The sequence below is a fragment of the Chelonia mydas genome, chromosome 9 (assembly GCF_015237465.2).
Source record: "Chelonia mydas isolate rCheMyd1 chromosome 9, rCheMyd1.pri.v2, whole genome shotgun sequence".
NCBI lineage: Eukaryota > Metazoa > Chordata > Testudines > Cheloniidae > Chelonia > Chelonia mydas.
The window spans coordinates 24829733-24973911 of NC_057855.1; the positions used below are offsets into that span (position 1 = coordinate 24829733).

At 42.2% G+C, this 144179-nt stretch overlaps 1 protein-coding gene across 3 annotated transcripts; it reads right to left on the reverse strand.

The window, feature by feature from the left end:
* Positions 1-13113: 13113 nt before the first annotated feature.
* MME (membrane metalloendopeptidase) lies at positions 13114-79596 on the reverse strand. Of its 3 annotated transcripts, none has more exons than XM_007057363.4 (23): positions 78950-79596; positions 74825-74994; positions 73717-73752; positions 68344-68505; positions 67077-67157; positions 65991-66086; positions 65764-65882; positions 64530-64595; positions 59804-59938; positions 57051-57152; positions 52955-53091; positions 52760-52853; positions 49655-49783; positions 46633-46731; positions 42254-42334; positions 41036-41139; positions 37603-37661; positions 29418-29537; positions 28529-28662; positions 23432-23497; positions 20061-20156; positions 19597-19673; positions 13114-15062 (listed from the first exon to the last, which is right to left on the reverse strand). In XM_007057363.4, the coding sequence occupies exons 2-23, from the start codon at positions 74982-74984 to the stop codon at positions 14963-14965; spliced, it is 2253 nt and encodes a 750-aa protein (XP_007057425.2). In that variant the 5' UTR covers positions 74985-74994; positions 78950-79596; the 3' UTR covers positions 13114-14962. The 3 variants fall into 3 exon arrangements, with proteins under 3 accessions (XP_007057425.2, XP_043378726.1, XP_043378727.1); XM_043522791.1 differs by lacking the exon at positions 78950-79596 and adding an exon at positions 75276-75308; XM_043522792.1 differs by lacking the exon at positions 78950-79596 and adding an exon at positions 75200-75239.
* Positions 79597-144179: the final 64583 nt, after the last annotated feature.

Sequence of the window (144179 nt, forward strand, 5' to 3'; positions counted from 1 at the left end):
AGCCTCATCTGAGCCTCCCTCCATTTCCCCAGCCAGCTCCAAACTGCCACTCTCTCACCCCTCCTCTGGCCTTTGTTTCTTTCCCGGGCCAGGAGGCCACTTGATCTCTTTGTTCTCCAACACTTTCAGTTGGCACCTTTGCAGAGAAGGGGCCCAGGCCATCAGTTGCCAGGAGACAGGGTGTTGGCCATTCTCTGTGCAGACACCATCACACTGGCCTCTAGGACTCTGTGACAATCACACACCCTTACCCCACCACCTAGATACTTAAGAACTGCATAGGGGAAACTGAGGCACCCACACAGTATTCAGAGAAAACATTAAGAACATTCCCACTTCGTCACACAGTGACATTTGGATACCAACAATTTGTTTCAAGCCAACCTCTCATAGTCTGACATGGAAAAGCTTAATAGGCGAGAGTGATACGTTAAGTCTCTACCAGGCCCCCGTTTGTGCATTTTCAGAGTCTCTTTCTCTTCCAAAGGCCTTTCCCCCCTTTTTGAACCCTACTCCAGTCTTTCCAGATTCACAGGTATAAGGATCTGCCATTTAAGAGGATGTTTAAGCTCTGGGTTTTCCTTCAGGAGAATCTATAGAGGCCTGGCTTGTTTATGGTAGTTAGGTACAGCTAAACCCCGGGTCAGAGTTAGTTTAACTTCAAACCTCCCTTTTGACAATCATCTTGTCCCTGGTCTGGTTAGGCCTTGTGAGCGGCAGAGGTTTACAAGCTGTCTTCCTCCGAACAACTTTGTTACAAGTGCCCACTGTCTCTCAGTTTTCCTACTGGTTACTGCCCTTTCCTGTGGTGAGTTCTCTCTTTTAAGCTTGCTTCTTCCAAGTAGAGCAGGCCCTGCAGGTGGGCCTATTTAGTAGCCATTGAGCCAAAGGAGATGGTTAACCTTCCGCTGATTGGGATGGGGAATGCCAGTTAGTCTCTCTTCAGTGGATAGTACAGCAAGAAAAAATGCTGAAAATAAGTATGCATTCATGGGTGTATCAGCTTGCAGAAATAAGTGTTCAATATTTCATGCTATACACATATTTACATTTAACTATGGGATTCAAATACAATTTTTAGGCATGGTCAGTTAGATATTATGGCCTCACATGTTGGATTTAGAGGAAACTATCCCAAACCCATCTGTGATCATGAATAGTTGCACCATTAACATTCACTACTCAGTTGTTAAAATTACCTCCAATAGCATCCAGTTTTACCCCAGTTTTTTGTTGCCTTTTCTCTGTTTGCCGTCCCTTTTGGAATATTGTGCAACACACCTTATGTTCTAAAAAAGGTGGTCACAGCATCCCCCTATCAGTGGCCTGGAAATCTAATGAGAGCTTCTTCCCTTCCTCCACAAGGAGTTGAAATGGACAGATCAGAAGTTCAAGTTTGGAGTTTTGGCCACAAATTTCAGTGAACTTGAAACCCTACTCAAAGCTAATGTGCTTCTATTTGCATTGTGATATATTCCATTGCAGTGCCAGCTTTAGGAGATAGCTAGTTCAGGAAGTAGTCCTACGGAGCTCAGGGAAAATGAGTGAGCTAAATGTCTCCCCTTGAAATGCTGCAATGCCAAGGTTGCATGACCAAACTTGGATGTGTACAGATTCACACAGGCTAATTTCACAAGGCTCTGAATGTTTTCCCATGAACCATTCATCCTACTCTAATAAATAGCCTCAAGCTGTATGCTGGAAACGTTCAGGTTGATTGAGGTAATGCATTTTTAGATTCACATGGAAAATTACTCCCTTGAAACCAAAAACTAAAGAAGAAATAACACCAAAAACCCACTAGCACATAAATCGGTCAATTACTTGCTGAGAAGATAATAATCTGTGATAACCCTTTTTTTCAAAAAAGTTTATTTTTTTTCTTACTGCTCTGAAGAAAGGCAAAGGGTCATTACTCTTCTTCTCCTCCCAGGAAAGTATTAAACAGCAATAGGGAAAGGGTTCCTGAAAGAGCAGAAGTTAAGTGGTGTAACTGACTAACAGACTAATGATTCCGTATAGGCCCAAGTTCACATTTTGCTTTAGTCATAAGTGAAATAAGGTTAGGGATCTCAGTCTAGTGTCTAGACAGAAATTCATCCTTCGCATAAAACCCTCAATTAACTTGCACCAACTGAGAGTCTGTGCTTTAGAGACACCATTTGCTATAATAATAGGAGTAGACGGAAGCACTGGGGATCATGATTAAATGCAACGGCAAAACTAAGCTGAGTAGGATGAACAAAGCTGTCAAATTTTGCCACCTATTTATGGCCTATAAAGATCTATTTCTAGAGTTGCACCGCAAAATGCTCACATAACTCTCTGACCCCACACGAAGTCACACTGTGACTCCAACTGCAAATTATGTAATCTCCAGTTGCTTTGAAAGACTAAAACACAACATGCAAATGAAAAGGGGCTATTTTATTTAATTCATTTATATATTTTATTACATTTTCATTTACAGTATTTGGAAAATGAAGTTGACAGATGTAACCAAATATTTTGATTACATTAATTGCTTGCACAATAAACGCTTGCAGCATGGTAAATCATCTGTTAATTAAACATAGTACTCAATCAGATACGTGATTTTTTGAACGCCAGGACAGTCTGCAAATAATAGATAAAAGAGGTATTGACAGATGTTCACATTATAGAATCATGGAATATCAGGGTTGGAAGGGATCTCAGGAGGTCATCTAGTCCAACCCCCTGCTCAAAGCAGGACCAATCCCCAATTTTTGGCCCAGATCCCTAAATGGCCCCCTCAAGGATTAAACTACACAACCCTGGGTTTAGCAGGCCAATGCTCAAACCACTGAGCTATCCCTCCCCCCATTAGTCATAAAGCATTTCCAAACTGAGTTCAGCTAATACATTAACTTTTTATGAATGCTGTCATAAAACTGCTAAAGAGAAGGAAATAAAGAACTTCTACATCTTTCTCTGGGTGATTAGATTTATAATGTAATTTTTTGCTAAATACTAAAGTGCTGAATGAATAAATAGCCACTGGAAATAGGAAAACTTGGCCAATTTAATTGCACAAAAATATTCACTGGAATAGAAAAAGTCTGTTGCAAAACAACACCTCTCACATCTCTGTCCATTTTGGGGGATACATTGTACCTCCAGGCCACATGGGGACACATTCAGCTTGCTTTTATCACATGAGCAGTATTTGGGCTATCATGCAAAAACAGTTGTTAGCAGTAGCAGATGGGAAATTTGTGTGGCTGTGCTCTTTCCCTGCCATATAAATTCATTTTTCAGAGAACAGCACTGTTCATGTCCATAGGGCCCATTTCACCTTTGCTTACATGTCTGTAGTTGGCACTGAGTTTTGCATTGGAAGTGTTGTCACAAGTACTGGAGGCCAGCTGGGATTCTCCAGGTCACAGTCCCACAATTTGGAGTGTTCTCAAGAAAGGGATTCCAGACTCAAGGATGTGGTTCTTACCCCTCTTGGTCCAGCAGAGCCCAAGGTGGTTGACATAACTGCTGCGGGAATTGTGCGCCACTGCGTATGCGCAGAATTTATGTCCCCCGCTGATTTATTTGTGTCCCTGCAGAAAAATGACTTTCTGACAAGGAAGAAAAGGGAAGCTGCAAGAGTGGTCATGTGGCCCTCCCCAGCAGTATGTTTTGGGAGGGCCACATGCCCTCCCTGCCCAGGGAGAGGGTCCTTGAGACAGAGAGAAGGTAAATCATGGTGGGGCAGGGGGCAGGACTGGGGAAGACAAGGCTGGTGGCTCCTACCCTGTGCCGGGCTCAGCTGCTAGTCCTGGCTGGACTGGGAAGGACGGGACTTCCTCTTCCCCTGCATGGCATCTGGGGCCGGGTCAGACCCACCCCGAGATTTCTCCCCCGATGCAGGAAAGCTCTGCAAACTTCACCCCTCCCCTCCTGCCCCCCGCTTCCTGCACCCATTGTTTCTCAGCTGCAGGGGGATGGATCCCTGTCCAGGGAGCTGCTCCCCCATCCGCCTAACCCCCATGCATCCAGACCCCCCTCACACCCAAATCCTCTGGCCAAGCCTCACACTCCCATACTCAGAACTGCCCCGACCAGTCCCACTCCCCCTGCACCTGGACTACCCCAACAAGCCACCCGCACCCGGATCCCCACCCCACCGAGCCCCACTTCCCCAGCTTCTGGACTCCCCACTGAGCTCCCCACACCCAGAGCCCCCTGCCAAGCTCTATTCCCCCCCCCCACAGAGACCTCCTCCTGCTGAGCCCCAACCACCTTCACCTGGACCCCTTTGCAGAGTCCCATTACCATTGTACCCAGAATGCCCCAACAAGCCCTTGTGCAGCCAGATCCCCCCCTGCACCCGGATCCCTCACTGAGCCGCCTGTATCCAGATTGCCCCACACAGAACCCTCTCAACCCACACCTGAATCTCCCCCACTAAGTCCCTCCACGTTTGGATTCTGCCTTGCTAAGCCTGCCTGCTCACACCTGGTGCACCTGGCATGGAGGGCCAGGGTCCTGGGGTGTTTCTGGGGCAGGCCCCGGGCCTTGCACTGTGTCAGGGTTGGGCGCAGCCTCACTACTGAGTCCGGGTCCTGCGGGGGAGCTGCACAGTGATCTCCCACCTCTGTGCCTGTGCTCCCCAATGCCATGCTGGAGGCTTCACATTTATTTGACAAATACAATTTTCAGAATTTAAAAATATTGTGCACAGAATTTTTATTTTTTTGGTGCAGCATGCCCTCAGGAGTATAGCATTCAGGACACACTACAAATCCTATTTCCCCAGGTCTTTTTCTGATGGGGTGAGTTGAATGTGGAGGGAAGTAGGTTGAGGATGGAAAGCTTTAGTTTTTAGTCTGGATGGGGTTTCGGAGTGATTAGTCCATTGGTCTATGCCTGTACAATCACTCCCCTTGTGCTCCATACTGAAGGCATAAGGGGCCAAGTGGACTAACACTTCTTACTGCTGCATGGCCTGAGTTGGAATCCTCTGTGTATTTTTAGTGTTTGTGGTTTTTCAGTCTAGATACTATAGTTTAGTTTCTCTCTGCCTCAGGGACTCTCTCCCTGGGGAGAAGGACTATGCCTAGAGTCCTGGGATTTAAGACTGTCCTGGGGTTTAACTGTGTCACCTGCCTCCGTTGGTGGCGACAAACATCAGCACTGCTTTTACTGCCTGGGGGAGGCTTGTATCTCTGCCAAGTGCAGAATTTGCTGCTTCTTCCCTCCCCGAACCAAGGAGGATGAGAACTTCGACTGAGGAAGTACCTCAGGGAGAAGACCATGAGACTCTCCTCCCCCGTTTGTACATTGGCTTCAGCCTGCAATGAATTGGAAAGGAGATGACCAAAGGAGATAAGATGTTCACAGAAGATGGAAGCCAAGGATGGAACCTTCAGGGAAAGCAAAATGGAGGGGTTTAGCGAGAGAGGAAATTCGCATTTGACATTCACTAATAAGGAGAAATTGAAATGCTCAGAGATTAGCATATTTGTCTTTCATGTACACCTTGATACAGTCAGTGTGAGATTCTCTTTTGCTAAGAAAATTGAGGAAGAAGCAGTTGATCCATGCTTTATGGGACATCACTTAGTTTTTCCTCCCAGACATTACTATTTCATGGTGTCTCTGTTAATGCCACTTTCATTCTACATGCATTTTTCCTTCAACAAAACCAACCCAAACTCCAGATTTTCATTGGCGACATTATAGCATTAGGAGCCATGTGCATTTTATGGAAAATACAGACACTTGGTAGCACATTGTTTCCATCACTGGTACCTTGTTTATTCATCATGGTTAAGGCTACGATTTTGTCACAGAGGTCACGGTGATCATGGAAATCGTGAATTTGAATAAAGTCCATGAATTGTTGGTAGTTGCTGTAAAAACTGAGTGGTGTTGCGACCTAGTGCACAGGGTTGCAATGCCACTCAAGTTTGGCCTGTCTCCATCTACAGAGGAGCGGACAGACCAAACCTGAGAGGCATTACAATCCCATGTGCCAGGTTGCAAAGCCTGGAGCAGGGAGCTGGGCCTAGCTCTGTGGCAGAGGAGCTATGGGTGGGTGCAGGGTGAATGTGGGGTGGGCTTGCACTCCAATCTTCCCCCTTTTTCTGACTTATTGTTTTTTCTCCCATACCTCTGCCAGGAAATTTACTAAACATTTCTGTGCCAAAATTGTGGACTTTATCATGGTTATAACTTCAACTTGTAAATCTGACAGTTTATTGTACAGTGAGCTCTACAGAGATCCAATGCAGTCACCCACAAGTTGAATTCCTGCTGTGAAATCTTCAGGGCATTTAAATGTTTGATTGAGGAAGCAGTAAAATATAAATGTAGGAGTCAGTGACATTTCCTTGGCCTGTTGTTTTTAAGGCCTTTGGTAAACACTTTCTATCTTATATGTTTTACAGGGCATATCTATAAATATTTCCCTGACATATTCATGCTTAGAGAAGGAAAAACCTCATTGTGGTTAATTAGTTTGCATGCTGTGATGAAAAGTGTGTTTTGATCTTCAGTGCTGTTAAATGTCAAATATTTCACCTCTGAATGAGGAGTGTTATGGGTATTTTTTTTAAGAAAACCAAGATTTTGCCTTCGCTTGAGTGAAAGAATCATATTCACTGCCTCATGGCTGAGTAATGAGACTGCTTCTAAAACATAATATTTTGTTGTTTCAGTTACTAAACCTGCTTATTAAAAACAAGGGAGAGTACAGCATGCACATTAATAGCACTTCTGCTTTAACACTTGAAGTCAGAATTTTCAAAAATTTCTCGTCGCCTAAATCACCAGCTTGGTGCCTAGTTGAGCATCTGAATGAAAGGTGGGGGCATAAGTGATTTTCAAAGGGATGTCAGAGGTATAGGTAGGAGTCCTTCCTCTGAGGCAGCCCTTACCCAGTTTAAGAAACCCACATGGGTGCTTATTCCTTTACACTCCCTGTCTTCCATTCATGGTCATATGGAAAACCCCTCCCATTGGTTATTCCTATTTTCAAAAGTGACTTAGGAACCTAAATCAATGTCATGCAGGCTCCTCAGTGCCTAAATAACTTTTGAAAATGGGAGTTAGGTGCTTTTGAAAATGTTACCCTTACCTGTTGTCCGGGTACCTCATCCAAGTTCTAAATAAGTAACGTGGTTATTTCTTGGAAGCTCTGTGTAGGCACACTGAACTTTGATTTCATTTGCCCATGTCAGAAAGATCTGCCACATTCACCGAGCACACAATTAACATCAAACCAGTGAAACTATGTGTCAAGGTTCCTTCCCCACTCTGAACTCTAAGGTACAGATGTGGGGACCTGCATGGAAACCTCCTAAGCTTACTTTTACCAGCTTAGGTTAAACTTCCCCAAGATACAAACTATTTTACCCTTTGCCCTTGGACTTCCACTGCCACCACCAAACATTTATCTGGGTTTATTTTTATTAGGAAAGCATTGTTTGGAAACGTCTTTCCCCCCAAAATCCTCCCAACCCTTGCACCCCACTTCCTGGGGAAGGTTTGGTAAAAATCCTCACCAATTTGCATAGGTGACCACAGACCCAAACCCTTGGATCTTAGAACAATGAAAAAAAACATTCAGTTCTTGAAAAGAAACATTTTAATAGAAGAAACAGTAAAAAGAATCACCTCTGTCAGGATGGTAAATACCTTACAGAGTAATTAGATTCAAAACATAGAGAATCCCTCTAGGCAAAACTTTAAGTTACAAAAAAGACACACAGACAGCAATATTCATTCTATTCAGCACAGCTATTTTCTCAGCCATTTAAAGAAATCATAATCTAACACATACCTAGCTAGATTACTTACTAAGTTCTAGTTAGTAAGTAATTCCTGTTCTGTCCCCGGCAAAAGCATCACACAGACAGACACAGACCCTTTGTTTTTCTCCCTCCTCCCAGCTTTTGAAAGTATCTTGTCTCCTCATTGGTCATTTTGATCAGGTGCCAGCGAGGTTACCTTTAGCTTCTTAACCCTTTACAGATGAAAGGATTTTTCCTCTGGCCAGGAGGGATTTTAAAGGTGATTACCCTTCCCTTTATATTTATGACACTATGTCATTTCATTTTTTCACACATTTTCTTTTATATTCTGTATCTCACTGGAATTTAACACACTTCCTTCCCCACAGCCCATTGTCACAGATGAATGGACTGTAATATAAAACAAAACAAAAACCACACTCACCACACAAAGGGTCAGCTTCCTCCAGGACAGAACTGACTTCCTCCACAAATTCTGCAACATTAACAACCTCCCTCAGAACACTGTCCTTGCCACCATGGATGTCACTTCCCTGACACCAACATCCCTCACAGTGGTGGCATAGCTGCCTGCCTCACATATTTACAAGACAATGGACAACCCTCAGATATCCACCCAAACACATCTCCAAACTCATCCATTTCATCCTCACCCATAACAATTTTACATTCAACAACAAACACTTTATCCAAACCATGGGAACTAGGATGGCTCCCCAATGTACCAAACTCTTCATGGGCCACCCTGAAGAAGAATTTCTGGACAAGTGCACTATGAAACTAATGATATACCTGAGATACATCAATGATATTTTCATCCTCTGGACAGACTACTTAAACTCCATCATAGATTTCTACCACAACTTCAACAACCACTACCCGTCCATTATTCTCTCTCTGGAACACTCCCACACTAACATTAACTTCCTGGACACCACAATTAGCTTCAACAATGGAACCTTACATACATGTATATACAAGAAGCCCATGGATCACCCTGCCTACCTTCACAGATCCAATAACAGCCTCAAACACACCAAGAAGTCTGTTATCTACAGCCAGACCACAGAATATGCTCTGAGGAGAAAGTCTAGGATATACACCTTAACATACTCAAAACCGCCTTCACCAAACAAGGATACTTCACCAGAGAAGTAGATTGCATCTTGAAATAGGTCACTGAAAGACTCCAAGAGAACCTGCTTCAATACAGAAAGAAAACCCCCTCTGACCGCACACCCCTCGTTGTCACCTACCACCTCACACTGGAACCCATACCGAGTACCATCAAACAACTACAATCCATCCTCAAGGCAGATCCCATCCTAAAATAAATCTTTCTTGACACCCCTCAACTTCTAACCTTCAAACAACCCCCCAACCTCTCCAAGTCCATTATCAGAAGCAACCTCCCCAGACCAAGACACACCAACTCAAAGTGGCACCAGACCCTGCCAGAACAACAGATGCAAAACCTCCAGACATATCTCTGCTGCTACAATGATCAACTCCCTCCCAAAAACCACCTTTCAAGTTCTACACATGCCTATTACATGTGGTGTACCTCACCAATGCACTAAATGCCCCAATAACAACTATGTGGGTGAAACCAGACAATAACTATGCTGTCAAATGAACTCACACAGGAAAATGATGAAGGACAAAGCTATCACCTGTGGGTGAACACTTTTCACACAGCAATCACTCTATATCTGACCTTTCAGTCCTCATCCTCAAAGGGAACCTGCACAACACAATGTGGGAGCTTAAATCTGTAACTTTGCCAGACACTAAAACTCATGGTCTTGATAAAGACACTGGATTGATGGCTTATTACAACAATCTGTAATCCACTAACCCCCCTTTTTGTCCTATGTCTACAAGGGCGATAACCAGCCACTTCACCTGGAATGTTCCCTTAGCACATATTCTAACTACTTATGCTAAACTATGTGTTCAATCTTGTATTTAGCTGTGACACTCTGAGTACCTTTCTCATACCTGAGGAAGAGCTCTGTGTAGCTCGAAAGCTTGTCTCTCTCACCAACAGAAGTTGGTCCAACAAAAGATATTACCTCACCCACCTTATCTCTCTAATAAGAAAAAAAAGGCAGACAATGAAACATAGGGGAAAAATCACAAAAGAGAAATCTGGCCTCAGCAAGTCGTCTGGCCCAACTGTGATAGGGGTAGAGGTTCTGCTTCATCAAACAATTTTTCTGCTGCTGCTGCTGTGGCCAGTGTTTTTTGGGTACTTTCCATAAGATGAGTTGCTTCTTACTGCCAGCCTGAGAGAAACAACTGTACTACTGAGCAACATCATTGGCCATGTATTCCCCTCTCCTTCTCCACTAAGTTAGCTGTCTTCTCAAGCTGAACATGGCTAAAACAGAGCTTCTAGTCTTCCCCAACCAAGCCTCCCTACTACTTCTTTTCTTGGTTACTAGGGAAAATAACACCATCCTTGCCTGCTTCTCATCTTCAGCTTGGACGTCTCTCTAGGTCCTCACCTCCAGGCTATGTCTAAATTTTGCCGATTCTTTATGTAGACCACCTGTAAGATAGGGCCTTTCCTGTCCATCCAGCTAAAACTTGTGCAAGCTCTCATCATCGCATGTCTTGATTACTGCAACATCCTTCTCTTTTTCCTTGACAAATGCAATCCTGCCCCACTCATTTCCATTCAGAATACTGAAGCAAAGATCATTTCTCTAGTCTGTGGCTTTGACCATGTCACTTTCTCTTTGCATCCCCCATTGTCTCCCCCTTGTCTATTGCATGAAACATAAGCTGCTTGTCTTCACTTTCTAGGCCCTTCACACTCTAGCCTCACGCTACCTATCCTCTCTTATTTGTTACCAAGCTGTTGACACCAGCCTCCAATGCACATTTGTTAAACTTCCCAACAAGCACCTTTGTGCTTTCTCATGCTGTCCCTCGTGCTAGGGAAAGAAAAGGTTAAAGAATATTTAGATACGTTTGATGTATTCAAGTCAGCAGAGCCTAATGAAACTAATTGTACGGTGCTTCAGCTAGTTCCCGAAGTACATCTTGGAACCATTAGCGATTATCTTTGAGAACTCATGGAGGACGGCTGAGGCCCCAGAGGACTGGAGGAAGGCAAACAAAGTACCTATCCTTAAAAATAAAAAGGACTTGGAGAATTATAGACCACTCAGCCTAACTTTAATTGGAAAGACACTGGAACAAATTATTAAATAATTAATTTGTAAGCACCTAGAGGATAATAGGGTTAAAAGTAATAGCCAACAAGGAATTGTCAAGAACAAATCATTACTTCATTTTTTTCTTTGAAAGGGTTACTACCTTGGGGGTGGTTGGGGGTGGGAAGCACTAGGCATGATATATTTTGATTTTAGTAAAGCTTTTCACATAGTCCCACATGACATTCTCATAAACAAACTAGGGAAATGTGAAACACATTAAAGATTGTGAAGCATTCAGACAATACAATAATGGAGGCCATATAAGTGCCTAAGATAATAGATAGAGTGGGGTGAGAGAGGGATCCAGTAGAGAGAGAAACCCAATACACGGTTGTCTTTTTTTTCTTGTTATTCCTATCCTGTAATCTCCTTTCTTTGGGGCCATTATGTGATACTTTAGGACCGAAAGGTGTTCTGTCACTGCCTGCCCTGTAACCACGGGTGCCTCTCTGCTGTACAGCTTCGGCTCAGAGCCCTGATGCCAACAGCACGGTAGCCTCACCCTGGCTTTGATCATCCTGGTTACTCCTTGTAGGGTGACACCAACACTCTTTCCGGTCCTGAGTCTCTCTAAAACTGTTGCCTCTGTAGCCTCCAGTCCCTCTCACTGGGCCCTCACAGAAGATATTCAGTTTGCTGCCTCCAAAGAGACACCATACATACCGGCCTGCTAGTTTAGCTGAAGGTCCGCCCACATGTAGTTGAAACACACAGCATTCAGATGGTTTGTGGTAAAACTAAACCGAAGTTCATTAACCAAAAATTTAGGATTAAGTGGGTTTCTAGTACAAATGAAAGAAATATGAAAAGTTACAAACTAAACATGCTTTCTAGTGACTAAATTTAACTTCAGGAAGTTACAGTCTGAATATAAGGAGGTTTCTCACCTATCTTCAGTTTCCATAGACTTTCAGCCTCCTTGGTTGAAAACCTCTATTTGTTTTTCCTCAGATGTACAAGAGCCCTGGCCGCTTGTATCTGTCCAGTAATGGATACCAAAATGGCTCTCTATCTTTGCTTATATCTTCCAAAGTTCAATGACCTTATCTCCAGGAGGTTTCCTGGAGTTGCATCTTCCATCTCTCGTTGTTAAGAGGCCATCCCCCACACTGGTTTGCTTGATGACTTTACATTTACATGCAAGGTAGACAATTTCATTGTCTCTCCTTGCTCAATTTGCTTTGGAAACACATTCAAGCAGGCAGAACCACATACCTTTGTCTAAGGTGGGGGTGTCTTAAACCCTGTTTGCCAAACACATTTTAAGAAAATATTTCCAGCACATATTTATAATTCTTCATATATCACCTGTACATACACCACAAAATAATATTAATGACCAGCGTGGCACCAGTTTAGATATAATATCTTACAGGGCACCTTTTAGGTACAGATTAGGACAACAGCGAGTTGGAGCAATGAGTGTGCCAAGCCTGATATGAGTTATATTATGGTGTGCCCTCTGCCAGTTGGCACTGAGGGGCTCCCTAGGTCACACATTGCTATCCCCTTTGCTGTGCCAACAGGGGGACCCAGATGGAGTGGAACTGGGATTAGAGTTCTCTTGTGCAAGGTGGGGGGTAGAATTTGGAAAGCCAGCTCAGGGGTCTACACTGGGAATACAGTGCAGAGCCAAGTTGTGTGGGTCTCTGTCAGGATCTCCATACAATGGGCTTTAGCCGCGCAGAGCTGACAGATGGCCTGGGGGCTGCCATTACGTTGAGCCACTGCTGTTGTCCTTTGTCGAGTGGCGATGCAGTGGCTGGTGAGCTGCAGTAGCATCCACAGAGTATTTTTTCCTCTTGTTCCTGCACTAAGCCTGACTACTTGGGCAGGGTGCAGGAAGAGGACTTGGTGCTCTATGTTTTGATGTATCTTGTTTGTCAGCCTGGTGTGATGAACGCATGTGAGACAAAGACTAGCATAGTCCATTCTGGTGTAATTTCCCTAGATTCCAAATTATCCATTTATTTTTTTTAACTATCATCAAATAATTTGAGTTCTCATGTTAATCATAACAGGAACCCCAGGAGTTTGGAATTTCTGTACCTCTACTGCAGACGACACATCTTTGTTACTGCACATCTTCCACAGAAAACACACATACACTGCAGTCATTGTAGACAATAATGAGCAGTTGGCTCATAATTTCAATTTATTATCAAAAGGTTTTCCTCAGACGACAAACTTGGAAAGCTAAAATGAACATAGTTTTACCCATTACAGAAGTCATTGGAGGTATCTGGTGTTTATTTTTGGAAGTCTTAACTAGCTTCGATACAAGAAGCAGTAAGTTCCTTGGCAACCTGCAGGAGGGCATTTCATATGTATCATAGTGTATTTAAAGCCTTTTGCCAGTACCAATTAAGGATCCAATCTTGCAAACACTTTTATAACTCTAATGACATAACCAGTCTCATTGACTTCAAATGGACTACTGACATCAACAAAGTCAAAGTATTTACTGGATCAGGCCCTAAAAATTGAAAAAGTGAGTCTCAAAAGTTGTTTTTTGGTGCATCCCTTTAGAGATCTGTTTTATAGGCTTTGTCATTTCATATCATACTATGTGTAACTAAAATTTCTCAATTATATGCAGCCACTGATAAAATATATAACAATAACTTCAAGTCATAAGTGTAGCTCAGAATTAAATATAAAAACTATGATTTATATATTATTACAAATCTTTTTAAAAGACCAAGTTTAGAGAAAGCAAGACAACTCTTAGAAACCTGTGAAGGGGTCTTTGATCACAACATTACTGATTGTAAACTCAAAAATTAATAAATTAGCTACATTTTCATTTTGGCTGGAAGGCGGTAAATAAAACCAAGTAAATAGCCTTTAAGCATTGGAATAATTACTGAGAAATTATTTAAGTGAATTACAACAGGTCTTTGGACTTTTCTCATATAAATCATTTCAAGTAAAAATGAAAACAAACATTTGGTAGAACACATTTATCATGACAGAAGAGGGTACAGAGTCTGACATTTTTTAGATGAACTGTTGTCTTATTATACTTTGATGTCCAAGCAGTAGCGTAGCCAGGGGGGGAGCGACCGCTCCCCCTCTGAGCACAAGTGGCGCCTTTTTAATTTATAGGCTCCTTTTTTAATTTTTACTCACCCGGCAGTGCTCCGGGTCTTTGGCAGCCGGGGCCTTCACGCGCTCCGGCTCCTTGGCAGTACTTCGGCAGCGCGGGCCTTCACGCGCTCCGGCTCCTTGGCAGTACTTCGGCAGCGCGGGCCTTCACGCGCTCCGGCTCCTTGGCAGTACTTCGGCAGCGCGGGCCTTCACGCACTCTGGCTCCTTGGCAGTACTTCGGCAGCACGGGCCTTCACGCACTCTGGCTCCTTGGCAGTACTTCGGCAGCACAGGCCTTCACGCGCTCCGGGTCCTTGGTGGCATTTTGGCGGCGGGGCCCTTCAGTGCCGCCGAGGACCCAGAGCGCCACCCGGTGAGTACAAGCGGGTGGTACCTTTTTTTTATGTCTGCTGCCCTGTTTGCTCCACCTAGCTACGCCACTGTGTCCACGATAATGTGTTACTTAATATCTTCTTCCTCCATCTGATCAGAAATATCAGTATACATTCTCAAAGGAGTAGGTGATTAAGTGTTCCACAGTGAAAATAAAAAAATCTGTAGACCAAATGGGAAACAGAATTAAACTATAATAACAATGTTGTTTAAGAGTGAAGAAATAGGTAAACAATTAAGTGATTTATATTTTGCAAGGTTTGGTCATAAAAAAGCAGTTTATATATTATATTTGCTGCCTTGGCTATAAACCTTAATTTGAAGAATTGATTGTTTTGAATTTCTGATCTCACAGATATTGTTGGTTTTTTTGCCACTAACAAATGACTTTTGTAGCACATTTCCTTCCCTCAGTCCTCCCAGTAAGTTCCAAATTTCTGTTTGCCTGGGAAGTTTGTCCTTGGGGTGCCTGATTTATAGCTGTCACCAAACACGGCACTTTTTTGCAGGGTCCATGTACTCTGTTGTGGTGCATGAAAAGGCCTCGGTAAACTCTGCAGAGTTCTGCAATGATCCTATGATCCTTTAAAACAAAAACAAAAAGAAGTTGGCACCACTAATTCTCTTCAAGACCCAACTTAAAATAAAACCGAACTGTTATTTTCTGCACCTCAAAATATTTCAGGAAACATCCATAAGCATTTTCAGGTTATCCCCCTTTCTCCTCTAAAATGGTAGTGGCCCACCTAAATTTTTATTTTTCCAGTTTGCACATTCCCTATCACATACAAAAGAAGGCGACCCGTAGAAACACAGGCCTGATATTATTTCCATTGATGTCTATTGGAGTCAAACTCTCATTGACATCATAGGAACAGGGTAATGGCCTTTTGTTCGTTTTGCTGACAATTTTTCTGACAGTTCCATTTGTGCTTTAAGTCCTCTGTAAAAGTAGGTAAAACCTAGCGCTGGAGGAATATTGAAGATGTTTTTTGTTAGTATTCATTCCATTTGACTATAGTCATGCCCCTTTTTCTGGTCACTGCCCACAAATATTCTAGTGAACAAGTTTCCTGGAAGAAATGTTGACATAAACAGTAGATTTTAAGTGAATTTTGGGAAATGCTAGTCAAAAGCAATTTTCAGATTTGTATTGTGAAATCTGATTCTGAGAATTACACCCTTCCCAGGGCAGAAATATACCCTGTGACCTATACATCTAGTCAAAACAACTCCAGTATTTAATGTCAAATATCAAATAGTGGCACTGAATTGATTGTGAAGCAAGAATTATTTGCAGAAATCATTTTCTGAATAATTTCAATAACAATTAGATTCAATATAATCAAGAACTGTCTGTGGAAATTGTGAGCAGTAATAGAGGTGAAGCAGTTTATCAGATTACATTTGTTACAAATTACTGGATCGGCCCTGTAAAATCAAAAGGGGAATATTTGGTAAGTATTGTCAGGAGCCATCAGCAGCACATGGGACCAAATAGAAGAGAGAGAAAACAAAGACGGCTTTCTAGTAAGTGATCCAGCAAAGCCTTGACCAGTCCCAGGGCTGGAGCTACTGAAGTAGGATTTTGCCAAAAACATAGCCAAAAATATTCTGTGTATCATAAAATCTTACTTATAGCTGTCATTATTTTTGATCTATTGGCAGTGGAGAGCAAATCCTGCTTGCTTTAGTTATGTCACTAATACCAATAAGGTGAGTCAGATGAGCAGGATTTGACTTGTATCTGTCATTATATCTGATTTGTTTTAAAATGGAATAACAATCAAATGCAAATTATCTGAAAAATTACTTCATTTCTTTTTCCTCTTTTAGAGATCAAAAATCTAAGGCTTCCTTTCATATTTATTTTATTATACTTAGATATTGTATTCTATTGCTACATTTATTCTAATTGTAACAAATGTAATCTGATCATCAACTTCAGGTATATACAAGCTTCTGTCATTCTCCATCCAGTGCTCAAAATAACCAATCCATACGTTAAAAACATATAATGCAAATAACAAAGCAATATAAAGAACTGCCCATCCCACCTTGACAGAGAAATAAATCAGTTCCAGCAAATGCAATAGGCATAAAATAAACCTATACATTTTGAGTCCATATGACTTTTTGTTACAAAGTCATTAATATACTGGTAGTTTTATATATTTAAGTTAAATATGTTGTAGTTTTAGATATAATTCTAATATGTACAAAGATGCTTTAGATTTTAGAGCTTGATGTTGAGCCTGATCCTGCAAATCATTACTTAGGCAAGCTGTCCCTGCAATATCAGTGAGATTTCTCATGTCAGATGACTTGTGTGAGTAAAGGTTTGCAGGATTAGGCACGTTTCGTTTGTAGCCACCTATATAGATATAAAAACAGTAGTGAGACTTAACGTATGACATTGAAGCAAAGTGCATCCAAATATAAATGCATAAAGACATCAAGCCGATCACAAGAACGAATGAACTGTACAAATTAATAACACAAATATGAGGCAAAGCTATAACGAACTGCCAGAGATCCTCATTAACATTGTGCCTAGATTCAGCGGCTTGCAGCAGTTTTAAATATAATTGCCTTGGGGAGAGGTTTGCAGATAACACAGAAACGCCCACACCAAAATGCCAATTAATGACAACAGCAGGAACAGTCTCTGCTTTCACCAAATATTTGAATATGTGGGATAAGCAATAATTCTCTGGTAAAGAGAGGGGGTTAAGAAAAAAAGCCCTTTGGAAGTGATGTGCTGAGCTGTATCAGAAGATAATGCGATCAGCGGGAGTGCAAGTGCTGTAGGGTTCACAATGATTTTTGTGGCTAGCACAGGTATTGTGGCATCTACCATTCTGACGAGACTTAGCCGATCTGATATAGAAGAACAAACGCAGTGTTTTTATGTTGTTCAAACGGAATGTTGTGCTGGTTTAGGTTAAAATTTAAGGGTCCTAATCAGCCCACACCGTCTGTAACTTCTGGGTACCTAAGCCTCATAAGTAGGGCCCTATCAAATTCACAGTCCATTTTGGTCAGTTTCATGGCCAGAGGTTTTTAAAATTAATTAATTTCATGTTTTCAGATTTTTACATCTGAAATTTCAAGATGTAATCATGGGGGTCCCAGCCCAAAGGTGGGAGGGTTGCAATGCTATTGTGTGTGTGTGTGTGGGGTGTGTGTGTGTGTGTGTGTGTCATGGGATTGCCACCCTCACTTCTGCCCTGGTGCTGGCAGGGGCACTGCCTTCAGAGCTGGGCAGCCAGAGAGGAAGGCTGCTGGCTGGGCACCCAGCTTAAAGCCAGCACCAGCACAGAAGTGAGGGTAGCAGGGTATGGGGGCATGGGTTACCATCTCTGTGGTTTTCCCAGCAGTCTCCCACCCGAATCGGGGGCTGACAGCTGGAGCTGCAGCCTCTCCACATGGGGGAGGGTGACAGCTGGAGCTGCAGCCTTTCCGTGTGGGGGAGGAGAGGTGACATCTGGAGCAGCAGCCTCTCTGGGTGGGGAGGACACAGCTGGAGACATGGAGCTTCCTGCAGCTGGGGGAGACCCCAGAGGTGAGTCTGACCTGCCCTGGGAGCAGCCCCTGCAGGGGAAGAGGAAGTCAGGCAGACTAGCTGACTCATTAGACTGTCAGGAGTACTGAGCAAGTGCAGCTGCAGGGCCTTCCTCCTGACACCCCCTCACACACAGAGTCAGCTTTCTCCAGAATGGGTTGACTTGCCAGGAGGAAGGCCCTGCACCTGCTCAGTACTCCTGACAGCCTAACAAGTCAGCTAGGCTGGCTGATGGACCGCCCTGCCTGCCTGGCTGAGGAAGCTAGCAGGATGGTCCTTAAGCTCAGCAGCAGCAGCAGATTGGTGGTTGCTCAATGCACATGTCCACAGAGTCTCTGCTTCCCTGTGCTTGTCTCTCTCCAAGCCCTTCTCCACCATTGCTCCAGCCTAGACCCTGCCCTGCACCCAGTCCTGTCCCAGCTTTGCTCTTGGCTCTGAGCCAGCCCTACTGCTGCCTTCCCTGACTCCTGGTAATGCAGTTCTGAGCCTTGGCTCTGATTTCTGGCTCCCACTCTGTCTTGACCCTTGGTTCTGGCACCTGGACTCTGATTTTGGTTCTGACCTTTGGCCCTGGTTCTGACCCTATTTCACCCCTTGGCTCTGGCATTTGGACTCCTACCACTAGGCATGATCACCTATGACTCAGTTGCCTGATGGGAGGAAAAGTAAACCAACTTTCCATCACGCCACAGTGCGTGGGTCTGTTGTTGCTCACGCGGTGGAGAATCTCTGTTACCAGCCTTTTTTTCTTCCCTCTTGTTAGGGAGAGGGAGGGAACAGGGACCTTGTTTCCCTTGTGTTTGTACAGTGCCCAGTACAATGCTGCCCCAGTCCTGTTTGTGGCCCTTAGACAGTGCCTCAGTACAATTAAATAATAATAATGTAGGTCTAGGGATGCAGTCACACTGTCTGTGCCATACCAGTGAAGGAAAAGACCCAATCCAGACAATAAAAAGCAAAACAAAAGAACCACTAGAGTTCTGGAGGGTGCTCCTGCTTCTGATTTGGTGTGATGCCTGCGTACCTTTAGGCAAAGAGCTCCCACCATAGAAAAAGGCCCATCCTCCTCCCTTCTATTATCCCTGTTTGTGGGGAGACCATTTGATTTCTTCATCTTTCCCTGGCTGAGCCCTCTCTCCTTAGAGCTGTCAAGAGAGACATACAAACTGAAATCCTTGCCCCGATGAAGTCAGTGGGAGTTTTGCCATTGACTTCAGCAGAGCCAGGATTTCAATCCTAGCCTTCAGGCCACGCAGCCCCTTAAGTCACTTCCTTGTCTGTCTTTCGACCATCTTGGGGAGAACCTTAGCAGAGGCTTAAATGAACATACATGATCATAGGAGGCAACAAGGAAAGGCCACAGGCCTGGACGTCTGCAATCTATTCCCGGCTCTGTCACTGACCTGCTGTCTGACCTTGAGATAGTCATGTCACTTCTTTGTGTCACATCCATAAAATGAGGATAATGATACTTGCTCTCCTTTGTAGAGTGCTTTGATATCTACAATGAAAAGCTATCTTACAGCTGAGGGTGATGATTATAAACACTGACCTGAATTTGCCTGGGCTATGCGTATCAGTTTTAATGGAGTTGACAGCATATTCTGGACGGTATGTTCCACACCATATCTAGAAACGTATCAGAAAGAAAGTGATTTGTTGTGAATAAGATTTTTCAGAAGTGCTGCTTTAGTTTTATTATGAAACATTTAATGCTGGAGAACACATTTCAAATTGGACCACAGTGAAAAAATGTGGATTCTATAAAATCCCACATACTGTAGTACACTTTCACAGGCATTTGAGCCTAGAAGACTGTGCCTAGCAGACTTACTCCTGCATGAATTCACGTGTGTAGCTAGGATTAACATCCTGTCTGCTTTGCTCTGGACACTGCTCAATTTAACAACCCTGCCAGCTCTTGTTAGAATGAGAAAAGTCAGACTGCTGTTCAGCTTACGGTGAAATTGTAACTCAAAATGATTTTCAAACCTCCAGTCAAGAAGGATACAATACCTGTGCAAAGTTCACGAAGAACAGCTGCTTATGGTTCATGTCAAGCCCGGGAAGCAGTTTTTCTTTTCCGTTTTTTTTGACAAAGTTTTCGTAGGCCTGCAAAACGAATGGAGCAGAAATGTTATGGTTTCCTATTTCCCTTATCAAAATGGCACTTTAATGAGAAGGAACATGGATTATTTGACATACTACAGCAAGACTATTTTAGGTATCCTCTCTGGCTGAATGCCACCCATGTGCAGAAAAAGAGTGGCCAGCATAGGAAAGAAATGCAATGATCTGATTGACCCAGGGCCTGATTCTCCTCTCAGATCAGTTTTACAGTGGTGTAGCTCCACTGAGTTCAGGTAGTTACTCCTGATTTATACTGGGGTAAGTGAGGGGAGGATTAGGTCCAAGGAATGCAATTTACTGGTAGAAAAGGAAACGCAGCGATATCATTGTCTCAGTAGGACAGGTGTGATAGCTGGCCATATATCATGCCCTCGGCATCCAGATGTCATGCACCTTTTTATAGGAAAGATAATGTATAGGAGAATTGTGTTTGTATGACAATAACTGTAGAGACACAAACTCTAGACCAGTGGTTCCCAAACTGGTTGTTCCGCCGCTTGTGCAGGGAAAGCCCCTGGTGGGCCAGGCCGATTTGTTTACCTGCCGCGTATAACCTCCCCACTTCAGCAAGCTTTACATTAGTTAATATTTTATCAGATCCCATTTAACTGTCATGTACTCATGCTGCATTTCCCAGCATTACTAATTACCTACGGCTCGATTGTCCCCTGCCATGGTTATATCCAGGGTTTACATTCTTATTGAGTATTTTCCTGAGTCCTCCCCCCACATCCCTCTCCCAAAATCCTATAAAAACTCCAGCGGGTCTGAAAATGTTTACCGGAGCTCTGCTCCGGACAGTACCAGCTGAATTTTAGCCCTGCTCATATCTCCTTGTGGACAGGGGGATTGAACTTCCACAGAAAAGAGTGAGGGGCCAACCTCCAAATCTGGCAGGCCCCATGGAAGCTCTGACCCTCAGCACCTTGGGCTTGTGCATGTTCCTTCGGAGCCACTCTAACAGGGACTACCCCACCACAGCCCCCAGAGGGGCTATGTAGAAAAGTTAATGCAGCCTGATGTGTTGTCTTCCTAAAGTACAGTGCATGAGCCCAGAATAAGGAGACGATGTTCATCTCACCCACCCACTCTTCCTCTCAGACCACCTGGACTATGCAGAGTGCTCCGCTGGCTAGGTGCATGGACTGCAGCGTGGAGTGGACTGAGCCCCTTCTGCGCATGAAGGACCCCTCTGTGCCTGGGCTCCAGGGGGCACAATCTGTCTCCAAGATGATTAATGTGTAAACAGAGGCTTTATTCTGCTGTTTAATCAGCTAACATTTCTGACCTGATCCTTTCCATGATAACTACAGTTAGAGTTGTGGGGTAACAAGTTTCAGTTGCAGGAAAAATCACCATCTTCTCTGATTTCACACAAAACACAAATGTGTCATTCTGTTCCCAAATTCTTTGTTTTCTCCATGAATGTAAGTAATTTCAAGCTATTTAATTAAATCCATAGGCTGTTACCACAGGAATTATGACAATGCTTCAGTTATAAGACCTCTTTGATCAGAATCTGGTCTGACTTACATGGTATAAATGTGGAGTAACTCCACTGCTCTTGCTCCATATTTACGCCGTAGGCAATCAGAATCTGATTCATACCTACGTCTGGTGTAAAACTGATTTTGTGGTGACAAATGCAACATTTCCTTATGAAAAAGGAAATTTTCCCTAGGGCTACTTTTATGAAAATGCAGGCCATTTTTCAGGCTGTAATTAAGTTGATTTGCTAATTTTGTGGATTCTTTTTATTTTGAAAAGAAAAAAAAGTGTTCATTGGCAGAAATGGTGAAACTTTTTCCTGAACTAAATTCTTGTAAAAAATCTGTTGTCATCAAGTGAAACTTGCTCCTTTCACATGTTCATAATACAGACCATATCTGTGATATCACAGTAACTCTGAAGACCCAGTTCCTTCTTGGTAGTACTGCTGACTTGCTATTATTCCCTGTGCTAGGTTTGCTCTGGGCTCCCATTGACTTGAGACAGGATAATATCCTGTGTATTTGTGCTTTCTTGTTTAAATGCTACATAAACCAGGTCTTGGATTGAGCTTGTATGTAGCAGTATGACATACCAGCTCCTCTTTCTGGCTGCTGCCGCCTTGTCCAGAATCTAAGCTTTCCAGGAACTCCCTAGTGAACTGAGTATAACTGATGCAGTGATTCCTGTGTTTGCAGAACTTGAAACAATAGCTCTGAGAGGTCTGAGCTGCCCCATTTGTTCCAGGGGTGCTCTGGTGTGGAGTGATATTACATAAAGTGTCAACATTGTGAAATATTTCACTCTGATTAAAGTGGAAAAGGAGAGGGCGGGTCATATTATGAGGATCTACATCATCTGCTGTGATGGAGAGCTCACTGTGGTGCCACAAGAGTGGAACTGGGAAAGTACTGCCATTTTACCATCCCAAACCCAAGAAGCCTATAAGAGCCTAGCAGGGAATCTGGGCCTAGGGTTGCCAACCCTCCAGGATTGGTCTGGATTGGTCCAGGATTGGTCTGAATCGGCATCGGCATCAATTTCCCGGTGACTACTGAAAGCAATCCAGGAGATTTTAATAGGGTATTTTAAGAAAATGACATTATGTCATGTTGGAAAAAAAAAATCTCCAGAATAGCTTCAGTCAGAGTTTGCAACCCTATCTGGGCCCCCACCCAGGGGTAGCCTAGCACACAGAGCTGATGGGTGTATATGGACCTCAGTAAGGGGAAACCAAGCCCTGAAAGCAAGCAGGATCATATTTTGAACATCTGAGCAATCTACTGTGAATGGCGTTCCATGTGGGCAGAGACTGTTTTGTGGGTGGAACTTGGAAGACTACCATTATCTTTCGCTGCCACTCATAAACAAGAATGCTGGTGAACAGACATAGACAACAGGTCAATATGATCATTTCAGTCAGGTTAAAGTTTGTGTGGGATTGATTCACTAAGTGTTTTCATTCTACAAATTCTATGCCCAACCAGTAATAGTGAGAGAGAGCTAGAGAGAGCTGTAATGAGCAATAATAAACAAAAGAGCACTAGGAATAGAAAATCCCTTCCCTAAAGTGAGCAATATACTGAACAAAAGGTAACAAAGTTTCAGTTGTTTTAGAAGCTGACTCGGTGACAGAGAATTACAGTAAAGTGTCCTTCTGTCTTTGCCACACATAAAAACTGCTTCCCCCCGCCAAGGAACTTTAATAAATGTGTTTCAACAGTAATAATCTCAACAGTGAAGACAAAGAGAAAATGGATCTTTCTCACCTTATAAGCTTGTCTAACACCCCCGTTATCAGCAATGTTTTCTCCCAGAGTATTGATTCCACTCAGCTGCAAAGAGAGAAATGAAAAAGTTGCAGGTTTTCTTGCAAAAAAAGCTTCTCTATCCTGGGAATTACAGTGCTAAACTTCTGAATATCTCCTGTTTATTTACCCACTTTGGCCTTGACTAGCAGCCTCAGGTTCCAAAGCAGAGATGAGTGAATGGCAAAAGTTTCAAGCAAGCCCTCCCAAATTTCAATGTTTAACAGAAGATTTATGTTAATGCATCTGAACATTCTCTGCCTCCCTTGTCTCCAAACCCTAACTCCAAACTCCCTCTCGATACAATGAGCATTTTATGGCTGTCATATCTTTCTTGCCCAGACTCTCTGATGTCTGCTGATTAATTCACTCTTTCTTGTTCTTTGTGTCCTTAAAATCCAGCTTCTTATCTTTCTCAAACCCATCCCCCTTACTTCTGCTATAATCTCAACGGTGGGTCTGGCTGATGCTGTTGGGCTCAGTGTGGCTTTTGTCATCACTGCTCAAGGTCTCCAGGCCAGTGGTGGCCAGAATACACTGGAAACCCATGAAGCAGGGAAGATCCAGACTTCATGATGTTGGAAGACATCAGTTAACAGAACCAAGACTGGCAAATCTGCTGGAACCTTACTAGAAATTTTGCTGGATATCAGGCAAGGTGGGTGGCCCCTTAGCTTCATGTTCTAATCAACATGCTGGGACAGATCCTCAGTGGGTGTAAATCAACGTAGTAACACTAAAGATAATGGAGCTATGCTAGTGGAGAACCTGGCTCTTTATTTTTATTGAACAACTTTGCCAGTCCTTAATCCAAAACTGCATGTCATCTGAAGTCATAAAACTGCAACTCATCATTAGATTCAATTCTGAGAGTGGATAAGTATCAGGATAAAAACCTGCGCTGTCATTTCCCCAAATGATTTTAAAAGGATTCTGGTGATCTTATTAGTATAGCTGATAGATTGAAAACTCCTCTGGATGGGAGTTTGTCTTTTGCACGTTCTGTATGGCAATGAACTGACTTGTCAGCTGTCAACAAAGAGACAATAAGAGTCAAAGGTACAGCTGGGAGCAACCCCTCATTCATCACTTGCAGCAGGAGGTTCCATCCCATTGAAACTCTACTCTTTATACAAACAGCTTTCAACACTGCTGAACACTGCATGTGGTTATCTGGAGAAGTCCCAAATAAACAAGACAGATGTTGTAAGTAACTGGCCTTTCACAGTGGAATCAGGTGCTATTGTAAACACCTTCCACCCATTTACTGTCCAACAGTGTTTCAGGGGCTCATCCTCATTTGCTGTGTGGCCTTCTCTGTGAAAGAAACAGCAACACAAACTGCAAAGCACATTCGTGCCGTACAAGCCCTTACAAGCTGTCCACAGAGAATGCAGGCAGCTCAGCAGAAACTTCAGGTGAAAGAGAATTGAAACTCCGTCTTTTAAACGTGAGAAATGCAAGTTTGGAACTCCAAAGGCACTCAGTCTGTTTTACCTCTGTCTAGTTCTATCAGCCTTTCTCAGCTAGTCGAGATTCTTAGAGCTCTTTCTGTGTCAACATTTCTTTGCGCTGTTTGGTTAGGAGGATGTTTTTTTCCCAGTGCATTTTCAGTTGAAGGAGGTTCACTGGGAGAAGTTCCTTGGGACAAGTCACATACTGCTGTTCTAGTGAACCACCAAACCTGGTACAAGCCCATGCACATGTATGCATTCCAAACCGTGGATTGTAGATACATGAGATTTAACACTTATTCATTGGCTTTTCTGTGGTGATATCTGAGTGCCTCACATACATTAATGAATTCATTCTTACAACATCCTGATGAAGTAGGGAAGTGATGTTATCTCGGTTTTACAGATGCGGACTGGGGACAAAGAGAGCTTATATGATTTCCCGAAGATCACACAAGGAAATCAGCAAATTCAAGATTAGAACCCACCTAACCCTAAATCCTAATCTAGGTCTTTAACTGTAAAACCCTTCCTCTATGAGAGAGCCCCAATTGTTTGAATGCCAACTTTGCTTAACTTCACGGCCTGTGAATATATGCAAAATGGTTCTGACAAATTCATGAAGCTGTTCAAATTGAACTTTGAAGGGTTCACAGCTCTGCTTAGACTCTAAGCAAATTCCAGACCAAAAGAGTAGAGGAGACTGCAGCAATGGAAGGAAAATGTGCTAATACAGGTCTCTATTTATAAGAGAAATAGAAATACACTGATATGACTGAGTATCCTTCAATACTTTTTCAACTGGAAATTTTGCCATTTGAGTTAAATGGGCTGGACCCATATTCAGTTAAAAAAAAGAAGACAGATGTTATCGTCACCTGCTTTTATGAGTTAATGGAACATTAAACGTACATAAACAGACTGAGGGCCTGAATCTGCAAGCCTCTACTTATTCAGGACTCAAGAACTATAGTGATGAATACCATAGCTCTCTCCAGACTCATTGGAGGCCTGTCTCTACCTGGTTTGGGATCTGTGCTGCTGACAATGCAGGGGGAGAGACTGAGTGGGCCAGGGAAAGTAGCAGGTATGACGAGTTTAGACTGGGAGGTACATTTTCCCCACCTCCAGCTCCAAGGAAATGAAGCCAAAAATAAATTATCTTTCCTGTTCTACCAGGAAGTTTAAGTGGGAAGAGATGGCAAAATCTGCAGATGATTCACACATATTTAGGTTAGCCAAGCCCAGAAAAGACTGTGAGGAATCTGAGATACCTAATAAATCTAGGCAAATGGGCAATACAATGGCAAATGAAATTCAATGTTGAAAAATATAAAATAGTGCACCCTGAAGGGAAAAATGTAAACACTTTACAAAGTTCTAAATTAACTGTATCAACTCAGGAAAGGATATGGCATACATGTACACAGCTCAGTGAAAACCTTTTCTCAGTGTGCTACTTCAAGGAAGTAAATAAGATGGTAGGAGATGGAAGGAATAAGATGGAGAATACAGAAAATATCATAATGCCCTTACCTAAATCAGTGGTGAGTCCTCATCTAGAATATTGTGTAAAGTACTGGTCAACCTATCTAAAAAAGTATATTGAAAAACTAGAGGGGGTTCAGAAAAGGGCAATGAGAAACCATCTCATGAAGAGAGATTGAAAAAAGATTGAATTGTTTATCTCAGATAGCTGATGAGTAAGAGAGGAGACTGTTCGTAAAATAATAAAAGGAATAGAGAAGGTAGATTGGGGGCTCCCTGTCTAATAACACAAGAACAAGGGCACATTCATTTAAATAAAAAGGTGGCAAATTCCAAATTAATAAAAGGAAATACTTTTTCACACAATGCACAGTTATAGCGTGGAACTTCACAGCAACAGAAAGCCATTGAGGCCAAGAACTTAGCATGATTCAAAAACAAGTTAGACACTTTATATGGAAAACAAGGCCATTCAGAGTTATAATAGTTAATTCTCACAAATTTAGGAAGGGATATTAAACCTTATGCTTAAGGGTTTAAAACAATCTCTAAATATTAGAGATTAGGATGAAACCTAATGTGGGGACAGATTATCTGATGGGTTGCTACTGCAGGGTTCTGTGTTCCTGTGAAAAACTGAACTACCTTTAATTACGTATAGGTGGTCCCTCTGTGACATTCTGTGCTTGGGGGAGCACTCTGTAACCCTCATATTCCTCATTTTTATATAATCGTGATCTTACATATAAAGCGTGCCTTGTAAGGTATCAGGGGAAATGTTATGATCTGCTGAAAGTCATTTTTCTATCCATATATGTATATCATTAATGCATATTAATGCATCAACAATCATTGTCCAGCGAGGGAGTTACAATTCAATGACTCACCTGCATCAGGAGAGGTATTTCCAGTAGGGATAAGGAGGTTTTAGTACCGTTATACAAGGCACTGGTGAGACCTCACCTGGAATATTGTGTGCAGTTCTGGTCTCCCATGTTTAAGAAGGATGAATTCAAACTGGAACAGGTACAGAGAAGGGCTACTAGGATGATCCGAGGAATGGAAAACTTGTCTTATGAAAGGAGACTCAAGGAGCTTGGCTTCTTTAGCCTAACTAAAAGAAGGTTGAGGGGAGATATGATTGCTCTCTATAAATATATCAGAGGGATAAGTACCGGAGAGGGAGAGGAATTATTTAAGCTCAGTACCAATGTGGACACAAGAACAAATGGATATAAACTGGTCACCAGGAAATTTAGACTAGAAATTAGATGAAGGTTTCTAACCATCAGAGGAGTGAAGTTTTGGAACAGCCTTCCAAGGAAGCAGTGGGGGCAAAAGATCTATCTGGCTTTAAGATTAAACTCGATAAGTTTATGGAGGAGATGGTATGATGGGATAACATGGTTTTGGTAATTAACTATTCATGGTAAATAGGCCCAATGGCCTGTGATGGGATATTAGATGGGGTGAGATCTGAGTTACCCAGGAAAGAATTTTCTGTAGTATCTGGCTGATGAATCTTGCCCATATGCTCAGGGTTTAGCTGATCGCCATATTTGGGGTCGGGAAGGAATTTTCCTCCAGGGCAGATTGGAAGAGGCCCTGGAGGTTTTTCGCCTTCCTCTGTAGCATGGGGCACGGGTCACTTGCTGGACGATTCTCTGCTCCTTGAAGTCTTTAAACCACGATTTGAGGACTTCAGTAGCACAACAGCACAGAGGTTTTTTGCAGGAGTGATGGGTGAAATTCTGTGGCCTGCGTTGTGCAGGAGGTCAGACTAGATGATCATAATGGTCCCTTCTGACCTAAATATCTATGAATCTATGGCTTTCAGGGCCCAATGCCGGTGCAGATTTGCAGTCACAAACCAGGGTCTTACAAAGGGGGGGGGGGTAAATCCTGACCCCTGCTGGATCAGACAGTATGTATGTGATCTTCTTGGAGATGTCATCCACCAAAGTCTCCTTCCACAGGTTTTTCTGAGGGAGGCTAATCTGGGCCATACACCACATTGGCACTACTCTCATATATAAGAGTTTGTGGGATTGGGCCTTAAATGTCCATCTAATTTCATTTAAAATGACATTGTATAGACAAATTATGAATGACCTACATGTTGTCCACCTGCTAGGTCCCACGAAAAGTTTCCATATTGGTATACCATACACTGCGACTGATCCTTAAAATGTTTTGCTGATTCAGGAGTCCACCAGTCTATGAGGTCCCCGTTCTCATTAAAATTTCTACCTGTAAGGATATGTACACAGAATGATGTATGTAAGAAACAAGCTGATGATGCAATAATGAAGGGCAATAAAAGTTACTTTCTCAGTTAGGAGAAAATATATTACAGTATAATTATCCATGCAAATAGGTGTTTCTGTAATGAAGCAATCACAGAAATGATGCCTTTTTTCTTATTTCAAAACAAGCCTGTGTTCTAGCCAGGAAGGAACGGTACTGTTGCCTAGAACATAAGGCTCTCTCCACAACAGCATACAAAGGGCTTTGGGAATAGCCTGGGGGAAAAGCAGGAGATCCACTGGTCAAAAAACCATGATGGAGGGAGAGCATGTGCTGTGCTACTGCTCAGGAGTGACGGAAGCTTCTTAAAAGTGGAGTGGGGGCATCAGTGCCTGAACCAGGGTCCTGCCCCCTGTGGCGCTCTTTCCCCCCAAGGCCCTGCCTTCATCCTGCCTCTTGTCCCCAAGACCCCACCTCCTGCTTGCTCCTCACTTTTAAAAGTGGTGGGGCCATGGCCCCCTGGACCTGCCTATTCTGGTGTCTCTGCTACTGCTGCAGCCCTGAGGCTACCCTAGTGCCTCTGTAGTGCTTTGGCTGTTGCTCTCCAGAGAACACCAGTGCAAATCACAAGGAAATAGGATTGGGTCCTAAAAGCACCATCTTTTTATCTGCTACCTTGAATGACTAGACTGCAAAGTATGCAGTCAATAATGCAATGTCTACCAAAAGGATTATCCAATAAAAACCCTGAACCTTACCATTGTCGTCAAATCCATGAGTGATTTCATGGCCAATGACCATACCAATGCCACCATAATTCAGTGATTTGGATTGAGAGGCACTGAAGAAAGGTGGTTGCAAAATGCCTGCGGGGAAGACTGCAAAGGAAGAAAACACAGTAAGATGCTGATTCATTATTTCATGCATTCAACTTTAATAAAGTAATTCGTTCATATGGGATCACTTACAAGAAATGTACTTTATTACAGAATCATTTACATGAACTTCAGTGAGGAAGTCAAGCTGTTTGCCCTCAAATACAGCAAAAAGGGTAAATATATTTACATGTGGAAGCTCTGTGAGAAGTGAAGATAAATGAAAAAAAAAATCAAACATGGGGGAAAGGGAAACATCCCTTCAAACATTTGCTTGGCAACTCACAACTGGATCTTCGCTGTTATGTGCAGCAAAAAGAAGTAATGGTACTTAGCTATTATACAGCATTTGGCACCCCCAGACCGATCTAGCAATGTTAATTAATCCTCACAACACCCAGTGAGGTCAGAGACCATACCAGGAGAGCGAATAAATTGTTTGACCAAGGCCCCACAAGGAGTCATTGTCAGAGATAAGACCTTATTCTCCCAGCTAAGGATATGAATTGATTCCATGAGAACCAATATGAGTAAGTTATATGCAGTAGGGGAAGATCTGGGCCACAGGGGTTCCTTTCACTCAGTTCTGTGTTCATTTCTTTAGGCCATTAACAGAAGAAGCAATGTCACAAATACATAAATCAATTAAATTAAATGCATGTTTCAATTGTGACGTGTTTCTGTAAAGATGAAGAATTAAAAAAATCTTCAAATATGAATTAGAGAATTCTGTTCTATTTTGTATTCTATGCAGGTTCTTGTTTTCTACACTCATCACTGGGGTTCCCCGAATACAAGGGATTAATTCCCATTGTGAATGGTATGGTTGTGGAACTACAATATAACAAGGGTGAGGAATTAATGGACAATTTTCCCATAAGGAGAATAGATACATTCAGTATTTTGCTATAAAGCCTAGTTTGGCTCAAGTTCTTCCTCCAAATATTGAGGGAGGGGAAATAAGAAAATATTAAAAGACAAAATAAAAAGCCACAGTAATTGTCCATGAACGCTGCCTACTGAGAATAATCAGCAAATTGATTAATCAACACAATTTGTACTGTAGACGTAATGTCCAAATGCTTTGATGTTAAATATTTTCAGGAAATGCAGTAGAAATGACAAGAAATTAATGATATTGCAGGTACTTTGTGACAACTTAACTATTGGCAAAACCGGGCAATATCAAACAAAGCATCAGCTGATTATATTCCTATGTAGAGGTGTGGCAGAATGCACCCCTATATTTGCACCCTATACCAGTGGTGGGCAACCTGTGGCCTGTCAGGATAATCTGCTGGCAGGCCACAAGACAGTTTGTTTACAGTTGTACGGCCATCCACAGCTCCCAGTGGCTGCAGTTCACCGTTCCCGGCCAATGGGAGCTGCGGGAAGCTGGTGTGCTGGCTGCCGCTTCCTGCAGCTCCCATTGGCCGGGAACGGCGAACTGTGGCCACTTGGAGCTGCGGGAGGCTGTGCAAATGTAAACAAACTTTATGGAGGCCTGCCAGTGGATTACCCTGATGGGCCACATGTGGCCCACAGGCCACAGGTTGCCCACTACTGCCCTATACGCTATTGTAATAATATTTGTACAAGGTATGCCTTCCGAGGTATCATCTGAAAACGTATAACTTGCTGATCAGTAATATGGTAAAATGTGTGCAGCAGCATTATGTGTAAAGTTATAAATTTCCCCCTTTATGATATTAAAAATACATGTTCAGACTCACATAGCATCAAACTGGTCAAACAGACCTGTCTTGAACAAAGGAGTATGTGTTTGCCTTAATTTGCATTTAAGCTGTAAACAGAGTAATCAAGCAGAAAGGGGGAAGGGAGGAAACAAAAGAAAACCTGTATGTGAGCAAACACAGGTGAAAAAAACCCAGCAGGGAACATTCTTCCACACAGACTCTTTGGTTCCTGGTTCTCAGCCGGAAATGCTTTTCAAGAGGGGGACTGAAACTCTAAAAGGGAAGGGCAAATAGCCCAAAGGCACCTCTCTTTTCTCTCCCTGTCCATCTCACTCTTTGCACCTCAGAAGATAAAAGAAGCAGCTGTTGGACTCTGGGGAGGAGTCCTGACAATACTGCTGGAAGCATGTGGTGAGAAACTTTGCTTGGATCTAATATAGATTGTTAAGTTAGGCACTAGACAGCGTTTTATCTTTATTTTTCTTGTAACCATTTCTAATCCTTATACCTCCTCACTTGCACTCATTTAAAATCCATCTCTTTGAATTAATAAGCTTGTTTTATTGTTTTATCTAATCCAGTGTGTTACATTGAAGTGTCTGGCTAATTCCATTTAAGGTGGCAAGTTGTTGTATATTATTCCCTTAAAGGAATAAGGGACTCTAAATACAAGAAAAATGTATTGAACAATGAATCTGTTCAGTATTTTCACTGATCTCACAAAAGCATCTGATACAGTCAGTAGAGAAAGATTATGGATGATCCTCAGAAAACTTGGTTGCCCACCAAAACTGGTAAAGATCATTAATTTATTTCATGAGGGGACGCAAGGTCAGGTACTTTTTCTCACTGTCTCCTTTCCCATTTCAAATGGAGTCAAACAAGGCTGTGTCCTTGCCCCTGTGCTGTTCAACCTCTTCTTCACCCAAGTTCTCAACCATGCTACAGATGGGCTCAATAGTGGCATACATCAGATACAGATACAACGGCTCAGTCTTCAATCTTACAAGGCTTAAAGCAAAAACAAAAGTAACAGACTGACTAACAAGAGAAGCACTCTTTGTGGATGATTGTGCCCTCCTAGCACACACAGAGGGAGATCTGCATCGCAGATTGCTTCGCTGAAGCATCAAAATTGTTTGGCCTCACAAGCAGCCTGGAGAAAACTTTGATGTTGCACCAATCATCTTCACGGCTCCATGCCATATCCCCTAGCATGTCCATCAGTGGAATCCAACTAAAGCAAGGATTACCTATCTTGGCAGCAACATCTCCCATGATGCATCTCTTGACAAAGGGATCACAAACAGGATAGAGAAAGCTTCTCAGTCATTAGGAAAGCTATGTAGCAAAGTCCTGAAATCCCACAACATAACCCTCTCAACAAAAATAAAACTTTACAATGTTCTGTGCTCACATCTCTCCTCTATGGCTGTGCAACCTGGACACCGTACAAATGGCATCTCAAACAGCTAGAGGCCTTCCATCTGCAGTCTCTGCAACTCATTACGGGATCGGCTGGCGGGACAAGATTACCAACTTGGAGGTTCTCCAAAAGTCAAAGACCACAAGTATCAAGGCCATACTGATAAAAGCCCAACTACACTGGGTTGGACACATCATTAGGATGTGTGAATATCAACTCCCCAGAAAAATTTTCTATGGATAATTGGCACAAGGACACGGGAATCAAGGCCGCTCCAGAAAGTGCTGCAAGGACAGCATCAAGAACAGCACACACTTTTTGGTGCAATAAAACTGGATGATGTTGAGAAGGCTGTGTTAAATAGAGCAGCATGGCAAGACACAGCACTCGAGCTTTCCAAGCCTTTGAATAGGACAGAAATAATCGACTGTTAGCTGCAAGGGAAAAGCATCATACTACTGCTGAAGCTACCAAGAAGCTCACCAATTACTTTGTCTGCTCGATCTGCTCACAAGCATGCGCGTCATGCTTTGGACTTCAGAGTCACTCCAGAATCCATAAAAAGAAAGAGCATGAAAATGTCATTGTCGAACTGATGGACTCTACACACACACATATTTGGACTGTCCAGGCGAGGGCTGGACAGTACAAAACATACCGTCAGGACTCATGGGTTTTTACCCACCCTCCTATAAGAGCATTGATTCCATGACTCCTGTTACATAACAAAATCCAGACTTAACTAGAGTTACCTGAGGCACTATTAAAGTTATGGGGTACATTCAGAGTGGAGATTTTAAGACTATGTGCAACTCCTGCTGAGCATTGAGAGCCTGTCTGTGCCCTGCTACTCTGCGGGCTCTCAGGCACCTCACTACACCAGCCCTGTGCACACCTGCACAACACAGCTCTAGTCCCTGAAGCACAAAGCCTGCTTCCTCGAGGCACTCCTAGGATGCAAGATACTCCAAAGACGACAGGGGTGGACATGGGTACACTGCCTTCTTCCCATATATTTGCCAAGAGAGACAACTGGCTGCATGGGGAATCTATGGTGCACCTTCTGAAGGTCTCAAGCAGTGGACTATTCCCAGCATTCCCCCTGCACGCCCAACAGCTTAGGGAGAATTCTCTTTGAGGCAGAGTGCCTCCCAGAGGTCCTGCTGAGGAAATGTGGATCCATATCACCCCAGCCGTTGGCTGTACTGAAGCACCAGGACAGATCCCTAAATTCCCTAAGCACTGTGCTGAAAGCTCTGCTGTAGAAGAAATCTTCTTACGTGTGTTACTAAGCTATTCAAGCATCAACTTTAAAGATCATGCTGCTTTAATTATAAAGTGACACGCCATAGCTCAAGGATGAGATAGTAAATATGAGCCATAAATTCTTATCAGTCATTAGCTTCAAGCTTCCAAATTATGACTCCTGTTCCACTGATTACTAAGCAAAAGCTATTTTAAACAAAGCTCTGTGAGCAGATTTTTAGGCTGCATGTTGAAAGGTACTTTCAGAATGTTTATTTGACTTCAACACCCTTGGCCTCATTCTGCAGTCCTTACCCAAGTGCAACTAGTCAGTGAAGTCAATGGAGTGTTGTCTGTGTTAAGCTCTTACTGTAGTCTGTTTGTGGGAGCTCTTGTAGCTAATGATAATTGTGTGGCAGTTTTGCTTTGCCGGCATTTGGGTGATCGTGTACTGCTGGTTTCAATCTGTGTGGTTGGAACTCCATCCCCACACGTTTCATGTTCAAAAACCCCTACCGTGTCAAAGGGATGCTCACTTGGTGCAGTGCAAAACTGCAAATTTCACATGATTTTGATTTAAAGACAGAAATTGGCTGAGGTTAACTGGAAAAATTTGTGAGCAAACATTATCTGAGTTTCAAGTGGGTGATGAAACCTGAACATGGTTTCACATGTTCATGCAAATATTTCACACAACCCACCTAATCAAATTGCCATGGGCTGCTACATTGTCCCTGGCTCTCATTTAGGTGCACCAGGTGTAGGGTGCTTGGAGGCTTCCTCCTACTCCCGTCAATCTTGCCTTCCCTGTGCCAGGGCCAACATTATTGTAGTCCCTGTGCACTAGAGACTACAAACTTCTAGTGCCTCTCTGAGTGCAAGCCCAAAGGCGATGGGGAGTTTTGGGAAAAGGTGGGGCCACATTTGCGGAGCTGTGAACAAGATATAAACTGGCTCAATAAAAACTATGGACCTAGGACTTCAGGACCATTTTGAAATTGTCTAATTTAAAAAAAAAAGAAATATTCCAATCAAACTAGCAACCTTCTTGGAAGTATTGACCTTAGAATTCCAATTCTCTTTCATTCTGGGTCTGATCCTAGACCTTCAAAATTCGTGGGAGCAGGAGCAGGGTTTATATGATCCAAGATGTAACATTAACTTTTGTTTTCTTCTGGGTAGAAAATACATACTCTCAAAATGTTAGCAATGTAAATATGCCCCAGAAAAATGAAAGGAAAACCGCATCCATTCAGCTCAGTGCAGCTGTGCTTACACAGTGTGCAATGGGAATCACTTTTTGCCATGCAATAAATTGATATATATTCCTAGAATAAAGTTTCAAATTGCAGTTGAACCTCCTGCTGGAGGTGACTATGTTGCAGAAAAGTGACATAATTTTTAACACTAGCAACCTGAGAACCCAGTGGAAGAAACTGCACACCAGTCTGCATGCTGATTTAATACTTAGTTTGAAAACAGAAGTAAGATTGTAATAGAAACAATTTTTTAAATATTAAACAGCCCTGGTTTAACTGCAATGAAACCAAGAGTGTCAAATATTTTCTACAAAGGCTTTCCATATGTAAACCAGTAACACGTTATTTCTTCTTGTGCAAGCAATGCAAGATCAGGTCCTATAGTTTCTAAACATGGTACAGCTTTGTTTTCATGCAGTAATAAGAATTATATATGGTTTATGGTGTCTCCATAAGGGGTTATAAAGGCCAGAGTCTGTACCTGTGAGTGTCCCTTCTGTCTTGGTGTCGCATATGAAGCAAAATACTACACAGGGGCACCAAGATGAAAAAAGCAGAAATAACAGATACTTGAATTGAAATAGACACAAGGGGCCAGGTCCTCTGCTGCACCCACCTAGCACAGCAGACTGAAGGGACTATTAGGGGGATAGTTATATGTGCTCCAGCCCCAACACAGGTTAGAGGAGGCTGGGGCTGCTCTAACTTGCCCTAGTTGCCTATGGCCCCCAGGGTGCCCCACCCATCCCCTTCCCTGTCTTCTTCCTAGTCCTTTCTGCTCCTGACATGCCTTAGCCCTCTTGCACCAGGAGTCATGGAAGGAAAGCAGAAATGCTGACTACACCTGCTCTGCACCCACTTCGGCTTCTTCCTTGCCAGGGGCAATCTCCAGCAGGGGCCCTGTGAGCAGTTTCTTGAATAGTGTAAAAGGAGAAGATCTTCCATTTGAGAATTGAACAAATACATAATAGTAAGGAAGCACCCAGCAGGGTTGGGAAATTAGGAGTTCTGGCTTCGGCACTGATCTCTGGTTGACTGAGGGAAAGCCCCTTCAACTGCCTGAGCTTCAAATTTCTCTAAATTTCTATAAAATGAGGATAATAATACTTACTGCACCTATGGTATATGCACATTTGAGATCTTTGGATGAAAGTGTCTGCTTTGATGCAAAGTATGTTATTGTTATATAGAAGGGGGAACCTCAGAGGTTTCTCTCACTATTACTATATTCTTTTCTTCAGCCAAAGCCTATTTTTCCATATTCATAAAAATAATTTATCATCTTTTTATTGTTTCTCTTCTATTTCCAAATTATATATAACCGAAGGTGGGCCTAATACGCTGATACTACAAGGTTTCTAGCTATACCCAAAAGCATTGCTAAAGCTATTTGATGATTATTGTGTCTTCTCTTCTTTAAGCTGTTTTTGTGCTGAGTTTAATCTGCCAGGTTGACATTTTCATTTTTTCCAGTACAAAGGAAACCAGAATTAAAGAGAGATGAAGCATGTGACAGACGAGGAGTTTCAGGTCATCTGATGGATGACATGTGCTTAACAGAAATAGCAACCAAGGAGCCCCCAGACTTCACAAGATTTTACAGAGCAGTACTTTATAGAATGTGCCGTGTTGTAGGTTTAAGATAAAAAAATGACAAATGCCAGCTGAGCCTATTGCAGTGGAAACAGATTTCCTTACAGGCTAAAGTTAGTTACACTCGCATTTCAAGATGATTTAACATGGGGCCATCTTCCGTTACCTTGCCAAAAGGACATTTCTCTGAGAGTAGCCCCGTTGATTTAGATGAGAATACTCCCAGGGGAAGGAACCTCCATGAACGTAAGGGCAGGAGATTTATGGCCCATAAAGAGGACATGAAAAGGGATGTTAAGGGATTGTAAGGAATACATTCAGTAAGTTCATGCTTCCATTATTCACCTGGATGAAATTCACTGTCCCGACTAAAGCTAGAGTAAATAGGCTTTGTGTGAAGGAGCTACGGAGAAGGTGTAGGGAGCAGAATCCACCTCTAATCTACAGACAGAACTCTGGGCAGCTCAGGCCACTGCTTCCTCTCTCAGGCCAGTACAGTTACTGCAACTCCTGGGCATCCCCTAGGCAAGGTTTGTGGTCACTGTAATCTTTGACCCACTGGCCACACCTCTTTCGCTTCCACAGCTGAACTCCAAGCTCCCTTCCCTGCTGGCTTATGCAGAAATGGTCCACTTCCCAGTTCTTCCATGTACAAAAGATGTGGAGTCCCCATCCGTGAGTGAGAGCCCCACAATCACCTAATCCCCAAGTAATGAAAGCTCTGTCGTTCTGCTACACTGAGGGCCTTCTGCAGTCCATATGCTATTGGGTGCTATCACTTCCTGGGCTTAAAAACAAATAACCAGGCCATTAAAGAACTGTACCTTCAGTATGCTAGTAAACCTTACCTATCTGATTCCTGGTTGCAGAATAAAAGGCATTGACGACAGCGGCCCCACTTATCCACCTACAGAAAACACACAAGAAGTCTAGTTAGAAATGCAATTCTTAACAGCAAGCTCAATGGGGCATGGGAACAGATCAGGAAAGTGACCCTCTCCTTCACCTGTTACTGAAAATATTTAGATTTCCTTTTACTGGCACTAGAAGATTTCGCTGGAAAAATTTCAAACACAAAAAAACATAATTAATCCAGATTGCCTATCTTCAAGTAGTGAGACACACCAGCATAGATTATTGTGATTTCAAAGTATTTATGATTAATTAAAATTGTGTTTATAGTCTTGTATGTCAATGTTTTCAGGATCCATCATCAGCTATAAGTCCAGAAATCTAGATAGCAGACTTGAGCCTGTGGTCATTATACAGGGATGTGAGGCCCACACAGGTCTAGAACCCAGTTCTGTAGAGCTACTGGGCAGCTAGCCACTCCAGGCTGTCACCCAGCAGCAGCAGCTATAATTAACTTGTGCTCCATTTCCCACAGTGCATGGAAAGTTTTGCCTCACGTGTTTGACAGACAGCAGCCCCATGGCTCCAGATTGGCTCCCTGACCAATATAAACGCAAGGGGCATTCCAGGGAGTGCCTAGGCAACAGTGTGATTCTTCTGTGGCTGCCATGACTGGTCCTGTTCCTTGCTGTTGAATTCCTGGCTTGTTCTCAGATTGATTAGGACTTCACTGCCTGACTCAGACTCTGACCCTTGGTATTAACCCTGCCTTGGATCTGACTATGAACTCCCCTGCCACTCCCAGTCTTGGGTTTGTCCCTACTCTGACCCTTGGCCCTGACTGACCTCACTGGAATCCTAACAGGGCTTTCTTCCAGTGAAACTGATAAGAATTTTACCTCCATAAGACCACAGCACTGAACCCTTATTTACTACTTGATGGGTGGTTAGTGGGGAGAAAGGAGAATGTATTCTTTGGGAATGACAGACTTCATTTCTCCCATTGTAACTAACCTAAGAGGTACCTCTCTAAGTTAACACTTAATGAATACAAGGATACATGCTGCTGCTTTTGTGTTAGCATGATTTTTATTCTCTTCTAAACAGACTGTGTTTTTAATTCTGTTTGAGTCTTATCCCGCTTGGGAGTTTCCTGCTGACCATCCCAGAGACATAAAACAACCTTCAACCTTTAACAAGATGTACTGAAAGAAGGGTGCCTGGAGCCTACTCTGGTCAGGATTCTTGGTCAAAGGGGCACAGACTAGAGTCCCCTCCAAGAAGGTGTATACCATGCAAAGCTGCAGTCCGATGGATGCATAGGGAATACCTAGTGACCATGGACAAAAACCAAGTGTAAGGTGGTAAGATGACAGGCTGAAAAAGGTTACCTGTAGTCTGTTGGACTCTGCCAAAACTGAGCTAAAAACTATAAACCAGTTACAAAGATAAACTGAACAAACCCACTTCTGCAGCTCTTACTTATGAGAATAGTCTTGCATTTGTGGTCGGTGATCCATTCTGGTCATCATCCCCTCTCTGCTTGGGTCCTGCAAGTGGCTAAAGTAGCCAAAAAAGTGGGCAGTGCTGGCAGGGGAGGGATGTGGCCAGGACAACCAGGGACTGGGCTGATACAGCACATGCTTGTTTCAGCCTTTGAGTGGAAAGTAAAGCTGCCCTCCCCCGTAGATGCTAGCCACCCTCTTCAACTGATGAATCCTCACCCCATTTTGCCATGGGTTTTGGTGGAACAGTCCTTGTATGCCAGCAGGGGGCAGATCCGGTCAAATAGCCACAAAGTATATTATCTCACAACAGGTGAGACAACAGAGACTTTGATGATGCATTAAGGCAGTTTCTCTAAATCAGAAACCACGGAGTAAAATTTACAAAGAACATGAGAAACTGTGCTCTGGTCTGAAACAAGAAGCAGCATCAGCTAGTGAATCACAGCCTTTGAACCCCTCCACGACAGGTAAGTTCCTTCCATTCTGGCACTGGTCAATACTGAACATTTTCTCAAAAGATGGACAAAGTTTTTAAAAAGCTAAAGGCTGAAAAATAAAATTGTAGCTTTGAGATATGCTAGTGACAGCAGAGTTTAGCTGAGCCCAGACAAGAGAACTGGGTAATAGGACAGTCTATTGTAAAAGCAGAGTGTAAATGAAATTATAACAAGAGAAGTAGGTAATAGAGCACTGCAAGGGAGCCAGCTGGAGAGAGGGATGTGCACAAATTTAGTCGTTAGCTGCACTCATACAGTTGCACAGATGTCAATGCTTAGATCAATTGCTTTTAGTCTATAGTAGTTACATTCTGTGTCACTAAATTAAATGACCTAAGTGAAGTATCATAGTAATATTTCAGGTTGGAAGGAGGCCCCCGGGACCATTTAGGGCGTTTAGCTTTTTTATATTAGCTTCTCTACCTCTAAGCGTATGTCTACAGTACAAGCACGACAGTGGGACAACAGCAGTGCGGCAGCTACACCACACTGTAGTGTAGGCACTTACTGTAGTGATGGAAGTGGGTTTTCCATTGCTGTAGCAAATCCAGCCCCTTGAGAGGCAGTAGCTAAGCTAAGCTAAGCATCACTGGAAGAATTCTTTCTTTGACCTAATGATGTCTACGTTGGGGCTTAGGTAAGCTTCACTACATCTCTCAGGGGTGTTAATTTTTCGTACCCCGTGAGCAACGTTGCTAGGTCAACCTAAGTCTTAGGTGTAGACCAGACCTGAAGTGTTTGCCTAACTCCTTTTTGTGACTTCTTATCTTATAAGATTTGCAAAAAATGTGTATAGTAATTAAGAGCCATTTCCTGCATAGCTAGGTAGACAAACTTCCCATTGATTTCACTGTGCTTCACATCCGGATCGTATTTATAAGATAAATGTATACATGATGGATTGCATTTGTAATATAACTGCATTATGTTTCAGTTATTCCAGTATCATTCTCAACTCAGTACCTCACAAGCTCAAGCTCCCAAAAAACTCACCAATATACATGCTGCATTCTTTTATATTACCTAAATAAATGTAATCACCTTTCTTGTTTTGATAAACACTCGGACACCGATCTTTCCTGAATTCAGATCTATCTTCAAACACCAATTAATGAGAGAACATCTGGAGACCGTAGATCCCTGGTAATATCTGTGCTGATTTAGGGTGAAGAAGCAAGTCAAAGTGCTAATGCTCTGCTTTCAGCGTGTGCAGGAAATGTTAGTACACTGCTCACATAGTGTGGAGAAATGTGCACATTGCTCAGCAATGGTAGCAAACATCTATGGCCATGTGGAACTGAGCCCTGGTGAAAAGAGGAGTGCTGGGGAGGAGTGTGGCCAATCCCAGGTGCTTACCTGAAAGCCAGTTATGTCTTACTTTAAACACACGTGATAAACAATACACAGACATTTAAAATACATACTGTTCCTTGTCCACCTTTTCTCTGAGCTTCTTCAGCCGCTTCCTTTGGCTAAATAGCAAACTTTGAATGATGTTCTCAAAGTACTCGTCCTCTTTGTAGTTCAGCTTAAAAAAGGAGAAATAAAAGAAAAATGATATTGCAGGTTTGTTACTTGACTGCTACCGAAGAGGGACTGGATTTAAAAAGTACATTTCGAGCATGGTACTCAGAGTGATGAATTTCCTATGAAAATTTCTAAGCTGCAAAAGCAGATCTTGGTTTGCAGTGCTCTGTAACATCATTCCCTGGGTATCACAACTACATCAGCACCAGGACATACGCTAATGTAATGTTGCAGTGCAGTGTACCCCAAAGGATCATTATTTGCTACCACTATTTAATATTTGTAGATTTAGGGCTAGATTCTGCCATCATTACTTGGAGTGAGTAGTACCTTATTCTAGGAATCACCTAATTCAAATCAATGGTGCTGCTTCCCAGGAGTATGCATGTCAGAATCAGGCCAGTAGGTTATTTTAAGAAGATATTCTGATTTTTTTTATGACTCTCCATTCTTTTTTAGCTTTAAAAATATTAACAGCACTTTGGACTCCTACCCCACCTTCTATCTGAGGATCTCAACATGCTTTACATACTTTAATGAAAGTAACTCATGATATCCCTGCAAGGCAGGAGAGAATTATGAGCCACACTTTGCAGATGGACAAACTGAGATACAGTTTACACTAGGTGACTTGCAGAAGGTCACAAATGAAGGGCCAAATTCAACCCTGATATGGGCACAACTTCTTTGAATTCCATGAAACTGAAGTCACTTAAAGCAGGACTGTTTAATTCACACATAGTCAGTAGAAATACTGGGCCTGATTCTCCATTGCACTACTCCAATTTTATGCTGATATAATGCCATTGGAATCTGCACTTATGCACCATCCCCTGGGCATGTCTTGGCCTATACCAGCAGCAAATTATACCACTACCCATGCTGGATCAATCATCTGTGCCACACTGCATATCGGGGGGAGGAGGGCGGATGTGCAGAACCTAAACTCCACCCACTCCCTGACTCCTGCTCCCCTGAATTCAAGATCCAGGTAGCCCATGTGGAGGTGAAATCTTACGCCTTATATCCCTGCATAGGCGTGTAGTACAATCACATAATAGTTCTTAAGAGCCTTTGCTAATCATTGTTTGCATGATGACTTTATGGTTACTTACATCTTGGTATTCATTATTCAGTTTATTATTATCCGTTATGATATCATCTGGATAGCCGATCCTCTCTGTAATTGCTGCAGCCTAAAGGACATAATAACATTTAAATGGGTTTGCTATTACATGCCAATCCAAATACAGCTATACCTTCAAGATGATCAGATACTAGTAATGTACCAGATGTTTACAGGCACCTATTTGGAAATACCTGTGTAGGAGCCTTCAGTCTCATTGTACAGAGTTTTTGTTGAGGTATTTTTTTTCTTTTCTTTTATGGATTTTAAGGATTGTAAAGTCCTATGGTTAATTACTTTATGACTCTAAAAGAATTAAAAAAATGTGTCCCATTCAACAGAAATACTATCATATGCTTTTTCTATAAACCTGTATGCTAGCGCCGGACCCCATATCTCAGCAGCAGTTTCAAATGCAATACTTATTTCAGTGAATGGAAGGTTATCCCAACGTATCTGATATTTCTACAAGACAGAAATTAAATTAATAATTTTATTTTGTGTAACTTCAACACAAGGCAGGCAAAATAGTCTTGTTAATATTTGCAGGGATAAGTACATTATATGGAGAGATGGGATCAAATTGAAATCCTGAATCTGAACAAATCCCAGCTTTTGAAGACAGGAATTTTCAGAATCTGAATCTGGATCCAAATTTTAGAGCAGGCTTCTACATCTACCATTGACTGAACCAAACCCCTGTATTTGAACACCCCTGTATGTTGAGGGGTTTGTTTGAAATCCAGATCCAATCTTTTCAGTCCAGACCATTCAATGTCCATTACTTTGTGTAACTGATCAGTGTTTTTTATTTGATGACACGGCCAGAAGTTATAAAAATCCTCATGATAGTAAAGGCCTCCTTGGCAATCCTTTCTCATATTTTCAAAATATAAATGCCACAGTGAATTTAACTGTTAAACCATTAACTGATATGTCTGTAAGTAATGCTCTGACTGGCTATGCACACAAATAAGCAATATAAGTAACTCATCTCAGTACATTTGGGAATCTTAGGACTTGTCTACACTTACGGGGGATCGATGAGCGGCGATCGATGTATTGCGGTCGATTTAGTGGGTCTAGTGAAGACCCGCTAAATTAACCAGAGATTGCTCTCCCGTCGACTCCTGTACTCCAGATCGAGAAGAATAGGGGCAGTCAACGGGAGAGCATCTCCCGTCGACATCGCATAGTGTGGACCCCGTGGTAAGTAGGTCTAAGCTACGTTGCTTTGAGTTACGCTATTCACGTAACTCAAATTGTGTAGCTTAGGTCGAATTTCCCCTATAGTATAAACAAGGCCTAATACTAAGTAGTTTGAAATGTAATGATTTGAGTCAAAGGCTCATCCATGTGAATCTGCATAGTCTTGCAAATGTTTCTTAGGTTGGAGAGGCTGAGCACATATCCAGAACTAATTATAGTACAGAGTGTACAATAAGTGCTCAATATACTACCTTGCTTAAAATACCATTCTTGGACTTAACCTACTGCATTGTTGAACTGTTGATATAGATTATAACTAACTATTCTCTATGACCATGGATGTACATAAATATAATATCGTATAATTGCATCTACATTGCATAAGCATGTAATGAAAGACACTAACATAAAGCAAAATGTGCAGGGGAGCATGGTTAAACTCATTGGGGAACATTAACTTTGAACTTCCTGACTGTAATGTTGCAATAATGACATTATTTTATATGTTGCAGAATCTAGAGCCTGTTGAAAAAACAACAATACATTTCACAGGAATTTTTCAAAAAAATTAATGGGTTTTTCCAAATTTTGAAAAAATACAATTGTCAAAAAAATTGACCAGCTCGATACTAGGTAGAAAAATCCCACCATTTTCAGGGTTTTCTTTTAAAAAAAATTAGAGACAGAATTTGATGAAAAATGTCATTAAAATACTCAAAATTGGGAAAATTTCAACCAGCTCTAGAATATTGTTGATAAATGCAAAGTAATGCACATACTCCTAACTATGCATACAAAATGATGGGGTCTAAATTAGCTATTACCACTCAAGGAGATCTTGGAGTCACTCTAAGTAGTTCTCTGAAAACACCTGCTCAATGTGGAGAAGCAGTCAAAAATGCTAACAGAATGTTAGGAACCATTAGGTTTCAGAGTAGCAGCCGTGTTAGTCTGTATTTGCAAAAAGAAAAGGAGGACTTGTGGCACCTTAGAGACTAACCAATTTATTTGAGCATAAGCTTTCGTGAGCTACAGGAAGTGAGCTGTAGCTCGCGAAAGCTTATGCTCAAATAAAGTTGTTAGTCTCTAAGGTGCCACAAGTACTCCTTTTCTTTTTAGGAACCATTAGGAAAGAGATAGATAAGACAGAAAATATCAGAAAACCACTGTATAAATCCATGGTACGCCCACACCTTGAATACAGTGGGCAGTTCTGGTCAGCCCATTTAAAAATAGATCTATTAGAATTAGAAAAGGTGCAGAGAAGGGCAACAAAAATGATTGGGGGGGATGGAACAGCTTCCATCTGAGGAGAGATTAGAAAGACTGGGACTGTTCAGCTTAGAAAAGAGTCGACTAAGGGGGGATATGATAGAAATCTATAAAATCTTGACTGGTGGGGAGAAAATGACTACGGAAGTGTTATTTACCCCTTCACATACCCTAAGAACTAGGCTCACCCAAGGAAATTAAAAGGCACTAGGTCTAAAACCAACATAAGTGTCAGGAATTAGGAACTGCAGCAGAGCTAGTCTCCAAGCAGCCTCATCAGTACAGCTGACCTGCAGAAGCCTGCTTGATTAGCGACACCACCTGATTGGTTGCTGAGGCCAGAAGGCTGGCTTTTAAGCCAGCAGCAGCAGCAGCTTCCTGGCTTCTCAGTGATCATACTGTCCTACCCGCCTCCCCCATATGCCTGCTCCTGCCTTCCACCCAGCCTCGCTTCTGTCCTGACCATGCCTTGAACCCCTCCTTGCCTGCTGCCCTGCTTGATCCAGTTCCTGACCTCGTTTGATCCTAGGCTCTGGCTCCTGACTATGGACTCCAGCTTGAACCTTGTATCTGATACTCAGTGTGTGCCTTCTGGTTTGACCCTTGGCTCCCGATGACTGACTATGGCTCAGACTCTGGCCACTAGGCTAGGCTGCCCTCATCTCGGTCTGCCGACAATAAGGATGTACTTTTTCACACAATACACAGTCAACCTATGGAACTTGTTGCCAGGAGTTGTTGTGAAGGCCAAAAGTATAACTGGGCTCAAAAAAGAATTACCTAAGTTCATGGACGATCAGTCCATCAATGGGTATTAGCCAAGATAGTCAGGGATGCAACACAATGCTCTAAGTGACCCTAAATATCGGACTGCCAGAAGCTGGGACTGGACAATGGGATGGATCACTCTGAAGCATCTGGCACCAGCCACTGTTGGAAGATAGGATATTGGGCTAGGTGGACCACTGATCTGACCACTATGGCCATTCTTATGTTCTTATTAGAAATCATCCCATTTGGTTATCTCCCCTGCAAAAGAAGGATGGTCTCCTACAGTATGTTGTCTAGTGTTTAATTCAGCCTAGTTTTAAACGTCTAAAGCAACAGGACTTTATCTCTGCCCTTAGAAGACTGTTCTACAGATCTCGCTGTCCAGGAGTTTTTCACAATATTCAGCCTAAATGTTTCCCTTCTTAATTCCATCCCATTACTCCTACAGTCATTTTAGCTCAGTGAATTACCTTAAATCATTCCTTTCCATTTTGATCTTTATAACTGTCTACAAATATTGTATTTGAAAGGGTATCTACTCCCTTTGTCCCTGCTCAGCCCAGTGATTCTCAACCTTTTCTATACATGGATTTCCTGTTCCATGCCAGGATCCTCCAATGTAACCAGGACTTAACTGAGACCCCCTTCTATTCAGTAATATGGGAAAGGCAGGGTGGTTGTGACCGCTGCCCCCAGTTAAAAACCCATGGATTAGTCGAACCATGCATATTTATCTCTTTTAACCTTTCCTCATCAGTCATTCCCAGTCAATCTGAAAACTGCTAATGTAGCATGTGGAGCTTTAAAAACTATGATTATATGTGTGATTGGTACACTTTTAAGGTCTGGAAAAACTCCGTGTGGTAAAGTCTGAGTCTTATCAGTTGTAGCTGTGTTGACTGGAAACAGACCCTCAGAATGAAATAGGGTTGGATAAAGTTCATAAACAAGGGATCTCCATATTGTACTAACTTGATTGCTGTTATTCTGATCTAACTAAAGTAACAGTAGATAAATGCAATGATATGACTGTCTGATTAGATTTTTTGGTCAATTTAAGTTACCACTCTCTACAATAGGGTTATAAAACAAATCAAAACTTGTTTTTTCACTTGCTTTTTGTTCTGCTTTCTTTTTGGTTTCTGCATCCATCCAGGTGAGTTCATCTAACGTTGTTATAAAAACCTCACGGATTTGTGTAATCATTTCTTGAACCTGGGAAAAGCCATCAGAATACAGTAAGACCACCCTGTCATTTTTCCCTAAATCATCATCTGTTTTGTACATTCTTGTTGTTACTCAAATGGCATATTAATTGAGCAACAAACAAACAAAATCTTAAGGCCAATTTTATCAGAAAGCAAAGTTTCCAAGTGGAAAGTGTTAATTATAACAATTACCTTTGTTATTTAAAGAATCAAAAGTTAAAAGTGGCTATTACTTATTGCAGCAATAATTATTTGGGAAGATGTTATGGTCAGTGATCCTAAAGAATGTATGATTAGACAATAACCCTGTAATAACTACAAAGGAAAAATCATGTATTTTCACATCATTAGCCATAATAAAATACTGTTTTAAATAACTAAATTCACCCTCCTTTCATTGAGAAAATATACCTTACAAAATCATTTTACTTAAATATTTAATTCATCAATTTATTTTAATTAAGTTGATTTAAAAGAGTTGGTTTTCAGAAAAGGTAATCAAATTCAGTGCCTCGCTCTGTAATCTTCTCTGCTTTATGATATTGCCAGCTGCAGTTTGCCTAAGCTGTAGATTGCCTAATCTTCACTGACATCCACTCTTAGCGTCATTTGCTAATTGCTTGTTTTACTGTCCTGGAAAAGGTACATAATCCCATCATCACAGATTGCTGACATGGGTGCTTCCCAGAGAATTGCTGAGCAGCATTTTCTTCACTGTTCTTAACCCAACCTGAACATCTGAATGTGGGAAATAACATTTTATGCTTTTGCAATTAGTGTTCCCTCTGTACTGGATGAGGGAACTAAATCTATTTGCTTAGAAACATTAGCAGAGTAGTACTGCATGATGATATACTGTGTAATGTTTGTCAGATAACTCAAAGATTCTCTTGAACTGATAAGCTTGCTTTTCCTTTTCCTGATCTAGCCTTGGTAGCCATTAGCATGGGAATGAAACAAAGCTACTGTATTTTCAAGGAACAAGTTCTGACACTGGATGTATGAGTGGTGCAGCTCCCATTTATGTCAGTTGGAGCAGCTGCAAGCATGCCAAGACAGAATTTGCCCTGGGCATCTGCAGTGGAATGAAATGAATATCAGCAATAATTGGCAGGTTTCAGAGTAGCAGCCATGTTAGTCTGTATTCGCAAAAAGAAAAGGAGTACTTGTGACACCTTAGAGACTAACCAATTTATTTGAGCATAAGCTTTCGTGAGCTACAGCTCACTTCATCGGATGCATAAAAGTGGAAAATGCAGTGAGGATGTTTTTATACACACAGATCATGAAAAAATGGGTGTTTATCACTTCAAAAAGTTTTCTCTTCCCTCACCCCACTCTCCTGGTGGTAATAGCTCATCTAAAGTGATCACTCTCCTTACAATGTGTATGCTAATCAAGGTGGGCCATTTCCAGCAAAAATCCAGGGTTTAACAAGACCATCCTGGCCACTATGGATGTAGAAGCCCTCTACACCAACATTCCACATAAAGATGGACTACAAGCCGTCAGGAACACTATCCCCGATAATGTCACGGCAAACCTGGTGGCTGAACTTTGTGACTTTGTCCTCACCCATAACTATTTCACATTTGGAGACAATGTATACCTCCAAATCAGTGGCACATGGCCCCACAGTATGCCAACGTTTTTATGGCTTACTTAGAACAACGCTTCCTCAGCTCTCGTCCCGTAATACCCCTACTCTACTTGCGCTATATTGATGACATCTTCATCATCTGGACCCATGGAAAAGAAGCCCTTGAGGAATTCCACCATGATTTCAACAATTTCCATCCCACCATCAACCTCAGCCTGGACCAGTCCACACAAGAGATCCACTTCCTGGACACTACGGTGCTAATAAGCGATGGTCACATAAACACCACCCTATACCGGAAACCTACTGACGGCTATTCCTACCTACATGCCTCGAGCTTTCACCCAGACCACACCACACGGTCCATTGTCTACAGCCAAGCTCTACGATACAACCACATTTGCTCCAACCCCTCAGACGGAGACAAATACCTACAAGATCTCTATCAAGCATTTTTAAAACTACAATACCCACCTGCTGAAGTGAAGAAACAGATTGACAGAGCCAGAAGAGTACCCAGAAGTCACCTACTACAGGACAGGCCTAACAAAGAAAATAACAGAATGCTACTAGCCGTCACCTTCAGCCCCCAACTAAAACCCCTCCAACGCATTATTAAGGATCTACAACCTATCCTGAAGGACGACCCATCACTCTCACAAATCTTGGGAGACAGGCCAGTCCTTGTCTACAGACAGCCCCCCAACCTGAAGCAAATACTGACCAGCAACTACATACCACACAACAGAACCACTAACCCAGGAACCTATCCTTGCAACAAAGCCCGTTGCCAACTGTGCCCACATATCTATTTAGGGGACACTATCACAGGGCCTAATAACATCAGCCACACTATCAGAGGCTCATACACACTGTAAGGAGAGTGATCACTTTAGATAACCTATTACCAGCAGGAGAGTGGGGTGGGGGGAGAGAAAACCTGGATTTGTGCTGGAAATGGCCCACCTTGATTATCATACACATTGTAAGGAGACTGATCACTTTAGATAAGCTATTACCAGCAGGAGAGTGGGGTGGGGGGAGAGAAAACCTTTTGAAGTGATAAACACCCATTTTTTTCATGGTCTGTGTGTATAAAAACATCCTCACTGCATTTTCCACTTTTATGCATCCGATGAAGTGAGCTGTAGCTCACGAAAGCTTATGCTCAAATAAATTGGTTAGTCTCTAAGGTGCCACAAGTACTCCTTTTCTTTTAGCAATAATTGGGTTTCTACAACTCTAATATGAAGCCAATTTTTATTAAATCATCATCTACTAAACTTAACCACTTGGATGGTGAACAAGTTAAGTGAATTGAAAACATTACCACATGTTTACTGTCTCCAGAAAATGCTTCCTCTACATACAGTCGTCCCACTGCATTCTCCATATTGCCATTGACATAGTTTGCACAGCGCCGCCAAACAGCTGTTTCTGATGTTGTGCCATAAAGTGCCTGTTAAACATAAACATTAGATAAAGGAATGACATCTGGGTCAACATAAACAGAAGGAGAATGGTGGCTGATTGCCAGACTATGAGTTTTGGAGGAGTCTAATCTACCCTCACTGACTACATTTAATTATCATTCGTGTTAGTGGGGATGAGGGGTACTCTCTAAATTGAACACCGATCTGAGCAAACATACGGGAGTCACTGGCAACATTTTCTATCCCTCCAGCAGCCATGGAAGGGAGTGGGGGAAGAAAAACACCCCTAATAGCCACAAAGGGGAGAGATAAGGAAGGTGTTGCTGCACATTGCTGCCCTGGTGCCTGTATTTGAACTGCAACCCCGTGCTCCACTAAGGGCCACTGTGACCAGAGGGCAAATTCACACCCAGAGGAGGAAGGTTGAGCTTTCCACCACAGCCCTGCCAGCAGCTCCATAAGACTGCCACTGGTGGTATCTGAGCAGGGGATCCACCTAGTCAATACCCCAGATACATAGGCTATACCACCTTTCCAGCGAGAGCCACACATTTTGGGGGCAGCCCTGACTGTTTGAAGGCAGGCTGTTGGTATCTTGTACTATCAATGTACATGTTGCAAAGATTTTGTCATGATATTTCATTAATAAATGATGATGCAGAGATGTTGATGTGGTGGTGTGACATCACAAAACGATTACAATGTTAGGGAGTCACACCGTGATTATCTGGTGGCTCCCTGGAGCCCTGTTCAGTGAGGAAAGAGTTATCCTTCTCTTCAAGATTGTAGATCTGGGACTTCATGTATTAAGAGCTACATAGTTGCTGCACTTTGCACTGAATTAATGATAGTGAAAAGGAAAACTGCTGATATTTCCTTTCACACCAACAAATACATGAAGAATTAGGAGGAGAGGAAACGGCTTCAGTGGGACACAATATAGAACTGTCTACGACAGGCTTCCCTGAAGACCTTGCATTGTTGCAGCTTTTCCATGACTCTTACATGATTCAACACTGCCACTCAATAGAATAGAAAATTCCCCTATTTCTAATTTTGCTTCCTTTTTCACACACAGACACACACATATACCCTGCATCGGGGAAATATGCACGTAATACAATACTGGCACAGTATGCTGGGACTGATTCACTTTTAACCACAAAAAGCAGCAGACACAGCAAAAATAAATGCAAAAAAAAATTAAGCTGTCATGTTATGGTCGAGATTTTTTACTCAGAAATCAGGGGGCTAGAGTCAGTAGGTCAGCCAAGCTGTGCTCAGCACAAGTCCAATGGGAGACCATAAAAGTGACCTCATTGCTGCTCAATCTTACACCAGCTGCCCACAAACCAAAGCGGGGTGGGAGCTGTTGCTGCAGCTGTTGCTCAGGTGCCCCCTTATACCTGGCCACACGCCACATACATGGCTAGAATAGCCAGGAGAGAGATTACGGTGCTCTTTGTTGCTCAGGGATTCTCCTACACCTGTGGAATCCTCAGGAAGCGGCTTTTAAGTCTGTTTTGTCTCACCAGCGTGGCGCAATGAACTGGTGAATCTGGCCCTGGAAATCCAAAATTATGTTTCCTACAACAATGGAAACTCATCCGCTCTGCATGTGATTATCAATGGTGCTAAACTACAATGCATTAATATAGATTCATGTGTGTAAGGTGACCATAATGGGTCTATTAGAAACCATACCACTAACTTTCATTATTTTATCGTGCATAAACTCTCAATTACAGTGTTCCATTAAGATAGCTTTTAACATTTAATTCTGTTTTTTAAAGAATAATAATAATAGAAAAAAGAAGGTGCCAGTGACTTTCTTTAAAGGAAATAACTATATCCACAGTTGTACAGTCACTTCAAGTCCAAGTGCTATGCATCACCATACTAATGAGCATGCCATTTTCACTGTCTTTCCAAGTCTCTCAATAACAGATCTGTTGGAGGGGCAACAACTGTGATGGTGCAACCTGACAGTTTGGCCTCAGGGAATAGAATGGAACTCCAGTGAGCTAGGGTCATAGTCCTGCCTTTGTAGCAGATGCAGGTTTATTTGAATATGCAGTCTAGCAATCTGCCAGGCTCCTTCTGCTGAGATTCTAAAAAGTGGTGGCAACAGGTTTGATGGCCTTTTTGCTAGGGTTCTGGCATCTTCACTTGCAAATTTCAAGCATTCTGTCTCCAGCTCCAGAACATGTGAAATTTTAAATCAATAACTGACTGAATGGTCAAATCTTCAGAGAAAAATGCTCAGGGTGAATCGGGGAAAGGATCTTAACGTGGTTATGTTAGGGAGGTAGATTAACTACAGTGATGGGAGAACCCCTCCCGTCACTGTAATGAGTGTTTACACTGACATGCTACAGCATTTTAAGTGTAGACACAGTCGGTACTTGGCATCTTGCAGGTTTGTGCCATTAATGACCGCAATATTGGGCCCATAATGTTTGGCTATGGGTAGGGTGACCAGACAGCAAGTGTGAAAAATCAGGACAAGGGATTGGGGGTAATAGGAGCCTATATAAGAAAAAGACCCAAAAATCGGGACTGTCCCTACAGAATCAGGACATCTAGTCACCCTAGCTATGGGTCATGATACTGTAAGGTGCTGAAAAGCTTGCAGCAAGTCAACAGGAGTCGAGGAGCCATAAAATATTAAATATTACTAAATACTAATATTATTAAAATATTACTGTACTGCCATAAAACTGATCATGCATTCACTTGATTGACTCAGATTCAGAATAACACAGAGACAGACCTTAGAACAATATGCTTCCCACCCGCTTTCCAAGTATCAAGGATACATCATATAAATTATAAACACACTCCAGCAGGACCATCAGCAAACATCTACAACTTTGTGTGTTGCAAAGTTCAAAATGTATTTAAAAATGTATATCGTGTAGCTGGTTCTCGGAAAACATTTACCTTTAGTGGGTGTTAAAAAGTCATATTTAAAATTTAAAAAGAGAGATGAAGTTCTGCACCTTACGAAAAGCATTCCTTGTGTCCTTGTAGTTACGGCTTAGACTGTTTACAAGATCCATTACGTATCGCCAAATCATGTAATTTTGAATGTCTCTGTGTAATAAAACAATAATAATAAGCTGGTGATGTTTCTAGGCTTTTGGAACTTATTGGCAATAGAATGCAAATTTTAAAAACATACCTGACATACCTACCTGGAAGTATATTTATTAAGAATAGGCTTTAGTTTGGTTAGATATTCTGGAGCATAAACAACCACATCTTCTGCATTCTCAACATTAATTTTCACAGTTGACATTATATTATTTATGAATTCTGACCAGTTGAATTGCTGGAAAAAACATGCATTTTAGGGATAAGTATTAAATAAGATTAAAATAATGTGGATTGTTAACCATTTCTTTTTGGGATTGGACTATGTTTGAGTGAAACAAATGTTTCAGTTAATCTTTAGTTTTCCTAATAGTGACACTACTGTAACTGGAGCTATCATGGTAATACTTGATTTTGGAGGATTTGAAATGATATTACTCCAGGCTGACAATTACTGTGCAGGATATGGAATTTGTTTTTTTTTAAAGTACAGTGAGTTAAATGGTTATGGTACTATAAAATAAATCTGGAAAAGTGGAAATGATAATTTATGCAGTTTCAGGAGCTCTTTACTTTTCTTTTCTAATTTCTAGTCAAAAGTTTTTAAATTAATAATTCACTGAGAACCTTATTTTCATTTACTCTAAGGCCCCTCTGTATTGCTTTGGGAGTGTAATAGCATATATACTAAGGCCTTGGTACATATGATAATCTGGTCCTGTACTTTCATATGCACTAAGGTCCTGATACACAGCACAGTGAAATCAATAAGATGTATTCCAGTGGGCTTTGGAACATACCCCAAATCCTTTTACTCTTGCTCCCCAGCCTGCCATATTTTCACTAAAACAAGATACTTGAAAAGGATATATGTTTGAAAGCAACACTGTTTTCAGTGTAAAGAGGCAGTTAAATCTCAGACCAAGGTTAGTGCTTGTCTTTGGAGACCACATTATAATATCAGTAAATTAAACAATGCCTTTGTATTTACACGGAGAGTGTACAAGGAGACCAAGGCAGGCTACAATAAAAAAAAAAGTCAATGTGAATGGCAGGTACACACCTGCATAAAAGCAAACTGTTTGGACACATCTCTGAATGAGCACCCTAAAACATGGGCATCCCACATTCTGGCTTGTGCAAAATGTCTCCTCTCAGAATTCCATGTCATTCACATGTGAACAAGGTACACAGACTGAAACAGACCATGTCTTTGGCTTATGTGGGTGAGTTACACTCTACCATTAGAATAAAGTGGCTTTTCTCCTCCTCTTCTGGCCTCCAACCCCATATTCGTTTGTGCTGCTGTTCATTATTACAAGGTCTTCAGAGCTTGGACGAACAGCTATCAAAGCAATTTTCTATTAAGCAAATTCTTATTGAGTAATGCCTATGCAGTCTACACAGTGTGTTATTTTAAAACGTGAACATGTTAAATTTGAAACTGTGTGAAGGTATAAGGGATACCATTCCTCAGGGATCAGAAGCCTGCAGCTGGCTGGCTGATTAGCTCCACCTGTTGCACTGGGGAAAAAGAGCTGGCACTTAATTGGTTGATCCCCATAAAAGAAGGCAGCAGGAAATGGAGGGAGGAGTTGGTAGTACCTTCCAGAAAACTGATGGGTTAGTGGCTGTTTGCAATAGACTGCTGCTGGACCAATTGTGTTACTAAGGCTGTGACGTAAGAGGCATGACATTTTGGGTTGATGAATTTACTGGTGTGAGGAGCAGACTTGGGGAAGGGACTACTCAGCCTGCACAGACACTGAGGGAAGAGTCTATGAGGTTTTGTTTTCTTGTGTTAAGAAGGCTTGAAATAAAAAAAACTAACTGTGTGGGAAAACTGCTTCCCTGGATTCTATGAGAGAGCATCAGATAGAATTACGCTAGGGAATGAGCTGGCTCAGCAAGAGCAAAACCTGGCCTGGTAGGAGGAAGGTGCTGTAAGATAGGTCCCCAATCCTTTATGCTCTGTAATTGTGAACAAGCTTTGAATAAGAAATATCATTGCTTGCCATTATGTTTTCTGTTTTTAATAGCTCTTTGCTCAAGGAACTAGACGAAACTGAAACTGAACTGGATGAAAGGACTGGTAAGAGGTTATAGTATCTTTCACTGAACACTGAATTTGTCCCCCATACAGGCAGTAGTTATAAAAAATTGTTGACAGCTGGAGACTATTTTGTGGATTATGAAGAATGAGTTATTGGTCTCACTCTGTTATGTAGTGGGACGGTATTTGTATGACTAACCTCACCAACATGGCATCTTTGTTCATAGTTTCATCAAAGAACAAGGTCTGAGTAAGAATGGAGAATATACTTCTACAACCTATACATGCTCCCTCTAGGTCAGTACTGAAGCATATTGGCAGAGTAATGGCCTTTTCCACAGACAGTTATATAGACAGCACTGGAAAATGTGTTACTTTTCACATGCATTACACTCCTATTGGCCTTATCCTGTGCTGCTCCGAACACTACATGGAAGATGCTTAACTCCTTCAACTACCAGAAACCTCAATGGAAGATGAGGGTGTTCAACATGTTGCAGGATTGAATCCCATGAAAAAACAAAAAACCTTCTCCATTCATCACTTTACCAAATGAGCTTCCCGTGTGAGTAGATATGGCAGTTTCCATTAGGAAAACTGAGACTATACACTGCTTTGTGTAGAAGTTCACATGATCTGTTAAAATCTGCATATTGGCCCATAACTCCCTGTTCCGTTGTGCTGGGAATTCAAGATTAAAAGAGGGCTGCAGAGCCTTTGTGGGCCAATATGAAGACTGAGGGGGTGGAAATTAAAGAAGAAGATGGTTGTCATTGAAGACAATAATTGAGCTGCTATTTTCCGGTATTTTCCCCCTGTTCAGTTAAATCTGCTCTTTAAATAGTTGAGGAAAGCTACTGTATCTAGCACAAGCAGCTTTGTACTTTGACACTTGAGGAAGTCTGTCACTCAAAAAGGTCTGCCTCTTATTTTGAAAAGTGTCTTGGTCTTGATTGATACCTTCTTAAGGCATTTTTGGACAGACTTTCAGGAGAGAGGTGGCTGTTAATTTCCCCATGACATTAGAAATAGCCAGGGCAGTAATGTTTTATGAGCAAACTAAATAAATTCCTGATACCACAGTTTATGTATAGTCATTGTTTAATTTGAGATCTGTGAGTGTATGTGATGTTTATGAAATCAGAAGTGCGATAAACTGAGCTGAATTAAATTGATATTATTTAGGTTGGGACATTTAAAGTCATTGACAGTCTTTGAGATTAAGAAGGATACTATGTAACAGGCAGTGGCAGGAGGTGTATTTCAAAGGACATTACTTGGGTGGAAAGACTCAGTAATAATACACTCCTGCCTAGCATTTCAAGTTCTCTTCCAGTGACCATTAGCTAAGACTGTATGTCCAGAAGTGGCAAGTTTCACCCACCTGCCCCGCCAAGAGTAAATCAAGTCCACGGAATTAATTTTTAATGAGAATTTTCTCTCCTCTTCTCTAACCTTACCATAGGGTGGGTGTGGGTGTGGGATGGCAGGGGCAAGGCCAGCCATAATCTGGCTCAAAATAATGTGTTTAGCTCTCAGATATAGAGACGTGTGGATAACTTTATTTTTCAGGCTGCTGGCTGTTCTGAAAAATAAAAAAACAACTTGCTTTGGGTCGAACAAAACATTTTGTTCAACCTGTAATGGAACATTTCATCTTGATTTCTGGATATATATATATTTTTCAATTTTATTTTAAAAATGTAACTTTGAATCATTTAGAAAATGAACCAAAACCTTCTGTATTGGGGGTTATCTTTTCAATTGAAACCATTTGGTGAATTCGACACATGCATAAAACATTTTGGTTTACCAAGTCTGCATTTTTTGGTCTTCTCCCCTCCCTGCCGGCCCCGCCGCCCCCCCAAAAAAATTGGGGTTGAAAAATTTTGACCAGCTCTAGTCAATGCTCTTCCAGCAATCCTGAGTGTTGGCTTTAAAAGAGTACTTCCTTGTTTTTAATTTAGTGGCACCAAATCAGCCAGTAATAGCCTATCATCTTCAAGCACTTCATATACATAGTTCAACTTTAAAATACCTCAGTTCTAGATAAAAGCTTTATTTCAAAAAGAATTCTATAATATGACAGTTTCTTTCATCAGGAACTAATAGGACTTGAAAATATTTGGATATTAATCACTCACCTTATGATTGATCTCCAAAGAGAAGTTATTTTGGAGTTCTGTTAATGTCATTTTATTATACAGCAGAACTGGATTGTTTCTGTCTTCAGGTTTAGATGTAGCCTACACATGTTAATTACAGAAGAAGACTATATAAGTTGAGGCAATTTATTGCAATAGCAGGAAAAGGAAGTGACAATGATGAAAGAACTGAAGGTCTTATGGCTTGATACATTGATACATGTCTACTGTATATGGGCAGTATATATATTGCTCAATGTCTTGCAGGTACATGTTGTAGGCTTGAGTCAAAAGAGAGGACAAAATTACACTGACTAAATCTCTGTTAATACTATAGGTCTCTACTTTTTGGATTGGTTTTGGATTAGAGAGCCAGTATCACTGCCTTTTCCAAGAAGCTCTCTTGCTCTGCTAAGATACTTTCAACCCGTGGGATATACTTCTACTCTTTCTCATGCACCACGGATATCCCCAGTTAAGTTCTTTAAACAGCCATCTGGCACATGTTCTCTTGTCCTCAAAGATCCACTTCATTCCTGGGTTTCCATCTGTCCTTTCCAATGTACAGCATCCCCCCCGAGCCAGATCTGCCCTAAGGGTAGGAGAGGAGCAAGCACTTGCATGATGCAGCACTGAGCAGGGAAATACTGGCTTTTTGCCATATTGCTACTTCCCCTCTGTCTCCTCCTATTGCAGCTTGTCTGACTAGAGAGGGGGAGGAAGTATCATCTGGCAGCATATCGTCCTTGTGTCCCTTCTTACCTTGACTCCCATGATGGCAAGTTGAGGACACAAAACAATAAGGATCCAAGTGTTTTCTCAAAGGAAGGTGATCTATCCAAGGCAGAATCCCCTACCTTTATTGGCACTGCCAACTCTGCTGGTGTAGGGTTAGCAAACTTTGGCCTCTCCATTCATTTTTAATTTAGAAATTCTCTCCCCAGCTCCAATCCTTTTTAAGACTTCCTTTATATTTATTGTTTTTCATTCCCTCTACCGTGCTCCATTATTCCTCACTCGGCTTCATCATACATTTTTCTCTGCACTCCTTTTCCTACAGGCTTTTCTAAGCCAAATGCAGATTCCACATCCATTACTGTTCAAACTGGAGCTGAACTTTCAAACTTAGGTCAAATGGGTTCAAAATCAGGCAACAGCAGGTTGCCCATCACTAAGCGTGGCATTTGCCAATAGAAATGCTATAGAGAAGTGTCAGATGTGACTTCGTTTCTAACTTCTCATTTCAATCCCTCACTCTTTATCAAATAAGCTCCTCTTGGTTGAAAGTTTTCCATCTTTGGTCTCAGCCAGAGGTGACTTTCTCAAGATTCTGAGGAAAATCAAAATCATCTGGTTTTGGTATATGGAAATGGGGAAATTACACTTCCTCCACACATGCCATTAGTCTGTTGGTGTGACTCAAATGGCTGAAGCTAGAAAATGCAAACTTGGATTGTTTTATAGTCCTCCTCATTGAGGAAGTAAAAACAACTCAAGGGTGAAGAAAATCAGTCCAGAATCTTCAAGTTGTGAATGTTTTGAGGCTATATTTTTGTGCATGAGTACCAGAATTTTCCATTTGGTTTTCCCCTTTGACACATTTAAATTCTGGCTGCCTGTGTTAGGGATGTTACTGTTGAAGAAAACTCTTGGCTAAGAATCTGTTTGGGACAGCTGACTAAGGGAGGGACTGAAAAGGTGGTGTGGGCCAAATATTACTCTGTTGTATTTGGTGCTCACTGCTCTAACCAACCCCCCCACCAAAATCAAGAAGGGTAGGGAAGAAAGAGACCCCTAAAATGTCCCTCAAAGTGCCTTTTTTTAAGCAGATGGTATGTGAACCAAGTCTCTTCTGTCATTTTCCCACTCCCCACTAGAGCTATGGAGGGCTGAAGTAAACAATGTGCAGAGGGTCAGGATACTACTGCTTGGGAGGAGACACCTAATGATAATATCTCCTCTTTCTCATTGTAATAGGCACCTTCAGGTCCATGTGCCCTTTAATCTCCCATCTTGTGTACCAGACCTGACCTTCTTCAGGATTGGCCTGGTGCACATCCCGTTTAGTCTCCTGTGTCTTATGGACACCATACTGCCATATAAGCTAGTCTTAGGATTTGGAACCTAAAGCATTGTATAGAGTTGCTGTGTTTAAATGAAGAACCTCTGTGCACACGAATCGCTTCAAGTGGTTTGCAGTAGGCTGGCACATTACATGTGGCATTCTCCTCCTAATTTCCAGCTGCTTTATCAAATTAAAAGACAGCTAAAAATATACTCAGCGTTTTGCTAATAATACTTTCCAGACAAGCAATTGCTATAGTTGCCACAAGGGTGTTATGAAATCCTAACTCATAGGGGAAGGGGTCCACAGGATTTTGAATGGGAGGGAAGGTGGCCCATGATACAATCTTTCAGGTCCTCACTTTGGAAAAGTCTGACACTTCTGCTCTACTCTATACAGTTGGTATATCAGTTTAAGATTGTAAAATGTTTTGGGATCCTTTGAAGATGAAGGCCATTATATAAATGTAACATGGGCTGCGTTGTCCTGAATACAGCTTCCAGTTACAGGGAGACAATGCCTATTAATTATCTCAGGGCAGAATATGGCTCCATATCTTCTTAGTGTTCACATGTAAGGTAACTTCATAACTGTTTATAATGTTCTTTCCTAAGTATTCCTACTGCTTATCTCTTTCAACCGAGAATAAAGTCAGTTATGTAAAACTCACAAAGAAAAGTTTCCTTACATTGGCAATCTCTACCTCCAGATCCATAACTCTTTCCATTTCTTTAGAAATCTGGCTTTCATTGATGGTGAGATGTTTTTCTTGGAGAATTAACTTAGCCACAGAAATCATGAAAGACACATAGGCTGAACATGCCTGCAAAAAAGAAACCATTTCAAGACAAACCTCTTTGAAGTACTGTGTATCATACATATCTTAGACTAACTTTGATTTCTGTGAATTATTATTCTTTAGAAATGTAGCTAACGAGTGCCAAGAACAAAATCTAGTACTACATTCTGAAATGCTGTGTTATAACGTGGAAATTAACTTTAAAAATTTCCTCATGGCAAATTGCTATATGTTTGCAGCACTAATCAAGGCTAAACATTGCACTCTATTATGCCATGCACTCTATTTAAAATTATGATGTTTACAAGTTCATACTTAAACCCCACCCCTCATTTGTCTGGGAATTACCCTAAATTTCCTAATCATCTTACTTAATGCCTCCAGGCAGCAGAAGCAGAAACGTTAACATCAGGGAAATGCTGATGGGCTAGTGCTGAATTAGCATTTGGGAAACATCACTCCCAGAAACAGTGATTCATTTTTTTAGTCAAGTAATTACTATATCTTTCTTGTGAGTCTATAGGAACCTCTGTGATGGCCAGTTTCCTCAGTCTGCAGTGATACATACTTTCTATCAGAACATCCTGAGGTCTGGCTAATGGCCGTGCACTCCGTTATGCATTCAAAGGCTAGGGGAAAAGTGTTCTGTATACAGCTTTTTATAAACTGTGTTGGCTAAATAGTTTGTAGCAGGGACATTTCTGCAGCTCCTGTGGAATTTAACAGAAAATGATAACCTTTCTGTAGGCTTTCAGATCATCCTATTCAATGTAATGAATAATAATATCCCTGCTATGGATATCTATAGGGTGGCTAACATGTAATATGGATATAATTTTCTATTAAATTTTATAAGATTAAATTTCTATAGAACCCTCTTGCTGTCATCTGTTCAGTTCTATGGGACTTTTCCATAAAGGAAAGTAGGGAAGGAATTTCATTACAATGCCTCTTTATAATTCCCACTCACTTTGCTTTACCTTCTCCCTGATAGGAATCCTGCTTTCAACATGCTCCCTTAATGCAAATATAAATAAATTAAACTAAATAGAAAAACAAAATTTTTAAAGCATATGTGCATTTAAGGAGATATATTGGGATGTTTTTATGTCTGCTCACAAGCTGACAGAATCTGTGTCCTGAAATGAGACATTCAGGTGGACATTTTAGTGACTACCACCAATGCCATTCATCTGCAGTTAGCCTCTCATATGTGTGTTAAAAGGCAGTGCTGGTAACAGTCTGTATGCACTTGGGGCTTAAACCTACAAAGCACTGGGCACCTCCTGAAAATGATGTTGACTTCACTGGGAGTTGGTGGGTCACTGCACCTCACAGGATTGGGCCCTCAGTGATACTTTTCATGAGTTAGAAAAGAACACTTTAACAGGGAGGAAATGGCATGAAGTTCCTGGCAGTTAACATGAAAAATTGTACCATGAAGTGTGCTTAACAAGCCCAGAAACACCACTTAAGAGTACACAGATATGTACACAAATCTTAAGCTTTCCAGGGGCCCAATCCAAATCCGAAGTTAATGGCCTTTAATTGCCTTCAATGGACTGTGGATCAGGCCTAACCTGGAGACCATTGCATGGCACCTAGGAACAATCAGAACAGCCAAGAGGACAATTCAGCTGATCTCTAGCTACAGTTGTAAATAGGTGCTGGATATACTGCAATCTTAAAGGGCATTCAGGGTCAAAAATAACTGTCAGCAGTGGGGTGATATGGCTTCTGAGCAGGGGTGAAAGTGGGCCAGTACGACATACTGGTAAGAAGTGGCCGCCGATACCGGCCCGCACTCAGCTGACGTTAGAGCGCTTCTTAAAGCCGCAGCACTTTAACGTCACTGTCCCCTTTGCCCCCTGTGGGTCGCCAGTGGAGGGGTGGGGGCAAAAGGGGCAGCTGCCCCAGGGCCAGCAATTTAAGAGGGCCCGAGGCTCCCAGCCGCTGCTGCTACCGTGGCAGTGGCCAGAGCCCCGGGCCCTTTAAATGGGCGCCAGAGCCCTGGGCAGTGCGGGCCAGGCAGCGCAGATGGGCTGGCTCGGAGAGACTGACTCCCTGCCCCCAAACCCGCCCCTTCTGCCCGAGGCCCCTCCCCTTCCAGGGTCCCCGAGCCTGGCCCCTGTACTGGTAAGTGCTTAATGTTACTTTCACCTGTTTCTGAAGTACCATTAGTTTAAAAAAACCTCACATGTAGTTTTGGAATGAGAAACACCCCTTCTAAAGCTGAAAATGCTTAGGTTAAAGAACAGGAGATAGACTGTCTGTCTGTTTGCCACATACAGCTCAAGGATAAAAGCAGAATGACACAGCAGGAACCAGAGCCAAGAAAAGGCTGCTGGCAGAGTGCAGGTGTCTACTCTGTTGGGAAGAGACTTTTCTCATTTCCTTGAAGTCTTTGTGGCGGTGGGAAATTTAGACTCTTCCGGCCTAGTGCTTACTCTTGGCATTGCTAAGAGGTTTGGTTGGTTTGTTTTTTGGGGGGGTTTCCCCCCCAAACATTTGTCCATACTTTCTTCCTTATTTAGTGGTAGAATGTTTGAGGTTTTGATGGTAGACAATTTTTCAGGTCACACTGTAAGACCATCTAATTTGTTCACTAGATTCTGTATCAAAACAAATACTAAAACCAAGATCTTGCATTTAAAAGGCCCAAGAAATAGCTATTGTTACAGCCCAAATACATCCTTAAGGGGGATGGAATTTGGATTAAAATTTGAATGGGGTGCCAGCCCTTCATGTTAAACATTGTACAGATTTGTACATCTGAGAACTCAGTGGCCTGATTCTCCTCTCACTTATGCTTGTGTAAATCACAATTTGCTCCACTGAAGTAATTAGTGCTATACTTTGTAAAAACTATTGTAAGATCAAAATCAGGCCCACAGTCAAATGAAAATACCAGCAAGAGTCACAATTCATACAACTTACATAATTTCCTCATGACCTACTTTCTGGTAGGCTGTAAGCTCTTTGGGGCAGGGGCCATCTTCTTGTTCTGTGTTTATACAGCACCTAGCATAGTGGGGTACTCGTCTGTGACGGGCTCCTAGGAACTATGCTAATATGCATAATTAGTGGTTATCTTTATTAGTAAGTAAACTCTCTAATTAAACATAATGTTACAATTTAAACTAGTTAAGTATCATACGTTAGCAAAAATCAACAAAACGCAATCATGCATTTCTCACCACTTCTGCCTTTAATTATATGATGGGAAAACTGGCTAATTAAAGGCACAATTTTAGCACTTAGATGACTTCAGTAAATATATATATATTTAACGCCTGGAGGATTAAGATGCACCCATTGTTGGCAATGGGGGGAATATACAATTCTAGTAGCAAGGAGTTAATGAAAATATACATGCATGGTAAGTAAACATGAATTAAAGATCAGCTAGAACTATAAACAGCTTTAGTAATTCTAATGGCATGATGTAATGTGGCTGCTAGGCTCTCTGCTTACCTTCAAGCTTAAGACACTTTTAGATCTTTTCTGCTAAACCATGCAATACAGTAGTTCGACTGGAGGCTCCTTTTTGACTGTAGGTTTCCTACTCTCTTCATCCCATTAAACATATCAGTGACAACTAAAATTTAACTTTTTTTTTCAAAATGATCAAATGTCATCTCCATCCTTAATCTTGTTTTCAAAAGTCAAATACAGACAGTGTCAACGAATCCACTACCTCCAACTCTGGTCTATAAGCTCCCGGGACAAGGATCTCAAGAAGGTGGCAACAAATCTGTAAAGCCTGGCCTCCGCTGACACCCTAGACTCTTTCCAGTCTTGCTTCATTCAAGATGTGATAGTACAGAAATGGCCTTGGCTGAACTGATGAGACAACCTCTTCATGATGATGGAACACCAAGGCTGAGACCAAATCTTCCATATTAAACACTTTTAACACTGCTGGTTTCAACTATCCTGGTTTATTTTTTGTGTCCTGGCAGAAGTTGATGGAATGATGCTACATTTATTCCTTTCCATTTTTGGCAACTGCTGCTGCTCCATAAGAGCTTCAGCTTGCATGCTCCCACAAGGCTCAGCCTCATCATTGCTCTTCTTTGAAATCTATGTGCAGCCATTAGGGACAACTATGAGGCAACATGAGCTATGAGCATCCTTCTCATCCAGCACAGAGTATCCCCACTATCTCAGTGCATATGGGGAACTTGACTTTGGATAGAGAACAGCTGGCTCAGAATGCACCCAGGAAAACAGAACGAAGTCCCTACCTTCACTACATCATATTCATAGCACCGCCACGGTCCTATGGCTCTTGTCCCCCTCCCCTACTCTAATTTATATCTCCTTGCCTTCTCACTTGCTACTCATTCATATTCAATGTTTCCTTTTTCTGTTCCTGATTTTTGTGCCTTTCTTTGTTTCTTCCACCTTTTTCTCTCTGCTAAGCACACTCTCTGCTATCAGATCAATCTCTTCTTAAAACTCTTTATACCCATGAACCTCTCTGTTCTCCCCACCAGTGTGGTTTCCATGGGAGTTAGATTGCAGGCTCTTTGGGCCAGGGATGGTTCTCCTTTCAGTATTGCCTGTGCACATGGGAGAGAATGTGCACCCCTACTTGTTAGCCATGGCTTACCTCCTTATATGCACCAGTACATTCATAGTAGTCACGAGAAGGCAGACCAAGCCCAGGTTGATCAATCTACAAAAACAATTAAAAAAAAAATAGCTTACAGACAAAATAGTACCACCCTGTAGCAAACTAAAATTTTGGAAATAATGAAAGTATTCTCTGATTTCATTCTTAATATTGCAAATCCATAGGCTGACTGAAGTGGGTCTCTTTCTCTCTCTTCCTACCTTCCTCTTCTCCCCTCCCCCCCCTTTTCTTTTTCCTCTCCTTTTTCCTCCCTATTACTGGAAAACTTTAAATCAAGACTGGATGCATTCCTAAGAGCCATGCTGTAATTCAAACACAGATATTGGACTTGAAGAGGGTTTATACAGGGAAGTCCTCTGGCCTGTGTCCTGCAGGATGTCAGACTAGATAATCACAGTGGAACCTTCTGGCCTTAATTTATGAATCATCTCCTCTTAGCTCTTTCCCTCTGCTGCTGCCCTATAAACAATACAGTCCATTGTGGCATTGTCTTCAGAGGTAAGCAGACAATGCAACTGGTGGCAAAGAATACACAGACAAAATCTATAGATGGGCACCATGGCTATTGAAGACTCTATATAATGTGTAAAACAGAGTAGATTCACCATTGCTAAGGGTTGCATGAGAAAGCTGGGCTGCAGGTGGATTCACCACTGCCCTTCCCCAGATATTCTCCTAGGGGAGACTATTTTAAATTTATGGCCAGGGCAGGCTGCACAGCAGCTGCTTGGAAAATGTGCTATTTAATCAAAAAATAGACTGGTCACCCTGGCCACATCCCTTTCAGAGCTCTGCTGGCTGACTGCAGATCCCACAGTGGAGTAAGGGGTGTGACTGTCTTGTACAGCTGCAGCTCCCTTGTTGGTGGGTTTTCTGCCTTAGGGTCTTGCAATCCTGAGTTACGCTGGCTGAGCATAGTCCAGTGAACACAAGAAAATACGCTGCATGCATGCTATTTTCATACATATACAGATATTTGTCACAGTCCTATTAAGTGTCATTAAAACCCCTCAGTAACTGAGATTCTCTGTACCAGACTGATAAACCCTTTAAATACAAAGGGTACAAACATAAGATTTGCTATTGCTTAACTGCCAAAATTCAAATCAGTTAATTTTTCCTTCTGACTTCCTTTAGCTAATAATTATAAAAGAGTGAAATGTGTATGGCTATAAGGATTATTTAGTCAATGCCATCCTAGCAGACTTACATGAATGATATGCGCTGTGGAGTTCTTATCATTGGTGCCAACAAAAAAATTAATAAGGACCTTTTTCCCATATTGTGAATTCAGTTGTGCAATAGCTGTTTCAGCTGTCCAACTGGCACCTAAGGAAATGATAGATGCCTTTAGTCTCAGTATTTTTGGAAAATAAAGAAAAAATACAATCATTTAGAGATTTTAACAGAAAAATAAATGGAAAAAAGTTGGCCTACCATATGCAGAGTCCCAGTTATCTGTTGCTACAGGCCATTCAGACACATGTGGCAATATATTGATTAAAGGTTTTCCACCTCTACTATCAATAGTAGCTTTTGGAAACAAGAAAATTAATACAGTATGAGTTATATGCCCAGATATTTTAAAACATCCAAATACTATACTGACTTGTATAAAAGGTCATCCGTATTCCAGGATTCTGCAGCTGAAAAACTTTTCCCCAGAACATACCCACCAGCAGCACTGCAGATTTGTGCTCCAGAATCTGAGATTTCTTTTAAAAAAAAATTCTCTTATGAATGCAAAACAAACCAACCAAACAACAAAACCTTAAAATGTGAGCCAGTGTAAACTGAAGTACAGTTTGCTGCAATCACCTTCAAACAATAGCTCTGAAAAATCTAAGTTAACATTTCACTCTGACACCTAACAATGATAATTCAAAGGGCTACAGTTAGCTCTTTTACTGATGAGCATTTTAGTAGAAACATCTGGTTAACACTCTTATCCCCCAAATCCAAAACTGTTTCCCCATGCCTTTCCTGATGTCAGAAGTCCCAAATGACTGCTACCCAGCACTCAAAATCTCCATCTTCAAGAATTTCTACAGTGCAGTTCTAAGTTGCCTACAAAAGGCTGCAGCACAGAGAATAGGGAAGAGTAATATAAACTGACATCAAAATTAATAACACAGTGGCTACTGTACTGAGGTTCATATTTAATTAAATACAAATCTACATAAGAACAGCCATACTGGGTCAGACCAAAAGTCCATCTAGCCCAGTATCCTATCTTCTGACAGTGGCCAATGCCTGGTGCTCCAGAGGGAATGAACAGAACAGGTAATCACCAAGTGATCCATCCCCTGTTGCCCATTCCCAGCTTCTGGCAAACAGAGGCTAGGGACATCTAATCTAGTTCACATGAAGTGGGGTCAGAACTTCCAGTTTGCTTCCCGAGATGGCTCCAGAAGCTGGGGGTCTTGTAGCATTTAGTTACAGCCCCCATGCACTGTGCAGTATATGGATTATGCCCATATTTACATAGAAATCTTATGTACAGTAATTTGTGGAGAAACTTACTTTCATTTATACACGATCTGTACAGAGCTTTTGCTTTCTGCACTGCCAGTATGTCATTAGTGTTGTCCCTGTCAAGGACGTCTGAAACAAAGAACACATACATGAAAAAATATTACAGCATCTCATCTGCAATGGGAGGAGCCTGGAGGAAAACATGATAGAAACCAACTGGGAGCACAAGGATGGGGGATCAATAACTCTTCAGCATGCTCCCTGTTCAGAGCAAATCCCATAGAAGCCCCTCCACGCCAAGTCTGAAAGGACAGGGCCCTGGAGGTGGCATGGCTGGGTGGGGAGTGGTGATACTCTTAAGACAGCCACTCTCCATGGTATCATCTCCAGCCTACAGATGTTTACCTGGCAAACATTATTGGGAAACCTTCTATGGAGTCCTCCTCTGTAGAATGAAAATTCCCTGACCCTGGAGGGAGAGTTTGCAGATGGTGGGGAAGCTCTGTGAGTAGAGGGAGCTGTGTTGCCATGCAAGAGGTGAAGCCTAGGAAACAGTACAGGAATATTGGGTTTCCCTGCAAAGGCCCCTGACCACCATGGATGCTTTGAGTTTTGTGGGTGGTGTCCCCCAAATGATCTGCTGGGGGCAGCTGGGAAGGGTACTTGCTCTCCTCCCGTCCCCGTCCCCCCCCCGACACACAATGGAATGATTAAAAAAACACCCTATCTGTGGAAACTCAAGGGAGGGATTATGTAGGCCACAATCCTGAATTTGGTCTTAATACCTTTTGACATCTTGATATGCCATGAACTTAACACTTAGAAAGGGTCTGCCTGCTTGGCTGTGGCTGAAGGAGTACAGACATGCTGAATGTAAAGCTGGCACAGAGCAACTTCTAGCATGTGGAGCAGTGCTCCAATGGCTCACACAGAGGGAAACTCCTTTTTTTCCCCTCACCTGGGACAGCTGTCACTTATAGGTCAGGAGGGTAGTGAATTGGGTTTCAGCTGTTGTAATAGGTGGATAAGTGCACACACAGAATTCAGTCATCACAGGGGTCAGGTCTGGACAAGTCTGCTTCAGTGGTCAGCTACTATTTTTTCAGAAACAACCACATTACTACCAAAACTCAAATTATTATCCATATCCAAGCAAATAACGGGGGTTGATTTATGCTGAACTGAATACAGATCTTGACTAGTCTATCACATATAAACCTTTATTACATAACCTGTTTTGTTCTGATTACACACAAGCCAAAGAGGAAACTTTTATACGGTCCAGCTTTCTAGTACATGGACAAACTCCACTGACCTTTCAAAACAACTTCTAGTTCGTCTCTTAAAATGTCAAAGTTGCTGTAACGGGAGCTGGTCTCTGGAATGACGTTCTTCTTTAACCATCCTCCACAGGCATATTGGTAAAAATCTTTACAAGGTTCTGCAGTAGTGTCCATATTCTCAATGATTCGGGCTGCTGTAATATGAGACAGATGGACACATGTAGAAACCTTAGAAAATAAATAAATCTGGAAAGGGAAAAATATAATCCCTGAGTTTAGGATACCCTGGCTTCCTCCTTCCCTCTCCAAAACACATAAAAATTCTTTTAACTTAAGAAGATTGTGTTTCTAAACCAGGCAGTAAATTTAATAATTTAACACTTTATATCTTTAAAGCCCTGTATAGACAATGACTAACTCATCCTCACAACAGCCCTGTTTGTTGGGTGGGTATTATCTCCACTTTACCACTGGGAACACTGAGACAACAAGGTAAAGTAACTTACCCAAGGCAGTGACAGTGCAAGAGCCAGGATTAAAACTTAGAATCACCTGACTCCCAACCCTGTATTCATTCTTCCAGACCACACCACCTTTCTAATTTATACTGTAACATGATAAATACTAAATTGATATCTGATATTGTTCACTGAAAGATCTTCATCCTCAAAGGGCAGTAGAGATGGACCCACATGCAGTGGTGAGTAGGCAGCCTTAAAGCAAAACTCCTGTGATTGTTTGTTATCTAAAAGGTATTAAAAAAACAACCCCATTTTTGGGGCATATTCCTACTCAGTATACATTTTTAAATGTCAAAGCATCTTTTAAAAATCCTAGTTGCTTATTCAGTATCAATATTTGCTGGGCCAAATGCTGAAGAACTTTCTCGCTTTGAGTTTGAGATCTCTGGACTAAATTAAATCACCATGAGGGCCACATGAGGACTAGTACATGGGCCCAAGGGCCGCATCACTTGACACCTTTTCATACAAAGATACAAAAGCCCCAGCCCTGCCTCTTCCCACCCTTCCCCACCCCCATTCCAACCCCTTCCCCAAAGTCCCTGCTCCAACTCTGCCCCCTCCCTGCCCCTATTCCAACCCCTTCCCCAAATCCCTGCCCTGGCCCCACCTCTTCCCCTGAGTGTGCCGAGTCCCCACTCCCCTCCCCCCTGGAAAGTCCTAAGCTGCTTGGTGGCGGGAAGTGCTCAGAGGTAGGTGGAGGAGTGGGGATGCGGCATGCTCGGGGAGGAGGGGCGGGGGGTGTTGAGGGGAGCTATGGCGGGCCGCAAGAAATAACTCCATGGGCCGTTGTGTGTTTGAGACCCCTGATTTAGTCCTTACTCAGGTAAATCTGCCATTGATTTTAATGTGCCTAGATGTGGAGCCAAGTACAATTAAACAGCCCACAAAATGCAACACATACAATAACTTTTTTAGTTACCAGTTTTTTCTAATGGAAAAATTGATTTTTCTAATCGTATTTAGCATAATCAAATTGTCAAGATGATGACTCTGTGACTGATGATTTGTTTTTAATTATATACAAGGTACTTGTGTTTCCTTACTCATTTACACTTCTGTGTAACAAAATATGGCTAAAATACCATTTAAATTACACACAAATTTTCCCTTTAAGGAGTGGGAGACATTTTCAGAGGAGATTAGAGTCTGGCAAATGAAGGAAACTAGAGATTGGAGGTGAGTGTTAGGAGTTAAGTCTCCTAGAAAGCCTGTGGCTCATGCCTTTTTTTATGCTGTTGGTAAGTAGCATGCAGGGCCTAGTATTTGTGTGTGTGTGGCGTTTTGTTTTTCTGTTTTCATGGACTTTTTAATGACTTGAGACCTTTTTGAAGCCAACATCTGGTTTTTTCACAATGCCCCAATTCTTGGATCATGCAAAAACTATGACAAGAACAAATCCTGCATTATTTGGCCCCAAGAAATAGCTCCCATAAGCAGTAAAGGTCATGGAAACAAATAAAATACAGCACCTGATCTTTGTACCACTGAATACAACGGCAACACTCCCATTGATTTTTAAAGCATACAAGATTGTGCCCACCATACAGGGAGATTGAAGTTTGGTTGTGTTTCCCCATGTTTGGGTGTTTGTTAAGGTTCTTGTAGAATCCAAAAGCCAACTCTACTATCAAGTACCTTTTGGTCAAAGGGTTGCCCACTTTGGCTGTAATCTCTGATATCCGGGTCACTGTCTAGATTTCCCACCCCGCGCCCTACTCCCCCAAGGTGTCGTGAATGTTTTGAATTGTGCCTTTTATCTTGTCATGGCTCCAGCTTCTTTCTCTAATAGGTTTGGTAGTGCCCTGTCACAAGCTTGCAGTTCCATTTTCATCCATTCCTTCCTTTGTTTTTGTGGTCCACCATTCTGCCCCAGTAAAATCTCTCTTGCTCTCACTTTTTTTTTTTGTTTGTTTTTGGTCCTTGTCCACCAGAGTCTAACATTTCACTGGCTTCCATTACTTGACAGCTTCTGTTTTAAGACAGTAAATTACCTTTTTTTTTTTTTTTTTTAAGCATGACTTCATGAGTTTCACTGGCTGGGCAGAAGCTCAATCCAAAAGGCAGTATTCTCCCCTGAATTAAGTTGGAGTGTGCTAGCATCACCAGGCACTTCACTCTTGGTTAGCCCAGGGGACAAGAAAGTTTTTAATATCCTAGTCTGGACCAAAGCTGGCTGACTTCCATGACAGTGCAAAGCACCAGCCATGTAGCAAAATAATTTTGTACTGGAAAAATCTCCTGTTGAAAAGAGTGGATATGAAACATTTTGTTTTTTTGTTTGTTTGTTTTTTGCAAAAGTGACACATCTACATCTTTCATGCATCTGGCAAATCATTAACAGGCTACATAAGAGCAAAGTCTGTTTCACCCTTGGAATTAAACTCCTATCTGCATGTATTATGACCTACCTGCTATTGAGATATACACTTAATCACAACACTTTTACTGAAAAGCCTATATTGGCCAATGTGTTAATCAAAGAGCTGTTCCTCTCTGCCCCTGCATGGCTTTGCAAAAGTTGTTTTTAGGAGCAAGACTCTGTGACATGCAAATGGTTCATAACCTCCTGTTTAGCTCACTCACCTCTAGGCCCCCCTTACTTTGCAAAGCAGAACCACTATGGGGAGTCTCTACAGCCTGAATGATGGATTTGTGTCTCAGTTAAATTTGAACTTTATCACTTTCCCCAAAGCACTACTGCTCTTGTTTTTCCTTTATTTGTCAATACTGCATCTCTTGGTTTATTGGGCCTGCTCCTGCTCCCATTGAGATCAGTAGCTAAACTCCTATTAACTACGGTAAGAGCAGACCCACAGAGCTCGGTTAATTGGCATATATAATGCAAGACTTTCATTTTAACCCTTTTCAGGGGCTTGTGCATATTGCAAAGTTTTTGAAAATGAACACACAAAAACTGTCCCAGTGCATTGTTCATATCTGGTGTAAGTTCAAGGCTTTACCAGTTTATTTAATTTCTATCCCTCATAAAATTGTCCTGATTCAATTTCTTTTGGGACCTCTGTATAATTTCCTTGCGTTAGTAATTTGATCACTTGCCTTCCATGTGTGTACCGCTGCCACAGTACTACTGAAAGTAACCTGAGCAGTTTATCCAACTAGCCCTTGATACCAAAGCCCAATCAGATATTGAATGGACACCAACTGTTGATTTAAATACTGAACTCAGAGTTATGGTTCATCATAGTGGAAACATTAATACATGGTAACTAATATGAATCGACAACTATTTCTCTGGTTTAAGGGTTTTTTTATTATACTAGTCTTTCACAACAGAGTGAATTTTATCATGCCATTGAATCACTTCATAACTGTGGAAAACCCATGAAAACCACTATATTGCCAAATCTTTTGAAGAGCTAGGTGCCTTGAACTCCCATTGTCTTGCCAATACAGAACACTGATTTAGGGCTGGAGCGTGGAGTCCCCATTCACAGTAGTGAGCATTTAAACCCAGGAGTAGTCCTGTGAGTGAATGAGTCTGTACTCACAGACATGAGCAAGGACTCCACAATCTGGCCCTTAGGTCATGTGGCATATTTATAGGTCTGACCTCCTACATAAAATAGGCCATAGGACTTCCCTGGAAGAAGAATTCAGAATACATGATGGGTTATACAGTATAAGGTTTTATAGGTGCTTGCTTGGGATGATCTGTGTTATTCACAAGGCTCGTCTCAAATTTATACTAATTTTAAAACATTTTATCTATGCTTATTTAGTCACATAGCACTGAAAGCATATGTAGAAAAGATGGAATGTTCTCTGGGTCTCTGTCCAGAAGAATCTGCAGTCTAACTCTCACAAATACGATATATGGACAACAGTTCAAGGATGAGTAGGTATGGAGATAATTGTATTTTTGTATCTCAATGAAAACCAAGTAAAGGCGAGACTACTGGACTGAGTTAGTGATAGCTCCCAGAAATATAGGGTGAGCTCCCAGAGACATTGGAGTCAGTGGCAAAACTCCCATTGACTTCAGCTGGGCCAGTATTTCACTAATTGTGCCTCAGGCAATACAATGTTTCCTGAAGCATTAGGTGAGTGTCCACAGCAAAGGCATCTGCTACTACCACAGTGCAGTATGTGCTTCCTGTGCCAGCCAATGATGAAGGAATGATGAAATTCTATTGCTCCTCCTTACAGTATTGTCCCCCCAGTCCCTTTACTCTAAAGGGCCAATGACTGGCTATACTTAGAGAAGTTAAGTGGGGTACAAGGTTCCTTGCTTCCTCTTCACCCCAGCCTCTTTCATGTATGCATACAGGGCAGTGAACAATTTAGAAGATAGAGGATGAAATTTGGAAGATATAGGGTAAAATCCTGCCCCACTGGAATCAATGGGAGTTTTGCAATTGACTTCAATGGGGCCAGGATTTCACCCATAAAATATAAATCACTACCATGCTAGAGAGCTTGAAGGTTTGATCCTGATCTCAGACACGCAGAGAAGCTGATTGTTGACTGTCTTGCAAAAATGAAGGCCTGAAGGCTTTGAGATCAGGATTGAGTTTTTAATGTGCTTTTAAAAAAGTAAGTGAACCATTGTTGCTATATTTCATGAATTAAAAGTATGATATACAATTAAATCAATTTATTTTACCAAACATTTTAATTACTTAAATAAAACTGAAATTATAAAACTCCCATGAAAGTATCTACTACAAACACATAAAGACCATATGAAATCAGTATCTCAGTGCCTTTGCTTTCCCGAAACAGCTAAAGTGTTACTAAATAAAGGATAGATTTGTGAAGAGGAGAATATTTAAGGTAAGCAGGGTGACAGTGTAATGGATTCTACAAAGTACTAACACAGGCAAAAGTAGTAGAATCAGTTGAAAAGCTATATATCCTTACCTGATTTTACACAGTCTGAAGACTTGCAAACACCATCTGAAAAGTTATGGGACAAAAATTCAAATCCTTAATTTCCATTTGAAAGTCTCCTTAATGTACACTACTCTAAATTATTGATTTTCAGTGCTACCGTCATTTCAGAATTGAATTTAAAGGCAATGCCGAAACTAAACACCACCTAAAATTTTAATTAATTCAGGGCCTGATCCTTGAAAACACTTGTACAATTGAATATAATGCTAACTACTATGTCCTATTGACATCAATTGGATATTCACAATAGTTAGTGCTTCAACTGGTAAGTAAGTGTTTTCAGGATCAGGCCCTAAGATTGCTAACATCTTCATTTAGTTAGGGTCATGCACTGCTTTTGATCCTTCTGATGAAATTCCAGTTGACAACAGTGGGAGCTGTACTTCAAATCAAGAGCCTTAGTTAGGAAGAATGGAGTTTTCATGCTGGGTACAGTAAGAATGAACAGAAAGCTTTCCTATTTCATTTATCTTTTCACCAGCATACTGTGTAATTAAATTATAGCATATACAGTAAAGCACAGACTGTAAACTACAGAATTAGTATATTGGAACAAACAGGTGTTTTTGTTTAAAAAAAAAATGTAGCATTTGCCACATTCTGTTACTTGAAGTAAAAAGTCTTGGAAAAGGAAAGTTCACAGTAAATCAGAACTTTAAATGAAATATTAAATTTGGATGAACTTTTAAATTTCAGTTGACCATGTAATGCTATCTAATGACTCTTTTATGGTCAGCTGCCAATAAATTGCAGCTGTTAATCAGCTAATTTTATACACAATACTTTATATGATTATAAAAAGTATAACATAGTAGTGACAGGCAATTTAATTCATGGCTGAGCCCCTCTAGGTCAAACATAAAATGATTTTTCTTTTATTAGCTAAATTATTTAGTTAGCAATATATATGCACTCAGACATACTGAAACTTTAACATCACATTTGAGCCTACCTCACTTGAGTGCTACTATCTCTTATCTTATTCTATCAGGTTCATTCTATTCTTGAAAACATTTTTTTGCAGACTATTAACAACTTTAACATTCAAATTGCAATAAGATGAACATCCACTTACCATCATACGTTGCATACAGAGCTATCATTGTGATAGATATAATAGTTAGGAGAATCACTACAACAACGAGCCCTATTTCGAGGGCGCTCCATCGCAGTTTTTTCTTTGGTTTTGGAGTGTTCATTTCAGTTATATCCATCTGGCTTTCCGACTTGCCCATAACCCAAATTCTGAAAAGGAAAAAGCCAAATTCACTAAGAACCTAATTGAATCGTATTTCCCAAATACATCTAGCCATTTAGCTCATCAGCTACCAGGATTTTTCCATGGTGAGCTTTCCCAAAAAGAAAAAAAGGTTGGCTTGTTGAAAAATCCAAGTAGCATGTTAGTCATAAAATTAAAGTGACTATAACCACACAGCTTTTTGCCACTCACAGTTCACAGGACAGTTCTTTCACACATACAAGCCACCAAAAAGGAAAGAACACAAACCCATGGTTTTAACACTTACCCTTGTGATTTAATCATATGTCTTGGGACAAGAGTTCATAGGCAAGCAAAAGGCAACTATTACTGTCTGAATAAAAATTAACTTAACATTCCACTCTTTGATCTAATGCCAAAGGTCAAATATGTTGTTTTTATCTCAGTGGCATTTTTTTAAAATCTTTTCAGCAATTAAAGTTTGTAGTGTTGAGGCTATGACTAAATAGAAGCAAGAAAAATGGGCTTTGTTCTGGGCTCAATCCCACTCACACTGAACTTAGTGGGAGTCATTATTTTAATTTTCATGGGAGTAGCATCAGAACCACCGATCTAACTTTAGATGGGTGTAAATTAGGAATAACTCCAATAAAGACAAGTAAAACTAGTGGAAGTGAGATCAGAGAATGTGCAGGTAGTAGGATATGATTGTGGTGACAGTCCTTTTTGTTTATATTTCTTTAAGGGCAATTTTTGGTTTACCTCTTACAGTACTGCTGATCTTATACCCACTCCTTGCATCCTCATTTGAATATTGTCATTCACATAGGGCTCTTTCATTCCCTCTGCTTCTACAATACTGGGTCAGATTCTCCTTGATGCAGGGTAATTCTCCCTGCCACAGAACGGGAACTCTAACCGTTTCAACTCAGAGTTTCCTTGAGATTCTTTTATTAGGGGGTAGAGTTCACCCCCTGCCCTTTTCACTCTACAGGGAAGAATAATGGATTTCTACCAGCAGGAATGGTGGAAATCCTCAAACTCTTTGGGTTTGTCCCCCCAAAGTAATCAACCAAGGGCACAGCAGTAAGTCAGGGCCTTTGAGTCCTCCTGCCTCCACCATACCGAGAGGGACCCACCTGGGGCATCTGGCCTAGTGGCCCCGCCTTCCCATCATCCAATAAGGAACGACAGCTGGTGGCGACCTTCTCAGCATCTTGTCATCATCACTCAATCAGCTCTGAGGCTTGTATTCTATATATATATATATATATATATATTTTATTTGCTGTAATGCTATTGGTGGCTGGTTCTGCTTCATCCCTATCCTCTCCTACCACCATAGCCATTCAGCTGCCCAACCTCACTTCCTTCCCCATACAGATTGAAATTCTCAGTCATTCCCACTCTTTTAAACCTATGACCTCTTCCTCCCCTCCTTTCAATTTCAAGATCCTCATGCTCCGCCTCCCCCCAAAACTAGCCCTCTATAACTAGTATTTGTAAGTTAATAAATAAAAAAACATGTAAAAGAATTCAACAGCCTGGAGATACCTGTCCCATCACCCTGATCACTTTGTGAATGTTCCCCAACTCTTCATCTCTTTTAGACTGTAGGCTGTCCTGGGCAGGGCCAGTGTATGTTTGTCCAGCACCAAGCTCAATGGAGTCTGGGGCCCTGAGCCTGACTGGGGCCTTTGGGGACTAATAATAACAACAGTAAATAAATGAATAGGTTGATATGCCCTCCCATCGTCTCCCAGTTCTACTTGCAGTCCCCAGACGTCCCAGTACTTACAGGCTCTCCTGACTCACAGCTGTTCCCTTAAGGGATAGTTCTTGAACCACAGAGCAGGGAGGCACAGGTCATCCATAGGAGACTGAAATCCTGCATAGCCTGTCTAGCCCCTCCCTTTCCAAACATATAGACTACCAGAGCCCTACCTCCTGGCCAGTCCACATGGGCCCCCGTTTTACTGTGAATTACAGGTTTTTCATCAAATAAGTTACAGCTTGCCACACATAAGAGTGGAATCCCATAGAAAATGGATACAGAAGAGTGAGAATTTCCTATGTTTGGGAGAACTGGGACCTATATTAAACTGTGAAATCTAAATTCACAGATACAAATGTATAACTTTTTAAAATTGCTTTTATCTTTTCACCTCCACATACAGCAAGCAATAAGACTTGCTCTTTATTTATATTAAAAGCTGACCAATTCTCAACACTCTCCTCCTAAATTAGAATATAGTGCACTCTTCTGATTTTGGAAGTGTTTTTAATGCTCTGGAAATGCTATATTTTTTCATGTGCAAATGTGCTTTTGCAGTCAGCAACTTTTTCCAAGTAAACTAGTCTTTCTGTTGCTACAGGAGTGTTCCTCTTATTTAAAGGTATCCCACTGATTCATTCTTACTTTTAGTTCTTTGTAAAATCTATAAAGAAAACTATTAAAGAACACCTAGTAAAAGCCTCTTTATGCGTTAATTGCAGGCACAACAAAAGGGTAGGAGTAATTTAAGCAGATATGAGCTTAGGTATTATAGTTTCATTATGTTTCTCTCAGTGCTCCTGTGATCCTCTACCAGCTGCCCACTAAAGCTTAGACAAAACAGACAACCATAATTATTTTGACCGACTGTGGCCTAGGTGGCAGAGTGAGTTAATGCATTAGCTTTTCATTTCTGGATGCATATGTTTAAAACTGACTTCTGAGGTGAGCCACATGTTCTCAATCAAATCTCTAAAGAAATGCGAGCGTGTCCCAAAAGTACCACACACTTCCACATGAGTTAAAACTTATGTCCTGAGGAACTGAGGAGTAGACACACCCTGGCTGTTACAATAAGGGTCGGAAAGGATTGACAGAGATGACTAACAAATGCCTTCAGCCATCACTCAGATAAGCATGAACTCTTGGGCTAGGGCTACTATCTCTTCTACATTTTATCAGACATGTGAATGTGATCTTGGAGTAACAATGTATACCTGCAAAAACATTTACCATTTACAAATGTAATTTGTTTTTAATTAAAAAGTGAACACAAAGTATTTGTTACAGCCATACCACTTTGTGCTATGATTTTGTCAGCTCCAACAAGCTAAGTAGTGGCCTGGATCAGAAAAAGGATATCAGAACCTTATTGACACTACAATTTGATTGGTTATGGCATCCATTGCTCATCCTTTGGAGGAGATGTAAAACCAAAGTTATCAAAGGTGTAAAACCAGAGTCACTTGTGATCATTTCAGTAGGATGCCTTCCATAAGTAAAGGATGCAGGATGTGGCCACTGGAACACTAAGCTGGATCCTGCAGGGTAGTTAGCTAGGAGCTGGTACTTAGCATCTCACTGGTGGCACTAAGCTTCTTGCAGGTTCAAATCCATAGTGATTTAATACATAAATTTTATGAAATGTGTAACATCAACTTTTATGTAAAAGACAATGTGAAAAAATAACTAAATGCCATCAAAGCATAATCAGTATCACTGTAAATTACATTTGAGTCCAATGGAGGAAAACAGGGTACTTGAAAATAAGGTATGACTTCATGATGACAAAGGTAGCAGAAGGAGAGCATAATAACATAAATCTAGACGGTGTTAACTATATGCTGTATATAATTAAAAATCACAGTCCAATGAAGGCTTGGCCACCATAACCTCAATATCCCATTAAAGGGAGACTCTGCTACAACAAGCTCTCGCGCACCTTTGTTGAAGAGGACAGCCAAGTAACTGTGTAGAGGGAGGTGTGATAAGAGTTTAGAAAACTGCATTCTCTCTGTGCCTATCTCCATAGCTCTCCAGTTGCATTTTCTCCCTGTCCTCCTCTTCCTCCCTCACCTCCAGAACCTCTCCCTGTCCGACCCCTCTCTCACTCTCTTCCCCTTTTCCAGTCCCCGTCTCCTCGCCCCCCTCGCCCTGTCCTCTCCCCCTGCCAGTCCCGCTGCCCCGTCTCCTCTCCCGGGACTCACCAGCTGATGTTAGGAGAAGTTCGGTGCTGATGTAAATAGACACATCACCGACCAATGAAAAAGCGAAGGCAGCCTCGGGTGTCCCCGGCTGAGCAGTCGCCGGGAGCCGGCGGGAAAGCGGCTGGGGAGCTAGAGCGGGGCAGAGACTCTGCTCCTGGGGCGCCGGGCTTAGACTCGGGGTGCAGCACGGCCGGGAGCGAGGAGCTGCGGCATCTCCCAGACATCAAAGCCCGGCAGAGCTCTGCCTTCTTCCCGCACCGGCTGCGGCTGCAGAGCCAGGCTTTGCTGGCGGCGATAAACCAGCCCTGGTCTGCCGGCGGAGCCGTTCTCTGGGGGAGCCGAAGGCTTCCCCCGGGCGATGGCACAATGGGATGGGGGCAGGACGAAGGTCACCTCGCTGCCCCACCGGGCGGGGGGGGGTTACCCAGGCGCTCCCGCCACAGCTTGCTCAGGGATCGCGAGGGAAGGAGGCGCCTGCGGGTGGCCCTCAGCGCAGGGGAGCACTGCTCCAATGGAATTGCCCCATTTCCTGACTTCGGACTGGAGGCTTGGGGCAGACTTTAGTCAGCTGCTCTCCCTCTCGCGTGTGGCAAACACACACACACAGGCCGTATGCAAAGTGACAGCTGAGCTGCAGCCGGAGCTCAGACCGCACCTTCCTTCACGGGGTTTGCATGTCTCCCCAGGCTCGGGGGGAGAGAGAGGGGGGCGGAGGATGCAAAAGCGGGGTTAGCAGTGGAAGTTCTGCCGTGCACAATGCCTGTTTCGTGCCGGCGCGTTGCCTTTGTCAAATGAATGCCGTCACACCGCTTCTCTGCAAGCTTCCCTTCCCCACGCGCACTTCATGATTTCTGAAGAGGGAGAGACAGACAGGGGAGACTTTTTGCATTCAGAAGGGGGCTGGGTATGGGAATGGCCCTGACCTGTACTTGTCTCAAGATTCTCTGGCAAAGTAAAGATAGCCATGTGCGTGTTTGGCGCCTTGCTAGTGGGAATCACGCTACTAGCTACATCGTTAACGGCAGTAGTTTGATTTCTGTTACTAACGTGCCAAACAGGCAACGGATAGATTTTTATTACCATTCCCCACACCCCCTTTCCTAGAAGCCCATATAGTGTTTCAGGGATGCAAGTGCCAGTTGAAATGTCTCAGCTCTGATATTACCAGCTCCGCAAACGAAAATATCTGCCACCTCAGAGCTGCACCCTTTCTTTAATGGGGAAGGGTGAACATTAAGAACTAATTTCCTTTCTGAGCTGCACAGCAAATGGTCCCAACCACCCATCCGTAAGACGAGGGTGAACAGCCTACAATTAAGTAGGACAGCCTATTAAAGGAATAAAAACGAGCAGAAGTTTTTTATAGACTGAGCAGAAAGGCAGAGAAGCATCCAGTGAAGGCAAGAAAGGGGCACATTCAAAAACTAACAGAACAGAGATACCACATTTTCTTCCAGTGTAAAACTAAATGCAGAGTAATAACCACCCTACTCTAATCTTTTCTAGAGACTTATTAATTCAAACGTCTCAATTTCAACCTCTCATGCATTAGTCTTTCATTCCTGCCACTTCAGTTATTACAGCAAGCCATCTGCTTCCACGACTATCCATCTTTCTACTGCCTTAAAATCACCCTTTACACAGTCATAATTCCAAGCCTTCTACCCATTATCCTTCTTACAAATGGTGGCGGCAGACGAGCCATTTAAAAACATTTTAAAATCAGTCTGATTATGTGAGTGTAGTAGGTTCCCCCCCAACCGCCTGATATTTAAAGTACAGTAAAGTTCCAGAAGTAGAGGGAAATGGGAGTGGTCTGAGTTAAAATGAGCCCCAAGGTTTCATTTTTCAAAATGTTCTGAGATGAACAAAAGAAGTGCCAATACTTTGGGGCCCATTGCAGAGGGAGGAAGAGGGGAAAGTAACTTTAAAATCTGCTCAAAAGAGACTAAAATACCTAAGTCTGCATCCCTTATTTGTCCAGTTGTTTTAGAGCCCCAAGTTTGGAGGGGATGGGGGAGAGAAGAGATTACAGGCTAGCAGATGTAGGGGTTAATCAGTTGTATAATCTGTGGATCAAATTCTGAAGTTCTTCCTCAGCCTTTATTCGGACAAGAATCCCATATAAATGTATCCTGCTTAAGAGATGAGTGAAGAGGTAACAGTTTGGGCTCAATGGGCCACATCTTCAGCTAGTGTCAATTTGCACAGCTCCCTTTACTTCAGTAGAGCAACATCCATTTTCACCAGCTGAGGATCTGGCCAGTGCAGTAAAGGGTACCAATATGAAAGGATTGCTAAGATGACTTCAGGACTACATTCTCTAATCTTTTTATGCGCTGCATTTTTTAGAGATAACAAAAAGGTCATTCCATTCATGGAAAAATTAAATATATTTATTAGATATGCCTCTACTGCCATGATGAACCAAAGAAATGACAGCATAATGCTTTAACTCATGTGATGTTCTCTTAGAATATTTGTGTGCATGATCAGATTCCTTACTGTAATTCAATTTGCTCATTTGTTCGTGTTATTTAAAAAAAAAAACAAAGAAAGAAAAGAAACAGAAACAAGTTCTCCCTAAATTTTATAATAGTTTATAACAGTTTATAATCCTAGGCATTTTAGTGTCATAATAAATGGCCAGTCCTCTCAAATTGTACTCATGTAAGTAACACTTAGTCTCTTGAGTAGTCATATTGGTTTCAGTGAGAATAACCACAGGAGTAAGGGTTTGCAGAATCAGGCACTATGTGGTAACTTTAATGGGGATCTGGGGTTACTCCCTGATAACTTTCTGTATCCTAAAAGATGACTACTAAGTTGAAGCCGATACATGAAAAAGTGGTAATTTGGTAGTCAAAGAGAATACAGGATGCCACTTACAGAATCAGAGAATGGAAATAGTATTAATAGAATGGCACATTGCCATTGAATCAATGTCTCTGGCTTGAAATATACAGGTTTCTGTGCCAGCTGTTTGCCTAAGGGAGATCTGATGGCAGTCCTTCATACTAGTGACATGATCTCTTCAAAAGAAGAGGTTAAAGAAATCTGCTTCTTCTGAAACTTTACTTCCAGGTACTTTCCCCCCTGCCCCATGCATCACAAGTCATTATCTAAATTGTTCAGCCATCTAACTGTTGCATCATTGAGGGTAGTAAGGTGTTGCTGTCGACCATCCAATCTTCTAATTGTGCACTCCACCACATTTGACTGTCTGCATCACTGCCCTGCAGTCACACTGTGAAGACTGGACTAAGCCAAATTTCTGCATTGTGGGAGCCACTATGTCTATTCTAGTCAGTAGCCTATTAAGCCTAGTTCAGGATAAGCATCCCAGATTGTAAACTAGGGCTTCTGAAGTTCATCGGCATGCCTGTCTCTCTATCCCAGAGTTGGTGCCACTCCATAAAGTCATAACTGTCGGCCCTGATATGTTGTTGTTCATTTGAGATAGGCACTGGACTGGCAGCACTGGACATGAATGCACGAATGGCCACCTCAAAAGAATATTGCAAAGTCAGGTGTGGAAAGTCAGCAGGAACTAAAGGGGTAGGAGTTTTCCTCTGGAGGTGGGCAGATCTTCTTGTGGGAAATGTGAGTTGCTTATTTGCACGTATTGGAACCATTGTCAGGCCTTGTGTGTAGCAGATGGTTTCATCTGTCCTATCCCTCCATGCAGTTTTATGGGTGATGGTGTCTCTGTCACATTGCACTCTATATGATTTTATAAAAATATGCTAATGAGTGTGAAGATAATGTAATTGGAATATGCTTCATGCAAAAGGTCTCTTGTAAGGTATCATTACAAAGCTTATAATCTACCGAGTGTGGTCATCCTATTTGTATAAATGTATCACTCTTGTGTCTGAAACTAGAAATGTGAAATATAACGCTGAGGTCCTATTGTAGTTATGCAAAGTGTGGGCCATTAATGGTGGTTTGGAATCTTAATGGGTCCCATTAACCAGGACAATTACCTGTAGATGGCTCTGTTTTACTTGTAAGTCTTCCTGTGGGCTGGCAAGTGGAGTAATGAAGTGTTACAGTGACATGTGATAATGTCACCTGAACTGGAATCCATCTTTAACCTGGTGCTTTTCCATTGAGAAGGAGGGGCGGCAACCCAGAGGGACAAAGGATTCCCACCTTATGCAAAAGATATATAAGTGGGTGGAACAGAACAAAGGGGGTGGCAATCATGAGAAATCCCCTAGCTACCACCTGAACTGGAACAAGGGCTGTACCAGGGAAAGGATTGTGCCCACACTAGGAAGGTATCTAGTCTGTGAAAGAAACTTATTGAAACATCTCTGAGGGTGAGATTTTATCTGTATTCAGTTTTTTTACTGTACTAGACTTAGACTTGTGTGTTTTATTTTATTTTGCTTGGTAATTCACTTTGTTCTGTCTGTTACCACTTGGAACCACTTAAATCCTACTTTCTGTATTTAATAAAATCACTTTTTACTTATTAATTAACCCAGGGTATGTATTAATACCTGGGCAGGGGGGACAGCTGTGCATATCTCTCTATCGGTAAAAAGAAAAGGAGTACTTGTGGCACCTTAGAGACTAACAAATTTATTTAAGCATAAGCTTTCGTGAGCTACAGCTCAATGCGTCCGATGAAATGAGCTGTAGCTCACGAAAGCTTATGCTCAAATAAATTTGTTAGTCTCTAAGCTGCCACAAGAACTCCTTTTCTTTTTGAGGATACAGACTAACACAGCTGCTACTCTGATCTCTATCAGTGTTATAGAAGGTTTTCTTTTTGTGGATACAGACTAACACGGCTGCTACTCTGATCTCTATCAGTGTTATAGAAGGATTTCTTTTTGCCGATACAGACTAACACGGCTGCTACTCTGATCTCTATCAGTGTTATAGAAGATGAACAATTTATGTTTACCCTGTATAAGCTTTATACAGGGTAAAATGGATTTATTTGCGGTTTGGATCCCATTGGGACTTGGGCATCTGAGTGTTAAAGACAGGAACATTTCTTAAGCTGCTTTCAGTTAAGTCTGCAGCTTTGGGGCACGTGGTTCAGACCCTGGGTCTGTGTTGGAGCAGACTGGCTTGTGTGGTTCAACAAGACAGGGTGCTGGAGTCCCAAGCTGGCAGGGAAAGCAGAGGCAGAAGTAGTTTTGGCACATCAGTTGGCAGCCCCCAGGGAGTTTCTGTGATCCAACCCATCACAATCTCATCAAAGTTTTGGGGGAGCTATGTAAGCCAACACATAAATTAGATGGTAATATATGGTTAAGGCAGCCACTAATGATACGGGTGACAGTGTTCAGCTCCAAATCAATGAGATGCTATGCCATCTTTTTCCCCACACTGCTGCACTGCATTCCTCTGAAGCGAACACCAGTGCCAGAACTGAGGTTTGTAGAACATTTGCTTCTACTTCCCAGGAGGTTCCTGCTAGCTTTTGGATCAAGGCTGTGTAGGAGATGATCTTTTTCTTTGTGTTCTACATGGGACCGTTAAAATAGACTACAGTCCAGTTTGACTCCTAAATAAGTGGCAGCTAGCTAAAAAGGGAGTGAACAATCCTCAGCAGAGACTGTAAGCGGTAGATTGGTTATAATAGGTGAAGAGTTGGGCTGTTTTGAGGGAACTCTTGGTAAACCCAGGAGGGGGCAATAGTTGAGCTATTCTGGGGGTACTTAACTTCTGTTTTTAGGGTAACAAGTAGATTCTAAGACGGTGGCTACAATCTTCCATCTGAATGATCACCTGGCCAATCTGTTCTCCTCAGGTACGGGTCTCCAGGATGTCTAAGGAATTTCTTAGAGGAAACAGATACAGACCTCTGATAAATGATTGACACAAGCAGTGTTCCAAAACAAAGCACCCTTTATTGGTGCAAACACAAATAACACAAATCCCTAACACAATAACAACCTAACAACACCCCTTACTGATGCTATAAAACACAAATCCCTCACAACAAGCTAGAGAGCACCCCAAACTCAATTGCCATAGAGTTTGAAGTGATGCTACGTGGCTGCGCCTTGCTTCAGATGGCCAGTCTTCCACAGGTCCTGACAGCTGCTGGTAACAGTCTTTCAGTGTCTTTCATGTTAAGTCTCATCTTTGGATCCTTCTCTGGTTTCTGCTCCTCCTGTTCCAACTTCTACATGCACTCTAGCACTCTTACTCTTTGCACAGTCTCTACGCTCCTTGCACCTTCTCTTCTGCTATCTGTATCTCTGACACTCTCTTTATATACTATGCTGACAGGCTTGACTGACAGTTGTTTTGCTTACTTTTGCTAATATTTTCCTGTCAGAGTTCTGCAGAGCACCTACCCCATCACAATATTGTTTTTAATGTACCCAACCTCATGATCAACAACTGCCTCACCTCTGCTTTTGTTGCCAATTTCTCTCCTGCCAATTTCAGTGCTAAGTGACCTACAGCTTTCATCTAATGGTGGAGTGACTCTTGCTCATTCAAAATAGAGGCTAGGGGTACAAGATGGAGTCTGGGGACTTCAAAATGGAGTTTCTCTGGTATCACACGGACAAAGCTAAGTGGCCAGAGCATTCATGTCTTGGCAGAGTAACCCTTCAACATTGCATAGAATGTTACGCCCATCAGTGGGATGGATGTCATCTGCATATACATACTAATTGGCTTAGGTGTTGGTAGTTTCTAAGTATATATGTTGAAAAAGAGAGGAGCTAGAATGGATCATTGTGGGAGTCTGTAACAGAGATGCCTAAGCCAGCAGACTTTGTCTCCTGCTTGCAAGATGAAGCATCAATTCATTATGATGAACCGTACCCCATGGGCTTGTAGTCTGGAACAACTTGGCAGTCAGCCTTGTATGCCAGACAGTCTTATATGAAGCTAACATATCCACCAGAAGGGAAGCAACTTTCTTGCCCTTCTCAAAGGCATCTTCAATGTCTTATATTAAGCAAATGACTTGATCCTCGGTACACCATCCTCATTTGAAGGCAGTTGTGGTTTGATAACCTCATTGATGGACATCAGAATCTGTCTCTCCATAAGCTTGCATAGGCACAAAGGAGAAGAATTGTTTGATAGCTCTTGGGATCTGCCACTAGTTTTCCTGGTTTCAGAATCGCTACATTTTTTTCCCTGCACCAGATTTTTGAGATGCAGTTGTCCTGGAAACATGTAATGTACACACAGTAATGTGCTTCCAGATAATCCAGCACTATCTATAATAGAAAGATGCACTTTACTGTATACTTAGAACAAGTTGCATCACAATAGGTCAACTCACAGTCACATGCAATCAATGGAAGAACAGCGAGTAACCCATTCAATATTGTATTGGCTCATATGACTACGGCAGCAACAATCAGGCATTTTGTTGTCAAGGTACTCTCTGAATGACATTTAACAAAATGAGTACCATTTAAAATGACTATGAGATAACGTTGAGAAAAGTTGATACATTGCCTTTGAACGCTGGTCATTTTGATGAGATCTAATGTCCACCCTTAATATATAAATTATATTACAAAACACTACATTAAAAGAACATTAGGTTGAAAAGTCAAGCATTCGAAAGTTAGGAAAGGCCAAAATTAGGGTTGCCTAGACTGCTTCCTCTCAGGTCCTGCGTGCAGTGCCAGAGCGATCTGCATCAGCAAGGAACAGCTATTGCAAGGAAAGTCCTGCTCAGCCCTTGCATTCCCAAGAGGGAGCATGCTCAGTGCAGATGGAATCTTCAGAGAATGGAACTGCTAATCTGCAACAAATCTCTACTGAGCACGTGCAAACAGATTTTTCAGAGGCTTATAACTTGTCCAAATTTGTGGGAATTTTCATGGGGACAGCAAAAGTCACAACCCTGGCACCATGTCAACTCCTCCCACCCACCACTAGCCAAATTACAAATCTTTGCTCCAAAGTATGGAGGTACTAGAAATTCTCAACAAAACAGTTGTAAGAAATTTTAACATGGGAAAAACAACATATTGCTGAACTAGTGTAGCTGAAATTTGAATAAAATAAAATAAAGTCAGCCTGATGCAGTCACCTGGCATGGAAAATTTCAACTGAAATGATTAAAGTTTGGCAACGTTATAAACAACTGAAAATAGGGTCTCATAATGGAAATTGTCAAGCAACTATAGGCATTGCTGGCTGTGCTGCCTATAGTAATAAAAATTTTCCACACTCAGATAGCATTTTCCACTTGAACCTCTCAAAACATTTTGTGAATGTTAATAAATTAATCTTCTCAGTGACGTACGTTATTATTATTACAATATTACCTCCATTTTACAGTTTTGGAAACTGAGACACAGACAGGTTAGATTACCTGTCTAAGGTCACACAGCAAGTGAGTGGGGAATTGAATTTTCATCTCCTGACTTTCCATATCCCATTTTTTAGCTACTAAACCATGCTTCCTAAATGATCGCTTTCCACACCCAAACTTAGGGACACAATTTCTCAGTAAGAAGCTGTCAGCTCACTCAGATAGTTCTTTCCCTGCTGTCCCCAGCACTGCAGCTTGTTTTGATTGAGGTTGATTTATTTATTTTTCTTTCCCAGACTTTAATTCAACTCCTGGCTACCGATGTTGCATTCTCCTACAATATTATATAATTGTAATGTCTCCTTTACTGTATCTAAACAAGTCTGTGGTCTGAGTATTTTGCTTTGTAAATTATTCATTTAAGAAGACGGTTTCCTCCAAATGACTCAGTGTAGAGTAAAGCAAAGCAGGTTTAACATTGTCTATTTTGGTATGAGGGCCTTGATTAAATCTGTCAGCTTCCTCTTGCTTCAGCAGCAGAGAAATTATCCAGGAGGCTGACGGACCAGATGATGGTTGCTGTAAAACAGATTGTGAATTCATGGCTCTAGGTTCATCATATACAAGATTCAGAATTCCTTTCTTTGTGTTTCATATGATTGCAGACTAACTGGGTTATAATCCCTGAATTCCAAAGAGATCACAGCTCTCAAAAGGTTTGTTAGAATTTCTAAATGATTCAGGCTTCAGTAGTAGAGTACTGTAAACCCCTCCAGGGCTGGTGTGAGCAGGTTGATATGTTTTATACCACAACTGATTCAGATGAGTTTGCAATCCTTGACGTTTGAAAAGGTTTGGCTGCAAACACATTCTGGTTTGCTGTATGTTTGAATCTCACTGCAAACCCACAGGCAAAGTTTGAGTTAACATTGGCTCACTGGGACCAGAAATTGGACTAGTGACCATATTGGAAAATATGATTGTAAGTGTTTATTAGAAGACAACACAGAGGCTTTTTCTTTTGTGAGAGGAGGGAGCAAATTAACTATAGATAATAAGTGGCACACACACTTTATACATGGGGAAGAGGAGACACCACATTGGATGAGCATAATATAAATGCAGTAAGAAAGAGAAGGAGAAAGCAAGCATTGTGGGAGATTGTAGTAATAAGGACAGTAGGCAGATGGAGTGATAACCTGGGAGGCAGCTGCTGTCTGCTGGGGATCAGATTAGAGTGTGGTCTGTCTTTGGGGACCATTTTCCTACGGGAGATACCAATCAGATTGTCACTCAAAATCAGTGCTGCAAAGAGGTGAACTGTGGTCTGGAAGGATTATAGGAACTATAGGTAAGTGGGAGGATAAGTAAATATATGAATATGTTACAAGGGTAGTGTGATTAGAACAGTGATCGTGGGGTGACAGAGCAACACCGTGGCCAAGGGAAGAAGCTTGTATGTGCACCTGCTGGGTAGCCAGAGCAGACAGCTGGAGCTGTAGGAAAGTTGGACCTGGTTGGCACAGGAAGTAGTGGCATTAGCTGAACGAGGATTTTGAGTCAGAGAACTTTTCTCTTGCAAAGCTATACAAGTAATACATATAATTAGGCTAAATAATAATAATTTAATTTTCCACTAACTGATGGAATGAAGGCTAGTGACATACTGGCTTAGACTACTGCCCAAGGCTGAGTTGAAATGTTTATTTTCTCTGACTTTTCTGTCTGGACAAGCGACATAACCTTAACTGCAACCTAAGAAACAAAGTGATATAGTTTCTATCTTCCCTTCTGATTGCTCACAGTAGACACCACTAGTCAGGGACACTGGGGAAATGCTGTGTAACTTGTCTCACTTCAGAACTGAAATGCACAATAGCCTCAAAGTGTCTGTGAGCTGGGATAGAGTAAAGAAACTCCTATCCCACTTTGATAGAGCGTTCACAGACTCAAGCAAATTTGTGTGAATCATTGCTAGTTTCTGAATGCAGGCTGGATTTGATCAAAGGTTTTTTTGTATGTGTGTGTGTGTGTTAAGGTTCAAACTGAATGTGTTGCATAGCTCTGCTTTTAAGTAGGCAGTAGTTGGTGAGTTTAAGAAAGAAACCAGACAGCTCTCATCAAGTGAAGGAGATTACAGTGAGAATGGGCCCTCCTACTTTTAGGATGGGAGTTGAGGGATCTGGGCATGAATCACTGGAAATATTTTAGATACACAGTAGCTTTGTCCAGGATAATAACTCTTCTTGGGATTATAACTCTTCTTGTGGTTGGGGGTTGATTTTTAGAGGTTGTGAAGTGTGATATGCAGTCAGAGGGTTGACAAATCCGTGAAATGAGACTTTATTCAAGTATGTAAACTGCAGACTTTGTCAGCTCCTTGCATCGTGTATGCTGACTTCATGTCTGCAAATTCAATTATTCAGGGAATCAGGGAAACATTTCATGATATTATCCATATCAATACAAATCAATTCCAAGTCACACTTACTCTGTACCTATTAGACATGAAGATCAGTTGATAGTAAAACATAAAAGAATCAGTTCCATTAACCTAGTTGAGAAGGAAGAAGTTGATGTTTCCCAAGGCATTTTCTACTGAGGACTTACAGTACTGGATGGTAAATGAAGCTAAAACTGTATAACGAAAAAACTGATTGTTAAGGGAACATTATTTCTGCAAAATGCTAGAATTAAGTTCTAGAAGGTACCTTAACTCAGGCACAGAGGACTTGCGTGGTTAGACTTTATAATGTGCAACATCGCATGGTATATGTTTGAATGAGGAGAGTAGTTTTATATGATTTTCATTAGTATTTTTTATTTAGCTGCTTGGTATTCACAGGCATGTGCATAGTATTTTTCTGTGCCAGTCCTGTGGTATTATACATTGTTTGTATGAAAAATGAACAGCACTTCAGTACTGTATTTGCCCTTGGTTTGAACTGTTTTCATTTGTTTTATTATCACTACCTTTTAAACTTTAATATTTGCATATACGCGAGCAAACCTGGAGCAATGGCAGTGTCTTTTTTTTGTTAACAGTTTCTGGCATATCAACATTGCAGGGAGGGAGCTTGTTGTGAACTCTCTTTTATAGTAACTGGCTTTTAAATGTAGTATCTGCTGTATACTAGTTTAGAGACACTTGCGGTGCTTCACTTAGTATTTTCAGTGCTTGGCATATTAAAGTTAGAGTCACAGAGTTTAAGGCCAGATCACCTAGCTTCACCTGCTATATATCACAGGCCACCAACACCAACCAGTACCCACACACTAAACTCAACAAACAAAACGAGACCAATGTATAACAGTCCACTGGAGACTAAACTATTATGTTCACAGGGAGCGAATAGGAGGGATTGGGGTGCACCAGTGCCCAAGGCCCCCACAATGGCAGGGTAATTATTAAGTGAGATATGCCCAGGTAATCCTCGCAAGTGACCCACACCCACACACTGCAGAAGAAGGGAAAAACCTCCCCCCAAGATCACTGCCAATCTGACTTGGAGGAAAATTCTTTTCTGAACCCACACATGGTGATCAAGTTGCATTTGTTCCTTCCTAGTTATGCAGTAGCTGACTGAATTTTTATATTGTCTTCCTGCTCCTCTCCTCTGTGCAATCAGAGGCCACTGTTATTTTGATGTTTGGATTCTATTCTTAATCCATTAATCTATTCTTATCTATTTAAATTATAATTTAGCTGTCTTGAAAGACTGTATGTGCATATTTTCCCTCCTGTTTATTTTTGGGGGTGGGGTAATACTTCCCCTTTTGTGCAATCTGTACATTTCAAAGTCAAAAATTCCTCTTTGGTATTTTTACTGCATATAAATTGTACTCCTCATTTCTATAGCTCCTAATCCCTGTGAATTCTCTAAATATCATGTTCACTTTTTGTTATGCTTAGCACTTTTCAAGACCTAGCAATTTTAAGTGCTCAGAGCTGCATGCCACGTACAGGCAGGATCTGCCTCTTTCTCTGACCATGCACTCTCTCTAGGGGCAGATCTGCTTCTGCTTGCTACATCTTGAATCAGACAGTCCGACTACCAATGAACATCAACAAAATCTAGGGGAGGTAATAGGCTACCCTATTGCTGCCTCCTTAAATGGTGCACCTGGGAAAATGCCTCTTTTTTTTTTTTTAAACACAGGGATGTGGCAATAATTCATTTGGGCTATAATGCTGCAGAAAAAAAGTATTTTCTTGTGCTGCATTGGATGGCTGAATAACTAAATTCAAAGAACAAGCTCAGCAAATTCAGTTTGACTCAAAATAAAGTCTGGCCCAAGTACATTCTGCTCTTTAATACACCAAAATAACTGGTTTGGTGGATAGGGGAATGCAGTGGACATAATATACCTGGACTTCAGCAAGGCTTTTGACACAGTCCCACATGACATTCTGATAAGTAAGCTGGAGTTATGCGGACTTAGAGGAACTACCATTCGGTGGATACATGATTAGTTAAACAACGGCAAACAAAGAGTAACTATTAATGAAATGATGTCAGATTGGAGGGAGGTCTCAAGTGGGGTGATAGTACTGCTCTTCTCAGCACTGGTTAGGCCTCAGCTGGAGTAATGTGTCCAGTTTTGGTCACTACTGTATTGAAAGGATAGAGAGAGACTGGAAAGGAGCCATTTGAGCAAAGGCTGAAGGAACTGGGAATGTTTAGTTTGGAAAAGAGGAGACCGAGGTGGGGACACGATAGCAGTCTTTCAATACTTTATAGGCTGCCATAAAAAAGATGGAGAAAAGTTGTTCTCTCACAGAAGGCAGGACAAGAGGCAATGGGTTCAAACTACAGTGTAGTAGATTTAATCTAAATCTCAGGAAAAACTTCCTAATCGTAAGAACAGTTTCCCCAGTTGTGAAAAGGAACGTCGGGGGTAACCATTTCTCTCCACAACTCTACATTCCCCCTTCTAAGTAGGGCACAGAGAACCCCAATAGCAGCTTACCTCAATCCCCATATCTGAGAAAGGAATGAATAAGTCCAGCAAAGACAGCAGGAGGCCAATGGCATCTCCTTCCTCTACCTAACAACTCTATCATGAGACAAGGGCAGGAAAATCCCCTAGCTTCCCATTCCTCCAACTTGAACCCAGGGTTGGAAAACCCAGCAGATCATTTCTCTTCTTCTGATCTCCTGTTGGACAGAGGTTGGGAAAACGTAGAGGTTAGGTGCTGCAGGATTCTACTAGTTATTAGTATGACTTTTGGGGGAGAGGGTGAGTCCCTTTACAGCCCACCTTGCCTGCCTCTCTCTCTCTCACTCTCACTCTCACTCTAGTCTTCTACTACACCTAATCACAGGAGGTAAATATACTGTTAAGCTGGATGTTTCTACTAAAATGGGCAGCAGTGAAATAGTTAACACTGGGTTTTAAATTGTAATCACTGCGTTTCAGCACTAATACCAGGTGAGATTAACGGAAAAGTTTATACCTCTTATATTGTGTTTTTAGGGACTCAGTAGGCAGCAGCAGAGGCTCATATTTGAAGCTCATATTTGACTAGAAGAGCCAGGAACTTAGGCCAAAAATTTCAAATGCCTGAAGTTAGGCAGTTAAATCCCCTACCTGGGGACCTAAGCAAGTGGCTGGATTTTTAGAGCTGTAGGTCAGGCCCCTTAGGCCTACACCTTGAAAGTCAATGGGAGCTTTGCCATGGACTTCAAAGAAGGTAGGATCAAGCCCTTATTTAGATGCCTCACTACGGATTTGGTTGTCTATTTTTAGGCACTCAAGTATGCATATTTTGGCCTTTAAGGTTTTTTTAAGAGACTCTGCAGAAACTAACGTGGGCTATTCAGAATGGCCATTCTTTTCCTCTCCCCAGATCTATTGCTGGAAGTGATGTAAGAAGCATGATTTGGACTTGATTACATGAGAATTCTCACTGTGGTCTAACAGCCAGGAGACCCAAAGGGAGAGGGATTTCCATTCTCTTTTTTTTCCATTTTTGTACAGGATTTATGCTGTGCAACATTCTCTTGAATGGCTGCACTTATGTGAAAGCATCCAAGTAGCAGCTGATGCAGGCAACATCAGAAACATGTATGACGGGATCAAGAAAGTCTTGGGTCCAACTTCAAAGAAGACAGTCCCATTGAAATCAGCAACAGAGGAAACAATCAACGACTGCATCAAGAAGATGGATTGCTGGGTAGAACTCTACTCTGAGTTTTATTCTCATGAAAATATTGTTACGGATGCAGCCATCAATGCCATCAAAAGCCTGCCTGTTATGAACCAACTCGATGATGAACCAACTGTCGAGGAGCTTAGCCTTTCCATAGATGGCCTCCCCAATGGAAAGACCCCTGGAAAAGACTGCATACTGTCAGAGGTCATAAAATGCAGAAAACCTATTCTACTGCAACATCTTCATGAGTTGCTCTGCTTGTGCTGGAAATGAGAGACACCAGCATCATCACTCTCTATAAAAACAAGGGTGATGAGCGACTGTAACAACTATCATGGCATTTCCCTTCTTAATATTATGGGAAAAGCCTTTGCCCGAGTTGTCCTGAACAGACTTCAGACCCTTGCAGACAGAATCTATCCTGAATCACAGTGCAGCCCCCCCACCAAGCTCTTAAGCATGATTCGATCCTTCCATGAAAACATGTACAGCACAGACCAATTCGACAGCTCAGTTTTTGAGGCTTTTCAGATTCGTAGCAGCGTTAAGCTAGGTTGTGTACTTGCCCCAACTCTGTTTGGGATCTTCTTCTCTCTGCTACTGAAACAAGTTTTTGGTTCCTCACCTGAAGGAATCTACTTGCACACAAGATCTGATAGAAAGCTGTTCAATCTTGCAAGACTCACATCTAAAACCAAGACTTGGGAGGCCCTTATTCAACACCTCCTCTTCGCTGACAATGCAGCAGTGACAACCCACACAGAAACCCATTTCCAAAATCTTATGGACAGTTTTTTCCAAAGCCTGCCACGACTTTGGGCTTACTATAAGCCTAAAAAAAGACTAAAATAATGTGCCAAGGAGTTGAGGAAGCACGCTCCATCAAGATCAACAAGCTTGAAGTGTTGAACGAGTTCACATACCTGGGGTCCACTATCGCAGTCCACCTTTCACTTGAAACAACTCAGCATCCGCATTGGAAAAGCCACCACAACAATGTCTAGACTGAACAAGAGGGTCTGGTAAAACAACAAACTGACAGAACACACAAAGATCTGTGTATATCATGCGTGTGTTATAAGCACACTTTTGTATGGAAGCGAGACATGGACACTATACTCTCATCAGGAAAAGAGGCTCAACAGCTTTCATATGTGTTGCCTTCATTGAATCTTTCGAATCTCCTGGAGGGACAGTCACCAACACTGAGGTGCTCAAACGGGCCAGCATACCCAGCAAGCAAACACTGCTGAAACATAGATGCCTCCACTGGGTTGGGCATGTGTGCTGAATGAATGATGGGCACATACCAAAGGACATCCTCTACAGCAAATTGGTATCTGGAAAAAGACCCAAAGGACATCCAAAATTGCATTTCAAGGATGTGTGCAAGCGAGACCTCAAAGAAATGAATATGGATGTGGACAAATGGGAAGAACACACTCAAGGCTGCAGCCTTTGGAAACAAGAGCTTAACAAAGGTCTCTGGAGTTCTGAGAGGAAGCTGTCCAGCTTGGCAGAGGAGAAAAGAGCTCGGAGAAGGCAGAGCCCAAAGGGTCGAAACATCACCTTTAAATGTGACAGATGCAGCAGAGATTGCCTCTTTTGAGTGGGTCTCCTCAGCCACGTTCGTGGCTGCCATAAAACCAACTGAGTAAATTCTTTACCTCTCGGGGGCACATATCCATGGACTGAAGGATGCCTTCTATTTATGCTGTGCAAGCCTTGTATTTTGTCATCTGGGATAAAAAGACCCAAAAGGGACACTTAATTGGAGCAAAATCCATTATTTATCTCATTGTGCACGGATGTACAGCCACCTAATCTGTGACATGGAAATAGAACTCATTCTTCTTTCAGGCTATTTGCTTACATCATTGGGAAATGAGACTACAATATAGGTTTTAAGCACAGCGTGAAGGATGTGGGTTGAAATTCTATAGTTGCATTGATTTGTTGCTGCAGTGGATGAAGTGCAGTGGTTTGTTATTTTGTAGGGTTGTGCAATATTTGTCCAGTGCTCTAGATGTTACTTTGAAACAATTTATATATTTTTTTTTTCCCTATGTTTAGGCCAGATTCTCCTAGGGTGACCAGATAGCAAATGTGAAAAGTCGGGACGGGGTGGCGGAGAGGGGGTAATAGGAGCCTATATAAGAACAAGACCCAAAAATCAGGACTGTCCCTATAAAATCGGGATATCAGGTCACCCTAGATTCTGCCCTCATTACTCACATCAAGCAGTGCCATACTTCCTGAGTAATACCATTGATTGCAATGGTACTCAACAGGAGTAAGAATGGCACAATGTAGCCCTAAGTATTTAGCAGATATATAAGTGTACAATCCATCCATGGCTCATTGTATTATAACAAGGAGAACTGTACCCAATATTCTTAAACTCTGTATAAGGCTATGTCTACACTTATTGCAGCATGTACAATACATACACTGCATGCCCTCCAGCAGGAGTATATATAGAATATATACAGTGAGGCACTGCTTATGCCAATAGAGTAATGAGACGACAGACCCTTAGGGTCCTACACAATCCTCTGCACGCAGAGAAAGGCTCTGGCAGGGGAGAGGCAGCAAAGCATTGATAAGTATTCTCTGAGTATGGTCTTTCAGACTTTGATAATCTGCCCCGCTTTGCAGCAGTCAGTAAGAAAAATCTGTCTTTTTTCCTCTCTTCTCAATTTCTGTCATATTTTTCTCCTTTTCTTTTAAAGATTAATATCCAGAGCATATTATACACATGAATTTACTGCAGTTATGCATCTATAATACTGAACTAAGTACACTATCCCTTATAATGGGTCTAAGCCTGATCCTTAGACTGTGATCAACTTTTTTTGAATTACCAAAATCATAACTCACACTCTGTTGTGTTTATTTTTGTTTCCATTGAGATCCATGTTAGCTTATCCTGATATATGTAGCAGGATAATCTATCACTTTTTCTATCTTTGTTAGAAGCCATTCCGTAAACTTTACAAAGTAGGACAATTAAATTTGTACTGTAGATTCTAAGGTGTTTTTAACAAAGAGTTGGAAAGATAGTTTGTGAATACAAGTGGCTAATAATTTGATTACACCAGAATAATTTAGGAGTAATTCTACTAATGTGAATGATTTACTTCAGATTTATTTTAATAGAATCATAAGGTTAGAAGGGACTGCAAGAGTCATCTAGTCTAACCCCCTGCCAAGATACAGGATTTGTTGTGTCTAAACTACCCAAGACAGATGGCTATCCAGCCTCCTTTTGTAAACCTTCAGCAAAAGAGCTTCCACAACCTCCATAGGAAGTCTGTTCCATTGCATGGGCTCTGAGGGTGGCAGAACACTTCCCTGTCCTATCTCTTTTCTCCACTTCCTATGTGGACACCCAACTGAAGTGAGAATTGGGGATGGCTGAACCCTGTGGAGTTTGAGATTTGGCACACTGCTTGAAGTACTCTTTTGGGTTAACAGAGTTCACAAAACTTGCTCTAGTATATGAACCTTTTATTTCTGTAATTTAAATCTTTTAAAAAATAAAAGGAATGCTTTGCAAATATTCATATCAGGGTTGTGCAGAGGCCATGCTAATTGTCTCCTCATTGTTCCAGCATCTTTTATGGTGCCAATCAAGCAGGGTTATTTCCTAAGGGTGATTCAATTAAAAAAGTTATTCTAACTGAAAGAGAGCCCGTGCAATTTATGAAAGCAAGACAGAATCCCTCCCTCCACTCCCACATAAAGATACGATATGACAAATGGGTACTCACTGTTGTACACTGTTCATTTTATAATTAGAATTTTTTCACTCCCAACCCCCAGACTTTCAGGGGAGTTCAACCTTACTCTTGTGTTTTCAGTCTGCCCACTCTTAGCACCAATATTCACTTTGTTTTCATATTGACTATGTCCTCTCTCACCCTCTCTTCTTCCATTTTTGACAGCATCTCCTAATTATGAAGTGAACCAAATATTGTTCAAGATTAAATCAAACCCTTGAATTCACAATGTTTAAATAGGTTTGTAATTAGCCCACCCACCCCTACTGAGAAAAGGACAGCCTTGGAATTTGCCTGGATTTTCAGGGGGATTTAGTAGTCTACTTACAAGCCTCTTAAATGCCCCTCAGCTCAGCTGACAATAAGGCATTCCAAAGACACCACACACTGAGACCAGAGAGGATTTTGAATGAAGCTACCTTAGCCTAGACACAAAAGCCTAAAGGAATAAGGAAAAAAGTTATCTTTTTAGAAAAATAGTTTAAGAAAATAAGTGAGAGAGTTTTAAAGTTTTTTACATCTAAAATGGAAAATAGCATCTTAAAACTTTGTAAAAGTGATAGGGGACTTTCAAAAATCAACTGGGCAAAACTTTGCCGGTTTGGTTCCAAATGGTATGATTTTTCTGTTAGTATTCAAATTGGCATATGAATAAAAATGTGCATGTTAAAGTGTATGCCTGCCAGACACTGCACCTCACACTATCGGTCCACTAAAACACAGTGTTTGTGAATAAGGAATTTCACAAATTCTCGTTTCTCTGGTGACGCTTTGAAATGGGTCTCAGTGTTTGTCCAACTCAGGAAGAGATCTGCTCCCAAAACCTTCACCCTCTTAAAATCCTCAGATGCAAGGTGTCTGTTAAGCATCAAGTTTTACTGCTGTGCTCGTATTATGAAAGTAAGAACATATGAATCACCATACTGGGTCAGAACAATGGTCCATCTAATCCAGTTTCTTGTCTTCTGACCGTGGCCAGTTCCAGATGCTTCAGAGGGAATGAACAGAACAGGGCAACTATTGAATGATCCATCCTCAGTTGTCCATTCCCAGCTTCTGGCAGGTGGAGGTTTAATGCACACCTGGAACATGGGGTTGTGTCTCTGACCACTCAGCTACTAGCAATTGATGGAACTATGTTCCATGAATTTACCTAATTCTTTTTTTGAATCAAGTTGTACTTTTGACCTTCACAATATCCCCAGGCAACAAGTTCCTGCCCTTATTTGTCTCTCTTTTCTAAGATGAATAGTCCCAGTCTTTTTAACATCTCCTTGCATGCTCCATGCCCTGAAACAGTTTTGTTGCCCTTCTCTGTAGCTTTTCCAATTCTAATATATTTTTGGGGAGATGGGACTACCAGAACTGCACACAGTATTCAAGGGTGTGGGTGCAACATGCATTTATATAGTGGCACTTAGATATTTTCTGTCTTCTTATCTATCCTTTTCTAATGGTTCCTAACATTCTGTTAGCATTTTTGACTGCTGCTGCACATTGAGTGGATGTTTTCAGAGAAATATAAATATCAACAGTCACTCCAAGATCTCATTCTTGAGTGGTAACAGCTAATTTGGACCTTAGCATTTGTATGTATAGTTAGGATTATGTTTTCCAGTGTGCATTACTCTCCATTAATACCATTAAAGAGTAATTAGCCCAGTCACATTCTTCCTGACTACAAGGGCAGACCTCCATTGTAGCTTTCCTGGCCAGGAAGAGAGTGCAATCCAAGTTCTTTAACTGGGATCTAAGTGAGAAGCCCACTTTTCAGTGTGGTTAGTTGAAAATAGCAGTGTACGTGTGTTAGAATAAAGGGATAGAAGTAGAGCAAACGGTTGTTTTTGAGGCAACATGTCATTGCTTTTTCTTCCAGTTTGGGCCTAGACCAAACTGCAAATGGGCTGTTCCTCTTTCACTACCAGTCAATGCCCTGTTAAAAGACCAAAGTCACAGAAATAAGAGGTGGAGAATTTATACATCAAAGAAACTGTAACAGAGTGTGACTTAGGTTTGGACTGTCCAAATCTGTGTTTTGATTAGGTATGGGCTTGAGCTGTAAAATTCGGATCCAGATCCAAACCCAAATTTTCCCAAAGTCCAATGGGGAGTGGGATCCAGGGTTCTGATTTGGGCCTCTCTCTAGTTTTATTGTCCAGCCAGACTTTCTTGCTGACGTAAGATCTCTCCATTTGTTCCCACTGAATTCACAACTCAGACCTCATGAAATGAAATGAAATGAAACGGATGTAAATGAATGAGAAATCATTAAGCTTTGCTTCAACTACTAGCAGTGCTTCAATCCATCATGTGTCTGAGTCATCTAAGATGGCATTGCATCCAAAAAGAGTGTATTTAAGAGCTAATAACTCATCTGTTACAGTGGCCACTCAGTGTCTCCCTCAGCTTCTCCATTACTGGTCTGGTGACATCCGCAGGACTGAAAGTGAACATGCCTAATAGTATTAATATACATATTTAATGCTCTATTGTGCCTAATATTGAGGTATACAGGAAAACATTAGGGTTTTTCACTTGGCTTTTGGCCTATGCCTTGGATGTATAAAGGCATAGATCCAAATTCTGTGCTCGTTTACCCAGGTGAAACTCCAGAATTTCTCTATTACCTGCAACTGAAGATATTCCATTGCAGTCCTTAGTTATATTGGATTTACACTCACAATCATATAACCGGGAGTATAGTTTGGCCCTTATTATTTAAATAGTAGTAGTAGCAGCAACAGCCCTTAGTAGTTCATTGTGTCACACTGTGAATTCCCAAAATGTAGCCTGAACTATAAATCTGAAGAGTTTCTGGAAAATAAAATTGCTGTTTGAACATCAAGCACACACTGTCCCTTCCTCTTCCTTCACTGAATTAGTTTCTAAAAGGCCAAGAGCTGCTGCAGAGATAACAAGGACTAAAGAATTTACAGCAGGTGGTACCAACTGTGCAAGTATAACTCCAAGCCAAAATAATATGACACCAAGCTGTGGAGAAGCCTAGGGGATCTGAGAGTGACTCAGTTAGGTGGAAGTGAGAGTAGAGGATCTGCTCGAGTCCCCAGCCTTCTGGAAGTGTGTTACTATTCTCTTACTTTGTGAGATAATCTGGGGGGATGCTATGTTAAAATTAAAATAACCTCCTGGCTAGGGAGCAAGCAGATACAGTCGAGAATACTTGTGGACCAGTTAGACAATCTCAATCTCTATACACAGAGAAATTGCAGAACAAAGCTATAAAACATTGTGTCAAACAGTGGTGCTCCCAGTATAGTTTGAGAAGTAGAAGTTCATAAACATTATAAAATCATGCCATTCCATACATGATGCTTAAAAACAGCCATAAATCAGTAACAAATATGTTACTCCAGTAAACTCCTCCTGAGTTTGCATTCTGCCTCTGCCACTGATTAGCTATGTGGACTTGAGTAAGTCATAGTGGTATCGTCCAGTGGATAGAAATAGCAGTGAGGAGGTTTCTGCTCTATATGTGGCTCTGCCACTGAATCATAATATAGTCTTGAACATATCACTTAACTGCTCTGTGCTTTGGTTGTCTCATCTGTAAAATGAGTATCTTGGTACTTTTACTGTATCCACCTCTTCAGGTCCGGGGGGGGGGGGGTGCTAAGTGTTAGCAGTAAGAAGAAACAATATTATTTTTATATTATTAAAACCTCTCTGTGTTTCAGTTTTTCCTTCTGTAAATTGGGGATTCTAATAATTATCCACCTAGGGTGTACGAAGATAATTCTCACCTTTTGTGAAACTGTAGAAAATTCATTTTTAAACCCCAGGAAATAGGTGCTTTGTGTGAAATTCACACAAATTGTATGTGATTTTACTGGCAATTGCTATCAATTTTGTGAAAATAGTGGAAATTAACCCACAGTACTGTGCTGGCCTAAGTCCATACATTTGCACAAGCATTTAACCTTTCTGCATGATTAAAATATTGTTAGTCTCACCATTTGACATTGACTCCAACGGGATTACTTGAGAAGGAAGGGCAGGTGAATCAGTGGGATAAAGAGAAATGAATAGCCTCTTCCAGATATAGTTGCTGGCTGCGTGACAGCCAAATATTTTACTTTTCAAAATCTTGTCTTAAAGCTTTTTGGGGTGTTTCTCAGAGGACTGTTGTAGAAGTGGGGGCAAGACTATGATTCCAATCTAGTTTCCAATGGCATCAGATATGGGAGCTTGATTCTGCTCTCCTGCTGGGGTTCTATGCCCATGTAATTCTTTCAACTTCAGTGAAATTGCTCCTGAGATAAACAAGTACTTCTCTCTGCTGGTTGCAAAATAATATATGCTTTAATTACTAAATAGTTACTCTTTATTGCAGGCCTTATTCCAGGGGTATGCTTTCTCAGTACTGTAAATCTTTCCACAATTTTCAAAGTAGTGTTCTTTCTAGCTACTTTCCTATTTTTATTTTTGCATGGGGATATTAGGTCTCTCCAGAAGTTCTTTCCTTCTCTGAGTGATCCACAATGTATACAGATATTGAAAGCATCTGCTAGAAGATATCCAGTAGAATGCTCACCCTCAGGAAAATCCTACATAAGCTGTGGCAGACAGCTGAGAAAGCAAAGCTCATGTGTGAGTTTGTTATCGCACAAGGAGCTTACAACATTGTCAGTGATGATGAAACTGGGGGAAGACTTTGGGAGGTACGCCCCATTTTTGTTTAGTCTTTCAGAGCAGATGGTACAGTTGTGCTGAGAGTTGTGTGGTCTTGTTATAACCAGAGGTGCACAGTGCAGCTTTCACCTGAAAGTCAATGCCAACGGTTGAAACAGATACTTTGTAGAATGACACCCTAATGAGCTCAGACAATATATATATAGTCTGTTCCACCTATGCCTAAGACCAGATATATAGGGGAGAGAGCTAGTTTGGGCTAAGTTGCCTTTATGTTCATCTTATTCTGGGCCAGTCCTCACTACTTATTCCAACGTGGTTCTGAGTGAGGTATCTATATGAACAACTAACCTGTTCTGCAGATTCTTTTCCCATCTCAAACATAGCTTATATCAATCTTTGCTAAATAAGAGCTGGTCACATTATTTGTTGCAAATAATTTATTCAGAGATTTTAGCTCAGAGGCGATGTGTGGTGGGAGTCACGTGTCCCTCCAGGGTGGGAACTGGACTCAGCACATCTTAGCAGGATGCGCCTTCGGAAGGCTCCAACGCCTCGTACTCCTGCTGAGCCCTGCTAGGAGGCACCTGGAGTAGAGAAGAGAGACCGGACTGGCAGCACAGCTCTGCCAGAGTGGGTGAAGGGAAACCCACTGAGTCCCATCCCTTCCTCACCCGGAACTGCAGTTACCTGCTTGACAGTGTCTGGAGCCTGCGCCATGCCCGGAGGGAGGCGATAGAAGCAGTGGGGAAAGAGCTCTGAGGGGAGTGGGGGCAGGGTAGTGCTGGCTTGGAACAGGTGTGGGAAGTACAGGGCGAGTGGGAAAAAGGACCCTGAGGCAATGCATGGGGTAGTCATGTGTCCCTCACAACCCTTAATTGTGCTCCCCCACCATCAGGTTGTCTCCGTGTTCCGCTCACAAATTGTCTATGAACATATTACAGTTTTCAAAGTTTGTTCTTTGTTCAAACTCGTTTACTGAACGGTTTATATGAATACATGTCAGTTAGTGGATTGTTCACATATTGTTCAAAGTGGTCCTTCAACTTTTGGACTTTGCTGTTCAAGCTGCATGATGAGTCATATGATGTTGCTCCTATTTTTGGCTGACTGGATGCCCTAATATTTATAAACAGCATCTACTTCTATGCAAAATGCATTTTGTGCCTTGGTTCACAGATCCTGGCTCCAGCTTTAAATTAATTTTCTGTGAGCTTCTCCTCCTGTGAATAAGACTGAACTGAAATGTAATTCAGAATTCACAAAAATGTTCATAAATACTTTCCCCCCACCCCCCATTTGCCCAGCTCCAGCTACAATGTATTATGATTCACTTGAGTTCCTGGTGTACCTCAGATAGCTTGACCATCCCTTTGACTTCTGTGGTGAATCTTTGTGGGGAGACTGACCGATAATGACAATACTTTAGTACTTGCCCTTTCTCTTTTAAGTTAATTGCATGTTTAGTCTGGCTGGTCTGTGTGTTAAATTCAAGGTGGGAGAGGGGAAAACAGATTACCTTCTTCTGATACAGACCATGGATCTATGAGATAAACAGGAGCAAGTCATCTTGTCCACATATGGTGCAGGACCAGATCAAATCAGTATTACTGCTTCTGATATGGTCAGTTTCTAATTGTATCATATATTCCTCTAATTATTCACCATAGTTTGAAGACTGTACAGTTGCTTTTTGTTCACTGCATGATTCCTGATTCCTTCCCTGACTACAGCCTTGAATACGTCCCACATAGAGCAATTTGGAAACTCCTGGCTCTCATTCAGCCTATTGAAATCTATCATTTTAGAAATGTTTCCACATGAAGTCAGACCCTTTAACAGGAGTGCATTATGAGCCAATGTGAATCTTCCTACTGACTGCAGTGGGCACTGAATCAAGCCTTATACCTCCTTCTACAGTCACTGGTATTGATGATATTCAGTGGATCAGGTATCAGCAGGTTCAGGTATTCATTAGGATAAGCACACTGCTTATCTGAACTATCAGAATTTTTTTGTATGCTTCATGCTGTTGGATGGCCTGGAAATACCGCAGCAGCATCTTTCTCATGATATCTTGGTACATGAAGTTTGTTCCAGTTAGAAAGAGGATATGTGGAAGTAACATCAGTAAATTTCTATATCATTATAGCACTCAAAACCCTCAATCCTGACTGCAGCCCCTTTGTGCCGTATAAACACATAGAAGAGACCATCCCTGACACAGAAAAAACACAAACAAAGGGCAGGTGATGGAAACATGACACACAAACAAATGTGTGGCACAGCTTTGTTAATTACATGTGGTAGTGGTGGTATTTAATACAGGGTAGAAGTAGGCAGTAAGGGAATAGGAAAAAGAAAGAAAAGGAATAACAATCATAGATTGTCACCTATCTAGACATTATGTATCTGGATTCAGAGGCAACACAGCTGAAATGACTAATAAGGAGGAATTTCAGGAAAGATAAGCTAGTGGCTGGACAGATTTTGTCAGGGAGTTTTCCCCATGCATAAGGGTGTGTGATGGGGTATGTAAACCCCACACAGGGCACAGAAGGTTAACTGGATCTGGAGAGCTTTATTAGCCTCACCTAGTGCACCTGAAGTGTGTATGGTAGGCTGAGGGAGGAAGCTAAAGTAGGGAGTACAGGGCAGTCAAAGGGAGAAGACCCTGGGGAGAGGTGGTTTTGGATCCTCTCCTGTAAGAGGATTGGCAAGAGACAGGGATAACGGGATTCAGGAAAGCTGCAGGAGAGGATTAATTTTCTGGTGAGCCTGGGAAAGGACAAAACTTGAGGGGAGAGGCCTTGTGAGTCAACATCCTGAGAATAGGATGGTGGACTGAGAGGAACAGGAAAAGAGACTGGAATTTCATGCCCCACAGGGCTGGAGGTTGGTTTTTTGTTTGTTACGTCTCAGCAGAGAGACTGGGACTGAAGAGAGACCTCAGGAGGTACAAAAGACATTGGAGTTGAGTGTATGTAATTTGCCAGCTGTGGTGGACATTTGGAATTCTAAAGACCAGTTGAACCCAGGAAGGGGTGGGGCTAGAATGTGACCTGGCCAAGACACCATGATGCCATATCACGGAAGTCCTGAGGCAGAGCCATGGAAATGTCATGTCACATCACAAGGGGGTACACTGGGCTGATGAGACAGTTACAGGGAGAAAGTGTGAAGGTATTTAACGGAGAAGGCAACTAATGGGTAATACAGGCTGGGAACATTGGAGGAGTGGTGGTGAGGTGGTTGTAATAAATTACAAGATTAGCGAGATAGAATGGGCTTAATTGTGAAGGGCCTTAAAGACAAGGACGAGACACTTATGTGGAACTGGTTTGCTTCTTCTCTTTCCAATCTGATCTATATTTCATAGAGGGATACCAGACTTGGGTGACTTTCATATAAATACAGGAACAATCTACAATGGTAATGATAATAGCTGCAGTTTCCCCTTTTGTTCCACCATGCTACCCTTCCAGGACCTAACTCCTATCTAAATCATGCGTTAATGCATAATATTTTCTAAAGCTTTAACTTTGTGGGCATTTGTAATTGGCCAGATTCTATACACACATTGATCTGCAACATTCCTAGTTGATTCTTTGAATGCCATGAGGGTTTTTCCATCTGGGTTAGTCAGTTGGTTAGTAGAGGAACTTTTATTGAACTTCTAGATTGATATTATTCTTGGCCTGACTTCTCAGGTGATGATTATCTTGGAAGTATGGTCCATTAGAGATGGAAGTAACCTGGAAAGCTATGCCTACAAAAGCAACTGGACCAATACATCTGGCAAGGAAAGGGTACAGATGGGGAGGAAACGCTGAATATAGGTGTGTTCTCTGAGGTTTCATCCTCTATCATTCACTAGGCAAACTCACTTGTTGGGTTAGGATATATTATTTCTGAGGAGGGATGAATTACGCTAAATTAATATTGGATCACTTCAAATGTCTGAACATTTTTTAAAAAATTGTATCATGCCTAAAATTACAAAATTTAGGAAAAGGTTGAGGATGTGCAACAGGATATTTAGAGCTTTTACAAGAATGGAATCATATGAAAACTAATTGAAATACTTTAAAGACATGAGCTAAAGACAGAGTTTTGGCAAGCGATACTCTGTTCTTGACTGTCTGCCCTGGATGTGACAGTATAGCATGTTAATGTCACTCTATCAGAGATGAGTGCTACTGTTGTCAGATATGATCTGTCAGATATTTTAAAAAGAAGAATCCATCTACATTAGGGGGACTCAAAATATACGTGGACATGAAGTTCAGATGTATTTGTTCAGCTGCTCAGATACGCTGGTGAAGAGTGTGGTAGAAATGCACAGATAGATAAAATCTGCCAGTTGGTGGTCAGACACTAGAGCAAACATAACCAAATATCAAGATTCCTCTGCCGCTGACCATGCAGTATGGTCACCCCACATATGACCATAGCGGAGACTCAACAGACTAAGAGGCTCTAAGGTTTGGTTTGTGGAGAGTCAGGAACTTCTGAATTCTATTGCCACTACTGCTATTGAATTTCTGTGTGGTCATGGGAAGTAGCTTCACTTCAGAGTCTGTTTACTTTTCTGTAGAATGGAGATAAAAATTATCTACTTTACAGTGATGTTACAAGAGTTAGTTATTTAGGCCCTGGTTCAGCAAGGTGCTTAAGCATATGCCTGACATTAAGCACATGAACAGACTTATGCTTAAAGTTAAACTCATGCTTAAGTACCTTGCTGAATGTGGGCCTTAAGGCTTTTCTAGACAAATAGTGCACAGCAAGCTGGGTTATAAGTCTACAGCACACTAGCATGTTGCACACCATAGACCTGTCTACACTATGGGGACTGTAGTGGAATAGCTACAGTGCTGTAGCCATGCCAGCATAACCCCATAACATAGACAAAACCTACAGTGACAAAAGGGGTTTTCCTTCATTGTAGAAACTCCACCTCCTGGAACAGTAGCTTAGGTCAATGGAAGAAGGCTTTTGTTGACCTAAATCTGCATCTACACCAGGGGTTAGAGTGGCCTGCCTAACCGTCCGGGCAGACCATGTGACTACACTGTAGCAGGGTGGCAACTCACCCCTGCAGCACCTCCTGCTGGTCATCCAGGGAATTAGCATTCCAGCCTCCAGAGCACCCTCTTCAGGCCAGTGGGCCACTTGCTGCTGCTGGCCCCCCCCCAAGTCCCTCCTGGACCCCAGTGCCCCCTTTCACACCAGAGTGCTGCCACCTGCAGTACCCCACACAGATCTGGGAACCCCCAACCCTCTACCCCCACCTCATCTCAGTCTGTGGCCACTGCCAGTCATCACCTAGCCCCCATTCCCTGGGGCCGACTGCAGCATAAGTACCACTCGTCATAGGCAAGAAGGGTTTGGACCTGCTACCTCTGCCTACCCCTTGGGCTCTCCTCTGCAACCCCAGTACCTATTTGGCCTTCCAGCTGGGGGGTTTCCAGGCTGGAGCACCCCAGCTCCTCTGGCCTTCCCCTAGCCCTGCTCCACCTCAGGTACCTTGGTACACTCCCAGCAGCCAGGTCCCTCCCTCTCAGCAATCTTCACTGGCTTTTATAGGGCCAGCTGGGTCTGTTTGGCATCTGGCCACAGCTGAGGCTGCCTCCCAATCAGCCCAGCTTTTCCCCTGCCCCAGCCCTCTCCCAGGGCTGTTTTAAGTCCTTCCAGGCAGGAGCAGGTGACCATCCCGTCACACACACATTAAAAGTCCTCTAGTGCTTTGAAACGGGAGTAGGTCATTATGTATTAGGGATTTTTTAGTGTGCAGCAGCAAGGTCCACATGGACAATTAGTGCACAGCATGTCAGAGCACTGTAGATTTATATCCTAGCTTGCTGTGCGCTAACAGTTTGTCTAGAAAAACCCTTAGTGCTTGTACAGTGCTTTCAAACTGGAAAGTGTTCCATAAGTAGTATTACTGAAGTCAACAAACAGTGAAGTAGCTGTGCCAGACAAGCCAAATGGAATCTCTTTCTAGTTGATCTGAGTTCAACTTGGCTCCACTAGAAGTTACTTTTCCCATCTATACTGACAATCCATTCTGCATGCCCAGTTGCTGCTTTGATTTGATCTTTGCCAATCAAAATAGCCAGCCCAGTTTTTCATAGAGTCAGTTATTACCCCACTTTCCCCTAGACTCCCCCAGTGAGAATCAACCTCAGAGACCTATTACCGAGTTTGCTGTGAAGATTTCTGGGCATAGAGATGCATTTTAAAATAAGAGCAACATTGTATTGTTTTATAAAAATGTCAAGAATTTGTTATATTTTATTAGGTGATTTTCCCTCTTGCATTCTAGGATTCCATATTCATAGAGGAAATGAATGATTTCTGACCAGTTTCCTCTGACCATTCTTTTTAGAATCTAGCTTTTCTAAGCACAGTATACCTACTGCAAGACAAAAAGCAGCATACAGTATAATACTGAGGTAGCTGAGAACAAAAAAAGGCATAAAGGGCATTAATATTTGACCAGCTGTGAAAAGGCATTTTGAGTGCACATGACCTGTCAGTCCATTGTGCAGGCTCTTGGCTACTAAGTAATGAATGAAAGAAAAAGCTCTTACAATCTATGGCTATCCAACAAAGCTCTCAGTGCAAAAGAAAGGGCTTAATTCTGATCTCACAGCAGTTTGCATTAACATTAATGAGATTACTCCTGATTTACTCGTGTGAGATGCCCAGAATGTCCATGATGACAGTTGCTATGGTTGCTCCTTAAGGAATAATGATAGCTTTTCCATACAAGGATTTTCATTCTAAAAGATTGTAGCAATCCATTATATAAATGGACAGGGCTGGCTCCAGCTTTTTTGCCACCCCAGGCAGCGAAGGAAAAAAAACAAACCAAGCCTGGTTGAGCTGCCACCAAAGAGGAAGAGAGGGCCCGTTGCTGAATTGCCGCCGAAGACCCGGACGTGCCGCCCCTTTCTATTGGCTGCCCCAGGCCTGCTTCCTTCGCTGGTGCCTGGAACCAGCCCTGTAAATAGGCCCACAGGGTTTGAGATGAATTAGCTAACATTCTATATATATATATATATATATATATATATATGTTTAGGCTGAGATTTGCAGAGCTGCCCAAAGGAGCTGGACACCCGATTCCCATTAAATTTAAGTGGAAATTGAGCAGCTTTGAAACTAGTTACCCTTAATAAACTCTGACTCATGTCTGAATATTGTCATGAAGATATTCAGTCAGGAACAAATTTACCCTAGACTGGATGGTTAGGAGACTGTTAATGGGGTATGGATGTAGGTCTCTGGATGTGTGAGGGTCCCAGCCGTCAGCTGGTCCATATTTGGTCAAATATTGAGCCTCATCTCATCAAAGTATTCAGGTAATAACCACTTTGGCTGAAGACCCCTCAGTCCTGCTCATCTGCCTCCTTCCACAGCCTTGGGGAAGGAATCATCAGGTTGTGGATATCTCTCCTCACACTCTCTCTCTCTCTCTCTCTCCTGTCCTCAGGAAGAGGGGCCACATAGCCTGGATGGAACTTCCTTCTTCCTTTCCTTCCTGGAAAAGTGGAAATTGAGAAGATCCAAGCTGTCTGAGTAATTTTACCTCCTGAGGCATCAGGAGTCTGGCTTGCCAGGATCTTACTCCCTTTGCATCCAGGGAAGGGAGCTAGACCACTTGAATAGTCACTCTCTTCCCACTGGAACTAGGAGAGCGGTAACTGAAGTATCATTTTCTCCCCCTCCGCCTCCAAGATTTGGTGAGGTGAGCGGGAGAAGGGGGATGGTATAGATGAGCCACTGCTGTGCTTACAGTTGTGAGCTAGCTGAATGAGGGGTGGATCTATGCTTCTTTGCCTCTCCCTGTCAGATTGACATCAGCTGGGTATAAAGGAACACCAATCAGCCTGTCATTCTTCCTGGTGGTCCCTGGCATCATGCTCTCCTGAATCTCATTTCCTGTCCCTGAATCATAACTTATCTAAATAGCCCTGAATATTAGTGATGTTTGGGTATTTCTCTGAACCCAGTTGTCACCAATTTAAGATTATTTGGGTAATTTATTATTCACTCGGCCCACTTGGAGTCATAGGTTTAAATCCAATGCAAATCAGCTGTAACTGTAAGGGGTTGTCTCTGAAGGCTGTTCAGTGGAACGAGCCATTGGTCAGTATTGTGATGTTAATGGACAGGTGGCCAAATTACCCAAATCATAATAAAAAGGCAACTTAAAGCTGCCTTAAAAAAGCAGCTGAAAATTCCCTGCCAACATAGGAGGTATGTTGAGCAGGGAGAAGACATGTCAGGATGGGAAGGGGTGGAGTCAGAGTGCAATATGTTAAGGTGATCATGGGCTGGCTCAATGGTCCATGGAACTGCTCCAGCAAGTGTAAGCTTCAGCAGTCCTGTGGCCACTCTGACTTACACCAAAAGCTGGCTATCGGACTGGGGCAAATGGAAAGATGGCTAAGTGCCCAAAATGTTAGAGGCACATTCCAAACACAGAGGAAGGTATAGTCCCTGCCCCAAAAAGCATAACATGGTTTTTCAGCAGACCATAACTGATGCTGTGCTGTCTTTCAAGAGAGAGTTTTGTTTCGGTGGCTGTACCTTAATTACATTTGAAAATATGCAATTCATTTGTGGAGGGGAGGAATAAAATTATAAATTTTTTTAAAGTAGTGACTTTGGCTTACAGTGTTTTTGGTTTTTTGTTTTTTTTTTTAAAGAGACTGTTCTGACACTCTCATAAATACTAATATCATTTGTTTTTAAAAATAAATTAACAAAAGGAAGACACCTGAGCTCACAGAGCTACAAAAATTCTTGCTCAAAAGTGTCTGATAGTGTATAAATAGGCACTATGCATTAAATGAATACATTATTACATGTATATGGAATCCACTATCTTGGTATACAGCTATGTCCTAGATGGCTTGCATGCATCCTGATTTGTAAGATCTCACATATAATTAGGATTATCCATGGACTGGGAAGGAGTGGGCTGGAGCTCTGCTTGGCACCACAGATACCCAGCTGGCATAAATTAGACCAGCCTTGAAGCTGTTCTAATTCATGTTGGGGCTGGCACCAGTAGAGACTAACCCATGGAATCAGATTTGTGATGACTTCCTTGACCCTGCGCTGAGTGGATCTCAGACGCAGGAGAGAATCAAGCCCACCTTTGTAGCTGGAATATCCATTTTGACTAACGTTCGCAAAAGCATCCATTAACTTTGGCTCTTCCATTTTTGGGTGCCCAGCTTGAGACACAAAATAAAGGCACCTCAGATTAGGTGGCTGTTTTTAAAATTTCTGCCATAGGTTCTTCATGTTAGATGCCCCAAAACTGAGGAAATCCAAAGTAGCGGACACTTTTCAAAAGTTTCTCCTTTATGTTTTAATAGGAAAGCACCATGTTACTATTCACCATATAGAAAATTATTTGTATTACTTGTAGCTGAAAGCCCATGCTGTGGCACAGGTGTAGCATTTAAGCCAAGTAATCTACCATCTATGCAGTCTCCCTCATATAACCAATGTAACTGTTACATGCAAATTAGCTGTACAATGAGGGTGGTGATTGGTTGAGTTACCTCTGATATCACAATGGTCTAGAACCCTTGGCCTTAGATACATGCCTTACTGTAGCTGTAAATGGCATAGGTGTAATTCATAAAGACAAAATGGCTGAGAACTTAAAATTTGGACAGTAGTAGACAGTGAATTCCATTGATGGTTGAACCTGGTGATATTCTAAACAAAAAGAGCTCTCAATTTTTTTTTTATTTCTTTTCATTGCTTCATATTGACTCAGATATCCTAGACTTCAGAGTCACAATCCTGGAATCTTATTCTGTATGTGGAAAGGGGTAGCTCCATGTTCTAGGGACTCAGAGTTGATTGCAATAACACAATTCAGCAATGTATTATTACACTTTTAAATGTATCAAAATATTCACTGCATCATAGCAAACATGTTCAAAGTGAAGAAAAGACAAAGTGCCCTTATATTATCATACAATTTTAAAATATTACCTTTGCTATATATAGATTTGCTTGTTCCTTTACTAAAATAATACAGTTGTTTTTTTTTTCCTAGTGTGGTTTAAAAAATGCCTATATGTAGAATTTTTCCTTCAACACTTCCAGTTTCCATATAAATCATGATGTAGAAAAACATTCATCTGGACGTTTGGGGTCCACTGTAACACAGTTTCACTGTGCTGCTCAGAAGATGTTCTTAATGACCTTGAGGCTATGAGATTTTAGATAGCTGAAGAGACTGCAGTCTGAAAGTATGATAGGACTTTAATAAAGACACTTTTTTCCCCATTCATCCCAGCTAGCCTGAAACATATAGTCCAACAGACACCAATAAACATAGATCTAGCAGGACCAAAAAAAGGAATGTGTCAGATTTAAATTAATGAGGAAGAATAGAACATGGTGACAGTCATAGGATGGATTTTGATGCCAAGTGGGGAAGGTAGCACCCACATTTTTAGTATTAGATTTGAATTTACAAAGCGTTCCGATTGAAAATATAGTTCTTCACAAACCTGGTTTATTTAAGGTATAATTTCCCATCAGCACATCTCCTTTTTTCCCCCTGGAAAATATAATAATTAACCACTGATGAATTGAATCATCACCTCTTGAAATGGCCAGATGTGCTGAATAATTGAAACAAAACAAAGCTTTTTATTTGAATGTAAACAAAATAACAGAAAATTATTCATACATTTCTTTTTTGCATAGCATATCAAATTCAATTGACTGCTAACTAAGGAATGTTAATTTAGTTTGCTATTTCTTCCCACTGTCCATCTTTTTCTCATCAAATACAATTAAAATGAAATCTTAAATAAATTGCTATGCACAGTAATGGAACAGGATGAACTAAACTATAATTTAAGCACATGTAAGTGGACTGAGTGAGCAGATCAATTTCAGTGATTAAAGTTATCACAAAAGAAAGAGTAACCGCCATCTCATAACCTAAGCAAGTAACAGAGAGGTGTAGGGAGCCAGGGTGGCTCCCCTCCAAACCAGAGGGTAAAGAGCCACCCTCTCAGCCTGAATGGGCGGGGCCAGACCAAGTTTACGCCAATCCCCGGAAGGGGAGGGGTGGGACAGGAAGTACAAAGGGTGGGGCCCTCTGCCCAGTGAGGAGAGCACCAGGGAGGGAGACAGACACAGGCTGCTCCTTTGCGATCCTGCTGCCGACCCAGGGGAGGCCCTGGGCCAGGAGGAACCTGACCGGGAGGAAGGCCTGGGGCAACCAGGACTGCCAGTTGCTGAATACCCAGAGGACCTGGAGGGGCCCGGCTGTAGTCCGGGCCAGCGTGAGTCCGACGCAGAGGGGGAGCTGGAGCTGCCAGCAGCGGAATACCCGGACTAGCTGGAGGGACCGGAGAGACCCGCTTGAGAGACCGGGCTAGGAAGTAGCCCAGGGGCAGAACTGCACCGTGGGGTGGGTGTGTTTGGTCAGCGGGTGCGGATTGCCCCGCTGACCCAGCGGCAAGACCTTCACCTCCCGCCACTGACCGGGCCCTGGGCTGGAACGCAGTGGAGTTGGGTGGGCCTGAGTTCCCCTACCCCGGCCAGCCTGCCTTGGGTAGCAGAACTGTGCGCGGCAGACCCGGGCCGGCGCTCCCCCTGCCCGAGGGGCGCGCGGCAGACCCGGGCCGGCGCTCCCCCTGCCCGAGGGGCGCGCGGCAGACCCGGGCCGGCGCTCCCCCTGCCCGAGGGGCGCGCGGCAGACCCGGGCCGGCGCTCCCCCTGCCCGAGGGGCGCGCGGCAGACCCGGGCCGGCGCTCCCCCTGCCCGAGGGGCGCGCGGCAGACCCGGGCCGGCGCTCCCCCTGCCCGAGGGGCGCGCGGCAGACCCGGGCCGGCGCTCCCCCTGCCCGAGGGGCGCGCGGCAGACCCGGGCCGGCGCTCCCCCTGCCCGAGGGGCGCGCGGCAGACCCGGGCCGGCGCTCCCCCTGCCCGAGGGGCGCGCGGCAGACCCGGGCCGGCGCTCCCCCTGCCCGAGGGGCGCGCGGCAGACCCGGGCCGGCGCTCCCCCTGCCCGAGGGGCGCGCGGCAGACCCGGGCCGGCGCTCCCCCTGCCCGAGGGGCGCGCGGCAGACCCGGGCCGGCAAACCTTCCCCGCTAATTCCCCAGCGCCCGAAAGGTGTGACTAAGGCCTGTGAGTGGGACCATAGCTCTCCATCGCCCCCGAGGGGCTCGGAGGACCGACTGAAACCTGTCACAGAGGATATAAAAAGAACAATTCTTGTGATCAACATTAAGTTTGCATTACTGCACTATTTGCTAAATTTAGAAAGGGAGCTCACATTCCAGTATAAAAAGGGCACCTTGATTAAACAAGAAATCATCCAGGGAGATTATGTAACTGACTTTCCATGAATAGATATTTAGTTAAGAGAAAATTAATGACTTTGTTTCACAGGAAATATTTTTTTCTGTGACACTGAAGTTTAAAGGAAGAAAAAGTAGAATCCATCAAAATAAACTCAAAGGAATACAGCTGGGATACTTACGTCGGTATATTAAGTGCTTGCAACTAGCCATAATAACCTTTACTAAATGGTTCCAAAAAGTTGCCAACAGGCTTTCCGGTCTCTGAACTTAAACATTCATAGTATATTAAGTAGACTTATGGAGAACTAGGGTGCTACAGTATTCTAGTGTGCTAGGAAAGAAACCCTGCCTCCCAAAGGCCCCTAACCACTATCACTAGGAAAGGTTAAACAAGCACAATATCTGTACTGTTTTTTTTCATTCTTGGAAGACTATATAAATGTTCTCATTAAATATTTACTATTGCCAAATGTAGTCATCCGGATTATCTCATGACTGTTTTAATAGCATTACCAATAAGGCTTTATACAATATTTAGTTTCAAAAAAGTTTATTACAGGCTGTTACCATAAATCTCATTGAGCCTGATTCTTATTTATATTACAGCTTCTTTACACTGCTCTGGCAGTGTAAAGGGGATGTAACCTTCCCTTTCAGAGAGCAGTAAAGGGGCCTTAAGGGTAAATTGCAAAAAAGGTATTTAACCTTAGTGGTTTAACCTGAGTTAGCTAACCTGTGTTTTAACTCATGTTTGCCAGCAGTGTAAATATGGCCACTTGGCTTTTAAACCAGGTTAACCCATTAAGTTCAAGCCCATAAGGGCAGCCTGGGGTGAACTCGAGCTGCTCACTCAAGTTAAAACCCGAGTTTCCACGTCTTCCCTACTATTTTAACCCAAGTTAGCTAACCTGAGTAAAGATTTTTTTTTTTTTTTTTTTTTTTACAGTGTAGACCAGTAATGGGCAACCTGCGGCCCATCAGGGTAATCTGCTGGTGGGCCGCCAGACCGTTTGTTTACATTTGCACAGCTGCCCGCAGCTCCCAGAGGCCACGGTTCACATTTCCCGAGTGGCGGCCATCACTTCTCCAGCCTCTAATTTTCACTGCTCTCTTTGGCTGCCCAGATAACTCCCAAGTAGCTGCTGCTTGCATTCATTGCTAGAACTCATCTTCTCTTTCCTCCCACCACAGTGGCTCCATGCGATAGCTGCTCTTCCTGGCCCTTACTGTGACCCTGAATCAGAAAAGCATCCCTAAAGCCAGTACTTAATTCCTGCTTAATTCAATGGGACTTAAGCACATGGTCAAAGTTAAGCACATGCTTAAATGCTTTCCTGAATCAGAGCTTGTATTTGCTGTGGGTCTCTGCTGCCATATCCTCAGCCAGATAGGCAGAGCGCTGGAAAGTCCAGTGGGGATTTGTTTCTCCTTCCTTTTCTACTCGCATGGGCTGAGGAAGCCCAGAAATAATTTTTCTTCCCTACATACCTCCTTTACTGAACAACGTTTGGGAGAGCTCAGCAGTGATTCATTTCTCTCACTGTCCCCTTTCTGGGCAGCAGATGGGGAAGCACAGCACTAGTGGCCTTTTCCCTCTCATCTGTCTTCCCGATCCCTCTCCTGGGCATGGGCTATGGAGGTCCAGGCCTTGCTTAATATAAACATTATACAATAAGAATTTTGATCATCAGGAGGAAATTTAGGTTTTTTGTATGTCCCCTCTACCTTCCCAAATCTTGCCCAATAATCTTTAGCCAGATCATTTTATATTTATGCTGTTCCCTTAAGAATGACTGTTTGATTTCTTCTCTGGGTATTTTGTCTAGCTCTGTGGTTTTGTTTTGTTGTTTTGGTTTGTTCGCATTTGTTTTGCTTTTAAACACCCTTCCTGTGTCAATGCTGGCACACAGGGCAGAAACCAGTCTCTTCTATTCCTCTCTGTCATTTTGCTGCTGCTTCCATTTGCTCTCTGGTGTTGAGATCAACTATTCTTTCTCTCCTGCTGTGAGTGGCTCATGAACATGGGTGCCAAACTCAGAGGAGACTGTCAGGAAATAGGGCACAAACCCCAAATTGGTTATATGTTCTATAATTCAATTTCATCAACCAAGTAACAAGTGTGAACTGAACAAGCACTATAACAGCCTTACCGTGGAGTCATAGACAGTCCCCTTGGGCACTCTGATCTATCTTACCACTCTAGGCAAGTCTGCCTCTTGGAGAGATATAGTCTCTTATACCAAAAATCACAACAATAGTCAGGTTACTCCTAATCCCAAAGGACCAGTCTCTTACCCACGTCAACTGTACTCAGATCTCAAACCAAAGACAATGCTTGTAGCCAATCCTGTAAGAAATTAACTAACATTTATTAACTAGGAAAAAGAAATGAGTTATTTACAATGTTAAAGCAGGGAACATACACACCCAAATGAGTTACAGTCTTAGGTTCTAAAAGATAGAAACTTCTATAATAAGCAAACTCTGTATGTCCCTTAGGGCTAACCCAGGCAAAACAGCTGGGGGTCTTTTGTTTAGGCTTAGTGATTCTTGTCCCTTTAGAGTCCAAGCAGCAAAAAGAACCAAGTTTCTCCTTGTTGGGTTTTTAGCCCCTTCACCCCAGAGCCCATGCTGAAGGGATGAGTTCATTCACAGGTCTCCTCTGCCTGGAGCAGGGAGGAGTGCAATTAACAAAGCCTCTGTTCTTTTAATGGCTCGTGTTGGCTCATTTGGTTTTAAAAGCCTCCTTGTTGGTCAGAACCTAGCATCTTCTGTAGGAAGCCAGCATTTGCACTAGAGAAGGCTTCTTTCCTGTTTGATGAGTTACACATTTACAGAGGTTTACAATGCAAACATTTGCTAATGCTTTATAACATTGGGTACAGATAAGTGAGACTAATACAGCATCCTACAAGCTATTCATAAGGTCTAAACACCAAACACATTCTTACAACTCTAATATCTATCTTAACAATACTGCCATACAGATGAGCCAGACTGGTTTCCATGCTGATTTGTTCAGTGAGGCAGGGGTCCTTGGCATGAGCTGGCACCAGGTCTGCCAGAATCACACTGTCCTGGCTCCAAGAGTTTTTCTTAAGGTTTCTCTTGGGCTCCCTCGTTTCCTCACCCTCAAGTGGTTTCCATTTGACAGCTGCATGTGGAAATCTGTGTATTGGCCTCCAGAGTACATACCCTAGATATGTCCAGCACTTCTTTCTGATGGAAATGAGCTGCTGGTTGGTGATTTCTCAAATCTTGTCATTGGTGATGAAGGCTTTCCAGCCAATGCCCTGAATCATTCTTAGGCATTTATATTCGAAGGCCTCTAGTTTTCTGCCCACTGTGTTAGTAGCTGTCACAGCCACATGTTAGCATCGAGATTATGGTTAAATTGAAAATTCTCAGTTTCATTCTGGTACTGTATATCTTTGATTTCCAAATGTTGTTGAGTTTAGTAAGTGCTGTGGATGCCTTTCCTATTCTTGATGTCACTTCCTTCTTGAGGTCTCCACTGGCTAATATGATGCTGCCCAGATGAACTGTTCTACTTCCATGATATTTTTGCCTTCTAATGTGCTTGATATCTGGGTGTCAAGGGCTTCATATGAGCTAGGAACCTGATAGCCAGTGAATCATATATTGCAGACTCCAAACCAGATTCCTAAAGATGGCCGTCATACAGAGGAACATAGTGATGAGGAGTTCTACGGTTGCCTCCAGAATGTGATTGCCAGAATACTTAAACATGACTTACTTCTTGTGATGGGTGACTTTAATGCTGAAGTACAATATGGCAACCAAAGAACAGAAAAAACAGTGGGGAAAGCACACAATGGGAATCATCAGCCAAAATGGCAAGACAGTAATTGAATTGTTTGGTGTCCAGTTTATTTCTTGCAAGTACCCTGAACTCTCATAAAGGTCAACACAAAGAAACATGGAATTCACCAGATGGCAAAACAAAAAATAAGATTGACACATCTGTGATAATTTGAGATTCAGGTCATCGATTCACATCACAAGGGAATGTTGAACAGCAGATGTTAGCAGTGACCACAATCTTTGCAATCGCAAACTGAAATGCAATTTGAAAAAGATCAACTTTAAGCAGAAAGCAGGAAAGAAAATCAACAGTACATAACTGAAAACAAAAGATTACTGTGGAAAAATTCCAATCTGAATGAAGGAATAGTTTTAAGCTCTGTTGTAACCTTCATTTATTAGTATTCATTTCAAAATTGCACTTGTCTTTTACTTGGCTTCTGGTTTTCTAATAGCATGTCTTGTCCACTGCCTTTTGTTTCTTCTCAACACCCTCTGTCAATTCAGCTTGTGTTTTAGTTGTAGTTTTTACTATTTCTCTCTTGTGAATTAATGCCCCTTTTAGCTCTTTACACGTGATCTTGGTTCATCCTGCTGCTTCACTTTTGTGTTGAACAACAATATTTCCATCATATTATATGCTGTTCAACAGAGATCTCCAGATTTAATTTCTAACTGTTTCTGTTTCTCTAAATAATTTTCCAGTATTCTAAATTGCAGGGATATAAAATGATATTTTAATTGCAGCTGGAAAACCTATATGGAAGATTGTAGCCATAATATAAACATGGCTTACAAATGTAATTGTACCCTTCCTTTCTTAAGTGTGATTTATACATTGTATAAATGCTTTCATGAAAACTTGCATTAAATGCCCAGCTGTGAAATCATGATTATAATGGGACTAATCAGTTTAACTAAATGGTATTTTTGAATTATTCCATATTAAAGGAAACTGTTGGCGTATGTCCTTTTGAAATAGCACAATATCTCCCTTTTTCATGAAAGCCAAATAAGATTCAGGATGGAAGTGAGTGGAAACTCATGCCTCTGGAAACACAGCTGTTTTTCTTTTCCTTGAAATTCTTTTCTTTAATAACCTTTATGGGAATTCTTTTTCCCTTCTGTTCATGTGAGGGTCTGCAGGGACAATTTGCCAGAAACATAGGACACACCAGGACATTATTTTCAAATGTTGGTGCTAAGCATTAGGCACCCAAATACCTAAATAAGTGGATGGGTGTTTAGTGGTGCTGAGCACCTTGCCTTGAGATCAGTGGGAGCTGTGATTTCCCAACACTTCTGAAAATCAGATCCCCTTCTGAAAATATTTGTCACAATGGTTTTCAATATACTTTCCTCAGCCCCAGTATAACACACATATGAAGGTCTCTCTGCAATTCCATCACTACATCTGGAGGTTTCCCTAGTAGTGCCAAGTTTTTCCAAGATAGTCTCACCTGCAGTTTTTCTGTACTCTTCTATGGGATAGAAAAGCAATCCAAGAAGGTCTGAAAACCTGCAGTGGCTTAACTCCTAAATGGGGTGAAAGTCCCTGTGAACATATGGCTCCAGTACTTTGTGATCTGCAGTGGCTTCCTGTTTGTTTCTGGATACAATTAAAGGTACTGATAAACCTTTTAAGTCTAGCACTCAGGTATCTGAAAGATAGGGAAGAAGCAATCTCTTGTCACAACAGTTGAGATTTGCTGATACATTCTTGCTGTTTCCTGAAATGGAATTATCCAGGAGTAGGTAGCAAGACGTTCTCAGTTTAAGGCTCTTGGGTGGGATTTTCAAAAGCTGTAGTCACGTATAGCATGAGTCCCACTGAGTTTCAATGGGCCTGCATAGATTACATTGGTAGTTTATAAAGCCGCAAGGGACCACTGTGATCATCTAATCTGATCTGCTGTATAGAACAGGGATGGCAATGTTTGGCATGCAGCCCGCCAGGGTAAGCCCCCTGGCAGGCCGGCCAATTTGTTTACCTGCTGTGTCCCCAGGTTCGGCTGATCGAGGCTCGCACTGGCCGTGGTTCGCCGCTCCAGGCCAGTGGGGGCTGCAGGAAGCTGTGGCCAGCACTTCCCACAGCCCCCATTGGCCTGGAGCAGCGAACCGCGGCCAATGGGAGCTGCGATTGGCCGAACCTGCGGATGCAGCAGGTAAACAAACCAGCCCAGCTCGCCAGGGAGCTTACCCTGGTGGGCCGTGTGCCAAACATTGCCAATCCCTGGTATAGAACTTCCTTGGTGACTTAAGTGCTTTTGAAAAGTCCACTCATCTCCTATACATTTTGCTTCCTCTGATCTATCAGAACATGAATTCAGTAATATCAGAATATGGTATGATCAGGTTCTTAATTAATCAACCAACTGTCACTATCACTGGGGGTTTGTGTTTAATTTCATTAAGTTAACTGTTTGTGTAGTTTCTTTCAATGTATTTAACAATTTTGTTTTAATTGCAAGTGAGATGCCCAGCTAGTATGGAATGGATGCTGCATAACAACATCAATGAATGAATTGGCCTAAACATTCTTTGAAATTCTCCAAGGACATTTCTAGAAATGAAATGGGTGCTTTGAAAGAGGGGATGCTGTCACAGCAATAGGAACCTCTGTGAAAAGGCATTGTCCCATAGTAGTGTCAGATTCATTTAGCAAGACAGTAGGATGACTGAGAAGCAGGCTCAATCAAAAGCTGATTCTAAAGACGGTGGGATAGCTGGAGTGGAAACATCATCACTCAATGTAAAATTAAAAAAGGCATCAGTGGTAAAAGAAGGGGTTTCATGCATCCTCACACCACAAGAACTTAATGACTTAAGGTCTGAATACTCAGTTTACACAAGTTGAGGATCTAGTCCTTATTTTACATAAATCAGTTTGTATGAAATTATAATGAGGCATGTTAAGGAAATCTCAGAACCGTTAGCAGTTATCCTGAACACTCATGGAGGATGGGTGAGGCCCCAGAGGACTGGAGAAAGTGATACATTTGCCTATCTTTAGAAAGGGGAACAAAGAGGACCTGAAGAATTGTAGACCAGTCAGCCTAACTTGAATACCTGGAAAGGTACTGGAACAAATTATTAAACAATCCATTTGTAAGTACCTAGAGGATAATAGGGTTACAAATAATAGCCAACAAGGATTTGTCAAGTACAAATTATGCCAAACCAACCTAATTTCCTTCTTTGATAGGGTTATTGGCCGAGGGAATTGGGGGGGTGGGAGGAAGCTCTAGACATGCCATATCTTAATTGTAGTATGGCTTTTGACACAGTTCCAGATGACATTCTCATAGGCAAACTAGAGAAATGTGGTTTAGATTAAATTACGATAAGGTGCATGCAAAATTGGTTGTAAGACCATGCTCAAAGAGTAGTATCAATGGTTTGCTGTCAAACTGGGAGGACCTATCTAGTGGGGTCCCGCAGGGGTCTGTCCTGGGTCTAGTACTGTTCAATCTTTTCATTAATGACTTGGATAATGAAGTGGAGAATTTACTTATAATATCTGGGGCTTACACTAAATTGGGAGAGGTTGCTAGCACTTTGGAGGAAAGGAATAGAATTCAAAATGACCTTGAGAAGTTGAAGAATTTGTCTGAAATCAACAAAATGAAATTCAGTAAAGACAAGTGCAAAGTACTACACTTAAGAAGGAAAATTAAATCCCCAACTACAAAATGGGGAGTAACTGGCTCAGGAGTAGTGCTGCTGAAAAAGATCGAGGTGTTCAAGTGGATCACAATTGAATGAGTTGACAATGTGATGCAGCTGCAAAAAAGGCCAATATAATTCTGGGATGTATTGATAGAATTTATGTATGCAACATACTGTGGTGGTTGTCCAGCTCTACTCAGCACTGACAAGGCATCAGCAGGAGAACTGTGTCCTTTAAGAATACACTTTAAGAAATATGTGGACAAATTGGAGCGGGTCCAGAGGAGAGCAACAAAAAATGATAAAAGGTTGAGAAAACCTGACCTCTGAGGAAAGGTGAAAATATCTGGGCATGTTTATTCTTGAGAAAAGAAGACTCAGGGGGACTTGATAACAGTTTTCCAATATGTTGAAGGCTGTCAGAAAGAGGATGGTGATCAATTGTTCTCCATGTCCACTGAAGGTAGGACAAGAAATAATGAGTTTAATGAGCAGCAAGGAAGATTTAGGTTAGATATTAGAGGTTGTAGAATCCCCATCATTGGAGATTATTAAAGACAGATTAGACAAACATCTTTCAGGAATAGTCTAGGTATACTTGTCCTGCCTCAGTGCAGTGGGCTGGCCAGGATGACCTCTCAGGGTCCCTTCCAGCCCTGCGTTTCTATGATTCTATTTTAGGAATTTTCCTCATGCTCCACTAAGAACTGTCAAAATCTTTGGTATTGTTACCTCAGTTTCCCCAGTGTCCTTAGAAACCAACCCAGGGCTACACTTATATTGTTTTTATTAAATGCTGCTGTTGGATCAAACAGAAAAGGCATGGGGCTTATTCATGCATGCACACATTCATCGCATTCATACCCTCATGCACTCACACAGGCTGACAGTTACCGGAGACAGCAAAGGAAGCAGAGAAGCCAAAGCATAGTAGATCTGGTGTGTCTGCCTGTGGTCACGGATCCTGGACGGCGAGCAGGTCAAGAAGCAGGGGGCTCATGTGCATGCCTTCTTCCTTTTATTGGAACTGGCAGCTCCTGTCACGTACACTGAGTTTCCCTTCTGCGTCTGTCACCGAGAAGTATTCCCAGGCCTCGCTCCTTTCATGCATACCAGGTTCTTCTTTTCTTTACGGCACCCCATGATTGCCTTCTCAGGGCAGATTACATCAGACACATCTGCCTCCTGTCTCCGGGCTTTATTCTCCTTGCAGTTCCTCTCCGCCCAGTCCCACACTCACTCCCTTGTTCACACTCTCTCTGATTGCGTGATGGGGTATTGCAAAGCTTGGAGGTTTATACAAGTGGTAACTGAAAAGGTTACAAAGCTTGCAAGCGTTACGAAGCTTAAAAGGAACAATAACTAAAGTTAACTTTCTGATCATACTAGCAATGACTGAAAAGTTACAAATCTTACAATTGCATTCTGCCGGATTGAGCCAAGGCCACAACCGGTACCACAAGAGTCTTCCCTTACAATGGGCTATAAAGTAGAAATACTCCATTACTTGCAAAGGAAAAGGCAAATTTTGTATGAGACCACCAGTAGTGTGGAAACAGAATGTAGACTCAACAGCTAGCAGCAGGCTACGGTTTTCCAGCACACACAAACTTCTGGGTTACTGTTTTATTAAAAATGAATGGCCTGGTTTACAGAGGTGCTGAGCCCCTGCAACTCCCATCAGAGTGCTCTGTCAGTCTGAAAATCAGACAAAATTCTCAAATCAACCAGTTTTTCCCAGTTCAGAGTCTTGGATTCCTCCCCCCACCCCCATATTCTCCAGGGTTTTTTTTTTTTTACAAGACTAATATGTCCCATAACTGTCACATTTTTGTTCTATGGTTTGGATCTACCTAAACCTTCTTATGAATGCACTTTACTCCCATTCCCTCACTTCTATGGGCCTTTTTATCTTCCCAAGTTTATCCTTGGGGATGGGAAGAGCAAAAAGAAAGAATCATATGTGACAGATGCTAGACACGTCAATTAATGTATTTCTGGAAGGTTCTCAGATGTTACAGTGATGAAGGCTGTATAAGCCCTGAATAGAGTGGAACAGCATATGTTTGGAGCAGGACCCATTTTCCAGTGCACCAAATGTTCTTACTGTCCTTCACTTTTCTTCTTTAAATGTCTTCCGCATTTTATTTTCTCTTCTGGGCAGAGTGGTCCTGTGGGAAGAGTACAGAGATTTGGATTCTATTCTCAGCACTGCCACAGGGTTCATGAGTGAGCCTAGGCTAGTCACTTAGGGCTAGGTCCACAAAAAGACTTAGCTGCCTAACTGCCTTCTTAGGCGCCTAAGTCCAACATTTAGGCAACACTGAGATCTTCAAAACCCTGACTCAGTGGATGTCTTGCTCTGTAGGTACCTAGATTTCTGCCACAACAGCCTCCGTCTAGCGACCACTCACCTACCTCATGCCGTAGCCCCAGTGGGATCCTCAGACTCGCATTACCTGCAGGGCCTGATCTAGGTGTTCTCAGAGCTATCCTAACCCCACACAAAACAGCCAGAAGAAGTGGTGATGCCCTCACAATGGTTAGCCCAGTAATTAGAGTGCTCATTTATGATGTGGGAGACCTAGGTTCAATTTCTCCTTCTATAAGTCCAGCTTCCAACTTTCAGCAGACAGAATGGTGCTTTCAAAACCCCTTGTTAGTACTAAATCATTCACTGGGGTTGCTGCTGAGTTATGCAAGGCTCATATTTCATCCTGACCCCTATGTGCTTTACCACTAAAACGCTGAAAAACAGAAGATCGGTCTGGAAATCAGACTTGGGTCTTTAACATGTCCTCACAAAGAGTTACAACCAATCTGTATTTAGAGATCTTTGAATGCTCTCCAATGTGTTTCAATACTATCTTGCTTCAGAAGTAAATATCACTTTTCCTATCTTCATAACATTTTAGTGACATCAGTAGAATAAAATTTTAAAAATGAAATATGCTAATGTATGAAACCCCAATAATTTGGCTATATACACATCTCATTCTTTGCTCCTCCCACATTTACTTATTTAATTTACTTAAAGAAAATGTACCACAGATTTAGTTTAGTTTAATGTTAATGTCTGATGCACCTTCTGAGCAAGGCTTTGCAATGTACTGCTGCAGCTCTGACCTTGAAGAGTCGATTTGCTATTATGTTTGTATTTTGTCATTTTCTTTATCCAAAAACAAAATAAAGAATAATACAATAAAATAGCTGGTTCCAAAGTGCTTCACGTAAAGGTCTGAAAACATGAGCATGCAATACAATCACTTACCATCTGTTAGTTTAAATTTGTTTGATGGAACAATTGTTGTAGGTCAGGGGTGGGCAAACTTTTTGTCCCGAGGGCCACATCCGGGTGGGGAAATTGCTTTCAGAGCTGGGGCAGGGGGTTGGGGTGCGGGGGTGGAGTGTGGGAGGAGGTGCAGTGTGCAGGAAGGGGCTCAGGGCAAGGGGTTGGGGCAGAGCAGGGGTGTGGGGTGTATAAGGGGACTCAAGGAAGGGGGTTAGGGTGCAGGAGGGATGTGGAGTGCAGGAGGGGCTCAGGTCAGGGGGTTGAGGTGAAGGAGGGATGCAGGAGGAGGCTCAGGACAGGGAGTTGGGGTGCAGAAGGGGTGTGGGGTGCGGCAGGGGGCTCAGGGCAGGGAGTTGGGGTGCGGGGTGCAGGAGGGGTTCGGGCTCTGGCCCGGCGCCACTTACCTAGAGTGGCTCCGGGTGGCAGTGGCATGCACCGGGGCCAGGGCAGGCTCCCTGCCTGCCCCAGCTCCAGCCCCGGCCTCATGCCCCACCACTCCCGGAAGCAGCCAGCTCCACATCCCTGCGCAACCCCTGGGAGGGGTGGGGGTGGCACAGGGCTCCGCGTGTTTCCCTTGCCTCTGGGTACCACCCCCGAAGCTCCCATTGGCCGCGGTAACCTGTTCCTGGCCAATGGGAGTTTTGGGGGAGGTACCCACAGGCAAGAGCAGCATGCGGAGCTCTGTGCTCCCCCACCCCCAGGGGCTGCAGGGACTTGGTGTGGCCGCTTCCTGGAGTGGCGCAGCGCCATGGGGGTAGCAATCCCGTGGGTCGGCTCGAAAGCCCAGAGGGGCTTGATCTAGCCCCCTGGCCATAGTTTGCCCACCCCTGTTGTAGGTAGTCACATTTCAAGGATCCATATCAAGGACACCTATTATATAAAATACAAAGTAGTATTTTCAAATATACAATGAATTCAAGATAGCTGGGCAGTCTCATGCAATTAAATTAACAATCTCATAACTGAAGAAATAGGACTTAGTATTATAGATAAAGCAATGCCTGGACACGATCTAAAACCCTTGAATTCTTGGCCGATTCTGGCTCTGAACTTAGCATTTCATGGCCATTTATTCCTGAATATTAAACATTTTATTTAACTATGGTATGTAAACAATTAAGAAAAAAGTATTCAGTTAGCAGTAGTTCATATTAGAAGAAAAACAAGTAAACGGAATGCACAGATTAGTTTAAATCAAAGTATAGTGACCTATTCTGAACATGTGATTGATAGGTAACAAAGACTTGCATTTTTTGTAGAAAATAGGAAAAATTGCAATATGATATTACTGTACTGTGGACAATAGCAGATGTAGGAAGATGTACAATGGATGATCCTAATCTGGTCTGCATGAAATAACTTCATCGTTGTCTAAAAGTGCTCGTTCACTGCTGACTGTCGGCCACGAGTAAGAAGGAGCATACTGTTCACTAGCAATTTGAATTAGCAGGCTTTCTACCATTTAAATGAAGAGCACAGCTTAGCTTTATATACACAAACATTTCACTATTTCACAGTTTGAAACAAGCAGTAGGTGACACACAGCAGTGCAGGTGTGGTGAGATGTGCAGGTCATTGGGTGCTACTTGGGGCCCTGGGGGCGGGGCTCACTGAGCCAGATAGTGGTGTGGGGTTTGCTAGGTTTCATTGCAGCAGGGCTTCCAGAGTCCCAGCTGGCTGTGCCTCCCAGAGCTGAAGCAATCAGGGGAAGCTGAGCCTATTTGAGCTCAGACCCTTAAAAGGGGTGAAAAGAGGCTGGCCTGACCTTATGGGGGCAGATATGGATGTTTGCTAAGTAGAAGCTAGGCTAGGGAACTCTGGAGGAAAAACAGCTGTCCCATTTAAGTTGTTTTGTTGAGTTTTATATTTTGTGCAGTTTACAGGGAATGTATGAAGGGAATGTGGCCACAGAGTTTGCTTTGTGATCTGTTAGTTCGGGGTGGGCAAACTTTTTGGCTTGAGGGCCACATCGGGTTTCCGAAATTGTATGGAGGGCCAGTTAGGGGAGGCTGTGCCTCCCCAAAACAGCCAGGCATGGTCCTGCCCCTGCCCCCTATCTGACCCCCCCCCGCTTCTCGCCTCCTAATGGCCCGCCTGGGACTCCTGCCCCATCCAACCCCCCCGTTCCCTAACGGCCCCCTGGGGACCGCTTCCCTATCCACCCGCCCTGCTCTCGGTCCCCTGACCGTCCCTGGACTCCCTGCCCCTAACTGTCCCTTGCCGCGCCATCCAACCTCCCCTTTCCTTCCTGACTGCCCCCCGGGACCCCTGCCCCCATTCAAGCCCCCTGTTCCCCGCCCTCTGATGGCCCTGACCCCTATCCACGCCCCTAACCCCCCCCCCCCCGAGCTTCCCTGTCCTCTGTCCAACCCCTCCCTGCCCCCTTACCGTGCTGCCTGGAGCACCGGTGGCTGGCAGCGCAGCTGCACCAGGACAGGCAGCTGTGCAGCACAGAGCACTGGGTCAGGCTGGGCTCTGCAGCCCTGCCGCCCGGAGCATTGTGCCGGAGGCAAGGTGAGGCTGCGGGGGAGGAGCCGGGGGCTAGCCTCCTGGGCCAGGAGCTCAGGGGCCAGGTAGTACAGTCCCGTGGGCTGGATGTGGCCCGTGGGCCGTAGTTCGCCCACCTCTGTGTTAGATGAACAAAATATCTAAAGCAGAAAAATGCAGAGAGGGAGTTTTGGTTTAATCTGGGCCTTTTATATCCCAAGCAGCTGAGCCTCTGGGTCACATGTAGTGGGGCAGATGAGTGGGGTCCCAAAGTAAACCTTAAGAAAGCAGGGAATGGTTGAGCAGGTAGGTTCCATGGACACATTCCTTGAAGTTTTCTTTGTCCTAAGAATCAGTGCCTTTCATCACATCTCTTTCTGTGCAACTTATGACGCAAATGACATGCTTTATTAAACAAGTACCTTAGAAAAACAAGAACGAGAAGACCAGCCACTGACAAAAAATCAGAGGGGAAAGTGGGAATCCTGGCCTTCCCACAAGGACTCTTCAGCCTTTCTTTGAGTTGTGGGTCTGGAGCTCTGAATATAGATCAGTGCAGGCTGCCATGGCCCACTGCAGGCCAGACATTTGCCAGACTAAACCAAAACCAGTCTGTGAAAAAGGAGCAAAAAAAGAAAAAAAAAAGTGATTCTCTTCCCAGTGTAGCTATAAACAAATAACAGGGATGTGACACTAAAGGTAGTGTGGACCGAGTGTGGTCTACTGGCTAGAGGAGGGGCCTAGAAGCCAGGTACTTGTGTGTTTTAGTTTTGCTGTGACTGACTCACGCTGTGGCCTGGGGCAAGTCACACATGGCAAAAGTTTTGAATGTGACTCCTAAATTTAGATACCTAAATCCACCCCACTTAGCTGCCTAAGAGGTGATTTTTAGATTTTCAGAAGTACTGGGTATGTGTCGTTCCCATTGACCTGTTTAAACATGTTGCTGTAACCTCAGGATGGCTCATTTTCGCCATGTGAAATGGGGATGATAATTCTTCCATGCAGTGTTGTGAGACATCACTCATTAATTGGCAAGATTCACCCTCCAGACATGGAGTCTGCGGAAGTACAATTTGTATCCCCCTATGCCTGTGGGGAAGTAGATACAGAGAATTCATCCCTGGGTGAATAACATACCTCATAGTGATAGACCCAAGGAGCTCAGTCTGTTCAGCTTAACCAAGAAAAAGTTACGGGGTAATTTGATCATAGTCTATAAGTACCTACATTGGGACCAAATATTTGACAATGGGCCTTTCAATCTAGCAGACAAAGGTTATAACAAGATCCAATTGCTGGAAGTTGAAGCTCAATAAATTTAAACTGGAAATAAGGCATAATTTTTAACAGTGGATGTTAATCAATGAAATAATTTACCATGGGTTGTGGTGGATTCTCGATCACTGAAAATTTTTAAATCAAGATTGGATATATTTCTAAAAGAATTATTTCAGGGAGGTACTATGGCCGGTGGTATACAGGAGATCAGGCTAGATGATCACAGTGAATCTATACTGATGTTGCCCTTTCCCAGGAATTCCCTGGGAGGGCAGCTTTAAAATCCTCATTTATTAAAATTCTCACTCTTGAGACTGTAATAGACAATTCAAGGGTCCTGGCAGGATGGTGGTTGTAGGCAGCTTATACCAATGAGCCTCCATATTATATGTGCTTATATGGGGGCCCATTTATGGAGCTAAGTAATAATGAGACAGTGCAGCCATTGTTTTCTCACTCTGCTGTAATGGGAAGAATGTCAACAAGTAGTTCTACTGAATGGTTTGACTACTGAGCCTTTAGTTAAGTGTTTAGTGCCCGCAGATAGTCTTTCTGTCTCACACGCTTACACATCTTTCCAACATAATCATTTTCTATAAATTTTTTTCTTCAGAAGTTTGGGGAGTGGAGATAAGTCTATTATTTTAGGCTCTTAAACCAAGAAATAGTAAAATTATATTGAAGTGAAACATAATGTTAATATTGTCCAATCATGCCATAAAGTTCAGAAAAAAACCCCCAAACACTGGCACAAATCAAAGAACTCCAAATCCTCTTTATAAGAGAACAAGGCATCCTTTTTCCTGATAACAGATTTCAGATCAAACTCTGAAAACAATAAGCTGTTAATTGTCAGCACTTTATTGAGCATTATGGCAAGTCTATCCTGCAGAAAATGAAGTGCTTGTCTCTTCCTCTTATCTTCTAAGCACTCTCAGGGTAGTGCAATTTAAATGAGTAACCACTGAAATTAGGTTAATCCCATGATGGGTGAAAGTGTAAGTAAGATTTCCACTCCTGCTTCAATGGTGAGTTAAATACAAATCCAATCCATTGCATGTGTTGACAGAAGACCAGACTTAGAACCATAAGACCGTAACAGCTTTTGGTCACTACCAACCTGAACTGGTTTCTAGCCAGCGACCTGGATATGAAAGAATCTGTATCCTGTTTCAAAGGCCAGTTTCTTATAATAGACCTGATAATCAAAGTGTTAGTCATGCTGTTATGTGGACATGCATGTCTGTATAGCTGGACACTCATCACTGCAAGTACTTGAAACTCAGGTAGTGAAAGGCATATCAGATTTCCACAAAAGAAGACTGAGGAAGTCATATGATGCAGAATCAAATACTTGAATGCTATTGACTGTAGGGATGGGCTTCAAGAATTTCAGGAACAATTGCTACGTTAATCTTAAAGTTTTAAGTCTAATACCAAATGGGATTTACTTGATGCTGTTACAAAAAAAGCTCAAATTCTCTTCCGGTGGTCCTGATGCTTCATCTGTCACTTATCTTGGGTTATTTTTCAGCAGAGGATGACAGGCTGTTTCCCTTTGGGATGACAAGTAGGTATGGAGGGCTCCCCATGGTATGACCGTGGAATGTCTGGCACTTCAGAGCTGGCAATGGCCTCACATGCACTGGTTAGCAACTGACACCTCCAGATTGGATGTGAATACCAGGATAATTTAAATCCCTAAACTGGGAAGTTGGGTTCCTCCTCTGAAATCTTTCCCCCTTTTTCTCTCTCTGTCCAGAGTCTTCAGCACAACCAGTCTTTGTGATTTACATGGTTCCTTCCTCTCGGGTCCTAGTGGCAGACAAGACTATCTGGAAATGAGTTATTTCCTACCATTGTAGGAAAGGGAGTTAGGGCTGGACTCTGAGTTAGGAGAGTTTGCATGGGAGGTTGAGCCATCAGAACAGCAGAGTCCTAAGATCTGCTTGCTCTGCTTGTGCTTTAAAGCCAGCCCTAATCAAGAGACTACAAAGGCACCACCTAATTTCCTTGACTGGGATGTCAGACTCCCCAAAGCAGACAGCTTCAATTTTCCATTGGAGTGGTTGGAGGCAAGAAACAAGAGGAAGAAGTGAAGGGGGAGAGAGAGATTCTTACAGAGGCAGAAACTTTGCTATGCCTGACTCAATCCTGTGAGGTGCTGAGAGCCCTCCATTCCCAGATGCTGACTGGGAGTTGAACAGGGCTCAGCACCTGGTGGGAAACACTTGGCATCCACTAGACCCAGAGTTTGTGCTGAGGTTTTATGTAAACTAATCTTTCATGCTAACTTTGGTTTCCCTTTCTTTTCTCCCTACCCACTTCCCCTGCCGCCACCTGCACACTCTTTCTTGCAGTGCAACATTATGTTATATTATATCTGACTTCTTTGACCCTTGTCATATGGAGTTTGAATCTGGGTAGGACATAGAACCTGCACTGGTTGATGATCTTTCTGGTATAGGGTAAAGATCAGGGACCAAATCTCTGGTCTTTCTTATATCCTCTTTGCTCCCATAATCCATGCCTTTGTCACCTGTAGACTGGACTACAGTAATGTAGGCGCTATACAGTTCAGATGCTGAAGCTAGTGAAGACTATAGTAGCTCATCTGAAGTGGAGTACCCCAATGTGAACACAGGACATCAGTGATCTGTGACCTGCAGTGGCTGCCCATTGGCTTCTGGGCGGAGTTTAAGATTATGACTGTTGTTCTATAGAGCCCTTTCTGAGAAAACCTTCCTCCTCTGGGCCACAGTATCATGGCTGGGATCAGTGGAAGCACTCAAGCTGGAGCTCTCTTGATCTATAGAAGAGAGGTGGATGCACTCAGGGCATTCTCTGTGAGTGCCCCTTCAGTTGGGGGACTCCTCACCTCTTGCGTATGTGGCCTAGTTTATCTTTTTGAGCAGGGCTGAAATGACTAAGATTAGGGTTTTTTTGCAAATCTATAGGTTGCAGGGAGGAAATGTAATTTGGTTTCTGCTCTATTTTGCTGCCTGACAGTGTTATGAATAGGGAGAAACATGTTGCTGTTCTGGTTTTGTAATGATTTTTCTAGTGTATTTTAATTGGTGACAGGAGCACCTGGAGCCTGGCCATGGGTTTTTTATAAAATCCAAACAAATAAATGCATACATGTAAATGTGTGGTGTTTATTTTATTTTAATGTTTTAAATGCCTGCTAAATAGAACCAACAGAATGTTTTTATTTTAAAGCAAATGTGAGTGTGCTTTCCTTGCCCCTTCTGTACCTGAGCCACAAGAGGATACGAATCGGTTACAGCCAGACCTAACACTCCTTGATTGTTTAGCTCAAACTAGAGTAGTTCATGCTTTTCGTTCTGGAAGTCCCTAGTTCAGTCTTTGTTGTTTCAGCCAAGATAGCATCTGCGATGTAAGGGGACTCATCCAGGATTCAAACTGCTATGGGCCTCCGACACTCACTATCCAGTGGGTTATATATGTATGCTGCACTCACATACACACAAATGATATGGTGGTGATATCCAAATTACATGTATCATAAATCTATGACCCAGAAACCTCTGGAACTGCAGTACTTCTAACATTGCTTGGGAAATGTACTATGCCAATATTTACTTCTTGTCTGCACAAATATGGAATTTCCTTCCAAAAATACACTTACTTGAAGCTCAAAGTACCAATATTTTGTGCTGTACCACTGATAGATTTAAGGTGAAATATATCATGATCCTTCAGCCTAGCAAGTGGCATTTTTATTGATAGAAAACCTAATTTTTAGAGGCATTTAAAGTTTATCAGCTATAATTTTTTCTCTCCCTCACTGCTCTGTAGAATTCAGCTCATGGTACAAAGGGACCCTAGCTTTATTTAGCATATTGGTTTATTTCTCTTTCTAGATACAGGAAATGCCATCCATAGGTCTGGGCACATCCACATTATTGCAACCAGTGTTAAATATAATCATCAGCAAACTAGAAACCTTCAACAATCTCCAACACTGGCCAATTAGTGACTGTCTGGATTAAGGTCAAAGCAACCTCCTAAATACCTGAGAGAACAGATGATCTTTTCAATATGAATGGAATGGCAACAAATCTGGGCTCCAGACGATCCAGGAGAAGCACATTCCTGAGTCAAGACTTGATGGAGAATACCCTGCCAGCTGCTTTCTTCCATTCCTCACAAGGGAGCTCTGTGCTGAGTGCCCCTGTGGATCACAACTCTGGATGTATTGTATGGGGAGTAAGATGATCTCTTAGGTAGCTGCATCCTAAACCATTTAGAGCTTTATAGGTTAAAGCTAACATCTTAAGTTCCACCCAGACAGCTCGTGCAGGTTATAGAGGGTATTGGTTTTATGTATCTGAATGACGTTTCACTTAAACAGCAGGCAGCTGCATTCTGCACTAGCTTCAGTCTTCAAGTGATCCCAGGATGTAGCCCCAGGTAGAGCACATTGTAGCCCCGAGGTGAGAAACACATGATTAATTATAGCAATCAGACAGAAATACATGCACACAAGTGAAAAATAGAACTCTGATACAGCTATCCCCTGGGCATCAAGAGCAGATACCTGTATCATGCAAGATCGTATAAAAGGTTGTTACAAGGAGGAGGGGGGTAAATTGTTCTCATTAACCTCTGAGGATAGGACAAGAAGCAATGGGCTTAAATTGCAGCCAGGGTGGTTTAGTTTGGACGTTAGGAAAAACTTCCTAGTTGTCAGAATAGTTAAGCACTGGAATAAATTGCCTAGGGAGGCTGTGGAATCTCCGTCATTGGAGATTTTTAAGAGCAGATTAGACAAATACTCCCTCAGGGATGGTCCAGATAATACTTAGTCCTGCCATGAGCTCAGGGGACTGGACTAGATGACCTCTTGAGGTCCCTTCCAGTCCTACAATTCTAAGTTTCACTGTGCAAGATTTCACAGATGTTATGGTAGAGGTAAAATTTGATGACTTTGAGAATGAACCTAAGCATGATGACATTTAGAGGATACTGCGTCAATGATCAGTGGCCCCTAAATAAAAAATCATTTTAGAATCAATTCAAGACATCAACTGAGTGGTCTGCTGGCAAGGTACATGAATTGAATACAGCCACTAGGCAAACCATGCAAACAGTTAACTTTTGAGGGGTACAACAAAGCGGAAGGGAAAATATCAGAGTCATTCAGTCTTCCAAAAAGTAATGGAAAGTATAACTTGTGGGGCTAACAATTATATACTTTGACAAATTCAGATGTGATATTGATGGATTTGTTTGTTTATATATGGCTGACTTTGGTCCAGTGACTCAAATGACCTTAAACTCTTAGGGAAACGTAATAGGGAGTAAAAAAGCCTAGATAAAGAACCTTGGATCACGAGGTCCCTGCTACAACTATGACTCATAGAGACAAACTGGCACCCTACAGCTGTTCAGAGCCCTATGTCAAATGAGTTCCATAGGTCTGAGTACTGTCCGTTCTTTGTCGACAGGCGGCTATCACAAAACCCACTGCCATAACAGACACTGATTGGCACTTTTGTTGGCAGTGTCAATGGAGAGGCCAAGGACTGAATAAGAATGAAGTATAAATTGTTCTTTTTACAAGACGTGGCTCAAGGCCTACTGGCAGGGTAGGAACACTTGCACTTCAGACAGCAGATTTTGGTATGCTCTTCAGTGACCCGGGAGTGCTATCATGCTCTGTGATTTTCTTAATGGAAAGTTTAAAAAAGTCTATTCCTCCCACCGCTTTTTTATTAGCTAAATTTGAGGCCACTTGGATTTAATAATTAAAGGCCAGCTTGTGCCCAGTTGCTTGGTTGGTACACCAGGAGGGAGGCAGGGCCGGCTCACAACATTTTGGCACCTGAGGCAGGGAGCTCAAATGATGCCCCCCCGTGCTCCCTTGCTTGGCCAAAACTTTGAAACTCTGGGTCCTAGTGGCGCCCCTCCACAGTCTGGCACCTGAGGCGGCTGCCTCAGTTCACCTCATGGTAAGGCCAGCCCTGGAGGGAAGGTAAGTGTACAGAATCTCGGATCAGTATGTAGCTGGTGTGCACAATTCCCTGTGCAGCCCATAGAGGACAAGACACCACAAAGAGGGTGGGGAGGATGCAGGGGAAATTATCAAGCAACCTCTGAAAAGTTGTAACCGCAGGTGCACTCCCCTTCTTGTTGGTAAAAATCCCATATTTCCACAAGTTCCCTTTGGAGTGCTGCAGCTTCTTCATCATCCCCAATGTATGTCTGAGACCTAAGTATTTTCTTACCATAATTCAATGCGTTAGCATGTATTAAAATATATCAGAGATGTTGATTGTACACATCTGAATCTTCTTCTAAAACATGTAGCCCTTATGTTTCTTTTAATTTAGTTTAATTTAAACATAGATGTGGAATGACTGTGGCTATGTAGTTTTAATAATTAAAGATACCATCACAAACATATTTTGCAATCTGCACAGTGCTTCCTCTGGATACTACTATATTTAGCTTAAGAGAACAAACTTTGAAACATGTAAAGAGCTTTAGGATCTTTCTTGATGAGAATATTGGACCATATTCACCGGAATGCTCTGGCAGCTTTATGCATCTGGCATTATAAGGCATTATTGTTAAAAAAACCCAAAGTGAGTGTGAACATAGTCATATAGCCAATGCCTATTGAATAGAAAATGTTTGGCCTTTTAAATATTATGCCTTTCAAATATAAACAGCTAGTTGCATCTATAGGGCAGAACCTCAGCTAGTATAAATGGCCATAGCTCCATTTAAACTCGTTGAAGATCTAGCCCTCTGGCTTTAAAAAAAAGATTACACGGCAACTGAAATACTGTACCATGAACATTTAAACATCTGCACAGATTTCTTTCTGAGTGTGCTATCTCTGACATATTGGAAGAGCAGAGCAAGATGGAAATTTTACCTTGTTCCCTCTCTTTTCTCTAGCAAACTGAATTTCTAATCTTCCCTCCCATATTCAGGCCTCTCCCTTTCTCCAGCCTCATCCTCCTCCACACCATAGCTCTCAGCTTTGGAGTGATTGTTGACTCCTCTCTTCATTTCTCTCTTCACACCTAGTGTGACACTTCCTGGAGGTGACCAGGGCTGTGAGGCATCTTGCTACCATCTGTTCTTAGCATGAGGAAGCCTTGTCTGTGCACGCTGTGGGTCAGCTGCCCCACTCCACCAGCCAGGGGCCACACAAGTGCTCCCCTCGAGGCCTCGCAGGCCCTGCTGTTACTTTACAGGTTAGTGATTGGCAAAGCCTAAGCACTGAGCCCTCCAAGCATCTCCCTCTGGAGTCTCCAGTCCCTGGTCCACTGGACACTTGCAGTGTTCACAGGTTTGCTGCTTCTAAAGAAGCCATGAATCCCAGCTTGCCACATTCACATCAGATCGCTGCTCGTAGATTTGTATTTAGTGAAAACAAGTATAAGTTTATTTAACAAAGTATAGAGATTCAAGTAAATGTATTGGACAAAAATGGTAACAAAATAAAATCATAACATACATTCTAGAGCCTAAACTTAATTAACAGGACCCCCTTTGTGTCTCGTAGAGTATTGCTCACCCAAAATCCTTCCAGCACTTCATAGCCAGGCTGGCTGTGATCCTCCTTTCATGAAACACACTGTCAGTTTGCCTCATAGGTGAAGGATTCTGTGTGTCTTCTTGTATTCCAGGATATACCAGAACAATCCCTTGTCTTTGTCATAAACAGGACAACCACTGCTGTTTGTTTCATCTTGTAAATTTCCTTTCTTGTAGATTTGAAATCTCTCATTCTGCTCCTGGCTCAGTATCCATATAGGCCTATGGTGTGAGACATACAATATACATTACACAAAGGGACAGACAGGGAGATAGGCATCTGTTACCTACTGCCTGACAGGAACATTTCTGAGATATGTCACTTCCTGATGGCTTTAAGAATGCAATTTTTAATATTGATGCATCATTTGTACACACATATCACAATGATTATGACAACCAGTGGGCTATGGGCTGTTGGTAGAGACCTCACATGCCACCTTTAAGTGAACTATTACACATATATCTGACCCAAGATGTCCCTGTAAAACCCTATGCACCTCCTGTGCCTTCTGCCAGTTGGCACCAGGGGATTGCTGGGTCACACTCAGGCTCTTGCCAGTTTCTCGTTACTACTGCCTCTACAATAGCACCGAAATCCACTCCATCCTTTCCTAAACGCTCATCCATGCCTCTCTATCAGCCTCCTCTGGCTGCTCTCAATGGTGCTGCGGTAATGAAAGATCTAGATGCCACCATCAGCACTCTCCACCCCATTCCCTGCCACCCCATTCCACGCCATCAAGTTGCTGGAGACAAGAGGGCAAAGAGAGATTTTCCATAAATATTTTTTGTCTGAAGAAATAAAGGGCAGGGGATGTAATTGGTTTATACCCCTCCAGCCCCATTACCAGCTGTCATTTGTAGCAGACAGAGAGAGGATTCACAGTTGGACAACAAAAATGACTAGAAGCATGGAAAAACTTCTGTATAAAGAAAGGCTGAAACTAATGGGATTGTTTTGTTTAGAGAGAAGATAATGACTGGAATAGGAAGGTAAACCAGACAGCCCTATATCTACTTTCTCATATACAAGAACAAGAGGCACTGAATTAAATTTAAAGGAAACATTTAAACTTGATGAAAGAAAATACTTAGAGAAATACAGTTTTCTATTCAATGTTATTAAATTACATATGACATATGTCTTTTTCAAATACAAAAGTAAAAACATACACTATGTAAAACACCACCAACAGCCATATACTACATATAATACATTAAAATGTCAATCATAACTTGAAAAACTCTCTTTGTCAGCCCAATGCTAAAAGGGCAAAAATTGCCATGGATTTAATTACTATTGAGGATTGAGAAAATATTTAAAACATTATCTTTTGCAATGGTAATAGATTCTTTTTTATACAAAAGAGGTAAAATCCAGTGTGCTCTCAGAAGCTGAAAAATCCTACAAATCAAAAGATAATAAGGTAGCTCTTCCAATGCTCCAGATTTATGTGGGCAAAACCACAGATTTTAAGGGAATTTTCCACATCTACCTTTAAGGACAGCAGTTATTTTAAAAATACAAAATCTTTATGACAGTTCCCTTTATTTCCCCTCTTCTCTCCTGCAATGCAGTATATCCATGGAACTCATTGCTACAAGAATTCACTGAGGCCAAAAGCTTTAGAAAGAGTCAAAGAACGTTTATATGGATAATGAGAAAATCTGTAGGTAGAATAAAACAGCATAAGGGATATAAAGTCTCATGCTTAAGGGCATAAACCAACCTCTGACTGTGGGGGTTTGAAAGTAACTTCCCTTATGGACTGGTTATTCTGTAAATGTATTAATGTCAAAAACCATGCAATAGAACTTAATTCTCTATTATCAGCAGAATTTAGTTAAGTCTGAAGCTAGTCCAGAAATATTCAGGGATGTACTAATTGTGTGTTTCCGTTCAGCATGCCAGGTGAACTGTTCTATTTTCCTAAATTGCAGAGATAGAATAGTCACAGATCAGGACAAGTCAGTCTATCAAAAAGTGAAAGTGACAGGAGGGCAACCGGTCAGGTAAGAGTCTAAATGTCTGATCTGGCTGTGACATCTTGTTGTGAAGAAAAACTGAGCCCTAATGAAAGGCTCTCAGTTTTCATTCAGAGATGTCCTACAGGCCAGTAGTCACACACATGTGCATAACTCCACACCACTTCTAAACCCCCACCCCCCACCCCGAGGTCAATGATATCATTGCACTGATGCAGGTGGGTGTCAGAGCACTGAGTTTTGGCAGCAATTCTATCACAACCGCTGCCTTTTTTGGAATGAAAATAGAAGAGGAGATGTTGTTGGTGCCACAGGCGCAGAACAGGTTGACCTTAATTTTCAAAGCTGATGAAGAGCACAATTAAAAAATGATGACTAGCTGCATAACCAATGCTCTGGCTGCACGACAGGAAAGGAATAATTTAAGATATGAAGTAACTTTTACACTTGATCCCTGGTGGCATCACTGAAGTAAACTTATTGGAACATAGCCTGAGAAGGCAATTCTGAAGTTTTTCCTAGCACTCCTGTTGACCCAGTACTTTGCCAAGAAAGCCCAGCAAGTATGCCTGCATAGCTATTAGATCATAGGGGTGAGTCAGAATATTGGTGTCTTTAGATGCTTTTCATATTAGCTTTTAAGCTGGTGAGATGTTCTAATTCCAAAAAATACTATTTATTTAATACATTTTTAAGACACTTATCATCTAAGTGCAGCACAATCAGATCATAAATCAAAAGACAACAATAATAATAAAAAAAATCAAACAGATCCCCAGCCAGCACCAAAGGGCAGACGTTGTAGTTCTCAGACAAGCCATCTTGCCAAATAAAATGCAACAATTCTCAGTTCACATGCAAAATATTGAAGAAATGCAAAACTGAAGAAATCTAATTCTCTCACACCACATCCCTACCATCCACCCCAACAACATCAATGACAGAGTCAGGATTAAAAAAGGGAGTACTTGTGGCACCTTAGAGACTAACAAATTTATTTGACCCCCATTGTCCCACCCCCACAGCAAGGGATTCAAGGTTCTTCTCTCCTGTGGGAGAGAATTCCACAAGCAAGACCCAGAACAAGAAATCTGCTGCTGGCTTAGTCCTGGTCCTGAATGGATTTAGGGCCCAGGACCCGACCCACTGATTGACTGACTAACTACTGGGCAGTGATTTATGGAGAGGGAACAATTCTTGTCCTTAAACCCCAGATTATGAAAGGCTTTATATACAATATATGAAAACCTTGAATTGTACTGAATTAATTTACATATCATTCAGATCCGCCGTGCAGTTTTATGGGTGAAGAAGAAGCCTACAAACCATAATGGTGATTGAGGGAGAAGCAGAATCCTCATTGACATTTTTCACTTAGTATTAAGCTGGCTGCTAAATGTTTGGCATCTGACCAAACTGATTCGAATCATTATTAAATGATTCTTTCGCACATGTGTCTGGGTCAAGTGCAGGTGGTTGGCAGCATAAGCCTCAGAGAGCACAAACACCCAGTCACAGCAAAGCTCCTCTGGTTGAGCAATTCACGAAATATCATAGTCTTGAGTGAGCAAGATTGTATCAGGTTATGAATTGTTGTTGGGTGACTTCCCTCCTTTCATTAAAAGTTTCTTTTCTACACTCAGAGTCTGTACTTGCGAGAGGGGAAGTATTGCCTCTCAGAGACCCCCAGAAGTGGTGTGTAATTTCCCCAGGTTATTGGGTGGGGGCTCGAGCCGGGTTCTGTGATGTATCGATGGAAAGGAACCCCTAGATATTGAACCCAGCCCTGGTTGCTGCAGGCTCCACCTGGCAGAAGGTTACATAATAAACACAGCTATACACATTGTATGATGGGATAACATGATTTTCCATTAATTTAAATATTCTTTAAATTTCTTTAAATATTCATGGTAAATAGGCCCAATGGCCTGTGATGGGATGTTAGATGGGGTGGGATCTGGGTGACTACAGAGAATTCTTTCCTGGGTATCTGGCTGGTGAATCTTGCCCATATGCTCAGGGTTCAGCTGATCGCCATATTTGGGGTCAGGAAGGAATTTTCCTCCAGGGCAGATTGGAAGAGGCCCTGGAGGTTTTTCGCCTTCCTCTGTAGCATGGGGCACGGGTCTCTTGCTGGAGGATTCTCTGCTCCTTGAAGTCTTTAAACCATGATTTGAGGACTTCAATAGCTCAGACATAGGTGAGAGGTTTATCGCAGGAGTGGGTGGGTGAGATTCTGTGGCCTGCATTGTGCAGGAGGTCAGACTAGATGATCATAATGGTCCCTTCTGACCTTAACATCTATGAATCTACATTTTCCCTGCCACAATCCCCTTACCACTTGGGAGAGTTCTTTGGGCATAGCCCAGAGTCCTAGGAAGAATCCAGTATCCTTTCACTCCCCTCTGCTCTCCTGCATGTGATTTTTCATCCAGAATATAGAATCTCAGGGTCTTTGTCTTTGTCCCTTCTCGCTTTCAAAATGACTGCTGAGAGACCCTCTCTTTTGCCATCTCCAGCCAGCTTTGTCAGGTGACTCCCTGATCAGCCTCAACACAGTTTGCTTTGAAGTCAGCAGGAGCTTTGAGTGCTCAGCACCTCTGAAAGTCACTGCTCCGGTGCCATGTTTCCCTCTTAGAAGTGGCTGCATTTCACTGGGGTGTGGCATAATCCTCACGCATGCAGGGTGAAATTCGACCCACACATGTAGAGCAGAGTGTCTTGTAAGGGATCTCTGAACGAGGGAGTCTATTTCACTCACAGTCTGCAGAATACTGAGTTGGCATTGTAAATTATTATTAGTTCACGTCAATATATATTCTTTGCATGAATCGTATTAGCTTTATTACACCATGTCATTATTAATACAAAACTAATGTGCACATGTCAGCTGAGAAGGTAATAGACTTGCTACCTTTCTTTGACAGCTCCCATTAAGTTGCTATCTGGTTGTTTGCACTGAAGGATAAAACAAGTTTTCCACCAGGAATAACAATTTATTTTTCTGTTATTAACCAGAAATGTCTTCAGTGTGAGTCTAGCATTTATCCAGGAAGTGATAAGCCCAATAAGTTTTCTTGTATTAGGCCTTTTTATTTTGAATGGCTTGTAGCCAATCTGGCTAGTTGTACAAGAACAAGAAACGGTTCTCATGACATGTGCATCTATGTTCACTTTGCATTTAATATTAATTCCAAACCAGTGTTGTCTGAATAAAGTTCAGTGGTGCTACAAATAATGTAGTGTGTACTAAGCTCTGCAATGTATTGCAGCTACATCCCGTCCTGTGTAGACTATTCGCTGACAGGATGCCCACATATATCCCACTAGAAAAGTATACCATCAGGAACTGAAGAATCTGTAACATTGGCTACTTAGGATTCAGGAGTAGCACCTCTAGGGAGGGAAGGCAGGATTCCTTAGAAGAATTTCATTTAAATTGTGTAACAGCTGGTCATGGACGCTACAGTGCCTTGGGCTGGTTTGGTTTTAAGCTTTATTGGGCTTTTTCTCTTATGGTAGCTTGTTTCTTGGACTAGCTAAGCTCAACTCTCTTCTCAGCTACACCACATTGACATCAGCATTTGAAGCCCCATCTCCCTTTCTCTCTCTTTTCCAGCTCTCATCTCTCCTTTCTGTGGCTCCATTAGAGTTTTCCTTATTATGGGTCTCTTGTGCTGCTGTTTGTGATCTTTTTTCTGCCATCACATTTATTTGGCTGAATAGGTTTTTTTCTCACTCTCCCTTTTTTTCCCCCCCCTCATTGACCTTATTTCTATCTGTTGGCTACTTCTCCCCCTTGGCTCCACTAAGTCTTATTGTCTGGAATCACTGGATTTCCACCCTGTTTCTTTCCTTTGCCCTGGCCAGTCTCTCCCTCCATTTACACGCTCCGAAAAAGAGCACTAGATTTCTGGTTGTTAATGTTATTTGTGCAGTTGGATCAAAGGAAATTAAACAAAGACTGTCTCATTGCCCATTTTAATCTGATGGGTTTGCAATAAAGCAGCTATGGCTGAATCCTGCCAGAGAAACTTTGGGGATTTTGTTCTGGAAGTGTGAAATAGCATAAATTCTTGGAAGCAGAGAAATTTTCTACCTGAAGTAGTTACTATAAAACCTGCTTGCACACAGAAGAAGACAATGCTTATAATAATAGGCTGATATAAGCTTTCTCCAGGAGTATTTTACCTAAAAGAGTTCTCTCTGATCAGTTGGGTGCCATGAGTATAACTGAGGGCAGATGCCCTCCAATGAGTGTTTCATCATGAAATCCCATTTAATACATCAGTATGAACGTCATTGTTCTTTTTACTCTTATAGATAACTATTATCATGACTTTCTCATCAGCACACTTGAACCGAAGAGAAATGGGATGATGAAGGATACAGCATCAAGATTATTGCTGCTAGATGGACTACAGTCACTGCGAACCAAGGCATCCAATTAAGGAAGATCTAGGAAGCATGATGTGCTTTATTGGCTTGGCTTTGTGTTCAGATTTAAATAATATTCTATGACATACTAATAGTTGGTGGAGTTAGATGGACAAAAGATTTCTGTAAGTCTCCCATGTTCTACTCTTATCTAGCTGGCAATCTCCTTTGCTTTAGTTTCTGTAAACAGGGAACTAATCAAACTGTCTTTCCATAGTAACATCTTGGGTTGTCTTAGTATTTCTCTGAAAAAAATCCATCTTTTACATCATCTGTAGACTCTTTAGTTGTGGGCCAGATAGTGTGGTGAGTGTTAAGAGCCCCTCTACCTTCCTGCGTGTGCAGATCCCACTTTCCTCCGTGGAAGTGTATGGGGGACTGATACCTTCATGGCATCAGTACCAAACCTCCTGAATTTCCTCTGTGGGATCAGAGATCTGCAGCTTGAAGGTAGGTGGAGGGGGGGCGCAAAAAAGGGAGGGAGAGGATCATGTGTGAGAGAGATGGAGAGTTAACTCAGCCTTACTTAATTTGTCAATGGTTTATAATACCAGTGTAACCCTTCTTGTCAGCAGCAACAAGATCCAGGTTCAAATATCTAGGGATTCCTCTTAAAATTAACATACCATTGTCTCAAGCCCCTACCTAGAGACCTGAGGAAATTAAACACCTTCCCTGGGCACCCTTAACAGGCAATACTTCCCCACACACAGGCACTGAGTCTGTGTGTGAAACAAGGAAAACTTTATAAAGGGACAAGGGGACATGGCTTTAACTTGGGAAAACCGCAACAGTAAATCAGCAATATATTTATATGACCCATAAATAAAACCCTCACGCCAGTGGTAATTTTGGGACTCATCCTTTACCTCAGTTCCCCACTAGCTAGTGTGAACATCTGATAGGCGAATGCCCCTTTAACATGTCACATTCCACCTTCCCTCTGAGCTACACCCTACTCCATGGTTGGTGTCAGTAGTTAGTGTAGTTCCAGAGTGCACTTGGGCAGTCCTGTCTGCAGCCACTAGGCAAAGTGATGGCTGATCCAGTCCTGAGGTTCCACCACCTAACCCTGCTGTTGAGATTTCAGCTTGATTTGATGCTGGGGAGGGAGGGCCTCAGCAGAATTCGTGCAGCTCTGTTGCTGCCCCCGTGATTTCAGCAAAGAGCTACCTCAGTGCTGTGTCTCACTGCAAAGCGTGATCCTATCACAAAGTCTTCAGTGGAGGGGGTGAATGGCCTATAGGACCCCTGAGCAGAGTCCCTTTCCCCTCCCTCTGTCTCTCTGTTAAATTCCACTACCCCACCAATTCCCATCACTCACTGACACCCCATTTGACTTGCATCACCACTTGGATGGTTTTGGGTGGAAAGCTTATGTAAATAAACTCTCTCGGCATACATTTCCCCTGGCAGTACTGAGATCCCTACCTCTAGAGCAGCAGTTTTCGATGCATCCGA

What these genes read in the sequence shown, in the direction of transcription:
- MME (XM_043522791.1), bottom strand. An exon ending in TAACTGGGACTCTGCATATG is followed by an intron (nt 65,883 to 65,990) that starts GTAGGCCAACTT and finishes TCATTTCCTTAG; the next exon opens with GTGCCAGTTGGACAGCTGAA. An exon ending in TGAATAATGAATACCAAGAT is followed by an intron (nt 41,140 to 42,253) that starts GTAAGTAACCAT and finishes TCCTTTTTTAAG; the next exon opens with CTGAACTACAAAGAGGACGA.